A 130,781-nucleotide genomic window follows, 5' to 3' on the forward strand; every position below is an offset into this window, starting at 1 on the left:
GCCTGTGCCCCCAGAGCCAGCGTGCATCTGGAGAAGGGTGTCACCCCAGCCAGCCATGCCCATGCAGAGTGCCCCCATCAATGCAGCCTGTTCCTACCTGCCCTCTGCCAGGGCAGAACTGGGACCAAAGTACCCAGCCCGGAGGAGCAGCTCGGTGTGGATAGAAATCCCCATCAGCCCATCTCCCCCAGCCTTCCTCCTGATACAGTAACTTCCAGCAATTTGGCTTTTTTTTGTTTTGTTTTGGTTTTTTTTGTTTTGTTTTGTTTTGTTTTTTACTTATTTAATCATCTTGACTAAAATAATTAAAGGGGAAAAGCATTCCCCAAATAAAAATATCAACATCTGAGCTTCCCCACTTTAATCTATGCTCCTCTGACAGCTGAAACCCTCCTATTAGCACTGTGACAGTGATTTTGCTCCCTGAGCAGCTGATTACAGAGTAATTACAACCTTCCCTGGGCTGATGATTTTTTCTGTTTGTTTCCATTTCAACTTCCACAAATGGCGGGAAATCCCTTTTTTGTTCCTGCCTTACTCTGCTGTGGTCTGTGTGTTCCCAGTCCCGGATATTTCCCCCCCACCCAGGTGAAGGGAGGGCTGGGTAACACTTCAGTGTAATTCCTGCCCCCGTCACGTGTAATTTGGTGCTGAATGAGTAAATGAATGAGTAAATGCTCCTGCAATTTCAGAGAGCAGCTGTCTCCCGTCTGGATGGCGGCAGGGTGATACCGTTACCTGTTTGTCTCCTGGAGGGAGAAGCAGGGCTGGCAAGCCCCTGCCCATCGCTGTTTATGTGCAGGGAGTTAATACCCCAGCATTACAGTGCCCCTTGGTGAAACTATAATTAGGCAACGGTTTTATTTTACTGCCTGCGAACACTCCCTTGACAGCACAGCCACTGGGTGCTTTCCAAACTGCTACAGTTTCAGGTCCCAACCTGAAACTCTCATTTAGAGGAGGACTTTTACTGCAGCTAATCCCTCAAATACCTCTCCGAGGCCCTAAATGGCACGGGGGTGCTGGGGTGTGGGGCTGGATGGGGCAGGCTTGGCAAAGGGCAGGGTGAGCCTCTGCTCTGCGCTGTGTGATGGCAGGACAGGGCACGGAGGGACACGGTGTTGCTGCTGGGCTGAGCAGGCAGGGCAGGGGCTGCAGTGCCCAGCAGCAGAGGTCTGAGCTGGCTGCTGGCCCTGGGAGCCAGAAGGCTGCTGCTGAGTGCTGGTATGGGCACGGCAGCTCCACGAGAGGAGCGGCTGAACAGCAATGCTCTTTTTGTCAGGAGAGCTATTTTAAACCAGCTGCTTTGTGGGTAGCCCTTTTGGCTCCCAGGTCTGTCTGAGGCAGAGGTGCAGAACATGTTGGAAGGCAGAACATCAGAGCAGCACTACAGGAGGACAAAGACAGTCTGTCTGCTGAAGCACAGGCTTGCACAGGACTGAGAGGCACACACACTTACTCTTCTGGGACTAAGGGAACAAACATATACCCAAAGCTTCCATAGTTACCTGAGAGCTACTGTTATTAAGGCATTGATTTGGAGTTTTCTTCTTCCAGCGCCAAATACCCATCTTGCTCCACAATCTCCATGCAAACTATGGAAACATGCATGGCCCAGGAGGATGTCAGCTCACAAGGACCTAATAAAACAAAAACTTCTTCAAACCACTGCTTTTAGGACTACTCAGATGACAGGCAAAGGAGCAGAGTACAAGCAACTAGGGCAAAGATTTATTGGCAAGAAGAGTCACGAAATCTTTTGTCTACAGAGATAGGCAAGAGGAAAGCCAAGAACAAGGCAGGGACAGACCCTGGAGCTGCAGGCAGCCCAGTGGTCACAAGGGCTGCCCAGCCCTGTTGAAGCACCTCTGCCTCCTTAGTAGGACTCATATCACCAGCTGGGCATCTACCAGTCACTGGCCAGGGCCTGGAAGTCTCTCATGGCAGGGAACAAGGGATGGGAAGTTTGAGAGGAAGGGCAGAACTGAGCCCTTGAGTGCTGGATGGCTGCTGTGCCATAGCACTGCCTGAGGAGCCCAGGTCCCCTCTCCCAGGGGATGGCCACGTGTGGGACATCTGCTTTCTCCTGGAACACTGGGCACTGGTGAGCCCTGGCACAAGTGGCAGGGGGGCTGGAACTAGATGATCCTTTAAGTCCCTTCCCAAACCATTCTACAATTCTGCTGCAGCCCAGCTTCAGACACATCGAGCAATTAGAGAGTGTCCAAAGGAGGGCAACAAGGATGGTGAAGGGCCTTGAGGAGTGCCTGAGGTCACTTGGTCTGTTCAGTTTGGAGGAGACTGAGCAGAGACCTCATTGCAGTTACAATTTCTTTGTGAGGGGAAGAGAAGGACAGGCACTGATCTCTTCTCTGCTGACCAGTGACAGGACATGAGGCAATGGCCTGAAGTTGTGTCAGGGGAGGTTTAAGTGGGATATCTGGAAAGGGTTCTTCACCCAGAGGATGGTTGGGCCCTGGGACAGGGTCCCCAGGGCAGTGGTCACAGCACCAACCTGACAGAGTTCAAGAAGCTTTTGGACAATGCTCTCAGGCACAAAGTGTGACTCCTGGGGCTGTCCTGTGCAGGGGCAGGAACTGGACTCGATCATGGTGGGTCCCTTATAACTCAGCTTATTCTGTGATTCTGTGGCCTCATGGCAAGCCAATTCCCAGCTTTCAAAAGCCTGTCAGACTGTATTTCCTTCACACATTCACTCAGCAGTGACTTACATTTCTGACATATGGACAACATGCCTGCCTGTCCCAATGAAGTACGTCTCTGCCTTCCCATCTTCAGCAGAAACTGCAGGCACTTCCAGTGCACGGCAGAGCTGCAGCAACTTCTGCCTAAACTAACATTTCATTTCCTTGCTACAGCTCACTTCTATTGTCATCACTTTCATGCCTCGAATTAACTTGCATCTGTTTCGTGTTTGAAGTTTGTAACACTTGCCCACTTTGGCTACAGTAGTTTATAACCCAACACTAAACATATGTTTATGTTTACTGCACACTAGCTCTGAATCCTTTGACTTAGCATTGTATCAGTTCATTATACCACTAATGGAGAACCTCTGAGACAGGGCTGAAGCTTAAGTGGCAATAAACTGGGGAATCCTTTGGAGGTGGTAGAAGAGAGGTGGCCAGTGAGGACACGCCTGGCCAGACATCCAGAAATGTTGAGCTCTTGCCACCCACCCTGTAACCACTGGGATTTTTAGCACCTCCAAACATGAAACCACAACAGCTTTCAGCAAAACTGTCATCTGGATCTTAAAGAAAAGACTAAAATCGTTTTCCATCACTGTTCCAGAGGCCTTCAGCACATCCCACCTACCTGTAACTAAGCCCCCATTGTCTTTGCAATAAGGCTAATGAGATCTTTGAAAGGATTTCAGAAGGCCAGGAGGGAGAGGGGGCTACATAATGTACTATTACACATATAACATATAGCATATTGCTAAGTGGTACTTAACACCTGCCCTGGCTGTTAGGTAACAAGCTGGTGTTCTGGCACCAGCTGAGGTGAATTTTAAGCTCCAGTTGGCCATTCAGACCAGTTTTATATCCATTAGTATCAGTGAAGCTTCTTCTGTTTTCCACCAGACATGGTAATGATGCCAACATCTGGGTGAAGTAAGCACACCACCTCTCCATAGCCAGAGCCATTAAGGTGGTGCCTAGACAAATGTGTTTCTTTTTCATACAGATAACAGGATGCTCCTTAGAGCTAATAAGTATTTACTTTCCCTTGCATTGCTATTATCTCCCTCATTGAGAACTATAATTAACATCATTGATCATTTGTGTGGTTTGCCTTCTAATCTTTCTCTTTTTTTTTTTTGTGCTATGGTGGACTGAAAGTGCAATGTGCACTATGTCAACACAGGAAAAGTTACGTTTGATCTCTGCCTTTACACTGGTCTGGTCTGCCTGGGAGCTGCACTGTTCCTGTGACACACCACAATATTTTACATGCTACCTCCAATTTAAAAGGGACAACCATATATTTTCCATGCAACAAAAGTACCCTTGCTCATAACACTATCACCAAACACTTGAAATAGTTGCTTCCACTTTGCTCATCGCTTCTTGTGGGGATAGACAGCCAGACTCTGAGGTTCTTGGAGCAAGTTTCTATCACCAAACCATAGGGCACATGACATGCAAATACTGCTGGGCACCCAGAGGTGAAAGGACCTTTCCCTCTCTCTCTCTGCACAGGCACCATTCTCAAGAGCTTGCTTCAGACAGGACAATTTCTGCAAGAATGTGATCCCCATCTGACAATTGAAAATATCAAGAGTCTTCCTGCTGTTGCTTGCATACAGTGAGGATTAAATAAAGCCCCAGCCATGATGACAAGGGCATGCCTTCCCACAGAGCCTGAGATGGAGAAATAGATGCTGTCTTGCTGGTCATTGTCACAAAGCTGGTTTGCAGCAACAGATATCTGCCTAAGCATCTCCAGGGCTGCTGTTCTTCCTGTTCAGGAGAAAGCATCAGTTAACAGTCATCTATGGTCATTTGTTTTATTCAGGCAGCAAGAGCTACACAAATAATAGATTAACAATAATTAAATTTGTGCAGTAGATTGGCCTGGAAAGTAAAATCTTCTGCACAGCTTTTATTTTTTTCCTGACTTCCAAATACTCCCATAAGTGTGAGCACACCCTGAGAGGCACACTGTGAAGACCATCTCCTTTCCAAAGAGTCTCTGAGGAGAAAAGCCATTCCAGGCATGAGAGCCATTGCAGGACCCCAGTATCCTGGAATTGTGGCTGGAAGGGGTGTCAGCTTCCTCAACATCCCCCTGCAGACAGGGCCATCATGAGATCCAGCCAAGGCAGTCACAGCATCTCCTAATCAAGGACAATCCATCCCAAACCACTAAGCTCTGCTTCCCCTCTGTGCCTGGCTGTATGTGCCTCACACCTGGGCTGCTTTCCAGCAAGAAGCAAACTGGATGAGAGTCACCTCAGTTTCTGTTACATCTACCTGCATTTCTTCCTAACCTATCAGAAATCTGGAATAGGAAAAAGTTCTTATTTTTTTTGGTTTGCTTTTCTCTCATCTTGTTGGCTAGGAAATGCTCAGACTCTTCCCTAATTTGGCATAAATTCAATGCACCTATTCTCAAACCTTCAGAGCAGAGAAGAATCCATTAAGCTCATTTCCATTTGTTCTAGCAACAAATCAGTATATGGAGACATGAAGAAAATAATTTTGAACTACTTTTTCCATTATCTAGTTCTCACTTCCTGCCATTTCCCGTTTGCCTAGCCTGGCTTCTTTATTCTCCTTGTGTCTAGCCCATAGCAATTATCTCAATATCTAGGAAAAAGCATTAGGTTTTAAGATCTCAGGCTCCCTTGTGACAAAGGCTTTGCAACCCGGAGACACTAAGGGGAGAGGATTAAACTTCCATCTGTTTGCCTTGAGGGGGCAAAGCAGAGAAATCAGAGAGAGGTTTCAAGAGATGCTTGACATTGCACACTCACTAGGCAGGAAAGTCTCAGGTGAAATGTGTTTGCTTGGGAGTCATCCCAGTCACCAACTGGAATAGGTTCTTAAAAATTCACTTTATGCACAGCAGACTAGAAAGATTCCTTCGGGTCCCTTCCTCCAGAGTGTCTGATTGCCTCCTTCGACCTGTGCCATCTGCAGCTGCAATTTTTCGGACAGCAGGGAGGAGGAAGTAGCTTGATCCTGCACTCTGCTGAAGCTGGAACAGAAACACCAGCGTGGCTACACCCAGAGGGAGCAGAGAAATCCCAGAGAGGAGCAATCCTGTCCCTTTGTAGGGGTGATCATCCCTGGCACAGACAGGGCAGTGGGTGGTAGGACCAACACCTGCAGCGCCCCAGTCCTGGGGTCACTGTCCAGGGAGAGGGGTGCAGGAGCCCTTGCAGTCTGGCTCCTCCACCCTGAGCTGGCTCTGGCCTTTCTGGGGACAAAGCTGAATGTGGCTGTGACTCAGCAGCCTCCTCTCCCTCACCAGTGGCTGGTGACTAATTGTATTTAGTCCCTTTCTTCTTTCTTGTTTTGGGGAGAACAAACATAAACAGACTCAGCAGTAATTGTTGCTATGTCTCTACTGTTTCCTCCTCTGGCCGAGTAGGGGATTTCCCACACACTCATAATTTCAGAGCAGCATTTTAAGTACTTTTCCTTATTTTTAAGAAATAGTGTGAACATTTCTTGACTGGTAGGAAAAGAAGGAAGGAAACTTCAAGGAATAATTTCTGATTTTGTGCAGACTCTAGGGGAAAAGTTTCTCTAACCTGTCTGCAGAAGAGGGCTGGTCAGCTCCGGGCAGAAAGTTTTGCCACAACACAAAGCAGATTGCTTACCAGCATCCTGGAGAAGTCCACATCAGCCCTGGAAAGATGAGTTGTAAGGATGACTTCTCTAAGGACATGGCCCAGAAACGCGGTGCCCCTGGAAAGAGGTCTCCTGTTTGATGATCTCTCCTGAGATGATCTCCATGGATCGCCTCAAAGGCTGATCTGGAGAACTGTGGCTGCAGCCACACATCCTGGCCTGGGAAGTACATACCTACAGACCTGGGGCTTCTCACACATGCTCGTGCATATACAGGCATCACTGCACATAGTCATCCTATATTTGGGATCCCATTCCCACACCCATATTTGGTGGGAATCTGCAACTCAAATCTGGAATGGACCTGAAAAGTTCTTAGGAGCTTCTTCTTCCTAGCTGGAGAACATATAGATTGGCCAGAGAAAGCAGAGGGAAGAACAAAGAATGAGTGGGTGGTCAGCTGGACAGGGCACTCCACTCAGGTTCTATTGGATATATTGCTAATTATACAAAAATATTTAACAATTATAATATAATTTATTTACTACCAATATAAAAATTAATTACATAATCCTCATCCTCAGCCAGAAGACTAAGACAATTTTATTGATAAATTTTATAAACACATATTTTTATGTACTGTAGAATTTGTTTAACCCAGTGTTCACCAAATCAGACACTTTTCTAAGAGACAGGAGACCTTTGGTCCAGCTTTCACTTATGCAATGCCCCGAGGACTGTTTAGTGACAGCAAGGACAGTGACAGTGACTCTGCAAGGCAATGTGACCCAGGCTGGCCCAAGGCACACACTGCCAACCTTTGCATCCTGCAGTTAGGTGTTAAATTCAGGGTGTGGGGTTGTCTCTGTGCTCTCTCTGCAAGCTGGCCTGTTGAAGGAGCAGATCTCTTGCTCCAGACACCTGCCTGTGCTGTGCACCCAGCGGCTCCCACCGCTGCTGGCTCTGGTGGAAAATCTGCCCTGCTCTGGGAGTTGTGAGCTTTGGGGGTGATGCCTGGGGCAGTGCCCATAAAACACATCACCATGAGGCCCAAACTCACCTGGTCCACATGCTGTGTAATAGAGCATCAGCAAAGAGCTGTATGCAATTGAGTTCAGCCCCTCATGCTGGCTGCAGCCATCCCATCAGATCTTTGCCCAGTGCAGTCATCCACAGGCTGCAGCAAAAGCCTCCATATGCCATGGGAGCACTGAAGGCTAAAAGCCAGCTCATCCATCTTGCAATACAGTGCTGGGATAAGTTCATGTGTTGCTCTTTCTGCTAATTTTGTATAGTATACATGGATATTTTCAGGGGTGAAAATAGGTTTTTGCATGCTTTGATCTTGCCATTGTGCCAAATTCTTTCACCTTGGTCAGGACAAAAACTACCAGTGACTTTTGCTGTCTGTACTCTACTGTCCTGTTCTGAAACCCCATAATTCACTGCTGTTCAACTGTACCAGACTTTTAGAAAGCTGTTTGCAAAACACTAGCAAAAATCAAGGAAAAATGGATTTAGTATCTATGAATCCAGGTGGGCAACTGAGGAAAATGTCTGGCTGTGGAAGAAACCGGTGAGATAAGATACTCAAGTGAAGACTGGCAATTCCCCCTGTATATTGTATTTCTGATTCATTTTCACTCAATAATATATGTAGCAGACACCTGTAATCTTGCTGTTGGATGTTTTTATGCACTGTGACAAAAAACCACTGACAGCATCCCCAGCTGTGACCAAGCAGATACCAGTCCATCTGTCCTGCAGCAGCACTTTCCTCAGGAAGAGAGAACTCATGAATCCCGGTACTGGCAACTACGTACTTACAAATTTCTCCCAAGTAATGAAATACTCTGGAAAGTATTTGTGAGCAAACAGTTCCCAGGATATTTCATTACCGATTACAAATTTGCAGATTGCTGATGAATGATCAAATATTAACGTGTAGCTAGGGTGCAGTCCCAGCAGGGATCCACCACTTTGATAAGGATTAGCCGTGTCCAGCAGGCACCCTCGCTGATGTACTCAGGACTTCTGCGGACTCATCCATTGCCACTGTGAAACAGGGAATGTCACTGAATGCTGGCCGTGTATTGAAGATGACTGAGGCACTATAACCTGCTTGCTCAGACACTCACAGGGAAAGTGGAGCGCTCCCCACGTGTGCAGGGCTCAGTACAAAGGGCTGCTGGAGCCCTCGGGGCAGTGCTGCGCTGGCTCCTGCACGTGTGCAGCCCCGATGTGGAGCAGACTGTTTTTCTGATACCACGTACTTAACACTCCACCCAAGCCTCCCTGTGTAAATAAAAAATAAACTCAAATCATGTCAGTAAAGAGTGGATTACACTGGTCACTGGGAGTGCTTGTGTATGTTCAGCCATAATCTATGATAAGGTGCTTGCCATAAAATTCCTCCTGGAGCCTGCAGCTCTCCTGGGAGCTGCGAGATGCCAGCAGAACCATCAGGGTTCTGCGTCACACAGTGGGGGCAGCAAGGGGGCACTGAAGAATGGCTCAGAGACCCAGAAGGCTGCACAAGTCCCTGGGGCCGTGGGGGTCCCTCTCCCTTGCAGGAGAAAGGCAGGAGCGCAAATTGCCACCAACAGATAGAAGGAGACAAAGTTCAGTTCAAAGAGGTAAAGGGTAACAACCTTTCTACAGACAAAATTATCCTGCAGTCAGTAAAGCACAGCAGCAATCAGGACAGATAACAGAGCGAGTAATGAAGGCAGAGATTACAAAACTCCACAACCAGTCCATCCCATAGCAAAAAGCTGCTGTAAAGCAATTTTAACCCAGCCTATAAACACAATTAGAAACATTATGCTTTGGTACAAGATGTTTTTTGAAACAAAAACATATGGCAAGTTTCATTTGCATTATGATAAATGAATGTCTGAGCAGGTCCCAAATTCGGTGCATTTTTTACAAACAACAACAAAATATTTATTTCTGTCATCTGTTGATGCAGAAAAAGAAAGTGTTTCCAGCTTCTGATATAAAAGCTTCACCAAAAAATCACTTACAAGAGTGTGTTTTGTACTTTTTATTTCTGAAGAGGAAGACCCCCATGTTTGGACCTGACCCATCCTGAGAGGAGACTGCTAGTCCTTGGAGCCTGTCAGAGCCTGGCTCTGCCCACCCACCTGGGAGTCCATTGGGAGGGAACCACTGTGCTGTCCGCTCTCCCACTACCAAACAGTCAGGTGGAATTGGGTTGGAAGAAACATAATTGTGGCTGTCCCCTAGAGTTCCCCAGGGGAAAAAAAAATCAAATAAGGGAAAGGTTATTGTGGACTGATAACAGCTAGGGAGGCTGGGAACGGAACCTGTTGCCAGGGAGAGTTTGCTCCAGCGCAGGCAGGGCGCCCTGCACCTCTGGCCCTGTGAACAGAGCCGAGAAAGGCATCCAGGGGAGGGAGAGCCAGAGCCAGGACGTGAGATGAAGAGCTGCAGAGAGATTGCAGCCAGCCAGAGCAGGACCCAGATGGTTGGGGGGGTGATTGTATAAGGAGGTTTTGTGAAAAAACCATTGCATGCATTCATGTAATTAAAACCCTGACCATCACACACTGTGTGGGACAGAGGGGGATGGTGGCTGAGAGCACAGCTTTGGACCCTGGTAGACTTAGAGAGTTGGTCTGCTGCAGGCTTAGCACTCGTGATTTCTTGTGTGCAAAAGCAGAAAAGGTTTTAGGTGATGGAAACCTCCCTACAGCACCTGCAGAAAGGGCAGCTGCAGCCTAGGACAAGGCTCTAGAGCCAGGTGAGCCCTGACAAACACCCATCCACACTAATTTGGTCCCGGAATTGTGTCCAGCGTGGGCTTTTGTTCCCATCACTAGCCACAGCCAGGCCAGCGGGGTCACGGCTCAAGGGAAAACACCGACTAGACGGCCACCAGGGGAGTGGTGACTGTGACTGAACGCTGGCATCAGCACTCAATTCCCCTCCCTGCTTTAGCCAAGCAAATGCCATGGCCAGGAGGGACTCCCCCTGAGCCTGCTGCAGCTCCTCAACAATGAGCCCACTGCAAGAGCAGGTAGCCAGCCTAGAGCTCAACAAAACCCTGCTGGCAGCAGGGACAAAACAGCCCCTGGGACCGGAATGAATTATGCACAACCTTAAGTATTTGCAGGATAGAGGCCTTAGCTCACTGGGTTAAAATACCAGAACAATATAAAACACCTCTAACTCTGGAACCCACTGCACTTCATAAAAATGCCTGGGACCCTGCTGGAGCTAAGCCATTGTCGATAGCCGTAAAAAATTGGTTAATAAATCTTCTTCCACCGATGAAATAGCTACTTCACAGCCAGAACTCAACAAATTGAGCATTTCAAAGCAACCTGCTTGACACAAGCCCTGATTTGCACACCAATACAAGCATCCCCAGCCCGGGCAGGACCCTGAGTCTGTTCTGTTCCTCCCTCCCTATTGTCACAGCCAAGTGCCAGGAGGAGATTTAGTGCATCAATATTTTCCTCCCGAGGGATAAGAAGGGGATTTACATCTGTAACCCGCAGGCCTTTGGAGTGAAAAAGTCCCAAAAGCAGAGACCAGCCTGGCACTCAGCAGCCACACTGGCTACACCACTGCCACTGCCAGGGTGACAGTCCCCTGCCCCCAGAGCCTCTCCCAGACAGATGCTAGTTCATCAGAGTGTCTACCTTTTTTTTTTTGCTTGGAAAATAGGTAAAAATTAATGTTAAGAGAAAGGCAAGTGTTCATCACCTTGCTGCTCCACAGACACTGTCCTGAAATTTTAATCTAATAGGTAAAAAAGCAATTACAGGAGAGGCTCCATTCTTAACATGTGTCACCACTCAGTATTTTTTAAACACAGCCTATAGCCAAGGGGAGTGAAACAATACATTTCACTCAAACAATACATTTCACTCAAACAATACATTTCCCCAACTGCACAGCCGTTGATCTATTTAAGTAGCGTGATAACTAGAAAGAGGAAAATGCTCTAACATTTCAGTTTTAATAAAAAACTTCTTTAAAAATTGAGTCACCCTCAGTATGGGTTTTTATGAAGTCAGGGCTGACTTGTCCTCTTCCTTTCTGCCTACAGGGAAAAGAGCAGGGCTTGGCTGGGAAGTAGGACCTGCTTCCAAGGCAGAAATATTTATTCAGCGAAAACTTGCATTTAAATATTGATGTTTCAACAGAACTTGCTATTTGCTTAACCAAATGTTATAGATTTGCCTAGACAATCACAATGGGGAAATTTTAGGCCCTTTCAGCAACACTGAATGATTTAGAAGCAGAGATGAGCAAATCCTAAATTTTTCAAATCCATGTGATTCGTGGCTCAGATTTCATGATAAGTTGTTAGGATTTGGGTTTGCAAGACAGGTGTTTGGCATTTCTAACTCCCAGCTCCCTTTAGGAGACATCAAACCAAGCATTAAACTCCTGCGGTCTTGAAAGTTCAAGTCAAGGTGGTTTTTGTTTTGCTTTTCCCCCTGAAGGTCAGCTCAGGATTGAATCCTTTTGTCAAGGTTGGCTGGAGAGCAGAAGGCTCTGTTAATCTGCAGGCACTGCGGCTCCCTCCTGGCTTCCTTCCCTTGCAGTTTGTTTTACTTCAGGATTCACCCCCTGGGATTGTAAAGGCTGCAGATGAGGGTTAGAGGTGAAACAAAGAAAATGAGGTTGGGTGTTTATTTAGAGGGAGACAGAATTCATAATGTTGGAGACACTGGGCCCCTCCCAAGAGATAATCGTAATTTACCAGTGCCTCTCCACCACTTGTTTTTTCCCAGAAATAAAACAGTGACAGATCCAAAATACTACTTCCCCAAGTAGCTCCTAGAACCAAAACAAGGAAGAGGCTTTTCTTCTGCAAAGTGACCAGACACTGGAACAATACAAATATGCTTCTAGTGATCTCAGTGTGGGAAAGTACCTGAAAAAAGAAATAAAGGCAACTTTGCCTCCTTCAGAGACTTTATTTTTTCATTCACTCAACTTGTGCCTGATGTTTTTTTTCTTGGTAGACTGCCTTCTTATCGCTCCCCCTTTTTCATGAGAAGGACAAATTTTACTTTCATTTATTCACTGTGGAACCCCACTGACTGGTAGCTAAGGCACATCCCATCTCACACAGGCAGCCTGGTGATATATTTTCTCTCCTTCATACCTTGTTTTAATAATCACAAGAGCAGCAAGAGAAGGTGCAGATGCATCCATTACACCTAAGAAAAAAAATCTTGCTCTTTTTCCAGGCTTTTTCTGGTGTTTGGCCTCTAGGGCATCATCCATTTGCAATGAGATCCCGGGATTTACAACAGAGCAAGTGGTTGTACAACAAAAACTGGATTCCGGGGCCCTGATAAGAGAAGACAAGCGTCCTGCGAGCAGAGCCTGACCAGTCACCCCACGGCTAATCTGGCTGAATCCGCTGACGTCGGGGGTTTTATGCATAACACACACCGGGGTGAAAAATGAGAGTCGCGCTCAGCGCCGGCAGCGCAGCCCCGGCGCTCTGCTACCAGAAGTGGCTGCTTACTTTCAAGCTCTCCGCACAGCCTGTAATCACTCAATATTGAAACCAGATTTACAAGCTCTTTAGAGGAGAAGTTTGTGATTTCCAAAGCAGACGCATTTGGTATTTCAGGGAAAGGTCAAGCCCCCTGTGGAGTAAGGGGTTTTTAATAGAATCAGTTCAGCAGGAGTTAAGGGGAGACATACCAACCCAGCGGCTCGCAAAGCCAGGAGCGGCAGAGACACAAGAAAAGCTACAGCCATTATTGTTTTGAGGAAAGAATCAGAAAAAGAGCGAGGCACGGGGTATGCCAAACTAAATCTTGGACATTTGATTTCATTTATTCCAATCTGAGAGACTTTCTCAGTTGGAAATAGAGGGCTGTCCTCTCGCTCCCTGGCTTGCACGGGTTTCAAAGAAAGGAGTGCTTGTTATTGTCTGCAGGGGAAACCTGAGAGTACTTAGCACAATGGCAAATCCAGGCTCTTAACTCAGATGCATTTAAATGGATAGCCTTCGATTACTGTCTCACCTCTTCAGCCTCCAGCCCCTGGCCAGGCTCTTCAGCTATTAATACTTGTTGCCTGCCTCACTAGGCTGGGTGAAGTGGTGGTCTAGGACTGCTTGGCTCCATGCTGGTACAGCGCCCAGCAGCCGGGAAGGCCAGGGAACATCACTAAGGACCCTCCTTGTCACAGGAGTTTCTAAACAGTGCTGGGGCCTGCAGGCTATATTCGCAGGCACTGCAGAAATACCGACGATGAAGCTGGCTGCTGCTGGCTCCAACGCCCTTTGGACTTTGCAGGCAGTGGTTTCAGTGAAAAGATTTGGGGCTCATTCCATAACTCACATAGCTGCTGCCAGACAGACAGCAGAGCTCATAACACAATTTCCTGAGTATAAAGGCTTAAAAATAAATTGGAAATCCAGATTTCATACCGTCCTGGTTCTGGCAGGGATAGAGTTAATTTTCTTCTTAGAAGAAAGCTTAGAAAACCCATAGCACAGAAACTCCTAGGCCATATCAGCTACCGCGAGTAAACTCCAAGTACCACAGCAGGTCACAGGAGCCCAGGAGAAGGCAGCTGCTAAGCCCAGCCCCAGCGCTCTGTGGCCCTGCTGCCATGACTGCAGGGGATGGCAAACAAGCTCTTCTTTAAAACATCTCCGCAGCGAGGGGCCAATTAGAGCATCCTGGTCTTACTAGCCTTTTAATGGCAAGCATAAATAGGCCCTTATGTATTCAAATCAGCAACAAATGAGTAGTGAAGGTCACAGGATGCCTAAATGACTATACAACATGCTCCCTCTGATTGCTGGACAAGGCACTTAAAAGGTTTAGCCATTAGATTTTCTAACTTGTCTAGTCACAGTAACTACTGGTGCAGCTACAGACGGTATTTCAGGTTTGTCTCTTTCAGCATCAAGTTCCCAGTCAGCCATTCCCCCAAAAAAATACACTTGGCAGAGCAGACAACTGCCCTAGATTTTCAGATCAGTGCAAAGGAAGGGCAGAGCTCTTATAGGAAAGCAGCACTTTGAAAGGTCAGCCAGAAGACCACAGGCTAGATTCCAAGAGAAGTTGTGGCCACGTAATTTCTTAAACTTCAGCAGCACAAAGAGGTAGAAATCAGATATAATTCTCTGCCTTAAAAGCAACTCTCCAGGCATGCTGAAGTAGTAAGAAGGGTCAGCGGCTTGAGGTACACAGATGAAACTAATCCTTCTAAACTGCACTTTAATATTGCAAACATGGGCACAGTGGGACCCTGGCAGTCCCAAAGCTCTCACTGCACTTGGCCAACGTGTTTACCTGTAGAGGTAAATTTGCAATTTCAGTATCTCTGTTTGCACAGCCAAGTGACCACCTTATCTCCAACAAGAACCCTACCACGTCGTTTAAGTGTACTTTCAGGAACATGAGCCTGTGACTTAAGAGGGGCAGTTTTCCTGCCTTACATCCCTCTGCATTTCAGCCTGCGCATCCCAAAGCAATATACCACAGCACGCAGGATCAGAACATTGATGCAAGGCTGTTGTAACCCCATGTGTGTGACATCCCTCCACTTCTCACTGCTGGCAACAATAGCACCTCAACTTCACAGCCAGAACAGGAGGCCAAAGCATTTCTAAGGCCTCTTAAAACATAGATGAATATTAGACTCGTGCCAGGTTTTGTCTTCTGAAGCAGCATTTTGGCTGCTTCCTTCACCATGATGTGGCTTCAGCCTTTTAAGCAAGTATACTTTAATTATTGCAAAGTCTAACATAGCAAGAAAAATAAATACAATAAATTCCTTGAATAATCCAGAGGTTGTTTGTTTTTAGCAACTAAGCATTGAATAAATGAAATGATAAAGTGCTGCCAACTAGCAGAAGGAGTAAGAAGCAACTAAGTGCACAAATATTGGCCAGGAAGAAAAGCCACCTATGCAAGAACAACATAAAGGAGGAGCCAAAGATTAAAGTAGTGTTGTTTCTTTAGTCCCACACAAAACTAGGAGCATATGGTACTTAGTTACATGATAGAAGAGCAAGGCAGATGCTTTCCACTGTGCCCAGAGGGATTATAAACAGAATAAAAAAAAAAAAAAAAAAACCAACAAACCACCAAACCTAATAGGTAGTGCGGTTTTGGGGTTTCCCTCACCTCCCCCAAAAAAGGTTGGGTGTAAAAGCTACAAAAGATCATAGAAACAAGAATTGTGAGACAAGGGAGGAAAAACAGATGTAAAGAATTAGGAGTAACTTTCTCACACATTTTGCACAGAGGAAGTCTTTCTTCATTAACAGAGGAAGAAAGTTATCACACACAAAGCTCTGGAAGAATTCACTGAGGTTATGAACAAAATGTAACAGCCAAGAACCAAGGATGTGGGTTCACTGCTACTTGAAGTATAGAACAAAGGTGCCACCTTCATTCTCAAATAACCACCTTAAGTCCTTTGCAGAGTAGGAAAACAATCTGCTTTCAGAATCTAATTGCTATGCATGGTATTATTGTGTACACCTTGATTTGTCTTCTACTGTCATCCACAAGAAAACCCATTTTCCAAAACAGAAATCAGAAGCAAGTTTCAGAGAAAATATATATATTTTAAAAAATCTTTACAATAAGTCAGGAAACATAGGAGCTTGCATACAGTTTATTATAATAACTCAGTTCTCAGCTCCCTACAGTTCAGATAACCCTGGTGACAGTGTTTACAACTTCTAACTTTTGCTTTCACAACTCTGAAGCAAACAATACATTTGAGTGTATTTTACTCTGTGCAAATAAGACAACTTTTGGAATCCTTCAGAAGAAATATCCAAGATTCTGTTTGCAGAGGTCCTTTATTTCTCAAAGATGATTTATGAGAGTTTTTGTTTTTAGATAAAGTGCTCCTGTCCAGCAGAACCCAAAGGCCTTCAAGAGTTCAGAGAGTAAGTTTAGCTCAGATTAAAAAATAATTGGTCATACAAATTCCAGCTTCCCATGTCCGCTGTACATTCCCCAGTGGACTAGTGAAAGAATTTTATCATTGCTGAGGTCTGAATGTCTCATTTTATCACAGGTCATGCAGCAGTTCTCGTGACCAGTCACAGGCACCATGCATTCCAAGTCCAATTTTGCCACCTGCCCTTTTTTCGAATGATGTCCATGAAAACTGTAGTGCAAACGAGAGAGCATTTGCTGTCGCTGATCTTGCAGTCTCTTGTTTTCACTCCTGAGCATCCTCAAGGCCAGCATGATAAGGAGCACCAAGATTAGCCCACCAGCTATTGGAACAGCAATTACAGCTGCCCTGAACCATAACTCTTTCGAGGAGGTCAATTCTTGCACCTTGGTGATGAGATTCCTGCTGCTGTCGTGTTGATATCTGCTCCCTTGTCCTGCAAAGGGGAAAGATGTGAAGCTTATTTCAGGATTTATAGAAACACTGATTTACATATAAGCACCTCCCTTAAATCACACACTGACAAGTTTAAGAAGCAACTGCTACACACTGCAGTATCTACAGAAAATATCCCTGTAAAGAAAAAAATTAATTTTTAAGTCTGCTTGTAATATGGAATTTCTTACCCCAATAGGCAGTTTAACTAGGAACACCACTGCCACTGATTCTTAGACATCATGTCAAGACGGCAAGAGAGACTTCAAATATTAATGCAGACAAAAAGACCTAACTGGCTGAGATGTTATCCTGCATCCAGCCACCTGCTTCTCCCTCTGGTGTCTCCACTTACATTAACAATTAAATCAATAACAGCAGATGCACAAGGTTTTGACTGCAGCTGGCCTGATGGGAAGAGGGTTTTCACTGAAACTTTATTACCCTACCTGAAGCATCGCCCCTGGACGGAGATAAAACGTCATGTAGTCCTCTGTAATTGCACATATCTTCATGACAGCATTCCAACGTGGACATGGTGGTGGTGCCAGAGTGGTTTTGTGCTTGTTTGGCTTGGCAGATCTCAGCTGTGCTTGCAATAGAGTCCAAGCAGCCATGAGTAAGTGGGGAATGTGTATTCTGAGGATCAAGCAGTCTGGAGAAGCAGGCACTAAGCTCAGATTTGCACATATAGCCAGTTGCAACACAGTGCGCAGCATCACAGTAGCATCTGATTTCACCTAAAAAACAAATTGTGCAAGAAATGTAAGAATTTGGTCCTCTAAGGACACCTCAACATATATCCTTATTAGCCACATGCATCACACAAACTCGATGCCAGTTTTGAGATACTTCTTTAGGCTGTAGAGCCACGAGAGCTGGGGTTGTTCCCTTTCCCATCACTGCACAGCGCTGAAACCTTAATCCTTGTAAACGCCTTGGGGCACTTGCTTTAATGACTAGTGCTATAGTCCTTTGAATTAAAGCAAGAGCATTTCACTAAAACAGGGACTGGGGGAGGGCTGGGTGGGGGGAAGATCACAGTGGCTTTTTTTTTCCAAGGTAAATAACTAACAAGACCATTTTATAGCTACTTCCACTCGCTGTCAGCAGTTGCATTTAACCACATTTAAAGTGAAATACCAGTTCTAAAAGCTACATACACTTTCAGTCCTAGAAGAAAGTCACATCTATGTTTTTAACCATTACTCCAGGACCAGCATTCTATTTTTATAAAAGTAACGTTTCTTTTAATTGCTCATAAGCACACAACAAAAAAAAAAAAAAAAAAACAGGCTTAGATATTTATGTGACTCGGAACTGCTGAATTGTTTATTACCTCTCAATACTGCCCCAAAATTTAAAAGGTTTATCTAACACCTTATAAAGCTATTAGGTAGAACCATTACCATCTAAGCCTCTCTGTCAGGAAGATTTTACTGTGCGAAACTGAGCAACTACTTCTAATTTCTAAAGAGAAAATCTTTAACTAGTTCTTCATGCAAAAAGACTTTTTCATATTATAGAACAAAAAAGTTCCAGTTTATAATTATTCTGCTCACCAGAGACAATGACTCTCAACTCAAATGTGAAGTTTTTTAATGGAGTGAAACTGCAAGGCTAAAGGCTCCCCGTTGCCTCTCCCCAGTTTCACATGCAATCCAATATGCAGTAGAAAAGAGGAAACACTTAAGACTGAAAATCCTCTACCGGCTCTATGAAAAATATCAGGAAACCTCAAAAATTTCTGAAGGAAGCGATAAAAAAGTTCCCTTCATAAAATTCTTCATTTTGTGCTCTCCAAACTGCTCTGGTATGAATTAAACATGTCCTGTGCTGTAGCAAAAACTTACTCTTTCCAGGCAAGTTGCAACTCAAACATAATTCAATGTGCCATCGAGCCAAGGTTTAAGAGGAAGCCAGATTTTGGAGATATCCTTGGAAGAGCGGACTTAAAAATACTTCTGGTGTGCCTACTGTACTTGCCACCGCAGTAGCAGCAAGGCTTTCAAAGCTGACTGAATAGTCAGATGTCCTCCTCCTACAGTCTGCACTTCAAAAAAACCAATCTACAGGCTTTTCTGCTGCCACCCCTTCTTATGATGTTACCTACCACCTATACCTAAAAAAATAAATCCCAACTGTTCTGCAAGACATTAAAAAAATCATCCCAAACAAGTTACCTTCCCCTTGTCAGGCTACCTTAATACTTTCCCCAAATGCTACTGCAGGCTCCAGGCCTTGAAGTTCCCGCTGCTCTTTAATAACTCTGCTTAATAGAAGCCAAATGATGGAGTGTCTCACTGTCTCCAGTCCAATTCCCTTGGGGTTTCAGACCAAGTAACCTAATTTTTCATGAATTCACACTCATTGTCATCCAGCGTGTTACAGAAAAAAAGACTCAACCATTTTCTAAGCATTCTATATGAGGTCTCCCCCCTACCTCTCTGAAAAAAATGGTTTTCATAATTTTTGCACTGTTAAATTTAAGATGCAAACATGGCACAGTACCAGAGCTGACAGTTCTTTCATGAGTCTCAGCACGGTACGGGAATAAAGAGAAACAATACACATACTTTCATTTCAACTGCTTATACAATCACGTTCAAAAATCCATATTTTACTGCCTTAAGACAATCTTACAAACAAAATCTGACAGCCTAGTCATCAGGTTAATTCAACTGCTTTTTAATTAAAGCCACGTTTCCAGTGAAACAAAATGGACTTTGTATTACTGTATTTCTGTCAATTCATAAAGTTTCTTCCTGTGCTATGCAAAAGGCCAGAAAGGGTATTTAGTATTTTGAAACAGTGAACAATGCCCTTCTGTTCCCTCCTCTTTCTTGTTACTGTATGTAGCTATTAAAGAAAAATGTCTGCTTTTAGTCAAGATGGCTACAGGAGAGACTGCAGGCTTCTCTTAAAGCTTTTGAAGTCAACAGCAGCCAGAAGTCTGTGATCCCCTAATTATATCATTATCAGGCACATAGTTTCAGTATCTGCGACTTCACATCACTCAGTCACTCCCTGTTCTGCCCGCTTTGATGGGGCCAGCAGGCTCCCCCCTGCACGCTGCAAGGCTGTTATTTAGGGTTAATTACAGCCTTCCTTCCAAAATAAATAAATACCGTCGCACATCACCACCACGCTAACTTATCCTTTACCCTCCTCCCTGGAGCACGACGATTACCGGCAGCCAGCGGGTCGCCTCTGCCCCCGAGGGCGCTCCCCGGGCGGCCAGACCACAGAGCACAGCCCCCAGAGCCCCCACAAACCACAGCCCCCTGCGGGCGGGGACAGCGCCGGACGCGGCTGCCCCTCCGGGACACGGCGGGGCCGTGACTGCCCGGCACCGGCGGCCAGGTGGGAAGGAAGGGAGGGACAGAGGGGCGGGAGGCACAGGCCGGGCTGCTCCGCCGCCAACGCCGCTCGGCGCGGTGTTCCGAGACAGCGCCGGGCCCGGCCGCTTTCGGGCGGCAGCCCGCGGGCACCCCGCTCCCTCCGGCACCGCCCCGCGGACCGCGAGTCCCGCAGGCGCCCCGGGTGTCCCGCCGCAGCCCTCACCTCTGGTGAGCAGGACGGCCATGGCGCACAGCTCCAGTTGCAGCCAGATGAAGATGTAGCTGGAATGGCGATCCATTTACACGGCGCCGCTCGCCACAGCCCGCAGCGCAGGCACGGCCGAGCCGCCGTCGCTCACCCCTGCCCGCCGGAGCGCCGAAGAGCCGCTCGCCCCCGGGCTGAGCCGTGGTGCGGCCACCGCTGCTGCGGCTGCGGGCCAGGGGGACGGCCGCGGCTCTCCGCCCTTCCCTTGCAGCTCCGCCGCGGCTGCGGGAGCAGCACCAGGAGCGGCGGCGCGCTGGCGGTGCCCGGCGGGCGCTGTCTCACTGACACGATGGAGTCGGCGCCCGTCCCGTAAATAGGGCCGGCGCCGGGCGCCACTGGGCCACGCCCCGCCGCCCCCTGCCCCGCCCCGCCTCCCCATTGGCTGTTCCTGCCGGGATTAGGCGGTGACCCGTTCTGCCCCGCCCCATCGCGCCCTAGCCCCACCCACTGCGCCCCCGGGCGGTGGCGGCGGCGGCGTCGGGCGGGATGGGAGGTAGCGGCTCGGGCTCTGCGTTCGGCTATGGGCTCTGAGCGCCGGGAGCCCCGGAGACCTGCCGGGAGAGCGGCCGCCGGCGGCACCGAGCGCCCTCGCTCCCCGCCTTAGGTTCGGGGCTTTCCGGGGGCGGGGGAACGGGCTCCGCCGGGTCCCCGAGATAATTCCTTACGGAGGCAGCAGCGCGGGGTTGCACTAAAAAACGTCGTGATGTGACTGCGAGTTCGGCGTAGCCGCGATGGATGGATGGATGGATGGATGGATGGATGGATGGATGGATGGACGGACGGACGGACGGACGGACGGACGGACGGACGGACGGACGGACGGACGGACGGACGGACGGGCTGTCCTCAGCCCGGTGACAGGCAGCGCCGGAGCGGAACGAGGCGGTGTCCGAGCCCGCCCGCCCGCGGCCGCTGTCCCGGCGCTGCCGCTAGCCCTGCCTGTCCCGCAGGGCTGCACGAGGGTGCAGAGATGTTTCCCCGGCCGGAACAGAGGCAGTTCCACTGCAGCCGGGGCTTTTTCCCAAGGTTATGGAAACCCTGCGCCTGGGCTTGGCGCAACGCGGAGCCGGCAGCCGTCGGCTGGAAGCGCGGTGCGGCTGGGCTGCCATTCCCTGGCTCCCCGCCGCTGTCCCGGCCTGGGGTCCACCCTGCGGCTCGGGGCTCCTGCACCTCACACTCAGCCCCGCAGGGTCTCACCCGCTGCTGTCACATCCACGCAGCAAGGGCAGGCCCGTGGTACAGAGCTATTAGTGAATATATCCTGCAGTAACTATTCTCCTTCCAGTATTTCGTTTCCAAGAACAGCTGTTGGGGATGGAAGCACGAGCTGGAGTTCTACCACTGAGCTCCGATACAGCTCCTGTGAGTCCTATTTAGCCTGAACAGTTTTCCTTCACGTGTTGGTCCTGAAAAAAATATGCCCCATAATTAAAATTTCTTTGCTAACTTAGTTTTCTTCTTTCTTTGTTCATTTTATAAGCCTTGACTTCTACAGCACAGACTGTTTCCCATTTATGGGCAATATGCTTTACATATTTGGGTCCACTAGTATTAAAGTTGTTTGATAATGTGTAGATAATAATAAAAAATTATTTGAGAATTTTCATTTGAAATTTTTTGTGAGTCTTTAAAGACATTTTCAATAGGGGACATAATACCTCATGTTGGAGACATTCCTCCCTGAAAGAGAAAGGAGGAAATATGAAATCTGAGATTGAGATAACTCCAGTTTACTTTGGCAGAGAGGAACAGACTGAATCTCTGGCTAATTACTGCTGATGCCATCACACGTTATAATGGTTTTACTGTGAGTCTTGTGATTTGCATATGTATGAGATAGATACACGTGTGCTGCACAGTCTTTACACTTATGTTAGACATATTTGCACTCCACCACAAGGTAATTTGCTAATTCTTGTTTCTGTTTAGAAATTACAAAAACAGCAAGAACAGCCAAGTCATATCTCCCAGTCTGGCACCAGCTATCAGACACTCATTTGCAAACATACGAAATATCATTCATTATAAGCTAGAATCATTACAGCAACATGTGCAGTTCTGCTTCTCCTGTTCCTATCAACAGTGACAAGCGCATTTAACAGATCTCATTTGTTACATGCAGTACCGACAGACTGGAAATGGCTTTTATTCATGGAGCCACATTACTGCACTAAGTAACATGAGAGACTCCCTGAGTATTATAAACATCCTGGCCAAGGGAGCACAGACAGACTAACCAGAGGGCAATGTGCTTGAGATCAGTTTTGAGCAGCAAATTTCATTGACAGCTGTCAAGTTTGAATTGTGAGGTACAATTTACTGTAAAAAATTTTCTAATTCTGTATGCTACAAGCGTGCATGAAGTACCAAAATTGAGGGAGGGACAGCAGGGATCACTACCCAGACTTAGTTCCCCACAAAGCAACTAAAGACCCTTTTGTAAACCTGTGGATCGAGTCTCAGGAGGGTTTGACCGATTTACTGTGTCTCTTCACTCTCTGGTACACTGCTCAGAGAGACGTGCAAGGTTTGTGTGGGGTCCTCTGACAGACTATAACATAAACAAGATAATTCAGCTTCTGCAGTGCTAATTTGCTTTTGTTTTAGAGACAAGAGCTAACAGGGCCAGATTGGCCTGTAAAAAAGGGACAGGAGACAGACCCAGCACAAAGCAATAATAACAACATGTTCTGCAACCAGAAGGAATGTGGGATAATGACTACAAGGAACCATCAAGGAAAGCGTCAGGAGCCTGAGGCCGCATTACGTGTCTCCAGCAGCCATGGGAGAGCAGCCTGAAGCCTCCACTTGAACGGACTACAGAGCCTGTAGTAAGAGCCTGCAGAGCACAGGGCTGCTTCCTCCCACCAGATACCGTGAAGGCCTTTGAAGCCAACATGAACAGAAGGACCTGGTTGCAAAATCAGCCTCTGGGCACCTCATGGAAAGGGACTGCTTTGGGCAGCATCTCACAGGAGCACGTTCTCTGCATCAGCTCAAAGCTCTGTCACAGATGCAGAATTTTGTCTTTAAGAAGAAATTGATAACTAAAACAAGAGATCCATCCAACGAGTCTTTGCAGGCCACTAAAATGCTGGTTTGATTCTTTCACAAGCCAATAGTTGCAGTGCCAAGTTTCTGGCAGGAGGACTTTAGAACTGACAAGTCCTTCTAAAAGAGCAATGCAGATGAGCACCCAGTGTCTCAACTATTCCACACCAGGATTTTTCCTATCAGGTACGAAACAGCTCAGGACAGTACCCACTCTCCTCTACAATCTCCTTCCAGAACAAGCTCACTATTTCCTTCCAGCAGCGTGTGAGCACTGCAGCCATGCAGGAGTCTTCTTCCAAATGTCAGGGTGCAGTCCCTCCGGTGAAATGCCAAATCATATCCATCACCTTCTCCAGAATTTCCATGTGCCTGGGAGTCCCAGCACAGGCATGAGAGGATGGCTGCCATGAAGGGGTTTAGGCCTTTCCTGCCTAAAGGAATCAAGGAGGAAAATAAAACAAGCCAAGACAGAGGTCAGCCTGGCAGCATTTTCTAAGTACAGAACTCTGAACAAGAGAAAAGCTCTTCCCTGGCTATGGGAACCCACCCTTAGAAAATTCAACTTCCTCCCATTGTTTTGCTTCTTTCATATATTCTCCTTCTCTTTTTCACACAAATTGGCAATGATGCCTGTCCCTGCTGCTACTGCCTACTGTTTTTGTGCCACCACAGCAGCCTGTCTGCAAAACAAAGTTACAGCTTCAGCCTGCAGGTGCCCCTGATTTACGTAACTCACCCCAGAGAAACAGTTTGGAATCAAAGATAATTCTTTCATCTGACAGCTTTGAACGTTAGCATGAATTCCTCACCCCTCTATAAATTTTCATGGCATGCTGGCAACTAACCTCCATTTCCCAAATGATTAGATGTAACCCTTCTGTCCATTTCCAGCAAAAAAACTCTGTGTTTTCACAGTATTATTGTTTGTTTGTTAAGTACTTGTTTGAACCTTTCAACAAGGAATGCATCCCCTTGCAAAAAAAAAAAAAAATAGGCAAAAATAAAAATTTGTTAAAGCTGCAATTTGGAAATCTTTTCTACAATCACATCTCTAGTCAAGGCATGGCTGCAGCTCTGTCCTGGGGAGACCCACATTCCTCAGGGAGATGAGGATTTGCATACTGCTGGATCTGCATGCACACAACAGCATTTGTCAGTACTGCCACATCAGTGGCTCACTGCACTAGCAAGGAAAGGTTAGTACTGCTGCTTTGGAGTAATTTCAAATTGGTGTCAAAAGCAACATTTGCACACCATATCCATTCCTTTTTGCACCTTGCAATTATGATTCAGCTGGGGATTTCTCATTTGGAAATGATGTGAAGTTAAAAGCATTAGGACTGTTTAAAGCATCTTTGGAGCAACATTAATCAGAGTAGTTTGGGGATTTTTGTTAACTGCTTAACACTAGCCAACAAACAACCATTGTTTTTTGAGTTGCTTTGCTAGCATTTGGGATATGATACACAAAAGCTAATTCTACTGAATTACATTTATTTATGCTGATTATTGCCTTTAAAAAAATAATTAAGGCTTAAGCTAGCTTAGCTTGGCATAAAGGCCAGGGGGCAGGGAACATAATGTGACTGTGCAATTCTTTTGGCTTTCCACTTCAGGGTCTGGCCATGGATTTCCTGAAGCAAGTAGCCATTTCAGGATCTAAGGCTATGCAGATCCCGAAGGCTGGCTCCTCCAGCCACTCCCCTGTGACAAACAGGCTGCTGAGCAGGTTCCCTCAAGGTTAATGACTCCCAAGGAGCTTTATCCCCATAACTGGGACAGTTCAAGGAGGTGGATAGAGGCCTGCACATTAGTCCCTGCTCATTTTCAGCAGCAATTAGTGTGTCCCAGTGAAACCCAGTTACCTCCAAACTGGAGGAGGGAAGCTGCTCTCGAGAGATGATCAGTGATACACGTTCACCTAAAATAAATAAGAAACCAGACTAGTGTCTGTGTCGCAGGATCCACCTCTCCATGCACGTGATATATTATCCAGATGGCACCAATCTGCATCCCCCTCAGACACAGGACATGATAAAGAGACACCACTTAAGAGGCCCAGAAAGTGAAGCATTTCCTGCCATGCTCATCACTTTACTTTTTTTTTTTTTTTTTCATTTAAAACTAATCCTCCCTCCTGCAAGCGAGCTGCACTCCTACTCCTCCCAATCAATAGGGCGATTTGCATTTATCCTCCTGGAGGCATGGCTCCTAGAATCGGGGCCAGAGCGATCCAATCGATAGGAGAAAGCTGGAGCAAGACTGGAAAAGAAGCAGCAGAGAGATTTCCCCCAGGGAGAAATGCAAAACACTGGAGAGAGGCAACAATTATTGTAATTGAAGGTAATGAGGCCGAGGCGCCAGCTCCAGCCCTGCTTAACATCATTCAATACAAAGTGAGACACACATGAAGGAGACGGCCCGAGCCCGGCCGGCCCCGGGCGGCCCAGCCCGGCTCCCGCAGCCCCGCGCCCCGCACCAGCCCGGCCGGCTCCCCGGCTGCTCCGGGACAGGCCTGTCTCCTGTGCTGCTGCATTTGGGAGAGTCACTCCGGACATGACTGCGGCCAGGGTCCCAGGGCCTCCTTTCCCTGGCCCTAGGAGACTCCCGAGTCTGTAAAGTTCTCGGTGTGTTTATTGTCACTGTGCGGAGAAAGCCACGTCCTGAGCCACAAATCCTTCGGCCAGGGCCAGACGGCGTCCTGTCCCGAGGCAGGACAGGCTCAGTCCCAGCCCCTTAACCTTCGATCTCTCAACTATTTTACAACAGTTTCTGACCTATTTTTAACAAGCCCTTCCCTGCAGATTCTCCCTCAGCCACGGCAGCCTCCTCCCGGCAGCTCCCCGGTGTGGGTGCGACTCCCCGGGAGCAGAGAGGGGCTGCTGGAGAGGAGCTCCCCGTGCCCTGCGGCTCTGCCGGGGCGCGGTGCAGGTGGCTCGGTGTCCCTGTCCCTGTGCCCGGCCGGCACGGCCGCTGATCTCGGAGCAGAGCTCACACCGGCTTTGGGCGAGAGGTCTGCTCTGGACGCGCTCAGCTGCGCCTTCGCCTTGGATTCCTTGGGCACAGAGCCTCGGCACAGAGCCGGGGGGTCAGGGAGCCACACACACCGGGGCGGGCTTATTGAACCCTCCTCGAGATGAGGGCAGCCGGGGCCGGCACGGGGTGAGAGCCGTAGAGGCGGCCGGAGCCCGGCGGGGCGGGCGGCGCTCCCCGGGCCGGCGGCGGCTCAGCGAGGGCAGCTCTCCCCGGCTCAGCGCGGGCACCTCTTGCCCTCTGCCGGCAGACCCGGCCCTAGCAGGGACAGCCGGAGCCTCTCCTCAGCGAGGAACCGCTCCCCTGCCGGGACAGGGCCAAAAAGCGCCGAGGGGAGGTACGCGAGGATGCGGCTGCCTGCAGGCGTGGAGATGAGCAATCCCATCGCCAGAGGAGTAGGAGCAGTGCGGGTACACCGTGACTCACATTAGCATCTACCCCCAGCCACATCCTGCACACAGGAGTTAACATCCAGTATTCAGCCATCACCTTCTGAAGCATCCATGTAAAGGTGTTACATGTCAGGATTTATAAACGGTACCTAAAAAGTCAAGCACCACCTATCAGATCTGAGTTATCAGGTGTCTAGAGATAAGGAATGGCAAATATTAGGAATTTGCTTTAGATCCCAAGCATGAGAAACTATTAGTTATGTCCCGTCACGGCATAATGTGTGTGTGGGGGGGAGAGCTGACACTGGACGTGGCCAAAAACCCTAGAAATCAAGCATCAATGTAGCAGGACAGAACATACACTTCAAGCAACATTTCTAACAGAAAGCTAGAGTTTGATATAGGACATGTAGAGAAACAGTCATGTTTGCCAGTGAAACCAGAGCCTCTTTTGAATAAGAGCTTATTGCCTAAGCAAGAGTCTCAGGCTTATATTTGCACATACAAGACAGACTGTCCATGAGTCTAAACACAAACATCAGTTCCTTGGAGGACTTCTCCTAACCCTTGGAAGACTTACACCCAGCAGCCAAACCCTGCATGCTCAGCGGAGCTATATGAGACTGTTCTACACTCTTGCAAATCTATTGTCAGCAGCCCCTTCACAACAGCAGCTCTAAAAGCTTTTGATGCAGATAAAGAAACTCTCCAGAGATACATTACTTTGTATTAGTCAATATTTATTGCTCCAGCTCTGTTTTCTCAGTCGCATATTTCAGAGCCAAATGCCGAAGCCAAGGCAGTCAATTCGATTCAGGGAAGCCTATACACATTGTAACAGACTGGAGTCTCAGCTATTTAAATAGGCAGCACTCTGCCAGATTACACCAAGCTGCAGGTCTGACAGACATTTGTAAATACAGTAGAAAAAACTGAAGGCAGAGCTAGATCTCAGAGCAAGGACCAGCAGTTTCAAGAAGATGGATATCTATCTTAATTGTATTTAATAAGATTTTAATAGTTCAGCCCCACAAAGCTACTGCTTGAAAAAGAAGGCAATAGGACATCTAAGCATAGATGTGCAATTAAAACAAAACCTTAATTCTCACTTTATCATGAAAAGGAGAAGGAAAAAAAGTATTTGTGAGAGGGGACATGAAGACTGAAGTCAGTAAAGGCTGTGGACCCACTTAAATTCTAGTAGCATGTGATGGTGTGCTCCAAAGGGAGAGTGTGGACAATTCCCTGCCCTGGCTCTAGGGCAGGATCTGTAAGTACATCAGAGACAGCTTGTAATTCTGATAACTCTGAGTCAGAACAATTGTAAAAAGTACAAGTAAAGGGCAAGGGGAGCTGCAGTGAGCTTTGGCAAATACGTAAGAAGGCATTCAATATCTGGGATGCCAGGCAGGGCAGCATCTGAAGACCCAAGTGGGTTTAACCAGGGAGGGTGAAAATAGTGATACCCTCAGCTTTCTGCTAGCCCTCCTTGAGGGACTCCCACCCTGTGACAGGGTCTGCAGATGGGATCACCCATCCCTATCACCTGCAGCCTGGCACAGAAGCACCCAAGGAACAGGTTTGAGAACCCTCTGACTGAGAGGATAATCTCAGGCAGAGGAGGAGGATTCGCAGCTTGCTGCCAGGAACACCTCAAGAAGCCACAAGGGTTCATCTGCAGGAGCACTGTGAGATCAAAGGCACATCAGGCAGAGGAAAGGACGGGTGGAGAGAGAGCAGTGTTGGCAGAAAGTGATACCAAGTGCAACAGAAATTCAGATTCCTCACAGTCCACACCTCAGAGGCAGTGAGGAGGCAAGAGGGCTGAGTTCAGAGAGCTGAGAGTCCTGTAAGGAGGGAGAAGTGTGGCCTCTATGTTTTCATAACCACAAGTGCAAGACATTAAAGTTACACAGGACTAAAACAAAATTAGGAAGCCTCAGAGAGAGAAAGCAGCCCTGATTATTCTCAAAGCACCTTTTGTAATGAAGAGTGTTTTATAGCAGAGTAGGATGTTAAACCAAGGTCTTCTCCACAGGTTGCAAGGCAGTAGTGAAACATGAGAGTTGAACACAGTGGAGGTGGGGCCAGGAGAGTGCTGCCCAGAACCCCAGAGCCAGAGCTGCTGGGCAGCCACCCCCAAGCCTTGCCCCAGCATCTCTGCACTGCAGAAATGAACTGGTTCTGCCTCCACCAGGCTGCCATCCTCTTCCTCTGCCATGCCTTCAACATGCTGCTCTTCTACTTTGATGTGTTCAATACCGTTACATGTTTATGGACAAATACTTATCCTTCACTTTGACAGAAAGAAGTTAAAAAAAGGAGGTAATGAGTGTTGCCACCTGAGACCCAAAGGGAGCTTCAGAGATGGAGTTCCAGTGTACCAAAAGTAATGAAGAGACTGAATTATGGCCTTCAGCAAATACACCACTCTGCCATAGACTGCGAACAGGCTGGCCAACTGCTCTGTCTTCTTTGTTGCCTCTGATGCTCATGGCAGCACTGTACTGCCTTTGGCTGCTGCAGCCCTGTCTGGCACACCCCCCTCTCCCAGCAGCCCATCTGTAACCACCTTCTTTTCTAATCAATTCAATAATAACCTGGTTTTCACTTTCACCTTCACTATCGAGTCCTAATGAAACAAAATTCTATCAATCTCTCCAAAGACACATTCAGACTGATATTAAGTGTGTCTCTTTAGGTCCCCATGGAGAGCCTGGCAGGAAGGTTGATAAAGCACACAATGCCCTTTTCCCTCCTAAGGGCAGATTTCAAACTCATCTTGTTTTAACCATGGGAGTAACATAAGGGCTGATATTAGGAGCCCAATTAAGGGAAACTGCTGCTGAGCACTTAGCAACTGAATGGCTATTAGCATGATAGAAATCAGACACACGATCTGCATTAATTAGTATCCCTGTTGTTAACACTAGATACGTGCATTTCTAAATAAATGCATGTAATATTCATCTGAATTGCATTCCTATGAATAAAGCTGGACTCAAGCTCTGTGCCAAAGGAAGGAGGGACCCTGTGGGTTGCTGTTTTCAGAGCAGGGCTGGCAGAGGAGGACGCTGGCAGCAACTCTGCCCCCGTGCTTTGCCCAGCCAGGACCACTTCATTTAAACAAATCTCTTTGCCTTTCCCAAAACCCTCAGGTTAAAACAGCATTGGCTAAGTCATGACACAAATGCCAACTGAAACACGTCTATTTCCAGTAGCAGGAGGTAACACTTGATTCAGCTCTGAGGAGACTGTGCAGAGTTTCTCTGCCTGTCCAAATGGCAAGGAGCTGAGAATAACTACCCACCAGCTTTGTTGGGTTGCTGGGCACCCAGGTACATCTCTGCTCTTCACGTGTGGTCAGAACCAAAGCTGCTCAAGATCACCCCTACTGACATGCTCTTCAAGCCTCTCCCCAAAAACCTGAACTTCCCTCTATCCCTGTTGCTCACACTTTTTTTTTGCCATGTTTACACATGAAGCTAGAAAGTAGCAACAGCAAGAAGAACAGCTGTTGTAAAAAGTGGAGAGAAAACTGGCCAAAATGGAGAGGAGTCCAAAAAGCTAGCAGGGAAGAAGGATGAGGAATGAGCCACCCAAGTGAAAAGCAGTGAGTGGATCTGAGCACAAACCCACAGTGAGAAAAGCTGGTCCTGGCACTCTGCTGAGGGAACAAGGGGTGATGTGCCAGGAAAAAGAGACGTGGTAATGAAGGCTAAGGACAGAGTGACTGACAGGCACTGGCACTGCCAAACACTGACGTGTGAAAAATTGTCCTCACCGTCCCCTCTACTGGTTTGCAACGTGACAAACCTAGGAGCCCAGCTGGCTCTGAGGAGGTGCTTGGAAGAACTGGGGACAAGGAGTAGGTACAGGGAGAGCACAAAGATGATGTGCACCTGAAATCTGAGGAGCGGGACAGAAGCATTCAGGGACACTCTGTAGGACAGTGCTGTCAGGATCCCTCTCTCAGCTGAGAGGGCCCCTCTACATCCAAGCTGGCAAATCTACAACAGGGCTTATACTTTCATCCCTAAAATTAGTACCATGCTCCAGAAACAGATCATTATTTCTAGCATGCCAAGATCAGAGTTTTTCAATGTGCCCAGAAAACAAGCCTCCCCACGGCCTGCTCCATCCCTGCAGGAACACTTGGGTGAGGAATATCTCACTGTGGCTGACTGAGTTTTTCCTTTCTGATTTCAGTGACATAATTAGGAAAGCACAAATGATGAGGCTTTTTGAGAAGGCATGCTCCTTCCCTCTTGCTGGCACATTTGTAGCAGTCCTTCTCACTACATTTGTGTCATAGATTTACTTTATTTTTGTTGAAAGAAGGGGTTGTCAGAAATCTGAAAATGAAAACTGAGCCAGGGTCCTACCTTAATCCTTAAAACTACACAGCTGCCTCAGACTCCCTTGCACAGATTGCTTAAAAATGTGGTGGTATTCAATGACTTACCATCATCAACCAGCAGGGAATGGCAGATAGTGTGTCAGGAGATACCTTCAGCTTATAAAGCATGTTTCTTCTAGAACGTCCCTAAAGCCCAGTACTAAAATCAGTCAGCAAAAGTTATTAATTATCATTAAATTTGATTAAAAGACCTGCATTTTCTCAACTATGCTTCAGGTGATGATCCTAAATAAAAATGCACATGCCTATTCTAAAGCAAGAGAAATAAATGTTAATTGATTCTCTATAAACTGGAAACACATAACTGTGTCACCAGCCCCCATGGCTCTTATCACAATATCAAACTTCACTGGACCATTACCAAAAACAATCCCACAGCTGATTCAGAAAGCACAATTACTCGTTCACAAGCTTTTTATTTCCTCCAGACTCAGTGATTAAGAGCGGGATCCTTCAGGGGAATTTAATGGTGCTGAGTTCCCATTTGCCACAGAAACACTCACATATCACCATGGGGTGATGGGTACAAACCAGGCCTGAGCATGGTGGACACAGGGAGAAGAGCAAGTTGTCAGTAAGAGCCGTGCAGTGCCTGCAGCCAGAATGAGCTGGTGAATTTGCACACCCAGCAGTAAACACCCACTCAAGCATCCCCACTGGAAAACATCACATTTACTTTGACAGATGGTTTTCCTTCAGCAGAGGCAGTGTCCTGTGGACAGTGCTCCACTGCAGGGGTCTGGCTGACCTCCATACAAAAGTCCTTCTCTTCACCTGGCTTTCCCTTCAACAGTGCCCCTACAGAAAATATTTAGGAAATACTTGGCATATCCCTGCAGAAATCACCAGAGACTATCCTGCTTGACCCTTTAAGAACAGATGAAAGGAATAGAAATGAACCACATTTCTCAATCGTTCTGCAGAAATAATTCAAATATTCAAAGTGCTGCCCTACCCCACGCTAGGCTCTTGCTCCAGTACATAAAATAATGTGTGAGACTTGTTCAGCATCCAAAGCTGAAGTCATCAAGTTCTACAGATGCTGAAAGTTCATATACAGTCATCCAGAAATGACAAGGAAAGAGTTGCAGGCAGCTATAAAGTATCATGGCATCCATAATCACTTCAGGACCAAAGAAAAATAAAAGTAACAGTTGATTAAAAAACCACCCAACATAGTGCAGTCAGAGCTGCTTATTCCTTGTCCTACCTGCCAAGGACACAGAAAAACTTATGCTTCTTGCAACAACCATCTATATATTTGAGGATTTGAATATTGCATGTTCCCCTCTTTCATAGGCTGCCCCAGGCTAAACTACCCCTGGTAGCTTGTTTAGCCCCCTCTGTCACATCATGTTTTGGAGATCACTGTCCTTGCTCTCATCCAGATTCTTACCAAAGTCCACCCTACACCTCAGACCCTCCTTGCCTTATTCTGCAGATAAGAACATAGCAAGTATCTCTGAATTTGCTGCTTTCCTGCGACAGCAACACACTGAGACATATCCTGAACTGATCTCCAGAAGGAAGAAGTTAATCTCCCTGTTGCAGATTTTAAGGCTACTCCAAAGGATATTCGTGAGGAGTTGTCTAGCTAAGGCAGTCCAAATTTCAATGTAGGAGGTAACTGCTGGCTGGGAAGGGAGTTTGGGAAAGCTGGCATCAGGCAAGGTGTGTCTGACAGATGCACAGCCAGTACCACATTCAGCCTGAGAGACACAGATGAGCTCTCAGACTCCTTCCAAAGCTCTGCTCCCCAGCTGTGTTACTGCAGTGGGCTCTCCTCTGTGCACAGTTGTTCTTTTCACCAAGGAGTTTCATCCCATGTTTTTTCAGAAAAAATACTTTTCACTTACTGTGTACCTGTACCTTGTGAAAGAAGGGATCACATTGTAGGCAGTATCACCTCTTACTGCTTTTTCCTTCCTTGGTCCATGCTGGAACACCTTCTTTTGGCATTCTTGGGACTCATATTTTAATTATTATTTAAAGGAATTGCCAGTTCTGCTAAACTCCTTTTTCCTTCAGGCTTTCCCCTGAAATTACTCCAGATTTTGTCTATAGTTTGCTCTTCTCTCACTTTGTATACCTGAACAGAAAATACATTACCTGTTATCTTCATAGTCAACCTGTTTTGTTTTAGTGGTTAGACTCAAACCTAGAATTTTCCTTTTTAAATTATTTTATATATATATATATATACAAAGAAAGTTAAAAAAATATTTTCCATCTCATTCATACAGGTAGGAATAGGCACATATGTTTATGAAACACATTATGGCAACAAGTGCTGGAATTTCTCGCCAGTCTGCATCCCACTCGCCCTTTCCCAGCAGATGTGCAGATGATTACAGCCCTCCGTGACCGCCTGCCACGCTCTGTGCTTTGGGTGACACTGACAGGCAGCCTGGGCCACCTGATTTTCCTACTCCAGAAGCCTGCAGGAACATGTGCAGCCACAGTGCTCCTTCTTTCCCTGCCATCCTCCCTGACAGAGCCAGTGTCTCCTGTGAAACCTTCACCTCCTCCTGGCTGCAGCAGGCACAGATCACGCAGCCATTGAGGGAGGGGGTGGTGTTTCCTTCTGCACTGATGGGGGTCAGTCCCCACTTCATGTTTGGGCAAGGATCTGGTCAATCTTTCCTGCTAAGGAACAGGTTCCAACTTCCCTTTGCAGCATTCCCTCTGTCATTAGCAATGCTGCTGCAAACCCTCAGCTTCCCAGCTATTGCATTTTCAGCATCCACTCTATCTGGGCCTGTGGAATGATGATCCTTTCTCTACCTAACCTTTCCCCACCCAGCTCTTGCAGTCTGCTTCCCCAGAAGTTTCCCCAGAACTACTCTCCACACTGGAGCATGTTGGTCTCCTCACCCTCACCAGGAGAAAAATGTGGAGCTCAGTCCTTGGCAACCCAGCCCAGGATCCATAGTGTGTGACCATGGGGCCTGGCCCTCAGAGAGCCAGGGCAAGGCAGGTCTGGGCTCCACAGCACTGTGCTCCACATTCCTGCCTCTCAGGCTGTGTCCCAGCCCACCTGTTAGCCATGTGAAATTCTCTTTGTTCCCCTGTTCACTCACAGATGTTGGGGCTGGGGGTTCACAGGCTCTCTCCCAGCCCAGCTGCCTCCTGCTCTGTGGAGCAAAAAGAGGGCAGAGATGTTGCTTCTCATTAAACTGATGTAGCTGGGGAAGCTGCAGCAGATGGCTCTGGCTGGAGGGATTATGGGGCTGTGCTGGGATTCCCTATAAATTCATCTCAGACAGAACCAGTTTTCTCTTAATCTGAAAAGGCTAAATGAGAAAGTCTCTTAAAGCAGCTGAGGAGTAGGAACAGCATTAAAGCCACAACAAATCCCCTTCATTGGTTTCTGAAGAAGGGTATTGCTTCTGTCTGCCAGAGCATCTTGTCTCACAACCGCAGAAATGGGGCTGGCTGCACCAATTCTAGACATCAGCTCTTTTCATTACAAGATTCCCTTGTCAGAAGGAAAGCCAAGATTCACCTAGGTGAGCTGGTGTCTACTCTAAGTAGGCACTTGCACTGTGTAAGAGAAGCCCAACATTTGAGAGACCTGTTTTTTCCTCAGTGTGCACAGGTACCATTGGCTTTGCTAGCAGTTACCATGTGTGTCAGGCACTAAAACCCCTAATATTCAAAAGGAGTCAGGTAAAAGTTTTCAGCTGTGTTATTTTAGTTATTTTTCTCACAATTTATATTAAATATCTCTGAAAATATTATGATGTTGGCTCTTTCTGTGTTGAACATTATGAAAGAGATGGTAACTATGGCCCCCTACTTTTTTACAGTCTATTCTCCATACAGGTTAAGTTTTAACCTACTACAGGTCACCAAGTTTCTCCAGTCTCAGAAGGACTGGGTTAAGATCAAGGTTATACCTCCCTAGCCCAAATGTGGGCAGGTGGCTACTAAAACAGGGCCATTTCCAAACTGTTTATGAGCTGATGCCTTAAATTCTTTTCCAAAGAATCAGAAACAAATAACTCAAGTTTTTGTCTCCTCTCAACGTTGAAAGAAGTGTACCTATGTATTTAAGTCAAGAAATTTCTGCAAGTCTACATATTTTTGACATCTCAAGAAACACTTGGGGATTTGGATTTTTTTGGGGTTTTTTAAAACTTGTAACACTTTGAAGTGGGCATCTGCACTGTGGCACCTCAACTACAGGACCTGGGAAAGGCTGAGCTCCCAGAAGCAGGGTCTGCTGGGGAGTGGGGGTGTGATAGGAAAGGGAAGCAAGATTGTAAAGCTGTCACTGAGGGCTAACTTAGACAAAGCAGGCATGGGGGAATAAGCATACCTAGGTTAGAAAATCTATTTCAAAATTCATTGCTTAGATGCATGCAAATGTTACAGGGAATTTTAGACAAGCTAATTCACCTAATATACCAAATGTTGCTGATAAGAATTTAAACTGATTAATAATCAAGCCAAGATACCCAGTTTCCTCTTTCTTTTCTCAGTACTTTTAGTGGTTGTCATTGCATCTTGTTTTAAAACACACTGGCTGTGCAGTGTGAGGGTTATTTCCTAGTTTCTGAAACGCTCCAAATCCTTTTTGGGACTGAGAAGCAACTATTTCCTATCTTCATCTAAAATTATGAGGGCCATTCCTGTAATTTCTCCCAAATCTAGGCAAGTTTTCACTCATCCTGAGCAGTGCTGGCACAACCCAAACCCACAGAAGGGTCACACTGTGACCCTTTCAGCTGAAGGACTGCATTTTACCCATGAATGAGCAAGTAAGGGACAGGATCTCCACCCAGGTCACTCCCAGGGAAATATATTCTTAATTTGAGATATGGGATTGTGGCACAGAGGAGGTATTTTGGCTGAGAATCCAGCCTGTGTCCAAGCATATTTGGGAAGTCAAATATACAGGAGCCAAGTCTCAGTTCTCACATTAAAATCAGTCAGTTAGGTTGCAACATTCTGTTTATGCTGCCAAGCTGGGATGGTCAACAGAATTTGTTTTGTCTCCAGTATACCCCAGGATGAACATAACAGGCTAGAAAATCCCACATCTTCTGGGAGCTGCCAAGGGCCTCTGCCTTTGTGAAGACAGAAAGATGACAAATCAGGGCAGAGAGCAGAGCAAAGAGAATGGGCAGCCACAGCATTCTCAGTCTCTTATCCAAATGGTCTGCCTCCCAGATTGCAAAAGTCAGAAATAAAAGTTATGCAGCCCTGTAAGAAGCAAGGGACACTTAGGCAGAAATGCAGAGGAGAGCTGGTGTCATGCAGCAATAAGTTGTGCTAAAAGAGAGGATGCATCCAGGGAAACAAAGCTGACTGGCAAGGTCCAAGGGGATTTTCTTGCTTTGTACCAGTATGGATATTAATCAAAAGCATTTTCAAAAGCACACATTAACCTTTCTTCAAGAAACAAGGAATCCCCACATCCCTGCTCTCCTCCATGAACAGAAGCACCTTGTGAAAATGTCTCTGGGAGTCACAGCTTGCACTCCCCCCTCTCCCCAGCTTTGCACTGGGAATGCACCTCCAGCAAGTACCAGCAGTAGCCAGGGCCTCCCCAGCAGAGGCTGAGCACTGCCACACTCTGCCTCCAAGTTCTAGGTTCTAAGCACCTAAGAATTCAAGTTCTCAATGCACAGAATGTTTTTGGCACAGGACCTTTGTCAAGCCACAGCCTTAGTAAACGGAACTTTGATCAAAAACTATTCCCCTGTCTCTAGATACCCTCAGCCCCCTGGTATATTCACTCATGGTCAGAAACTATTAGCTTCACATCACAGTTTTTGGCATGGTACCTCTGTAAAGAAACAGGTTGCAGCTGTAGCCAAGTATTTGGCTTAGCTCAGCACAGCAGGAGATGCTGGAAGCAGGGGGTTAAACATGTTGGAGTAACCACAGCCCTTTAACTTCCCCTTGCAGCCAAACTCAGAACCTGCCAAGTGCTGCGTTCCAATAAAATGCAACTCACACAATCTGTAAGTGCAATAAAATAGCTGTTAACAATTCTGTAACTCTCCCTCTTTTAGCTTATAAAAGCCTGAAGGTCAGCTGGAAGTCAAGCTGCATTTCTTTGGAAAGGGGACAGGCCAATCCCTGGTGACCGGTTCCTGTCCTTTTGCCTCCTCCTCCAGGATTTCTGAAGGGCAAGCACTGTGCCTGGAGGGGTCTTCTGCCTGATCCCCACCACAGGGGAGCAAACAGAGCACAAGGGTGTTTGGCCAAAGGGGAGCAGCTACCAAAGGACCTTGCCCATTCCAGGGCAGCTCGGCTCTGCCTTTCATCAGCAGTGACCCTGAGTGAACACCTCGGTTGATGATTCCCCTTCTCTGAACTTGACACTGCAGATGCTCAGGACTGTGGAGTGAAAAGAGAAGCAATTTCAAACCCTGTCCCTCTAGGAATGAGCAAGCCTTCAAATCACCTAATGACCTCCAGGTTGGCTGAGGTTTGGGGGAAGGCATGCCTAAACACAGCGCTCCTGCAATCATATATGTTGAAATTTAGGGTCACCCATCAAGGGGCTGAAGCAGCTCTGCCTCATATGAGAGGGGAAGTAGGATGGGTGCAGAGAGGAAGAACAAGGGTAACAGAGGCAGAAAAACTCATCACCAGTCCCTCATCACAAGACACTTCATTTCCAGTTTGGCAAATCAAGTGAATTTACTTGACATCTCCAGGGTCAAAAGCCTCCTCACATAATCGCTGAGATTTGGAGGGACAGAATGTGCCAGCACTAAGGATAAAAACAACCAGTATGAAAGCAATGTTTTCCCCAGTAATTTCCCAGTTGTGTTCCCAAGTGTATAAAATTCTTGAAAGAAAGAACATCCAGACAGGCCAGACAGAGGCCTGAGTCACACCACTGGAGCAACCCTGGTGAAAGCTGCAGTCGTTGCAAAATGGCATAATCCACTTCAGTTAATTACCAGTTGAGAGAGCAAAGCCTTCATGGCTGGATCCTTTTATTGCTTTAGCAAATGTTATGTTATTATATTTTACATTTAAACTCAGATTATTTCAGTTAAGAAAGGAGGGACTCAAAGGGGAAAAACAAAGAAGTGCACTAACCTGCAAAACCAGTTCAAACACAGGCTTTGAAATCAAGCATTTTTTCCAGGATGACATAGGAATACTCAAAACCCTGCTCTTCCTAACAGGCTTTTGCTCACCTTTATAGTAGCTGAGGCCAGGACAGGGGCAGATTTGGATGAGCACTGTGAGGGAGGAGGAAAGGTGAGGCTGAGCACCATCAGCAGGCTGAGTATTGCCCTCCCCCCCAGGTGCTGCAAGCCCATGTGAACAGAGGGGATCCTAAGGTTTAGACAGATCTTCAACACTCACACAGACCAAGTGCCAACCTTTTAATTTTTTTTTTTTTTAAGAAGTGCCCTTTAGAAATTCCATTTGCAGTAACACCGTTGGCAGAAGGATACAACGGCAGCTTAGGTAACAGCAAGATGCACTAAAATAATGAAGAAACACATTCAGTTTTTCACCCAGCCTTGTGCCTTCAGTCCATCTATAATCAGGGAAAAATCTGGGTCCCTTGGGGGTTTGATTACAGCAAACCAGCTGTAGTGCTGGAAGAAGACAGAGCCTTCCCAAAGGGAGCTGGTGGGATTTCTGCCTGGTGACTCCTACAAAAGTTGAAATTGGCTTTGAATTGAGCTCTGTTCTGCACCCACTCCTGGGAAACACCATGGAGATACGGTTAAGGTGTGAGTGGTCAAGAGCTGGGGAAACAGCACATGAGTATGGAAAACAGCCCTGGGATGTGACATCCCGTCACCTTCATCCGCTAGCGCGTGCCTCCCCTCCGCGCTGCTGCTGCCGCCACTTTGGGAAAAACCGCCGGATGAGGCAAATTCTGTCCCGAGCCTGGCGGGATCCCCAGCCCGACATCACCAGGCTGGGGCAGCGGGGGGCAGAGGGAGGTGGGGGCAGCGGGGGCGATGGAGGTGATGGATGAGGTGGAGGCAGAGAGAAGCGATGCATGGAGTGGATACAATGGATGCGGTGGATGCGGAGGGAAGCGATGGATACAATGGATGCGGTGGATGCGGAGGGAAGCGATGGATACAATGGATGCGGTGGATGCGGAGGGAAGCGATGGATACAATGGATGCGGTGGATGCGGAGGATGCGGCGGAGCCGCAGCTGCCCCGGGCGGGCGCGGACAGAGCCCGCGCGCACAGCGCCACCTAGCGGCGGCCGGCGGCTCCCGCCGAACGAGGATGTCCCGCCGGGATCGGGATCGGGAGCGCTCCTGGGACACCGACTCACATCAGCAACAAAAGGAGCTCCGCGACCTCCTCTGGGTGCAGGGCGAAACACAAAGGATGAGCAAAAGGCCCAGGTACTCAACGCCGTACTGGCGTAGGTTCCCACAGAGCAGTTGTTCTCTGGGTACTCAGCCCCTAAGGTGGAAGATGAGGATGGGGAGCAGAATGAAACCCTCATAATCCAAGAGGAAATGGATAGCGACCTGTTACACTATTTGGCCAAGAAGGCCAATGGCATTTTGGCTTGTAGCAGCAATAGTGCAGCCAATAGCGCAGGCCAGGGCAGTGATTGTCCCCTGCACTCAGCACTGGTGAGGCTGCACCTCGAGTACTGGGCTCAGTTTTGGGCTCCTCAGCACAAGAATGACAGGGCTGGAACACGTCCAGAGAAGGACAATGAAGCTGGGGAAGGGTCCAGAGCACAAGGCTGATGAGAAACGGCTGAAGGAGGTGGGGTTGTTTAGCCTGGAGTAAAGTAGGCTCAGGGGAGACCTTACCACTCTCTACAACTGCCCCGACAGGAGGCTGCAGCAAGGTGGAGGTCAGTCTCTTCTCACACATAGGGAGTGACAGGATAAGAGGAAATCATCTCAAGATGCACGAGGAGGAGTTTAGACTGGATATTAGGAAAAAATTCTTCATTAAAAGGGTGGACAAGCACTGGAACAGACTGCCCAGTGAAATCACCATCCTGAAGGTGTTCAAAAGACGTGTAGGTGGGGCATTTCATTCAGGAACATGGTTTAGTGATGAATATGGCAGTGCTGAGTTAACAGTTGGATATGGTGATCTTGGAGGTCTTTTCCCTTATGATTCTGTATTTCTGCATGGGCTGTCCACTGAAAACTCTGTGGGAGAGATAAGGGAATTGCCCTTTACAGCAGAAGGAGACTGACAAAAGGAGGTGAAGAGCAGCAGGGAGACAAAACTGGGTAAAGGAAGATGAGGCCATGATAGTCAAAACTTCAGCACCAAGATCATACAAATGCAATGGAGGATAAAATCCTACCTAGAAAAAGAGAAATTGCATGACTGAACTATCACAGCAAGACACTTTGGTGCACACATGAAGAGGGGACACAATCCCTGATAAAGATTAAGATCACTGACAGGATGTAGCAAGCAATTTAAGAGATATAAAAGTGTGCTGAGAAGAAAAACAAGCCTCAAGTAATTAAAAGGAAGAGGAACATTTCAAATAAGGTGGCCCGGATGGCTCAAAATAGAAAAAGTAATCAGGTTGATTTCTCAGTTCAGTGAGGTCTCTAAAGCCACTATAGTCTACTTCTGCATTGATGAAAATGCATTAATAATCTCTGAGTATTACATTAATATTGAAAAGCAGACTCAGTTAAAATATTTCCCCTAGTTCGTGAAAGTCCTGTCACTCATCCCAGGAAATTCCACAAAATGCAAAAGCACACAGAAAAGACAGCATTTAATGATATTGAATACAACCTCACTTCAAAATTTCCCATCTGTGCAGAACTCAAACAAACAAAATGAACAGGCAAATCAATTTAACTTTTACCTTTTTCCTCCCCTCAGCAAAGTACTAGACTCCCACAGCTTTTTTTGAATTCAGGTTTTAGAATACACTGTTTCTGACAACACTTCTCATTTATGTACAATTTGCTTGGAAAAAAAAAGATTAAAATATTAAAAAGGCACATCAAAAGCATCACATCTGTGCTGAATTCCCAGGTAGAAATTCTGTCTCTTGAATAACTCTGTGTAAATTGATTAATTACTCCAGCTCTAAAGAGAAAATATTATAAATTCTACTATGAAGAGGTACAAAAGATAAGGTTATTTCAATGTTTATACTTGTCAGCCTGGGATGCCATTGCTGAAAAAATGTGATTTACAAAATTTCCTTGTGAAAACTCTTCCAGTAATACAAATCCCACTGGAGTTGAACAAGGCAGTAAAAACAACAGAACATCATTAGGTATATGAGAATTTTTTTTCTAAACAACAATGTAAAAGTTAACAGCAGGTTTCTTTTAGGTGGTCCCCATCTAAAATTATATATCCCCACAAAAGCCTGAGGCATATCAATGTTTTCACACTATATCTTACAAAATCTCATGCCCATGGGTCAGCACACAGAATGTAAGCAGAAGTTGATCTTGTGATATGAGTAGCTTGCCTAAAAATAGTAGCAGCTTTTTGGGTCAATGCATGATAATGAAAATTCGTTTTCAGACTACTAAATGCTGAATAATCAATCCACAGCATGCCTGAAGTCTCTTACTAAGTACTATCCAGGGATGATGTGTGCCACTCCCAATTGCAAAAAGCAGATTCTTGTGAAACTCAGACCACCATTACATTTTACCAATGCCATGAAGGGCAGTCATGTGAAACTGTAAAAGCATGGGACAAATTCTCAAAGAACACCTATCAAAATGTCTTCTGATCAATAAACTCTTCTAAATTGAACCTTTAATCTCAAGTAGCTTGAAATAATTGCTGACATTTCAGATGAAAATCAGTCACAAAATGACACCTAACATATAAACTCCACTTAATCTTATACTGATCAGGGACCATCAGTACTGACTTGATACTAGAGAATGTAAACAAATTCAACTATATTAACAATTAAGAGAGAAACCCATGAATGTTACCTAGGACAGAAATACAAAGATTAAGGGGCTCATACCAAAGATTATTCTAGGTGGGGTATATCAGAGCCCCAAAATTGGTGACATGGCTTTTTAAGCAATTTTCAGAGGAACAGGGGTCTGGCCTAGCATTACCAAAATTAGATCTGAGCTGGCCATAACAGCAGTGCTCAATGCAAGTTCAGGTGAGTGCTGATGCTGATGTGGTTTTCTGAACCCTCCTTTTGGTGGTTCTCTTGCAAGGCATCCAACCCTCCAGAGTTGGATGCCTTGCATGTGCCAGAGAGATTCATGCACTTTGGAGCTTCCTCAGCTACTACTGCACTAAAAACTTCAACTGGGTAAAGAAGTGGCAGCTGAAGCTGAGGCTTTTTATTAGGCCATGCACTAGATCTGTGTCTGCTGAGCCAGGAGCAGCACTGGATCAGCTCAGATACCACCTTCTGCACACCCCAATCTGGCACCAAACCGTTTCAGCTGCCACAGAAGTGAGGCAGATTGTCTGGAGAGGGAGAGAAAACACATGGAGAGACAGAGCCAGTGTCTCCCTGTACCAGCACAAGGGTAGAGCTCTGCTGAGCACCCGAGCTGGCCCACAAGCTGTGGCAGATGCCCAGCCTGGCTGCCTGCTCAGGACCTGCAGCCAGGGCACGTGTTTGCTCACAAGGCTCCCACAGGGGAGTCTGTAAGATCCTCATGCAACAACTAAGGAGTTCAGGAAATGCTCCAAACTCATCAGATGGCAGATGAGGACAGCCAAGCAGATTTTCTCTCTCTTGAGAGAGAGGTTTGGTATCTGATGAGACAATCCAGGGCAAGAATAGCAGCTCAGTGTTAGTTTAACAAGGAGTAGTAGCTGAAGAGGAATAGCATTTCCTTGGAGACACTGCTTCCTTTACATACCACACCTATCAAAGATGCAGAGTTTATTTTGGGGTGTTTAAAATATATGAAGAACATGCTTGATATTTAGACTTTGATTTATGTTTACCTGAAAGCTCATGTTAATAGAGCAGTTTGATTGTTAGAATTTTGTTCAGATGCACAGCAGGTACAAATTGAGATGAAATTTTCAGATAAAAGCATACATGCATCCAAACCCCAGAAAAACATGCTTAAATTGGAGAAGTCTCCAAGTTCCAAGTCCCTGCTCTCTGCCTATGTAGCTCAGAGTTTTAAGAGCATTTGCCATTTGAGCTTACAGCTGACCCAAGTGTTACTCTGACCTGCCCTTCAATGTCAGAAGGTGTCAGCCCTGCCCTTGCTTGGCTCCTTGGTGTGAAGCCTGTCAGCCTCCCAAGTCAGTGACATATTTACCAGGCATATTTCTGCTGGGGCTTTACTCCCTAGAACAGTTCAGGGCTGGCAAAAAGACTTCAGCAGGAGCACATCACCAGGAGCAGGGAAGCAGTAAGCAAGGGTCTGTTCTTTCTGCAGGGAGCTGGGTGTCAGATAAGCTGAGTGAAGCCTCACCCTCTCTGAGCAATTCCTTCAGTGAAACAACCTGCAAGACAAACCAGAGTCCTGAAAGATCTTGTCCTATCAATGTGATACATATATTCCACTCTACACACACCCACACCCCATCTCTAATTGTTCAGGTGAGGAGGTGCCCGGGGATGTAAGAATAAAATACACAACAAATTAATCCTCTTCTTTAAATCAAATGAAATTCAGATACCACCCTAGGTCAAAGTGAAGTAAGAGTTTTTACTCTAAAACCAGAGCAGTATGGAGAGGTTCAGTTATCCATGCTTCTACTGGCAATGTTATTGCCATCAGAAAGGCAGTTTTATTTAGCATGTGAAGACGGGGACCTGCTGTCAGTGGTTTAATAGCTTTTCCACTTAAAAAAAAGGTAGAAGACTTACTGTGAAATTGAATCTCAAACACGAACAAGAAGTTTAATAAACCTTCCAAAATCTGGAAGAAAGGAAAAGCCTTTATTCTGAGGATGCAGAGCAGGAGCTAAAGAAACCTGGGTGGAACTGATGGACATCAGAGCTCCTTGGCACCATCACATAGTCCAGACTTGCTGACAACACATTCACCTTCTGTAGCACCATCTGCCATGGGCTTTGGTCACTTTACCAAATAACTCTTCCTAGGGTAAGTTTTCTGCTAATAATGAGGATGCATTCTGCAGAACAGGAACCCCAATCAAATTCTGACAGCATCCCAATTACACTGAAGAAAGATCCAACCACAGATTTTTGCCCAGAAAAGTATGCAAGACCTTGTCAGCAAATCTGCCTGGCCAGGCAATAGAACTGTCCAGGCTGTTCAGAACCCTGAGGCAACACACTAACTGACCTCCATGGGCCAACTTTAGATTTGGGAGAATGAGGAGAATCAATTTGTGACTTGCACTTAAATTCTAGTTGCCGATACAGAGGACTATGACAGTGTTTTCCAAGAGTGATTTTCTTGTAATATACAGTGAAAAAGATGAGCCTAAATCAACATTCTGAGCACCACTCCATTAAAACACTTTTACACAGCCCAGATTCTGAGATTTCAAACTGGAGCACAGGGATTAGTCTTTGAGCATGGCACTGCATGCAGGAGTAGGTAGCATCCCTTTGCAAATGCTCTCTGGCACATGTGACTAACAGAGGGTGACAAAATACTGTCACACATACTGAGTAACTGCTGGAAAGATCAGATTGCTCAAGCTGTGATTGCAAAACTGCTGCGCTAACTCTGCTAAATGGAGCTATGTAGTACAGCTGCACACAGCCCATCAGCTCCAGGTAGGACTGTTCAGGATTCAACAAGACTTCCTAGGATGTTCCTAGCTCCCATGGGAGACAAAACCTGACAGTTCATTCTCTAGAAAGTCCTAGTTCAGGTGGGTTAGTGCCTTTATTAGGGAGGAGAAAAGTGCTTTGTGACTTTCAGATTCCCAGCTACCTGGAGCTCTGAGTGGTAGAGAGTCTACATCAGTCCTTTCCCTCAGACAGGCTCCCCAAACAAAAAAGCCATAGTTGGAAAATACAGAAATCTGTATCAAGGAGCATCTAGGAAACAGTTCCAGATGGGTTAGTGCAGCAGCAGCAACACAGGCAGGTTAGGAGGATAAAGCTGATGCCTACAGCTGTGAAAGATTGAATATTTTTGAGTATCTGTTGTAGACCAGAGACAGAAGATACACTTAGCAGATATCTAAAAAGAGTGATGTGTCACTGGAATCCAGAACTAACAATGCTGAAAATATTTTTTTGCAGAAGTCAATGTCTATATGGATCTCAGTTGCCAATAAAGGCTTTTGCTTGACTGACTACAGAAAAACAACTGCCAAAAAAAAACAAAAAGGATTTTTTCCTTTTGCTAGGCAACAAAACAGATTCTTCCCACATCAAAAGCTCCATTTCTTAAGAAATAATATAAAACAAATAAGAAAACCAAAACAAAAGAAACCTCCACATATCATTAATCAGCAATGATGGGCAGAAGAGTGCTGACATCAACGTGATGGCACTTTAGCTCAGAACATTCCTCTGCTGCAAACTTCCAAAACTCAAGGCATTATTTTTAAAACACCCATATTTGCCTCATTATAATTTTGTATCCATAAATGAGATTGATTTGATGAAGACATATTATTCCAGGATCAGCAGTAAGGATGACATATTCACAGAAACATCCAGCCAATTCCAAGAATGGACTGGATATTTAACTATATATAGAATAGCTGTGTGTTGATACAGAGGTGATTGCCCCTAACACACAGTGGACTCACAAGTCCCTGAGGCACCATGGCACTGAGGCTCAGGGTACATCACTCCTTCCTTCCGTGCAGAATATACAGTACTGGCCATGGCAGCCAAACTCACAGCAACAAAGGACTCTGCTAAATCCTCAAGCTGTCATCACAGGCAAGGTGACACTGGAATGAAAGGGAAACAGTAAGACATGGCCTTCTTTGACCCACTGACTTCGGAGGCATGGCACAACTACCCAGTATTTTCTCATGTGTCTTTGGGGACAGTCCTGCAATGAGGCTGCTCCAAAAAAGAATGGGTATTTTACAAATTCTTTCTGGCCTCAATTATGCACTCTTTCTGAACATATTTTCAATTGCAACATTAAAGACAGCACCAGTATCCACCAAAAGATAAGATGCTCCTGCCAAAAGAGATACAATTAATGAAACAAGTCAGAAAAGAAAACTGCATTGCTACAGAAGATCAGTGCAGGAAGGGAAACTTGATGCAAAATTGACCACAGCACCTTCAGATCAGGGTCAGTGAAAAGAACACATTCACCTGCAGAAGTTTTAGAGTGCTTTAACAATAAAGTAAAAATAGGAATTCCTTGGATCAGTCATGTCATTTTATAATCATATTAAGTCGCTCCTGCTGTAGTTCTTGAGCATGCCATGACATCTGCTAAAGCACTAGTATGACTGTACCAGCTCAGACAATCTCCTCAGTCATTCTGAAGTCCTCAGTCATTCTGAAGGCTGCTTTTCTATTCTACTAAATAGGGGCTTAGCAAACACATAGCAAGAAAATCAAGAGCAACATATGCAACAATTCTTTCCCCAGTTTCTCATCACTTTTCCTTGACCACCTTTATGAAGTAATAAATACAGAAAACACATCCCACAGCTCCAATCAACACCTTCTGAACACCTGACTAGAAAAAATACAAGGTTTGATCCAGGGGAATTTCATTTGATTGGACTTACATGTGCAGAGCAATTCAATAAAGCCCATTTAATTAACCAATGTGAGGGATAGCATCAGCTTCTGGATGGATAATTAATGAAAAGCTGCTAATCTAGTAATAGGTTTCAGCAAACCTGCTCATTTTTGTCCAGCTGCAGATACAAGATTTGAAAAGGAGGAGAAAAATCCGTGGTTTTTCCCCAAGGAGTTCACAGAATGGTGGCTTTGGCACACTACAGAAGCCAAAGAGGGTCTCCAGATCACACAGTAAGGCAAGGATTGTATTTGCATCTTACTGAAGCCATTTTAAAGGACCTTAACCTAACCTCTTTGATTAATGCTGACTAAAAGCAGTGCTTGCAATCCTCTTCCCTAACTTGTCTAATACTAGCCAAAGTCTGGCAGGCTGTCCCTCCTCAGCTAACAACAGCTCCAGGGGTTGGAAGGGTGTGGGGGAGAGGGAGGAAAGCTATTGCATGGGGAGCAAATATAGAACCCAACAAGGCGTGGAATGCCATCAGATGGTGACAAATCAGCCACCTTTATTGCAGAGTTCTTAGGGAGGGCATCACCTGAAGAAAGAGCATGTCTCTGTGTGATGGGTATTTATGCAGGTGATTTGAGGGGGTTAAAGTGGCACATTAACCCTTGTGACTCCCAAATTATCTGTGACCATTCAAACTTTATGGAAGTTTTCAAGTGATAAACAGACTAGCAATTTTTAGGCTGGAAAAAACACTCTTCTGCAAAACTGCAAGATCAACAGGCAGTAGAACGTAAGAAAATTAATTCAAAACAGAGATTTAAAAAAATTTATCCGAAGTAATTTTCTAAAACTAAAATTAACTTCTGAGGCTCCTTGATACAGGATGTTATAGAGGGCAATATAACAAGCAAAAATAAACAAAATAAGCTTCTGGAAAATAGACCCAGCATATCTATTAAAATGGAAACCACCTTTGTCTCAGCACGTAACAAAACAGCAAAATACCTAAACTAAGGGCAGCCACTGATGAGAGATTCCTTGCACACCCCCATGCACTTCACATGCTATCTCCCTACACTTGGGCAACTTCCAAAAATAGGATGCAAGGCAAATATGAAAGTCTCAACAAGAATTTTGTCACTCAGCCTTGGGTCTCTAAAAATGCAGAAACAATATTTGTTCCAATTAATTCATTCAACATAACTCCCATCTTCTGAGAAAAATCAAACATTTGTATGATATGAAACACAACAGAAAATACTGGGTTAAAAAGTGAGGAAAAATTACAAGTTCATCTGTCCCAACTTCCCATTGTTGTTGTTAGTTAGGTATTTCAACTTGCTCCATTTGCAATGTTTTGTTAAATCAGAGCATTCAGCTTTTACTGATGAAAACCTGATTTTAAAAATCAATCCAAGCTCACTCAACACAAAAATCAAGTACCATTTCTGGTGCTGAAATTATTTTTTAGGAACAAAATACAAAATATCATATCATATGTTCACATGTCAACATCTGTATCATAAAGTTCTTTCATTTTTTAATCCATCTCCTACTATCTCTCCTACTTAGCAGACTGCTGTGACATATACACCTCTACAAATATTAAACTAGCACTGCCATCACGATTTCTGTCATTGTTAAGCAAAGAAAAAGTCACGTTTATTTTGTAGTAGCAATAGTTTCTTTTTTATTTTTAATATACTTTAGGAAACAATATACAAAGCTGAGCTTTTCCACCATTTTCAAACGGTGAGTTGCTCCAATTACACAAATTCAGCGTTTTGTGATGGTTAAGAACAGCAGTCAGCACCAGACTTAAACAGTTAGCTACAACACAAACATCCTTCGAAATGAAATGTCATAATATCAAGACAGGTAAACCAGGAGTTAACATATGACAACTGTTGGGGAGGTGTCTTAAATCATCCTTGTTGAATTTTATATTTCCTTAAATATTTTATACATATTTTCCTGTTTACAAGTTTTAAACAAAACCTCCCTTGAGGAATTATTTAAGTACAAAAATGTTCAACAAGAACAGTTCTAATAAAGAATCCCCAAAAAGACCAAATTTTTATGTGTTGACCAAAGGAAATGAAAACCAGTGTTTCTTTGCTTTAACATGTTTATTACAACAGATACAATTCACATCTGACTAGCTTTTTTTTCCTCTTTCCCCTCCCACAACCATGTTAACATGTTCATTGGGCTATTTCCTTATATTTGAGCAAGTAATGTACTTTCAGCACACATGCCCAGCAGTACTCTAAGTCCATTCTTACAGGGTGCAAATGGAAATACGTTTCAATAATTTATACAAACAAGTGGGTTATGCTCAATCACTGCAATTTTAAGCTACTGTACACAGGAATGAAAAGATTATAGAAAAAGTGCCATAGCAACAGTGCCTTAAGAAAAGAGAAAATCAGAAGCATTAAAAAGCTGATAAAATCAGATTTAGGATTTCACGGGGAAATGGAACACAGAAGATGAAAAACATTTCTCTGTAAAACAGAAATGGAGAAGCACTGCTCTTGACTTGGTGCAAGTGTGGAAACAGTTGTTTCGTGGTATTTTGTACATTGCCCAAACTGTTGCAGCCTTAGACACAAATCGCCTGGCGCTTGCATTGAATTTTAGGAAATGAAAAATTTCTGAATGATAAATTAACTAAAAAAAAACAAAAGGAAAAAAAAAAAGAAAAAAAAAAAAAAGAAAGCTAATTTTGCAGACAGGTTTACATGTAAGAGGCTAGGTATTTAGCCACCTCAGCATTGATTAGTTTTGGATGTCTAAGCTCTGATACACATGGCTTCCCATGGCTTCACTCTACAAAATATATTTACAACGTGAAGAATACATCTACAAGAAATCTACATTTCAAGGGTTTTACAAATCATTCTTGTATCTTTCCCCTGAATTTGACTCCCTCCTGTCCCCTTCCCCATGTCAACTTTTTTTTCTGCCCAGCTCAACGGTCCAAAGTCTACTCAAATGCAGCTCAAAAGTGTTAAGACTGGGCATCAGTTTAATAGTTCCTGTACTCAAAACCATGTGCAATTGTTTACAATTTTTCACACCATGAAGGAATTCTGATTCTTTAGCTTTTCAAGTTCTTTAATTTGTTGCCTCAAAAATAGTATCCTGCAAGAGAAAAGAAATTAATTAGCATAAACATTTCCACTATACAGATGTATTAAATAAGCACCTACACAAGCACTTCTACAATTTCAGTGAAAGATACCAACTTCCTTAGCCCATTAAAAAATTCAGATATCAAGTAAATTCCCAATCTGTTCAACAACCTACAGCCATATGCAGATGCACAAAGGTTTGGTGCGTTTGACACTAGTTCAAAAAACTAAGTTGCTAATTTCTGTGATGACTGATACACAGTTGTGTTTAGGCCTGCTCTTCACTTGAATGTAGCTCCCAGAAAAAGCAGGAGACTGACAAGTAAGCTAAGTAACTGAATAATCTAGAGAACAGCATTATGCCTGTGTTATGCAGTTATCCAGATTGTAAAACAACCTAAAGTGCTCTTTAAAAAAAGAAAAGTGAGTATCCTTCTCACTTGCTTTTGTTAAAGTATTTGGCTCTGTGGCTAATGGTAGTTTCTACTTATTGTAAGCTCCAATTTCAAAAACATTTGAGGCATCATTAAAGGGCATCTAAGATAAAAAGTTGTAACTACACCATGCTTCAAAATAAATTATATTTAAATTATTTTAAATTATACTCACAACTTCTTATATCTTTTTTTCTCTTCTTCTGAACTGACATAAGCAATTACCATGACTAACAAACAACTGGTTCTCGGGACTGTCTCCCAGAATTTTTAATGAACATTTTGAAACCACTTTTCATGATGCTGAAGTGTAGTGCAAACATGTCAGCAAAATAAGAAAAGGCTCAGGGAAAATTTAGGTTTTATATAAATATTCTATGAAGGTTGAAGCAACATTAATAAATGCAGAAAAAGGATTAATTCAGCACTTTTGTGGAACACTTTACAAATATGTGCCCAGTTCACTAAAAATGAATTTTCTACTGAAAAGTAGGTGGAAAATAATATATTAATATAGACACACCAAAAAGATAACATTTAGCTTCAAGGCACAGGTATATAAAATATATCAGTCAATGAAAAGTGCCTTTTCACATGCTGTCAGTTAAGATTCAGACAATGTATGTGCTTTATCTAGAGATGAAGGTCCTTCCTGGAAGAAATTTAAGTAGCACTCTTCTGTGCAGAAGTACAGAAATAGTATCATCATTTAAATGTATTGATTTTGATAATCCTTTGCGAAAGCCTCCCCCATCAACGTGGTTACTTATGCCTTGTATTCCACATCTTTGGGATTGTAGCAAAAATAAAAGATACATGTTACTATAGGCTCAAAGTCACAATAATAATTATCCATTGACAGTTTAAGTATACAAAGTGTACAAGAAAGAAGGTGCTATTTAAGGAGCTGAACCATGACATCTGACACTTTATTTTAGATCAAATGTGCAGAGACAAATGACACTTTAAGAAATAAAAACTGTAAGAAACCAAGCCATTAATTAAATATACTACAGGAATCATAATTAATGTAGTGAAGTTGTGAAATAAAGCTTCAGAAAGAATGGGTGTTTTCAATTCTTTATCAGGAAAGGTTTACAAATATATTATAGCCTGCTTCTAAAGGATTGTTTCACTATCTCCCAAAATATAAAAGCTTCTAAAGCTTCTAAAATGCAGCTATTTTAGCAGCATGTGACACAATTAAAGTGGCTTCAAATAGGAAGTCAGAAGCACTGTATTCAAACTGTAGTGTGACTTAATAGTTGGGATAACATCATTGAAAGACGAAACTGAGTATGAAAGCAGATACAAAATCATGACCACTGGTGAATATTTTGAGCATGTTATTTTATGATTACAGTTTTCAGTCTTGCACAAAAGTATTCAAAAGCCTGGCTGTGTATCACTGAAGTGATACACAAGACACCTGCTATCACTGACTTAAAAAGCAAAATCTACTTTGCTATAAGCAAACATTAATTTCTCCTTCACTTGTGATGTAAATTACACCCAGTTCAAACTTGCTCTGGCTTTAGATCTATTGAATCTCTCATATAAACTGTAGCATTTCAGATAAGGATAAATTGTGCAGACGTGTACCTATGTGATCTATGTGTTATGTATGGGCTGACACTCTAGAAGCATGCTGAAATACTGTGAGTTCATCAGTTCTTTGTAATGCACTAAGGTTTCTGCAAAGAGACTTCTTTTCTATCCAAGTAAAAGTAGATACAGAAATTGCATATCTGGTTCTGTTTAGTGGAGAGAAACAGGCAGACTGTACACAGGGAAGACAGGCAAACACGGCAAGTACTGGTGTACTTACAGTCATCAGTAAACAGAACTCATGCAAAATAATGCAAGAATGGAAGTTCTAATAACACCCTAAAAACTGAGATAAGCACAGAGCACACACTTACCTTTGCTCACGCAAAGTTGCTTGAATTTCACATACTCGAACTAAAGACCTTAAATTCTTTAATTCAGTACAAATTTCTGACATATGCACACTTCCCATGTTATGGGCTTCCTCACGTAATCTTGATGCCTGCAGTGGTTAAACAAAGGTTAGGATTTTGAATCATTCATTGGAAACAACTGGCAGTAGCCAGAGAACTGCTGGATCAGTGTCTCTTGAAACAGCAAAGCACTCTAATTTCAAAAGGCAGTATTAAATCAGAAGCACATTAAGTTCTCTACAAAAGCCCATTCTGAATCACAAATAAACAACACTGCTGCCCAGAAACTGTCTAACGTACGCCTATGCTAAGGCAGGGCTAGTTTAGACTTTGTTGATCCTAAATGTTTACCCAACCATCTTGAAAGACATGACAGGGCTTAGAGTTTCTAAAATAATTTTTCAAGTAGTTCAAAGTCTCCAACCATTAAGTCTTCCAATGGCAAACTTACATCTCCCATCTAATTAAGCCTTAGTGACAAAAATAACTGAATGCCATCTTCCCTCCAGCTACCTTCTACCTGACAAAAAAAAAAAACAACTCTGCAATCCTCTTCAGGTGTTCTCTAACAGACCAAGTCCACTACTTTAATATTCCCACTTAGTCAGGTGGAGATAAGCAGAAGTGTAAATTTAAAAAGCACGACCTATGCAATTCCCAATTTGTGCATTTCTTGAAGTGTCATCACTGTACTGGATATGACTCCAGAGAACTCCTCATCAGCACCAAGGAGACCAGTATAATTATCTGAGGCCCTGTGTATTACACTGCAAGAGGGAAGAGGACTTCTTTTAAGTGGCACATGGAAAAATTGTTTTGAAACACAGCCTTCCCTGCAGCATTACTGTTTAGCAATGTTATCCTCTGCTACACTGGGTCTGGCTGGGATGGAATTAACTCTCTTCACAGAGAAGAGAATGGTGCCACGTGGTGCCATGTTTAAAGCTATGACCAAGCCAGTGCTCACAACACAGTAACGTTTAGCAATTTCTAAGCAGATCCTACACAGCATCAAGTGTTTCACCCTTTCTTTCTCTGACCTGCTCTCCACCCAGCAAAAACACTGTGGGTGAACAACAGGCAGGGAGGGAACAAAACTGGGACAGCTGACACGAACTGACCTCAGGGATATTCCACACCATACATGTGCCATGCTCAGCAGTAAAACTGGGGGATAGTGTTCCAGGGTTGCCATGGCTCAGGGACTGGCAGTGCACTGGCTGGCTGGTAGTGACTGCTTCTGCATCACTTTCCACCACCCTCTTTTACACTTTGACCTGCTTTTACCTCAACTCCCAAATTTTCTCACTTTTGCCTAATTGTTTCCCCTATCCAACTGGGGCAGAATGAGCAAGTGGCTGTGTGGTGCTTAGCTGCCTACTAAGGATTCATCCACATCTGCTCAAGTACTTGTACACTTAGTTTTCCTTCCCAAAAATAATGTTACATAGCACAGGTCTTCATAAACTTTTGGCATTTCTCCAGTTCAAAGCAGCATTTTATATTCTAATTCCCTACATTAAAAGTTTTTATTTCTGGAGTTTATTAACATCCAGGAGTACCCTGGTGTCCAGTAGGATATAACTGCCCATGTCTTCTCTGCACAACTCCAGTCACTGAACTGTTTTTCAGTTTCCCATGTTAAGTGCTTTTTATGAGTTCTGTGAGGTAACTGCTGTAATTCAAGAATGTTTTAGCTATTAACTACTGCACAGCACATTTCTTCAAGTCTGACTGCTTTAGCACATACCTGTCCTCACTTTTCTAATTTATTTACTTATTTATTTTTCAATTTACTCAGGCATGTGCTCTTCTGCCTTAAATTCAAATTATACTACATATCCGGCAGCTATCTGAAGAAACCAAGGCTCTGGATTTTTAGTCTCTCCACTATGATCTATCTTATCTTCTTCACAATGCACTGCACCTATACTTTCATTCATTTTTATATCAAATATCTCACTTAAGTGCCTCAAGTGCTACTACTCAAAACTGGTCTATAAACAACACCACGTGAAATCACCTGAAACAGCGGACAGGACAATACAGCACGTAGCACGAAGGGAGAAGTACCCAACTGAGTACATGGCTGCCTAGCATCAGCTGAGTTTTTTTGGTCTCTTCATTACCAACAAGGGAAAAAGACCCCAAAACCTATGCACTGCATAAAGCTGCTTTCTATATTAAGATACTTGTGAATTCAGTACACTGTGAACATAATACTTTCAAATCTACAGACCAAGGCCATAGGTAGTGCCTGTGCTACACCATTTCCTTCAAGACACTCCACAGCAATGCCTCAGTGTTTGACTCAGTACAGGTTGTTAATGTCTTAAAACTGACTTTAACAAATCAGTGAAAAGAAGCAGGAATCCTAACAGGGTCTCAGTTTAGACTGTGCTTGTGAGAGTCATCTTGCAAGTTACTACCCAAAAGTCTCCAGTGTAGAATTGTGCCAGCATGCATCAAACTCTTTAAAAGACCAAAATAAACTGGGCTAGGTAAGATTATTACCCCAAACAGACTGCATCAGATATGGCTGCCTGTGGAAATAACTTAACTAGATTCAATAACCAATATGGTTCCTTTGAGTAATACATTCCAAGCAGCTGACATGCATCCAGTTTCCTTGTATTACTACAACAGAACAGATTTCATGCAATTAGCTATAATATATGGATGGCAGTTTGACTGGATTTCCCATTATGTAAAAATAGCCCAAATTCAGTCTGAGTACACCACATCAATTCACAAACAAGGTAGAGTTTCTTTTACACTGTATAGAACTAACACATCCGTAACTAAAATTGTGGAGTATTCTCAAATATTTAACTCTGTACCTAATTTATAATGTTTTTCACACAACCAAAATATCATTATGAAAAAAATATGTTGAACTCTATGTTCCCTTTAAATTTCAAGAGAACTTAAGCAGTAAGAAAATAGTTATGAGCACAGCTATCCATCTGAGGGAATTTCAAAAGCACTGACACTTCAAGTGAGACCGAAAATACCCAACCACCGAAAGGCAAACACACATAAAACCTGCACGTCTGCCCTAATTTCTCTTTCCTCTCTTCTGGCTGAGGACAAGTGTCACTCGTGCACCAGGGTCAGGGCAGGAACAGATGAGAGGCAGGATTGTAGCAAAGGCGAAGAAGGACTTTATTCAAAAGAACCGCACGGTTTTTATAGAGTGGTACGACAGATTCTATTCTATTGGCTAACTAACAAAAGCATCTTTCTCATGCACTGTCCTTGAGAGGAACTGAAAAACAAGGTAGAAAAACAGCACCTGCAAATTGTTTATAGTCAACAAGTTATCACATCTTTCCAGCTCCCTAAAATTCTCACAAGCCGCTATGAGAAAAGCTTGCCGTTTCTCTCTCCCTGTCCCATGGCATCCACAGCCAAGAATAAAGGTTTTAATACTTTTAATTCCTAGAAAAAGCAACATGAGTAAGAAACTTAAATTTTAAGCTACATATTATGCACTCTCCCAGGTAACAAAGCAAAGGAGCACTCACCTGCTTTTCTGCGTGATCTGCAGGCCAGCCTTGAACATGCTTTATAAGGTTCTCATTGAAGTGTGCTGCTAGCGTAGGTGTTAATGAACATGTGGGTCGTACAGATGTATTCTGTGGTGCAGGTGTTGAGTTTGATGCACTACTGCTAGAGGTATGATTTGGACCTGGTGATGGACTTCTTTGACTACTAGAAGAAAGAATTAAAAAAAGGAAGTGAGCATTTAAAAACATACGTGAACCTACAGAGAAATGAACACTGAAAATTCATTGCCTCTAGGCACAAAAATACATAAACTGTTCAAACCACAAGTAAATACTTCTGGCAGACCAAACCTGCACCACCTTTCTACAAACCTCTAAATTTAATTGGACTGCTACAACGTAACAGGATGATTCTGTTGTTTGGTAGGGTTTTGTGTTTGTCTGGTTTTTAACTCTGAGAGCTATTCAAGAGATGTAAGCTGTGCCTAAATGGTGTTGGATAGAAAATATACATATATTTATGTTCTTCCTTCGAACAGCTGCAAACCAAAGATTTTCAGCAATGATGTATTAGATGGGAGGCAAACACGTTTATTCAAACAAGGTTTGCCAGAATAATCATTAAGAACGATGTCTGATGTCCTGATCTGAAAATACAGCCATATGGGATTTGAGGAGTTTACTACTCATGTCAAATCACAATCTAGATGGTTTTGTGACATTGCACATCTTTACTGAATGCACTCAGGAGAACAAAAGTATCACAGGAGCAGTGTGTTTGTAGCCACCAAACCGGACTGCTTTACTGGAACATACTCAGCATAACAGTGATGGTACCTCAACAGTTAAATGTTCTTTGGCACTACATGTACTGAGAAATAGTAGCACTAATTGTGTTAGTGCTTCTCCCACTGGAAGCTTTTCAACACAGGGCAAAATTTCAGTCTATTTCTTAAAACTTTGTATCACTTGTAGGCAAGTAGAAAGTATTATGAAGGAGAACCAAATTTTACAGGATTTCTGATTCATCACCTAAAGTGTCAGTCCCTTTGAAGACTGAAACATCCTTACATAATGCAACTACCTCTCTAGTCCAATGCCCAGACACTTACCCTAATCAACTCACACTTGCAAAGAATTATAGCATTAAGAATTACAACCAACAAATTGGATGTCTGACTGGACCTGCTGGAACAAAGCCAGAGAGTCACCAAGCCGACAAGAGGGATGAAGCACTTTTCCTATAAAAAAGGCAATTCCTCCCCTCTTTTCAGATCTTATGAGATTCACAGTATCTGGAGCACTGTGTGGTGGGAAGCCAAAACCAGACAATAATTAAACTGCTATAGCAAAGGAATGTGGCAGAGGACCACACAGGTGACTAAGTGCTGAAGCACTTGCTGTATCAGAAGAAGCTTCAAGTTTATTCAGTCCAGAAAACAGAAGACTGAGGGGAAGGGGACTGAAGGATCTTTTTGCAGATTTTTACTACTTTTGGGGAGAACAGACTCTTTTCAGAGATGCACAGTGAAAGCACAAGAGGCAGAGACAAGCTGTAACAAGGGAAATTCTAATTAGAAATGAGAAAAAAAGAATCACCATAAGGGCAGTCAAACTTTAGAAGAAGATATTCTGAGCTATTAAAAAAAAAAATAATCACCTAACTAATGCCCTTAGCAATTCAAACTTGTCAGTCTGACTCTAAGTTGGGACCAAAGTAGACTGCAGCTAGAATTTCATTCCAAAGTAAATAATTCTATGTTTCAATGTATTCATCTAGCATCAGCATAGTGATGGTGCAGAAATAGGCTACTTTTATTAATTAAGCAGAATTCAGGCATAACCGTATTTACTCCTTAGTTCTACTAGACTTAAATTTCCCTCTGTGATTTGTCTCCTCTTGTCAGCCTGTCTTCTACTCCTACTTCATTAGTAAAAATCACTGAACACATCAGAAATGTTTCAAGAAAATAAATTAACAAAATCGGAGGGCTCCTCAAAAATGAAGCTGTATCTTAATTATGACAAAAACATACTGTCACAAAATATCCTAGGCACTGCTGTGTTAGCAGCAGGGGGAGCTATGAATGCAGCAATGACTGTTCCAAACTACCACAGTATTTTTAAATGCTTCACTAAAGGGAAATACTTGCCATAGCTGAGTTAAAGACTGACTATCCCATAAGTAACAGAATGCCTCCAGTGAGGCAAAAATATCTGTATCAAGGGTATTAAAACACAATGGTTCTGAAATATACTACTACAAAAGTCAGAATTTTACAACCTACAAAAAATGCAATGAAATACCTCCCTTCACAGCACTTTCCCAAGGTAAAGGAAAATTTTTCTCAGCCCTTTATGAAAACAGAGAGAAACTACCAACCTGATTAAACTATTAATTATGGAAGTACTATTTAGTTTCATATTTAAAGCAGTCATAATTGATTCTGTGTCTTTGGAATAATCTCTATCAGACAGACTCACTGTATACCTGTTTGTGTTAATTTCCCAACTTAAATGGCTGAAATGTTCACTTCTTGCAAGTTAACAATAGCCACTCAGGTTTTATCACACTGTTACCACCCCAACAAGTGAAAAATAATTTTACCTCCATTTACTTAAGACTTTTAATGAGACAAGGAAATGCAGCTGTGATGAACTTCTGCTCAATAATCAGTATTTAAGCTGGAGAAAAATGCAACCGTAATTCACAGAGCTAAAAAGATTCTGGACCATCTGTCCACAGTTCAGTTTGGTAAATTGTTGTTCACTCCTATAAAAGTAAAAATTGCTCCCAAGAGCAATTCGCAATCCAACCAACTACTTTCACCTACAAAGGAATCATCTGTTCCATATCAATTCAGACATACTGCCTGGACACAGCAAATCTTTTGCAGGTTAGTAAATCAATATCTGAACTGGTCCACTTTCATTCAACTCCACTGTACTCAACAGAAAAAAATACCAGTCACACAGGTTCTTCCAAGTCACCTATTCCTTACTCTTCCACTTGCTGCAAATGAGACACTTCCAAAGCCAACTGAAATCGCATGAACTCACAATGCACAATACAGCAAGTCACAAACATACATTAATTTGAGAGACACAGGACACTGAACAACACCAACATGGTCTCAGGATCTTTCACCCAGGCCTGCACACTGCCTCCTGCCCTTCAGCCACAGAGTGTGCTACCTGCACAATGCCCCTGCTTCAGCAGTGCTGGTAAACTCAACCTCCTCCACCAAGACGCTGATGCCAAATGGAGCAATGGTTTGCAGAGGGACAGCAGATCCCTAAACTCACTGTAGGTAAGGGTCATGCTGGAGTACAAAGTCATGTAACCCAAAGCAAGTGTGAGGTATGGACCAGCAGGCCAAATGCCCACCACTCTCAACTCACACAGACTTTAAGCCATGGTAAAGGTTTCCAAGAATTGGACCATCTTTCTTAAGATTTCCTGTGCAGAGAGGGTGATGAGCAAAGAACAAAAGGGTCTGTGATGGAGAGTTGTCCCCGAAAACCTCACCACTCCTTATAAAAAAGCTTAGCTTGCTGCAAAGTGTAACTTTATCTTTGGTACTGTAATTCAAAAAGATTTAAATAGCACCATTCATATTACTAGGGACTGGAGCTGGACACTTTGCCTTTATTCTCCTAAAAGAGATAAATGAGTTATAGGCTTGTAATCCAACAAAGCTTAGAATCAAGTGTCTGTAAAATAGCCTACATTAAAAACTCAAAACTTCGGACTTGCTTGTGTCTGTACCCTCAAACTGGTCAATACTCCAGGGTCTCCAGTAAAGCCAGCTTCTGGGACAGGACTGCCAAGCACAAAACAGATAACCCACTCCCCCCAAAAAAAACCTCAAAACACACATCTCTTCTCCCCACAAAAACAGCCAATTAAAAAAAAAAATCAAAAAAATAAAAAAACCAACCAACCAAAAAACAAACAAACAAAAACAAACAAAACCCCAACACACAAACAAAAGTCCCCTTTGTTGTTAGTCCCAGAAGGGCAGATAAAAGGATCTCACTATTTTCTGATCTGGAAAGCACCACCACTAGCATATGTAGCTTAGGTATGCTGACAATGCAACAGTATTTGGTTTTGGTTTTTTGTTTGTTTTTTTAATATCATACCACACAACACACCTTATTCAATCACTCTAAAAATCCAGCTACAATGAATTGCAGATTTACAGAACCTCTAAAAAAGTCAACTTCTTCCTACCACAGCTCTACAACATGACTCCATCACACATCTGACATGACTCATGACACATCTTTGGTTACAGACCCTGGAATCAATATGACAAAATGCAGAGCATCTGACACTATGAAGACTCCATCTTCCCAAAAGAAAAATTTCAAAGGTACAGATTCTAAACCCACCTTGTAAATCAATGGTTAAATGCTGGTATCATGCAACATACATCTTAATAAGTTGCAATGTTGACAAAAAAGTCTGGTCAAGGAAAGGTATTTGTGAAACTTACTTAATTTTAATGTTTTTCATTAAAGCAGCAAATTCATGTGACAAACCAAAAAATCATGCTAATGTCAGAATCAAATTACACTAGAGCAAGACACTACAAACATCTAACACAAGCATCACAGATTTTGTAACTGCACAGAGACAAAAACTTAAAACTCTGAAATCACAATCCAAGGAATCACTTATAAAATTAACACCAGAGCGAGAGAACACAACTATGAGTTCCATTTTGCTTCTGTGAGAATGGTCTAATGACTACCCCAAAAATGGAGAATCTACCACATTAAATATGCAACAAAGGTACTATGATGCATCATCTCAGTAGCAGCAGTTAAATATAACAGCAGTTCAATAAACTGGCCAAAGAGAGTCCACTAACTGCAACATATACAACACACATTGAATGCAGATAAAAACGAATGACAGAAGAGAAGCATTTCACCATACCTTGAACGCTGAAGACTTCGTGGAGAGGCAGGTTCATGTCCTGCCTGCTTGTCAGCTATTACTGGCTGCTGAGGTGCTGCCTGGGAAGCTGGTCCTTGTTTAACACCTGGAGTAGCAACCTGGAAAGTTCAAAACTTCATTAGAATTCCTCCACAGTAAAGAGCAAGTGTAAGAAACAGAGAAAACCAAGGAAATTACAGTTTCAACACCTGTAGGGGTTTTTTTAATACAAGGCCTTTTGCTGACACAATTTTAATTATTTTAATTTTAATTTCACAAGGTGTTATTTAAAAAAAAAAATCTAGTTCCACAGCTGTGACAGAAAGTTTTTTTTTACTAAGAAGGGGTTATTATAGACATAACAGAAGCAACTTTAGACCCATGTGACTTGTCAAAATATTGCAAGCTTATATTATCTTTGACTGTATCTTCCATCTCAGCACTGAGCTCATTTTCAACCTCAGAAGAGGTGCTCATCATCCAAATAAAATCTGCATGTAGAAACTTAAGAGTTCCCTACTTGAAAATATATTACACAGAGTCAAGAACATAATTACATCACATCGTATTAAAAACATATCACATATCAGAGTCCCCTTTTAAAATTATTATCAAAATGAAAATGCGTTCCTTCCAATTTTTAGATTAATAGGCATATAGTAAAGAAGTCTGAGTAGCACATGAGAAGTCCATGGTAGTAAAAGGGAAAAGCAAGATAACTGTAAGATCAATCTGCTGTTGAAATAAACAGAACTGTATAGTTCAGGAGGGTGAAACAGTAGCAGATCATAGACTGATTTATGAGAACAGACTACACAAGTACCTTTATGAAATGTATGACATGAAGAACTTTGCTATTAATGCCTGCATTTTGCTCAGTGTGTGAGCAGACATTAAATCATTAAGGCTGTTCAAAAAGAACAATTTCAAAGAGAAGCCCATCAGCAATAAAGGAATCATGCAGCAGATCCAAACTGGTAAAGAAACCAGCTCCTTGGCCGATAAAAATAACCAAAAAAAAAAATTGTAAAATAAATGAACCACAAAACCTTTCAATTACTCCATGTTTTCCAAGTGTTTTAAAGACTGTAAATATATATACCAGAAACAGAAAAATATGAAGGGCTAAATAAATTAAAAAAAACAAACCAACCAACCAACCAACCAAAAGCAACATTCTCTCTGAGCTTGACAAGTCTGTGTGAAGTGTTTTACACAACTACTTTGCAGAAAATCAGAACAGTTTCTGACCACACAATACAGGCACAGCTAAAAGGCAAAAGGTGACCCCCAGGCTCCTGGAGTCAGTGACCCCTGAGCTGCCACTTGCACACCCCCACTGGCAGCAACAGCAGCTTCAGTCTGAAAGCAGCGCTGACACATTCAAGTAGTCCTACGCAACGGCACTGTGCCAATGGCACTACTGTAGTCCCACAGCCAGCTCAAATCCCTGTGCATCTGGCACTGGGATCTTCCTGCACAGGGCCACTTCAGCTTTGGCTGCTCTAAGCCCATGTGCTCTAAAAACAAGTGTGTCCTGGCACAGCACCACATCTTGATTAGGCATAATTTACCTCAAACTGGACAACTGGACAAGCTAGCCTGACTCACATATCCCATGGGCTGCTAAAACAGACATGCTCACGCTGCAGCTATAGCCACCTAAGTTCTCATCTCGTGGAACTGAGTTACACAAATACAAAAACTATCAGGACAGTTCTTTTTGTACTGAACTGGCAAAGTATCTGCTGCAGAAAAAAAAAATTGTTACTTCTGGGACTAACAATCAATCTCTGGGTTGTAGAGACCAGAAAAGATCTACTCCCAGTTACTGACAGTACACAACTTAAGAAGACTCTTTTTCATATCTCAGGATTTGGAAGTACTAAGTATCTCAACCCTGGTAGTATTTGATAATTTCATTACTTGCCACCTAGCTGCGAACACAGATTGAGGATGCAATCCAGGGTCAGAAACCAAGGTAACAACCAGTACTGGTACACACACGAAGCTTTACAATTCATTGTACCACTGTCAATCAAAAGAAACTGGGAAAATCACTTGGTTTTCTTTGTACCCATGAAAAAAATCTGATGAAAGAAAATAAGGCATTTTGAATATAATGAGGAATGCAATGTGTTCTCCTGAAGAGAAAAGTATTCCTCAAAGGCATTCAAGACATTAGAGGTTCACTTGTGAGCAGAAAATTGAGAAACAGACAGCTCAGCTAAGTAGGAGTGGTGATAGAGAAGACAGATTTTGGGAAGGTGGGGGTGTCTCACCCCAAAGTCTACAGTTATGCTTCTCAGAAAGAACCTCAGGAGCTTGTATGTTAGCTTCAATTTACACTTCCTAGTCACTGATCCAATGAAGGAATTCTGAATGAACAGATGTAAGGGAGCATTAAGGGAAAGGGACATTATGCTATTGATCTGTAAACACCTGGAACATTTCTAAACAAAATCTGAGACTATTTCAAGTTAATTTCCCCAAGAAGTTCTCTCCCATTCTAAACATCTTTTATTGGGTAAGTCTAAATAATTATATCATATTGTTGCCATTAAAGTATGCTTTTGTTTCTATTTAAATATGCTAGAATACCAATGCCTTGGTAAAATCTCCAGACAGCATCTGAGGCCAGCATTAAGAATTTCCTCAAGAAAAGTAAACTAGATTTCATGCTGGAGCTGCACTGCCAAAATACAGTCAAGTAGTTGCTTCCAGTTGTTTGTTTCTATTGGGAAAGATAATATACATATTTTATTATCCTACATACAACTGTTAGCACATGGATATATAGGAACGATATTCAATATTATGTATAATGGCTTCTTACTACAATATGGCTTAAGTCAAAAGGAGCTTACCTTCTGCTGGGATGATACTGGTGGCGTAGTCATCAAAGGTTTCAGTGGAACAGTGTTAGTCTGTGGCGTGCTTATCCTTGGAGACACATATGATCTTGGTGATGAGGCATCAGATGTTAAAGACATTGGAGACTGATTAGATGGCTGAGCTGTAAAGGAGAAAAAAATGCTTTTAATAAAACCATGTTCTATCATAAATGCAAATTAGATTTGCTTTTGGTACTCTGGAGTATGCTATATTAGATGATATACAAACATGCTCACTGTGAACAACTAGAACAATTTAATGTTCAACAACAATCCTATCTAAGGAATTGCATTTCCCCCAAACTCCCCACTTCAAAAATTTCAGGGGAGGGGAAAGAGAAGAAGCTATAAGGAAATGCTTTTTACGGATGTAGAGACTAAATCATATGCGACTCCTATTTCAGAGTGCTCAACTTGATTTAACCAAAAGAAAGCATGAACACTTTATATAGAAACCTATAAATCCATTCTAGGCATATACCAACAGCTCCCCATTGGGGGAATAAAAATAAAAATTACCATTAGCACCGCTTACCCACTCAGTAAGATGACTGCATTTATTGTTTTGGTTTAAATTTCTAAACTTAAGTTTTAAAGTTTTTTTATTAATTACAAGCCAGAACATATTGGAAATACCTGAAAGAGTATCTTGCCTGGAAGACGAAAAAAAAAAGTCCCCACTAGATAGAGGAAACTTTCTTTTAAGAATTTAAAGACTTCCCGAAGAGTCACAGTTGCACAGTACTACAAGATGGGTGTTGAAGTAAGGAGGAGCTGTGTTTTATACTTTTAAGTAACAACCAATCCAGAAGTTTCACATTATTCATGTAGAATTACTTAACATACAAAGAAAATCCCAAAAGGTGAGACAGAGAAGCATGTTTACTTAGTAGTGCGTCAGGTTCCTGCCCCTCAATAACAATTTTTTATCCTATCTTTGGAAAAAGAAGTAATTCCACATTCTCCACACCTTGTGGACAAATGTATGACAAGAGACAGATTCCACAACTGTAACAGCCTTTTTAAAATGTTGTGTAACAAATTTACGTAAGTGAAAAAAAAAACAAACTCTGAATACCTTGCGTAGACAGTTGTGCAGCTTGAGAAATTAAGGACGTGATATTGAAAGCAGATGGTCCAGCAGTAAGAATTTTATGGAGTATAGACTGCAGAGAGGCTTGTGTCACAGCTGCTGTTAGAACTGAAAACAAACATTCTGTTTTACTGACAATTCTAGAACACCACTTTAAAACTGTTGAAACTGGCTAATTACATTTAAAGTACATTTTCTATCAGATTTATTTCCTGTATCTACCATGACCAAAGATACTGTTGAACTGTTCTTCAGTTACTTGATTTCAAGTTGACTTGGGATGTCTAGCAAGTTCTTTCTTTAGTAGTTTTAACTTTAAGACATACACTTAACAAAAATTCTTTTAAAAAATATTGTCAAGTCTTCCGGTTGACCATATGGATTAGTAATTATTCTTGTAAACAGCAAGAGAAAATTTGTTCAATATGCAACTGAAGTAAGCAGAACGTGCGTGAAGATTTTTTTATACTACATTAATTTTTTAAAAAAGAAAAAAGCAGAATCACTTCAACTAACTAAAAGAGATGGGGGGTAGACTTTTTGTTCAAGACGAAGACAAATCTCTTTCAGGTTAAAAATCTGTTTCTCCTTACTAATAAAAAAACCCTTATCTGTTCTGGGTTTAGCTGTCCCATGTCATCTCCCTACCAGTAAAAAAACTCAATTGCTTTAAACCATTTTAAAACTGCACAATACGAGAAGAGCATCTTGCAGTATGAGATAACAAAACCCTGAACTTTGAGCATCTGAACTAACCTTTCCAAAAAGATCTACAAAAGGCTCTGTGGGATCCTTCCTGAATATACGTTCCAGCCACGCAAACTCCTGAAAAAACTGACTCTCCAGCACAAGCACAGAGTAACTCTGAATCGTGTTACAGTAAGGGCAGCCCTGCTATGCAAGGTGAAGTCATTCTGCCCACGTGGACACAGCCAGGCCCTCATGCCATCAGAACAATTCTGAACACTCTTGTTCCAAGACATAAATAGCTGCTGCTCATATGGCAAGACAAAATTACTCAAAATTTCAATGGGCAGCTTTTTAATAAAATACAATTGGAGCTGAGTGGACCTTTCATTTTTCAACACAACCATAACACTTCTTTTTTTAGTCCAACCTAGGGCACTACAGTTTTAAAGACTGTCCCTGCACAGGAAAAAGAAACCAGTGACCTACTCACTTATTAGTACTGAAAGAAGACAGGATACTTGCTGATTAAAAGGAAGCAATTGACCACTTTTTCTGATGAATAATTGCAAGGTATAGAATACATTGTAAGCACTTTCCCTTACTTGATTTGCACTTTCAGAAAGTTAAAACCAATTAACTCTCAGCACTCCATGCAAATGTTTTACTTCATATTTAAATCAGTGATCCTTGCACAAGAAGCAAACAAAAAATCCTATACCACTTTATCAGTAACCTGTCACATGCAGACACATTAGATAAAACTGCATTCGAAATGCATCAACTCTACCTGCTCTTGCAGCAAAAGTCACTATAGGTAAGCGATAAACCAACTACTAACAACCTAAGCCAATGTAACAAAAATCTAAGGGATACACTGATTAAATTCACTACAAAATTTCACTGGCTAACAAAGTTACTGATACACTACCTGTATTCAGAGAGGCTTTCTTTGTTATGCTAAAGAAAAAAGTTGTTAGGAAACAAGATTTAAGAACCCCTAGAAGTTTCACTATTTGCAACACACATTAATAGAACAGCAGTGCAAACTAAAGAAAACAAAGAACAGTGCATGAAACAAAAGAACAAAGAGCTCTAACAAAATTTTGTGCAACAGACAAATGCTGATATAGTGATTAAGCCACCAGTTTCAATTACACTGCTCATGTACATCAACATTTATTAATCTGAAAACCTTAAGTGTGGAGAAGGTTTAACAGAAAAAAAAAAAAAAACCACAAAAATCTCCACTTTACCTAGGGATTAATTTATTCACTTTTCAGTTAAAATAAGGCTTTCATTTACTACAGCCTGGTACGCAATAATATACTAATGTATATAAATGAGAGATTACATGAACTTTAAAGAATCCTTACCTTCATTGATTTTGGATATATCTACGCTAGAATTATTAAGCTGCAAGGTGGCTTGCAGAGCAGGCAGCAGCTGTCGAAGGAGATTTGGGTCCTGAAGTAATGGAGGAATTGGTGATTGTGGGATAGGTGAAACAGGAACTGTAGGAGCAGATGAAGCAGGCGCAGAAGTTGGATTCAGTCCAGAAGCAGAAGATGTAGAAGGAGTTGTGCAAGAATGGGATACAGACTTGTCCACAGATGCAGACTCTGAACAGGAGACAGACAGTATTTTTCATTTTCCCCAATACAACCTGACAACTCACTAGTACAATACTCAAATTCAGAATATCAAATGCCTAACTACCGTTTTAAGAAAAAAACTCACAACATTAACAGAACAAAAACTCAAGACAGCTGATTTCTAATGCAATTTACCCTACTGAACCTAATATTTATTATGAGCACACAAACGCAACTTTTCCACTTCAAGATACTGGATGAAAAGCAGCCAGTATTTAAAATGGGACTTTTTTTCCTTAACTTTTATGGCAAATGTGGGCCAAACATGACTTACTGATTGCCTGCACTCATATTCTACATTTTTACTTATGATCTCAATCTTTCTTTGGAAAATATACTATGAAAAAAAAAAACCTTACAGCTAATGGATTTTGCATATAGGCTACGGCGTCAAATTTGATGGGAGATATAAGCCATGCTTCATTTATGAAGAGACCAGTGCAAGAAGCCACAAATATAAGTCTATTGTACAAAATCCAGCTACACTGCTGAAGATTTAGAAATTATAATGAACTGTACTAGAAACGTAAAACAGTGCTGTTAACATCCCCACAGCAGAGTGGAAAAATATATAAAAATTTGTCTGCCCATAATTAACTTTTAACTTGTCAGCTTCTTCTGAAGCATTAAGACATATATCCTTTATTTTATTAATTCGATTTTAGGAAATATTACCACATTCTCCAGAGAAACACACAGTACTTAAATACAATTATACTATATAGCAATTTGTTCTGATTGCTTAATTTTATTTTAAGTATGACTTCCACTTAACGGAAAGTTGCTCCTCCATTCCAATATGGTGAGAAATCTCTGCAATGGAAGTATTTCAACTTACTATAGGAGTACCATCAGTCACTGCAAATATCCTTCCTTTAAGAAACCTGGACCACCGTATTTCAATCTGAGCTCCCCCTTCTCTCATCCTCATTAAACCCTCAGAGACTCCTGCCCACAAATTCAGTCAAGACTAACGCATCTATAGCACCAAAGAAGTTGGATGCAGAGCATAAAGCTATGGATGCAAGGTCTCATGCAGGATGTTTGCCCACAGTAATGAAGATCCAGATTTTAAACCCATCTCAAACCGGGCAGAGAAGGTCAACCTAGATATTCTACATTTCAGGCAAAAATCTAAAAGTTTTTCCCAAAAGTAGGGAAAATGGGCTGGGAAGTTCTTTACTTTAAGGGTGTGCTTGTTTTTTTAGTTGGAAAAATGGTCAAAATAAGATGATGCTGACTTTATTACTTAAGAAGTGATATGGTCTGGTTTATTAGAGAAGAGCAAAATGTCACAGAATTTCTAACAGCTTTTGTACTCCATTAACCTTAACTGCAACTTCCAAGACTAATTTGGAGAAGAACCCTAAAAAAACAAATAAAAATTACGGAAGTAACAATGTGTAAATCTTTCCACTAAGATTTCTAATCTCATTGGGAAGAGGATTTCTGTTTCCATGCTGTTACAGTATAAATAGCTTATAAAGGTCACAAATACTCCAGAAACCTTTTTCCAGATAAGTAGCTGAGAAATCTGAATCAGAAAAAAAAATCTGCTGAAGAATTTGAAAGCTTGCAAGGATGCAACAGCCAGGACACAGAGACACATTTTGAAGTTTCAGGCGAAGTTCTGGAAAAGATGTGCCTCTATCTAGTTATGATCTTCTCAGGGTAGGTAGCAATGTATCTGTGAAGGGACCTGGTCATTTGGCCAGGAGCTTTGGTAAGAACAACTTAAAAAGGGACAAAGGGGTTTAAAAGATTGAAGATGGGAAAAAAAAGAAAAACCTGTTACAAAGTTTCTGTAGGGTTTTCAGTAACATGTGAACTAGGACAGCTGATTAGGTATTAATTACCACGAGTTACTAAGTCATTAGTAAAAGTTTTTGTTATAAAGTATTGCATCCTATGTTATAGCAAAGTAAACACTGAGACAACTTCAGGTCAAGACATATCCAACAAACAAGAATCTTCTCATGCTAAACAAAAACATGTGAAGTTGAAATCAAACTTAGATCTGTCACAGTCCAAAGATCAAGATACAATGGCAGAGAAAAGCAAGGGAAATAAGCACAATGGAGCACGTTAGTACTTACATGTACAAGCCTGCTACCTACAGTTTTGAGAACCTTACCAGAAAAACAACCATTAAAAACCCCAAAACACCCACATTTCAAAATGAAAAAATACTGCAACTGCCAGCACTAATTTTAAAACATACTCAATGCATTTAGGCTTATCTTCACAGTTAAATATAAAGTTATTTTAAGTAAAGAAGCAACTTACTACTGTATTATTTATTCATGTAAGCAAATACCTGATCCTCAAACCACACCACCATACCAAACAGCCAGAAGTGCTTTTCACCCATGCTGCAGTTCTGAACAGAAAATACACTGAATCAAACTCAAGCTAACAATGCAGTTAAAATAAACCTTTTACCCACCCAGTCCTGGTTATTCACTTATTTCTTGAATAACAGAACTCAAAACATGTCACTCAAAACAACCGAATTCCATGTGGTCTGCAAAACTACTTTAGTTTGAGTTTTATGCTCTAAAAATGCACACTGAATTGCATTGACAAAATACAGTCAAGTTATTTCTTTCAGACAATATGGAGACACTACTTCACATACTTAAAAGACCTGCAGTAGTACAGCTATAAGTTAAAATGTATCTGTGAAAGGTATTTTTGTACAATCACCCTATCAAACCTAGAGAAAGGATACAAAGCAAGGATAACACCTATTGCTAACATTCCAATATTCTGAGATGTTTAGCAACTCAGAAACAAACCACTACATGTTATAAAAGAATACATCTCTATGATTATGACTACCTACAAGTACATCACATTAGAAGTTACTTAACATCACAGAGGATGCAGAGTAAAATGACTGTTCAGAACATCACTGCATTACACAAATTAATTTATTATTAATGAAATTTAAACTATAAACCTGTTTCTGCCAAAAAAAAAAAAAAACAAACACCCAAACAAAACAACCCAAAACAAACCTGTAAAAATATCAGTAGAAATTCAAGTATTTCTTGTCTGTATTAAGTAGCTGTGCTGGTTCTAGCCAGGATAAGGTTAATTTTTGGAGGAGCTGGAGTAGCCAGAGGGGTTGGGCTGCTCTATACCACCTCACTTCAGTATCAGGGGCAGGGGTAAGGGAGTTGTTTTAAAGTCAGTGTAGTGTGAATTGTCTCTCCTGTACACGCTTTTATTAATATTGTTGCTGTTAGTGTTCACTTCTTATTTCATTGCAGATTCCAGTAAATTTTTCTTATCTCAACCTGCAATCTTTTCCTTTTGTGCCTCCAATTCTCCTCTCTAGCCTGTCACAGGGGAGAGGGAGGAAGCAGTGAATGAACAGTGCATGGGGGACACCAATAATAAACCTCAATAGCTTTATTTGGCACCCAAAGGGTTGAGATAATCAGATCTTACCAGAGTGGTTTGAAACAAATTTGATTTAAGCATTTGTTGTACTGGGCAGGGAGTCAACAGTCATGGTGTTGTTTGGTCTGTTCTCGCATGGCTGTGCACCTAACCCTGTATATATTCCTGTACACACCCTGTGTGCCCACCACAGTATCTTTTCATAGCAGGGAGAGGGATCAGGATTGATGTGTTGCTGTATTGTCGGAGACCAGTTTATGGCATGCGGGGGGCAATGAGGGGCATTTGGGATGTGTGCTCAGTAATGCTCTTTTATCCTTCCTTTGGGGCCTACCTCTGGGAGTCCATTAAATTGTACCTAGGCTGTGGGGAAACAGAGGCAGGTAATTTTCCCCAGCTTTTTATGCCCTTTGTCACTTTCAGGCCTATTAAACCAGCTTTTGAGAATTTTGGATTTCCTTTGGTTGTTAAAAAAGCATGGTCTTGCTGCTATGTCTCTCAGGTAGAGTCTGTACCACATTTAGGGTCAGTGTGGCCCACATCATGTTTAGAATCCAGAGAGAGTTCTAAGGAGGTCTGCTCTGAGGGTGGATTGTCACGAGTGGCATGGAATATCAGAAACTAGGCCAGTTTTGGGGGAAATTCTCTGCTTCAATGGTTTGGAAGTTCACCCCTGAACAACTACAGGATCCTGGTAAAGCAGCAGTATATTTTCAAGGAGGATGGTACGACATCTCCAGAGGGGAGGAAATCACAGAAGTGTGTTGGGCACTGGCCATTCTTTACCAGACATAGTTCAATACTAGACAGCCCCTCAGGGAGAGCAGAAGGAAAACAAACAGGCACTGAGACCACTCAAACAGCAGCTGAAGCATAGGATGAATCTGTGCCACTAGCAGTTGCCCTATACATAAGAAGAAATCCAAGATCAAATCAGCTCAGTTAGTGAGGGATTAAGAGGAAGTAGAACCCTCACAAGAGCAGGAAGAGGAAGGACCAAAGATAATTACCCAATCCCTGTCCCTGAGTGAGTTAGGAGATATGCAGGAAGATTTCAGATGCCAGTCAAATGAACTCCTGGTGATCTAGCTGCTCCAACGCTGGGGTATCATGGCCCACGATATGAAATTAGATGGTAGCGAAGCCAAGCAACTGGGATCCCTGTTGTGGGACATGAGATTAAATAGGAAATTGGGAAGAAGGCAGACTCTCAGCCTTTGGAGGTGACTCCTGTCATGCAGGAGGGAAGGTACTGTCTCAAGGATAATCTAGTAGTGCACCCCAGCAGGTAGAATGCCATGGAAAAAAGGTATCTAGTACATGAATCAGATGCAATGGAGGTAATGTACAGAGATTCAAATAACAAGGAGTCTCCTGTAGATTCAGATCAGGTCCAGTGCACACATTCCATGTGGCAGAAGCTTGTACAGAGCATGCCACCATCAAACACCAACTCAATGGCATTCATGTCCAGAGAAGGAGAAACAAACAGTACTTCATGTGACTACCCAACACCAGCAATATGAAGATCATCGTGACCCACACCTCGGCTTGACCCACCTCTTGGACAGACTTGAAAAAGTCAGTGAGGAAATGTCCCATGCCCTGCCAGTACAAACCAAAGTCTCTGCTACTGGGAGCAAGCATACCCTGCTCGAGAGAGAAGACACAGACAAGGCAACCTGTGTTTTTTCTGTGAGCAAAACAGAGGACATGAGGAAGTGGGATGGAAAATCCACCTCTGCCTAGCAGTATGGGCATGAGAGCTGAGTGTTTGGAAGAACAACCACAATGGGAAATTCTTCATGGACAAATGCCACTCCAGTTTTCAGTGGGCAAGTCCTCAGACAAAAGAGGTGATGTTACTTCTGATCCTCTAGAAGGGACCTCCAGTTCATATTTACAAGGAGTGAGCAATGAGAACTATGACCAGGACTAAAAGGGCCCTGCCCCCAGCCAGATGGGGGAAAGGAACAATCACATCTATTGGCCCAAGGGATCCTATAAATGGATCCAATGGCCTGGCACATCAGATCCACAAGAGTATAAGGCTTTAGCTGATACCAGCATACAATGTACCCTGATGCCATCAAGATACGTTGAGGCAGAATCCATCTGGATTTCTGGGGTGACAGGGGCATCCCAACAGCTGATGGTACTAGAAGCTAAATGAATCTGACTGGGAATGAATAAATGGCAAAACTGCCCCATTGCGACTGACCCAGAAGCACCATGCATCCATGGCAGAGATTACTTCAGGAGAGGGTATTTCAAGGACCCAACAGGGTGTTGTTGGGCATTTGGGACAGATGCTCTAGAGACAGACGAAATCAGACAGCTGAATACCTTGCCTGGTCTGTCAGAGGACCCTTCTGTTCTGGGATTGCTGAGAGACGAACAACAGGCACTCACCACAATGGTCACTGCTGACAATACCACACCAACTGGGACTCTGTAACCCCCATCCACAAAATAACTTGTGAGCTGGAGAGCCAGGGAATGTCAGCAAGGCTCACTCATACTTGAATAGCCCATATGGTGAGTGTTAAAGTTCAATGGAGACCAGAGACCGACAGTGTACTGAAGTCACACCAACACTGAGTGCTCCTGTGCCAGACATGCTTGAACTTCAGTATGAACTGGAGTCCAAGGCACGGAGGTTGTGCCATCATTGGCATTGCCAATTCATATTTCTCCATTCCTCTGGCAGGAGAGTGCAAGCCACAGTTTGCTTTCACCTGAGGAGCATGAGGTACACTTGGAACCAACTGTCCCAAGGGTACAAACAGAGCTCCACCATTTGCCATGGACTGATCCAGAATGTACTGGTAAAGGGTGAGGCTCCAGACCACTAGCAGTACATTGATGACATCACTGTATGGGGGAAAACAGCAGAGGAAGTTTACAAGAAAAAGGAGAAGATAATTTAAATCCTCTAGAAGGCAAATTTTGCCATAAAGCAAAGTAGGGTCAAGGGACCTGTCCAGGAAATTCAGTTTTTAGGAGTAAAATGACAAGATGGACATCATTAGAATCCAATGGATGCAGTCAACAAAACAGTAGTTATGTCACCACCAATGAGCAAATAGGAAGCACAAGCTTTCCTAGGTGCTGTGGGTTTTTGGAGAATGCATACTCCAGATCACAGACAGGTAGTCAGGCCCCTCTATCATGTGACACAGAAGAACAATTTTAAGTTGGGTCCTGAACAGGAATAGAGGATCATGCAGTCGCTGCCCTTGGGGCAGTCAAAACAGAAGATGTGAAAAATGCTCCACACTGCAGTCAGGGAGAATGGTCCTTCCTGGAGTGTCTGGTAAAAAGCACCTGGGGAGACGTAAGGACAAACCCTGGAGTTCTGAAATAGGGTTACAAAAGATTTGAGGCCTGCTATGTCCCAAGTGAAAAGAAGATATTGGAAACTTATGAAGGGGTTCAAGCTACTTCAAGAAGTGACTGGCACTGAAGTACAGCTACTCCTGGCATCCTGATTGCCACTGCTGGGCGGGATGTGCAAGGGAGAAATCCCTTCCACACCCGATGCCACTGATGCTATGTGGAGCAATTGGTCACACAGCAAACTCAAACAGGAAACCCCAATCACCCTTGGATCTTGGAAGTCATCACTAACTGGCCCAAAGATAAAAATTTTGAACTATTGTCATTGGAGGAGGAGAAGGTGACGTGCTGAGGAAACCACACCATATAATCAGCTACTACCAAATCAAAAGTGATAGTCTCTTCACTAAGGGCTCCTGCTGTATTGTAGGGACGCACTGAAAATGGAAAGCTGCCGGACTCCTATGAGAGCCACAGAAGCTATTGAAGGACAAGGTGGATCAAGTCAGGTTGTACAGCTGAAAGCCATCCAAGCCATCCTGGTAGCTTCAGATATCACTGAATGAGACAAAATGGCCAACACTCTACCTCTACAACGAGTCATGGACAGTCGCAAATGCCCTCTAGGGGTGGCTAGACTGATGGAAAAAGACCAACTGGCACTGGAGAGGGAAAACCATCTGGGCTGCTGTACAGTGGCAAGACATAATTGCTTGGGAAGGGAAGTTGACTGTAAAAGTCTGTCATGCAGATGCCCTCTGTACCTGAGAGTTGGGCTACCGATGAACACTGCAACAGAGTGGTGGACCAAGCTGCCAAATGTCTCAGATGTATCTGGACTGGCAACCTAAGGGTGAATTATTTATTTCTGGCTCAGTGGGCTCTTGGCACCTCACATCATCAGAAAAGAGATGCAACATAATGACAGGCTCACAACTGAGGGCTGGATTTAACCATGGACAGTATCTCACAGGTTACCCACAACTGCGAATCACGCACCGCAATCAAGCAGACCAAGCAGGTAAAGCCCCTGTTGTAACCATGGTGAAAAGTACAGGGAAGCCTGGCAGGTTGATTATATCACACTTCCACAAATCCACCACGGCAAGCTCTACATGCTTACAATGACAGAACAACCTATCATTGGATGGCTGGAGACATACCCTGTGTCTCATGCCACTACCTGGAACACCACCTCAGGCCTTGAAAACCAAGTCCTGTAATGGCATGGTACCCTGAAAGAACTGAATCAGCCAATGGGACTCATTTCAAAAGCAGCCACATAGACACCTGGGCCACAGTATTGAGCGGGTATATAATACTGCCTTATCACACACCAGCCTCTGGGAAAACTGATCTGTACAACAGACTGTTAAAAACCACTTTGAAAGCATAAGTGGTAGGGCCTTCAAACACTGGGAGATACATCTAGCCAAGGCCACATAGTTACTTAACACAGAAGCTCCACTAAGCGAGAAAGCCCTGTCCAAACAAACTTCCAAGTACCACAGAAAGGGATTAAGTCCCTGTGGTGCACATGAAGAATGTGTTAGGGAAGACAGTTCAGATTAGTCCTCCCTCAAGCAAAGGTAAAACCCATCCACAGGGTAGGCAAACCTATCCATGTTTTTGCTCAAGAACCTGGGTGCACCTGGTGGGTAATGCAGAGGGATAGGGAAACACTATGCGTACCTCAAGGGGATTAGATTCTATTGTGAGAACAGTCTGTAATGTTGACTTTTAAAACACTGGCTGCTGAACAACAATGTCACTGTATGCTATAACTTCCGTGAACAGTGAGTATGGACTGCTTCAGATATACCAATCAGGAGATTCTGATACATCTTGCAATTAGCTGGGAGTACACCAGCTGGAAGATGTAGGTGGTATAGAATAAGGGGTGGATAACGTTATGGATCTGGCCAGCACAGGGTTAATTTCTGCAGCAGCAAGGAAGGGCAGTTATTTTGTACCACCTCACTTCACTGCCAGGGCTGGGGAAGGGAGTTTTTCTCCAATAGGAGAAGGTGGCAGCAGCTCCCATATCCTGGCTCCCCCATGGTGAGCTTTTGTTCACAGGTGAATTCTTCACCTCTCTTGTACACCCTTCTAATAATATTGTTGCTTTTACTATTCATTTCTTGCTGTTTCCAGTAAACTGTTCTCATCTCAACCCGTGGTCTTTACCTCTTCTCCACAAAGGGAAACTCCTCTGTGATGGAAACTCACATGTTAAAAACAGAGACTACAAATTAGTTGTATATAATCGCAACTTTCTTCAGCTTAATTTAAACCCATCTATCTTACTTCATGGCTCAGACAGGATACAAAATCCTAGAATTGCTGGCATCAAAACAAAAGCCTCCAAATATTTTCACATCCAATTCTGAATAATGTAACTACAAAGTTTTAAACCTCATTTAATTTATGATGCTACACAGAGCCTACAAGTTTTGCCTTTTGAAGTTAATTTAACCAGGCAGAGCTCCTCAGGATGAAGCATCTGTCTGACAAAAACCCTCAGATATCACTCACTGGGGTGTATGGATTTCCCCTGCTTTTTCGCAAAGAGAAGCAGAAACTCCTCACTCCCTTCTTTTCCTCCCTAATTCCATTTTTCTGAGACTGTTTCATTGTTTATTTTGCCACAGAATTAAGTTTACTTTCCAACATTTAAACACTATTTTTTAGTCTATTAGTTTTTAAAAATGCCTATTAATAACACAATCCTGTGGTTCTTAAGTGCACTTGAAGCCCTCAAACACCATGAAACACAGTCAAAATGAACACAGCATGCTGAGAAAAGTTAAACATCTCCACAAATTTAAATCCTGTAGTTTTACAATTCTGATACACTAATCCCTACACCTGTGTCAACATCAATTCATGGTCCTTGACAAGTAATCTACACTATTATTGCAGAATAAGGATTGGGATTACAAGGCAGTCATTCATAAACCTAACCTCATTAAACATCAGACTAATTTTGAAATGACAACCAGAATTCTCCCAACACAAAATGCAAATTAATCCATATTTTATAACAATTTTTTTTAAACAATTTAAGACTTCTGCAGGCTTTACAGCACAGACTATGGCTGAAGAAGTGGAATAGGGCAAGGCTGCAGGCTCTTCGTTGTCAACATCAATTTCAAAACAAATGCTGTGCAAATGAACACTTCAGCTTTTATCATGGAAGTCCCAAGGAAAGTTTTCCAAATAATAAAAAAATGAAATAAAAACTAAAACTAGAACATTGCATGCTGTGATCTCTTTAAGTTGCAAGAACTTACTTAAATAAAATTTGTTTTATCTCTTCCTCTGAATAACTAAAAGAAAAAAAAAAGAAAACTAGATAATTTTTAAATTACTTTTTGTGATTTTAAAAATATGACTTTGCACCAATTTTTCCGTTATAAGCTATGCACAATAATAAAAAGTCTCAATATCTGGAGCTTTAAAAAAAACTTTAAAAATCCATTCCCTTTGTGGCATTAATGTAAAAATACAGTTTGCTTTCTGACAATTATGCAAGTAAGTTTATTAGATGCAGCCTACATAAAGGCCTGTATTATAGAACTAAGCAACTTTCTGGACCATCAACTTCCTTCACGTGGGAAAAAAAAAAAAACAAACAAAAATAAAGCCATCCAAAACAAACAAACAAAAAAAACCCACAGAGGAAAACAAAGTAAGTGGATGGCAAAAAGAAACACCATTGGATTTGGAGATTAATTTAATGGGAAGAACTATTAATTTGTTTAACATTAAAATGGAGCAGGAAAAAACCCTTTTATCATAAAAATTATTTTTGAAAACCACAATGATTAGGGAAGAGCTTTCTATTCATAACCCTCTCTGCTAGGAGTGAGACCCACAATCACATCTTTTGGACAAAAAGGAAAGAAATCCAAGTTATCAGTCAGAATTTCATATGACAACAATCTGTATGACACAAGATGCAGTTTAAGTTTTGTGAAGAGGTTTGCTGAAGTTTTTGCTGAAGTAAAAACAGCAGGTCAAGTCAGAATGGGAACATTCTGGTGTAATGCTTCCAAGCAGTGGGAATTTTTTAATAACATGGCCAAAAGATCCTTTCAGAAAAAAACCCAAAAGCAGATCATTTTCAGCCGTTGTGCCAAAATGATCCTCAGTTCTTTTTATTTTTCTAAGTACCCTTAGCTTCTCAGTTTGAGTCAGGACAGAAACATGATACAGAATCTTGCCATCACCAATCTCTGCCCATTATGACAAGAATTTTTGCGCCTAAGCAAACAGCTGATCTGCCAGGACTGACATGCTGAAAGGCAACCCTGAGCCTACAAGCTTGAATACAAGGGGGTGGAAATCAAAGCCTTCTGACTGTTCAGCTACTCTGCCTCAATGCAGAGGTTTGACACTGACACAGTCCCACACCTCTGCTGTGCTGCTGCCACCCTGCTGTGTCTGCAGGAGTCCTGTGAGCCCCTGTAACTTGCTGACTCTCCTTCCTGACCAGTGTGTGTTGAGCTCATCAGGCACATGAGTGCGACAGAGGAGTGGATGGGGAAAAAAGAACAACACTGGGAAATGCCTTTTTTGTCAAGAAAGGACTTTACTTCACAGCCCTCTGACAGCTAACATACTTGTACTCCCTGCATGACTAGCTTTCAATTAATGCTATATATTATCTTGTTCTTACTCAGATTTATAGTCACAAAGACTTACTTTCAATGACATGGAAATTACCAACTACTGTTGACTAGATGATTCCTTAATTATTAAAATGACCCTCTGAGTGTTCCTATAGCTACTGATGTAATTTTAATCCCATTTAAAACAAAACAAATGCATCCAAAGTCCTCTGGAGTCAGCACTAAAATGTTACCTCACTCCCTCACTCTCTTGTGAGCTTGAGCTGTTATCTTTGCACTGCTAGCAACTATTAGGCACTAGTGCTCTCACAGTGTGCTCTCTGTGGGGGAAAAAACTACATTACAAAATTGTCAGAAAATTGTATCCTGTCGCCCTATAAAAAACTCATCTCTGCTTCACTGATTAAAAAACTACTACTGAGAACAGCTAACAGAATTGCTTTATTTTCTGTTCATGATAAGAATCATAACACATTTTCTGTGCTGAAGCACCTGGAGTGTACAGTCCACCAACTAAGCTCTCTGAGCACTGACAGTCACATTGATCTGCCTTACACAGTTCAGTTCTGATCTACTAAAGGACCGTAAGCCACAACAAAAATACATAAATATTTAAAAGCAACGCATTCTGTAAAAACATTTGGCCACATGAAACTATGGTAACAATAGCAACTAGATTCTCAAAAACACTCAAATTATCTAAAATTAAAAAATTTTAAAATCCTTATTTCTCACATTGGATTACTCCAGTCTTAAAACTTTTTTTTTCTGGTATTTTACCTCTGTTGTCAAAATAAATGAACAGCAATGTTCAGAAAACAACTATAAAGTATTGGAAGAAACTAACAATCCTACATGTAACTTTTTCTAACTGACATATGAATTGAGTAATATACTTGAAACTGCAAAACTCAGCCAAAGAAGACGCAACAATACCAGAAGCAATGTTAATAACTGACCACTAAAGCTAGCAAGTGTTACAAGAAAACCACAAGGGTGAGAAAAGGAAAAGAAGCACCGGAGTTCACAACCCACCCAGCATTGCACTGGCCAGCTTGCTGTGTTCTCATAAAAGTTTTAGAGTACTGCTGCACTAGAAACAGAAGTGCTGCCTTGATGGGACTTGGAGGAAAGGTGTGAGAAGCAGTATCCTACAGACAGACACACTGTTAAGATATGGACAATACAACATTTCATTCTGAATTAGAAATAGGAAAATGTGATGTGCCCTACAGATAAAGCAGCCAAAAAGTAGGAAAAGCAACCCCACACTTTACCTGCATAAAGCACTCACAGTGAGCACAAACAGAAGCAGCAGATTCTGACTGGAACATTCAAACCAAAGGGTAGAGGTCAAATAGTTCCCCAGGAACTCTCCACTACTGCCAGCCATTGAGGGCAGAGGACTACTGCTAACAGCTGAGCTATAGTTCAGCCAGGGATTTTATTCAATCTCCTTGTGGGACTACAACATACCCCTGCAGCAAAAGAGATTGAGCTGAAAAAAGCATTGTAGTTGGGTTTTGTGTTTTTCCATTGTTCTTCTGTTCAAAACTATTACTACTTAAAAAATACACACTGAAATCAGAACTATTAAAACAGTGGTACATATATACTGGCATAAGGCAGCCAGCAACATATTCAAAAGAAGCAAGAATTAATTTAAGGAAGGACTACTGCACATATTATTCAGTCATTTGGACCAACCTATTTTTTTAGGCAAAAAAATAGTTTTACCTCTTTTTAGAAAGAGAGAGGGACGACATTGTCAGTGAACAGCAAAAGAAGATCAAAGGCTATTTGCTTTACTACTGTAAACATAACTCTCAAACTACTCTCAAACTATTTTTCAGCTCTGCAAAGACTTTTAGAAGATTGTTTGAACCAAGTGTCTCAGGACAATTACTGTATTTTCAATTTCTAAAACAGCTACAAAATATATTTTATAAACTGCATACTTCTAGTACTGCAGGTTCACACTCAGACCTGAGAGAATGAGTAACAGTAAATCATCCAAAGCACTGCTTCTTCCCTTTTTAAAAATTAGATATGTAAAATACAATGGAAAATTCACTGGTTTATTTCCTTAAAAAGACAGTCCAACATTCACCAGAAAAAAGAAAGTCAACTGAATGTACTGTTTGAGGAGTTTTTATCATGACAGCACCCACACTGAATGCTTCTGTTTCTGTACAAGAGGTAAAGCAACATGTAAAAACTTACATTTTCAACAGTAAGAATTTCAAGCCAAACATCTACCTATTCTAATTCAATTATTTACTAACTTTCTGTAATTGACCCTTTTCTGAAGCTGAGTAAGTACAGTATTTGCTCACAATCAAGTGCCATGAAACAGATCAACAAGGCATTATTATTACAGAGAATCTATTCATTTAACCCTTATAAAATTAAAAAAACACCTACCTAAGAACACAGAAATCCAGTGAATTATTTAATATGGAACCACCCCTGGATTCTAACCTAAGATTTACAAGACTGCCCTGTGTGATTGTCTTCAATATTATACCCAGCTGTATGCTCTCAAACTAATGTTGTATGTAAGAAATATTCGAACTCTCTGCCAACATCTGTAGTTGTCAGAATGGGAAGTTCCTTCAATTTCTCTAAGAGTCATCTCTTCAATTAATGAAGATGTGCAGTAAAGCAGCGAAAGAATACCCAGTATGAAAACTGATCACACCCCAAATTGGCATCAAGAACATGCCAAAATTGAGTAATAATAAGAGGGGGTTTAAGTGTATTTTAAATATAGAAATGGAAATAGAGTGGATATACTAAAGGGAAGAACACCTGACATTTATGTTCTGCACTGTAATGTGTACAAGTGCATCAAACTGCAGTCAGAAAATCAAGGCTTAACTGAAGCAGGTAACTACTGCACTCAGTACAAGAACCATGCTTGAACTAGTACACCTTACTTTGTCCTTTACTGTGTTGAACAGGAAAATACTTGCTGAAAATAACCTGTTCCTCTGTAGTTTACAGTCAGCATTAATGACCCAGGTTATATAAAAATTGCACAAAGTGTCAAGAAAAAAATGTAGAAAAATTTCTTCACATGCACAATTACCTTACAGTATTTATCAGTGTATGCCATTGCTCGAATATTTTGTGTGGCCAGCTGTTCTTAAGTCTGTGTAGAAGTTAATAAACTCTTTAATAAACAAAAACGGAAGAGTCAAAAACAGAGAGCACAAGACTAGTGTCAGACCAGAGTCTGCTTGATCTTCTTTTTAAAACTATTTAACTAGGCCAACTTGCGAGTGTGGACAGGGCAACAAGCCATCTTTCAAAAAAAGAATTCCATTACATATTAAGTACACAATATTTCAAATTAAAACAACATGATTACCAAAAATTATTTTCTCCCTCCCAGAGCCCTCAAAATAGAATTTTCCTACACAGTACCACTCTGAAAAATCAATTACACCAAAGTAACACACTTTCATTAAAGACACACATTCTCACAATCTTCTTGAGCTCTTCATCCCTAATGATGAGGTAAATCTAACTAAAAGACAGAGGTCTGAGAGGTCATGAACAGTGCAGTGGAGTCCTGATCTTCGCTTGACTGTAACTGGATCTACCAGGTATTATCAGACAACAGAAACACATACTATCAGATTTAGAATTGAAGATCCAATATTTCTCAAGATACAGATCAAAACAGATTGGTTCTTACAAAAATGTAGAAAACTCTTGCTTTCTGTAAGAACTGCGCTTGTATTGATTGAAAGGTTTGACACTGGCATTCCAAACAATAACAGCAGCTCATAAAACATAATGGTCCAAAATGACTTTCAAGTTGTGTAACTACATGACAACTCAAATAAGTGGCAAAGATCCAAAACAACAAGAGAGAAAAAAAGAATTAAAATATGTTCTACAAAATACATCTTTCAAATTATCATTTGAAATGTTAATTTGCAAAATAAGGCTGTAAATAGTAAATACCACAGTGTCAATTTGAAGTTGTATAAGACACAGCAAATTGGGTTTGGGGGAAAGTAAACACATCAAAACAGTAACCAGGCTCTAAAAGCACACACAATCAAAAAGGAAAAATATTCTTTAAATTCTAGAACTAACATACTTTGAACAAGCAATGTAATGCAAAGCAACATCTTGAATACTAGAGGGAATTTTCATTAGACATACCTTTTCTCTCTGTTTTCTGTGCAGGGATGGAAGATGCGGATGTAGACAGTTTTGATAAAGTAGATGCTCCATTAGCATCAAAGGATTTCTTTGGCTGGTGATCAGATTGTAGAGAAAACGGACTAGGAGGAACAGTGCTTGGCGTAGCAGTTGGATGAACCACTGTTTTGATGGGATGCTGTACTGGAGTAGAACTACTGTGAGTCTCTGCTCTTGGCAGTCTGTAGTCTCTGTCATTGTGCCTGCTCGTTTGAGATAAAATATTCTGTGGGAGCATACTGCTGGTGTCACTGGAATGCTTGTCTTCCACTTTTTTTCAGGATTCCCCAAGTAACATCGCAATAAAAAAAAAAAAAAAAAAGATTAAATTAGAAACAAATCTAAGATTCCAGTAACTGATTAATACAGCTGCACACCAACAACTAGAGCTGATTGAACTTCTTATGATTAAAAAAAGCTTCAAGTAGATCAGCATCAAAAAAAGCAAAATTAATTCTACTCACTGACAAAATGCATTTTCTCTGACCTTTGCTTGATTTAGAGCTCCAGTTAAGCAATGTATTTTGATGAAAGGCTGCTTTATAACAAGTGTTACAGTCAAGTTAACTTTTGAAGTCTCCTAAAAAGATCTAAATCAAAATCTATTATTTCCATCTTGTATTTAGTGTGAAGAGATAATTTATGCCATTTTTCTTTTGTTCATCAAAATCCCTGAACATCAAGTATCATTTAATAGTTTCACATTCTAGCCTTCAAAGAATTCCTCTCCATGTCACTTGAGTACTACTATAACAAGCTTACTTAGAGTTAATTCAAGGCATTTATATATATTAAATGAATGACTCATCTGCAGCGGTCACATGATCATAGACTAAAATATGCTACTCAGCGAACATAACAAGTAAACAGAGTAATTCTTTTACAGATTCTTACATTTTCACCTGTCACAAAACAAATACTCACTGCATTATGCATGACTGCTATCTTTTTGCAGCATCCAGTATATTTTAGCATATACAGTAAGTTTCAGTGTACACAGAAAAATACCCCTTTATACATCACCTTGTCAAATCCCAAGAGCGTGGGTGAAGAATACTACTTTGGCTTCTGCTTTTAAACTACCCTGAGAACTACGCTACAAATTTATCCAAACTACATCAGGATACAGACAGGATGTCACAGTACAACTATTTTCCAGAAGAAAACTGACAAAGATTAAAGCTAGGTATCAGGACAAAAACCTCCAAGTTACAGAAATTTGTAGTCCAGGGAAGATTTTGCTAAGAGTATTGGTGACATCGGTGAGGTAAAAATATGCTCTCAATAACACAAACAAGCCTTTAAAAAAACTGATATCAAAATCCACTGAATTAGGTTATTATTTCTAGATGTGAAATCTTTATTTTTAAGGTCAGAATATGACATTAGCAGGTCTTAATGATCACAACAGTCCAACTAAACTACAGATTATGGAAGTTGTTTAAGTAACTACCCACGAAGATAATTAAACTCGACAGTAAAAGCCGCAAAAAGAGGGAGAACCATGAAAAGCACTAAGCAAATGTTGCACTAGTAAAGTTATTTAAAGAAACCACATTTGGGAGAGTTAACTGTGCTACCCACTTTGGCTTTTATATACGAAAAGGTGAGAAAAAGAGCTAAGGAAAGGGATTTTTTACAGTTTTTGAAGTTTGGAAAAGAAAACAGTAATGCGAACAAGGCAAGAATATATTGCTGTAAAAAAACCACATACTTCCACTGGCAAACCCACTGGCAGCTGTCGCCTGCATCACCTCTCTTCTGTAATCCCTATCTTTTGGAAAACTGTTAACTGACATTTTGCTTGCTTCTTTTTGTCTCTGCTCTCTGAAGAAAAGAAAACAAAAGTTAGGTAAAAACATACATTATCTAATAATAAAACAGCTTCTATAAGTTACATGAGATGAATTAAACTGTTAAGAGCTTGCTGCTGCAGGTGGGGTGAGCAAACTCCAGCCACTCCTTCCTTACATTCGTGCTTGTTGAAGCCCACAATATACCAATTCAGCTCACTAATCTTGTCCAAAAAAAAAAAACAAACAAAAACCCACCCAAAAAACCCACCCTGAAACAAAACATTTAAAACAACACTCACCCAGAAAATGAAAACAAAAATCCAACGAAAACAAACAAATAAACTCCAGAACAAAACAAAAACCAAACCAACCAACCAACAAAACCCCCTCAACAAATCATCTCCACATAAACAAACCATACTTCCCTCTCAGGCTCTGGATTGTCAAAGGATAAAAGAGGTGCCAGAGGTCATGGTAAGGGTAGGAACACAGCAGACTTGGAGCACAATCTTTTATAGCAGTAATCTATTAGATAAGCTCAAGTGCTCTGAAATGTGTTTAAGAATATTTGTTCTTTATACTATTAAAATAATACAAACATATACCTTTCCAGCCACTCTTTTGGTTTTTCCCACTGTGAAACTTCTGTTCGGCAGTTGTAGTAGTATTTTTTGCCTGAAGAGCTGATGTGTTCAGACCAATCATCCGCAGAATCATAAGCCTTTAAAATACAAACAGTATTGGACAAAAGACTACTTGAGAGTTTTGATAAACAAATTTAATAGCTTTCACCGTTTTTAAAACTACATGGCACCTTCTATGCACCCAGAACACTGCTTTCCATCACCTCTAAATGATAGCTTGAACACATGACCAGTATCCTCCTGCTGCATTCTGCAATAGTTTCCTCTGATTTAATCCCATCAAACCCCTTAACAAAATCTAGTAGTACCTTTAGTGGGATACAGTAAGGTCAATACTGATAACATTAGTTTCCTTCACTTTACAACATCCTCAGAATTATTATCTTTCCAAAATTTTTCCACCGATCACAAATTTACCAATTTTGGTTTTGGGAAATTTTTTAAAAACACCACTCTAACTACTAAAACTTTGATACTGAAGTGACTAAAATTCACAATATGTAATGCACTTCAAATAAGTAAAATCACACTGTCTACTCTAGAGTTATCACAAAGTTCATGGAAAGTATTTGTTTCTATTCATTTAAATAATCTAGTATTTTAAAATGAATGACAGGTAACTCAAAGCCCTAATGATTACCAATTAGAATACTCTTAAAACATATAACATATGAAGGTTGGGTTTACAGAGCATTTATAAAATAAAGACCAACGTTGGAAAACTTAAGCACAATGTATATGCTGCTTGTCAGACAAAATTATGAAAATATGGCATGTATGAACAGGACAATACTCTGATAAAAATCAATCATAAATACTCACTGCATCAGAAGTTTTGCTTGGATTATTGCTGGGATTAGAAGAATGGGAATTTGAACTATGAAGAGCACTGTGGTTGTGTGAATTTTCTTGTGGAGAGTAACTGGTCCCTGAAAAGAGAAAGAACATTCACCATGTATGATTTCAAAGTAATCAACCATCTGCATTCTAAGGAGGTGAAAGGGCAAATAAGAGAGAAAGGAAGAAAGAAAGTTGCCCAAAACCTGGATCACAGCCAGGTGAACCATAGTTTAGATGCAGAAGTATTTCAAGAGACCACATGCACATTTCTTTTTCACATAGTATAAAACTCACTTTGATTTTATAATTAGAGTAATGCACTATGTCCCTTCACTGGTCTAACTCTCAAACTTTATTCCATTACTAGCAAACAAACAGCCTTTATAATTTTGATGCTTTTAAGAGTCCTAACATGCCAATTCAGAAATTAACAGACATTTTCTCCTCAACATTAGATCAGAAAATTTAAATTGGCTTATCAACAGCCTACATGGTTAGATGTATAAAATCAGGTTTTAAGTTAACTGAAGCAATACTGTTTTCTTAAAACTGTTGTTTTCTTTTGAGACTACTTGTTATTAGTTCTAGGCAACTATTTCTGTTTATGCATACTGAGCATAAACAGAAATAGTTGCCTAGAGCAGACTAAATTTTCCTGCACCTCAGTCTCTGCAATAAAGGCACTGACATCTAGAACACCAAAAGCAGCACTTCCCAAACGGCCACCTGCTTCTGGCCTCCCTACCAAGTACTCTTCAAGGCAGTTTGGCTTTCCTGAACATGAAAACACTTGAACAGCTGAAATGAGCAAAGACATAATTCTCATAATCTTTTAGATCTGTATTTGTGCCTAAGCTCAAGTCACCTGAACAGTTCCATCTACAATTAAACAAGAACACCCATTCCACGCTGCAACCTTCTTTTAAATTTCCTGTTCTTAAGGCCTCCCATCTTTCTAAAATTTATAGGCAAGTAAAAACTCTTCCATTTTTCTTGATGGGATTCTTTTAAAGTTCCAAATGTACACATAAATCACACCAAACTAAGTCATTTTATTACAAATTTCAGGGAAAAACCAAGATATTGCAAATATAACACTCTCCCAGCTTTTACTTTCCCTTTCCCAACTGAGAAATTTCTCAATACCCAGGGGTACTACATGAAGTACCACTAGCTTCACAAGTTGTATAGCAATCTAGTATTCATAGTAAATAAGAAGTCAAGTGATTTGAAAATGGCAAAGACTTTATCTTATAGGCAATTACAGTAAAGAACAGTAAAGGACTGATAGGTAGGACTGAATGGAGTCATAAAAAAATAATTGTTTCAAAGTCTTCCAAGAGCTACAGACACAGAACACAACCAAATGACACAGTAGGTACAAAATGAGAGCCATTATAATGCAAAATTCTGTCTTCTGAGCCTTCTAGCTACACATTGCTATTGAAATAGCAATTTTGTCACTTCACTAGCAGTGACAAAATTGCTATTTCAAACTTCTTTCTCCTCACCTTTAACCCTGCAGGTTAGAAAGACAGTCCATCACAAAAGCAAAAAGAGGTATACCACCACCGAACTGTTTAGAACCCTACAAGGTTAAAGGTCAATTTGAACAAATGAGAGTTACTGCAACCTGAACCAGCACTACCACAAAACCTTTCCCTACACTATGTTGGCTAAAACTTTATGTTATTCTCTGTAAAGATATAAGAGGAAAAAAGTAAGGATAACATAGTAAGTCTCATACTCAAATACAGCTTTTCAAAAGCTAGACCCTTATCCTACACCAAAAGTATCTTGCATGCTCAGAGCCAGGCAGAATGACTGGGGGCAAGTTAGGCTTGTCAAAGCAATACTTACAACACATTTGTGATGCACATGCCTAACAACAACAATAAAACCCCATGTATAGATGCATTTGATTCCCCTCCAAGATATAAGTAGTATATCATAATTACAAGACTGTAGTCCTCAACACACCAACAGTGTCAATTTTTTTTAGACACTGATCATGTAGTGAAATAGCTGTTTAATATTTTTGTATTAACCATTGTTTTAGTATTTATTTACTATATCCTTCTACAGAGGTAAAAATCATTAAAATTTCTTAATGTATTTTTGTAGGTTGTTCAACACAGACATATTTTAATTACTTTCTGCTAAGAGGTAAAATCATGTCCTTTTCAAAGAAAAAAATGAAATGAAAATTTACCAGATGGCTTTATTTGAACAGTCCCTTCAAAACATCAGAAAGCACCAATGTATTTAATTTACTGTAATCCCACACCACAGTTGCAGTATCACTACATTTTTGTTCAGCATGCTCAAGACGTACACGGTGATTTTTAAATGCTGTAGTGGCCAGGTGTATTTACACCTAAATCTAACATGATTCCCAAACATGAGAAAGAGCCAACACATCTATTATATCAATAAAATATTGTGAAGCCAATTCTATCCAGCCCATAAAAAAACCCTCAAATTCACTGTGCAAGACTTTTGAACCCCAGATGGTGTATCAGCTCAGCAGCATGCCCCCATTTCACACTGTGCCCAGCCCCAGTACTGAGTCACCAAGCGCTCTGCAGGAGTATCAGAGCTGCTGCAGCAAGTCACACCCACCTCCAGCTGGCCCCGATAGGCCAACACTACGAGGCACCAGTTTCTTCAAAAGGGGCCCCTGGGCCTCTCTGAGCTGCAGTCCTCCCAGACTGTCTACCCACATGCTCCACCCATCAGGAATCCTGTCCTACCTGAGCTGGCCTCAGCTGCATAAAAACTCATCATGGCTGCTCCAGCAATGCTGACTGCCTCGTGTCACCAGGACAAACAAAGTGGGCCTTTACAGGGCCACAAATGCATGCTGATGGGGCAGGGTAATTACAGGTGCGGGTTCACCACCCAGACCTCCATTCTGTTTTACATATAATGTCACTTTATGTTTGGATCTGTACCCAAACTTCAGGAATGAGCATCCAAATCACTGCTGAACTGCAAAGCAGATGATACTCTGGGGAACAAGAATTTTAGGCACTTCAAACAAGTTAAGGGCTTAAACATTGTATGTACACATGACAACCATATTACCAAATTACCTTTTTATACTGAGGCAGCAAGGTTTTAGTATGTGGTTAAATCCATGAACAGCTGTCACCTAGGAATCTGACAGTCCAGCCAAGAAAGCAGTGCCAGCTCAAGTTGTCTGGGAAAGTTGCTGAAGATGTTTAAAAGGCCAGAAAGCAACCCACAAGCAGAGGTCTACCTCTAAAAACAGGGGGGTTCCCCTCACTCGAATGATAATTTGCAAAACCAAAGCCCAAGCCATTTTAAGGTGGCTGTGACTTGCAACCAGCTCTGCATCTGCCAGCTGCATGCCTGGCAAAGCAGATCATGACAACAGGATCCCCAAGACTAGTCTATTGCCCAGAAACACGACTGAGAAGGGGTAGAGACCATACTACAGTCCCTTGAGACAGCTCCTCATGGCAACTTCTCACCTTTTCCTCTTACAGTTAGACTTTCCTTACTAGCTACACTTTCCTCAGGAAATAGGAATAAAGACTTGGTTTTGCACTCCTTAGTAGCATATTTTCAAATTTAGCAACTGCTGATATGTATCTTTGATGCACCATAAGGAAATTCCTATTTTGTTATACATACTCCAATTCAGTTTCAGAAGTCCCCATGGAAATGTTTACTGCACAATTACAGTGAGTTTCCTCAGCTTAACCATTATTTTGAAAGCAGTTGAAGCTGGAAAGAGCTACTCCTAACGGAAGATGGCCAACAAGGGCATCAGCCCTACAGTTATATAAAACTGTAGTGGTGCAACTGTGTGAGCAAGTCTTCCCTAGTGATTAACAAGTCATAGGGCAAGTCAGAGTCAAGGTTAAAATATCACAGCTATCTCCTAGCCTTTCCAACAAAAATCACATCTTCCTTAGCAATGCATGAAAATCACCAGAAAGCACAAAGAACAAGGGTCAGGGAACTAATTCAAAATTGACTTAATGTCTACTACAGATTTGAGATTCTGTTACACTAGGACTCATTTTAATATTTTTGTAAGTTGTTTCTGTATCCCACCTTCTGAATACAAAACACTTTGAACTGCAACAAGGGCTCAAAGCTGTCCCAGACTTGAAAAACAGATTTAACATAGGCTGAAATAAGAATACTCCAATTTCCAATACACTCAACTCTCTCTAACAATTATCACAGTTAATTAGCATCTCCATTAACACCACTTCAATTCTGAAAGTATAAAAAGTTCAAATTTTGAGTTAATTAAAGATCAGACTGCTCTAATAAAGCAGCACCTGGTTTCCCTCCATTCTCCCTTGCCATCTTCAAGACCAAACCAAAACTCCTTCCTTTCCAAAACCTATACACCTACACTGGCAATTACAACATCCACTTGAAAACACCTAAAACAAATTTTCTTGCCATTTGATTAGAATAACCTAATACATGACTGTGTATTACCCACCATCCTCTGGCATCCAAGTATCTTAGCCTAATTTACTCTTTATTGGTTCATAACATCGTACTGTATCAGAATCATAAAATCTTCTACTGAAATGCACAAGTTGGAAAAGAGAGACATTAGAGTTGCAGTATATATACTGTTGTACCACATAACAGTTTACACAGGTCACTGCTGATAGAGCATTTATGTTTTCTTTTTAGGCACAAAAATACCTTGTTAATATGCTAACTTTCATTTTGTCCATACTAAAAAGAGTCAGTGTAGATATAAAAGAAAGGAAGTTTACAAGTGCTCACCAGCTGGAACTTAAAGATGGTCTGCTCCTTCAGTCCCTCTAGAGGGAACTGGGATTCAGGAAGGGCTTTAGAAGAGTCACCATTTCTGTGTCCACATTCTAGGCATGTGGAAAGAACCACTGGGCAGCAGAAAAGCAATGAAGGTCATTACCTTTGTGACAACTCCACCCATACTATCTATGACTCCATGTTTCACCTCTCAGCTAACATACAATCAAATTCATTAAACTACAGATAATATCAGAATCTGAACTTCCTCAAAAGAACAAATACTACCAAGTGACAGATACAAATTAGTTGCTAACAGAGAAAACTTAACAGCTAGGTAAGTTTACGGTGGTGATATTATATGGGGATAACTAATTAAGAAGACTTCTTCTAACAGTAAAAATGATAGAAATGTATCTTGGATACATCTAAATTAAAATGTCTAAAGTGTATTTCAACTGGTTTTGTTACTTCAGTGCAAATCTCTGCGCAGAACACTTTCTAAAGTACTGCATATGGGAGGAAATAAAGCAACACAATATGAACACAATAACCCACATGCTAGCAGTAACAGAACAGCCTATCATGGTCATTTTGATTTACCAAATGTAAAAGTAATAAGACAAAACAATTTTTCTTCACTGCATTTTTATGTGGCCTAGTGTATTGAAATAAACATGGCTGCCTTCCACATGCAACCAAAAGCATAAAAACCTTGCAATTTTCTTCACAGAGCAATGGCCTCAGAGAATACACCAACTGTGCAGTAACATTTTCCAGAAATTCATAACCTACTAAGTTGAATGCGCAATGCTTTGCCAAAGAAAGAAAATCTAGCCTGATCACGGTACTGCCCAACTACATACTCATTATGCCCCCCCCCCCAATAAATGTTTTATACCAGTCCAGAAGTAGCTCTATTGAGCAAAAAAAAACTTACAAAGCCTTATTTAATTCCCTCCCCTTCACTCCTGCCACACTGCCAATCCAGCAGAGCAAAGTCTGTACTGTTTTGCAATATCCGACCCACAGGGTAAGCATTCCAATGTAAAGAAGTTCCCTTTTCCTCCAAGTTACCATTCACACAGAATTTCACAGACATCAGCCAAAATCATTGCTATAAACAGACCAGGAGTCATACATACACAGAGTGGCACAAATGACCAAATGCGGATGAAAAGTGATACTGTAAACATATAGTTTTACTGATAAAAGAATTTTTCTTCTAAAATGATAGTAGAAAGTGACACCTTGAAAAGGAAAAGTGAGGAGCAGTAAACTAATGAAAGTCAAGGAGTTGTTTTACTAATGCAACACTCAGCAAATGCAAAGGCATTACTGATTATTAAAATGAAAAAGATAAAGTTAAATCTTACATATTGCATAATATACAGTAAATTTTATTTTGCTATTTGCTGCTTACTTTTCTATTTTTAATTAGTTATACTTAATTTATTTCAGAAATTCAAGCTTAATTTTAGGGCAAACAGACCAAACTGCTCTAGAAAGAACACCAAGTTATTCCTGCCCACCAAAAGTTAATAAAATGCCTTAAACTAAATTCAAATCTTCAGTTTTCAAATAACAATTCAGGGATTTACTACTCTAGCAGCTAACTGTTTTCCTAGGGTTGTAATTCAGCCTAAATGACTAACACAGCTTGGGTTCTCCTCACTGATAGAGCAGATAAACATTTTGTCCAACCATCCTATCATTTTCTCCTTTCCTTGTTACAGCTACAGCTTAATAATTAAATAATTTTGGGGTTGTTTTCCTTCTCCTCTCAGTCCACCTCCCACTCTTCAACTTACGACACAACTTTGAAAATTATCAGGTTCAGTAACAAGGCCCACTGAATGCAGTGAGTTTCTGTATGATCCAGGACTCAAATGCCACAAATCACAGAGCTGAAAAAAGCCTAAGGGATGAAAATGGATTTTCAGCACACTCCAGACACAATTCTTTCTTCTTCAAAGAAAAATCAGTATATGTCAGTTTCCTTCATATCTCAACTATTGAAATAACAATAAACAAAGACTGGACAAATAATTTTAACATCACCCATAAAGATGTTTATTCTTTACTTTGAAGTGGGGTAAACAACATCATTTGAAAGAATTTGCCCGTTTCTCAAAAATTAAGGCAAATTCCAACCAGCTTCTAAACATTGCTGGTAAGACTCAAATGTTACTAAAATAGATTAAACAAATTATAATGTACAAAGTGAATGTACATGGAATTAAAAACTGGGTTTTTAATTCTACATGGGTAGACAAGTTCTTCAGACTAATGTTTGTGATTTCCTCCCCATAGGGAACTTTAGGTTCAGGTCACCTAATAGAATAAAAAAGGCTAGCAGCATCCTCAGCACTGCTGAAGATCTACCAAGACACTCACTTCATTTGAGATCAATCGACTTGAAAAAAGTAGCTTAAGCAGCTTCACCCATGGAAAATGTGAGTGAGTACCCTGAATTTCAGCAACAGTCATATTCCTAACTCTGGCTCATGACACCAGAAGATTTCAGTATGTTTAATAAAAAACCAAAATCCTTGTTCAATATCACTAATGACAGTTTGAAGTTTGAACTGCAACACTATTTGGACATGAAGTGGGACATTGGAAAAGAGGCAGGTTGAGAATAAAGCCAAACTCTGCCTACATTCTGGACTGTGGCTCCCAAAACATTTACATCTCTAATATGATGTCAGAGACTGCCCAAGAGAGGTTCTTCCAACCTCAACTAACAGCTTCATATTGAGACTTTTTAATTATTATGACATAATCTCACATTATGAGATTATTATTTATCCTTTTAGCTGTTAAACTGACAGCTAGGATCCTTACCACAAACTAATAACCACATTATCTGAACTCCATGTGGATCAGCTCAGCAAATGGACAATAGACTGAACTTCCCCCTTCAAAGAGCTCCTCATCAACACCACAAAACCCAAATGAGCCTCCCATGAACACACTGTAATACAGCACTAAGAGTCAAGCTCAGTGATGGAAGTCTAAGAGCACCACAACACACTCTCCTGCCTCCAGCAACATTTCCACAAAACTCATCAACTAAGATTAAGCAGAAGACTGATACTCTATTTCTGATTCACTTTAATTGTCAGCAGATAATTCCACATTTAGAAGTTTTTTCCTCTCAAAAGCAAAGAAAAACCAGACAAGACATTTTAAAAAAAATACATTAGTCATCTAGGACAACAGGCACATACTCAAATGCTTCATGAAAATTAGGCTCAAGGGATACTGAAGTGAATAACAATTCCTTTAACATTGCAGGAGGGGGAGGGGGCAAGAATCATAAAATTTACTTTTCATTCAAGGAGCTTCCCAAAGAACATAAAACATTGGAAGAACCACTGATATTTATCAACACACACCTCAGATGGAAGTTACTCAAATGCAGACACTTCATAAAAACTGTGCATTTCAGTATTTTTAGATTATAAACAGCAGAGTAGGACTGTGAAAGACTGACTGTGAAAGACTGACCATAACCCAGCCATCACGAACTGTAAAAATTGGTTAAAATCAGGGGTCATGCAAAATAATTTGAGCTGATAAAAGGAAAAAAAAAAGCAGTTGCTCAAACACCGCTCTGAGACAATTTCCCCTTTTTCTATGTATCCCCAGCACCAAATTAGCACACCCACTCAGAAGCTCCAAACAATTAACTAAGATATGACAACTTAATCTCCCTAACAAAATCCCCTGAGCAAAAATAAGGTTAACTAAGAACAAGGCCAGGTTGTTTAGCAACTGTCAAATTTCTTTTGATGTTTTGAGGATAGCTTCTTGAGGATAAAAAAGTTTAAACAGAAGACCCTGTGAATGCAATATTACTTACAAATGAACTTGCATTGAATGTTTCCACTACTAGGCTTAGAATAAGGAAGGTGAAGCTAGAAGTTTTTATGCACATAGGTAGTGCCACACAATAACAAATACTTGTGAAATTCATTCCATCTTAGGTTTCCTTCATCTCAACTGAGCATACACTATTGACAGTCAGCAATTCAGCAAGTACATGTTGTTGTAGAAGTACTAAAAAAAGGGAGTCTCTGTTACAAAACATTACTGCAATCCTGCAAAAAGGTTAGTCACACATAGCACACTTATACATCCTTAATCAGAAAGCTGTGGCAGAAACAATGTCTAACCACATTAAAATAAAGCAAGAAAAAAAAAAGACACCATATATCGACCTTCTTAAATGTCTTAAAAATAGTAACTGTAAGTCAGATTATCTCAAATTCTTAAGATACATCAAACACAATAGAAGAACCAACGTCCACTTCAATACCAGATCATTCCTTGAGTGCTAATAATATTTGCTGTTTGAAGAGAACGTATTTTAAGACTATAGCAATGTCCATGCGTCAATAAAACAGAGAAAGCCTTATTTCACCTAAAATTTAGATATTGACTGATCTGCTTATAACGAATTCTGGAACATTTCTGTTTTCAGAAAGATTACTCGTTTTTTCCTGGACATGCTATTTCTTCACCACAAATGAGAAACCTAACTTGAAAATATTTAGTATTAAAAGCAGCAACTGGTCACTACACTTTTATATAATTTGAGAAATTATTAGGTTTAGAGAAAATACATTTGCTGTTCTGGACATACTATGCCAAGTGTATTTATTAGAGTACAGATATGCAACAAGCATCATTTTAATTTCACGCTTATTTAATTTTCAACTGGGAAATAATTTTTAAAAGATCCTAGTAATACTAAAAAAAATAAAATAAAAAAAGCAAATCAAATTACTTTATTACTTTCTGTCACGTCAAAATTCTTCACTAATAAAGGAATGCTGGCCCACAGCTCTGGGAGGAAGCAAAGATGGCAACCAAGGATTGACCTAAGAATTAATATATATATAGCGGTGTGGTTTTAAAAAAAAAGAGATTCACAGCTTTATTTCAGGCTGGCCCAGCTCAGCTTAACAAAGCTTAGCTCAGCTTAACAAAGGTATTGTGCAACAGGGCTTTCAAGCATCTAAAGCACAATAGCTGACAAGACAATTCATCCCTCTTCCCATTAACTAATTCCTAAATACATACATCAAATTCAACTGGTCTTTCTTGGAACAACCTTACTATAAAAAAATAAGCCTCTTCACAAAAGCTGCAGTTTCGTTTACAAACTCCAAATCTAATTTACAATTGTTTGATTGCCTAAGTGTCTAATTTTATTTCTCTAGTTAAGTAAACACTCTCACAAGGACTACACAAAAACTGCAATCATTATTATTGACAATATCTAGCTAGTACGAGGTGAACTTTATACTACTTGAATTTTAAGAGGATCATATTATTTCCTGCATTAATGTAAGCAGAAATAGCATTCTTTCAAATGAACAGTTTTTAAAATGAAGTCTGTATTAATCTGTCAGCAGCAGGTGTCTGAATGAGGAATCTACTCAAACAACTAAACTAGATGAGATCTAAACTCTTCCCTATGTTATTCAAGGGGCACAGCTGGCATGAACTCACCACCATCCAGAATGTGAAATAAACACAGCAGAAAAAAAATAGGTAGAGCACATTACCTAACTTGTATTGTGGCATTTATGCACAAAAGCGAATTACTTATTATATACCTTAATAAAAAAATATTCTTTGTGAGTTTCTCCACATTTGAGAATGAATAGGTATGTTTGAAATGTAAAAATGAGATGAGCAGGACCGAACGTAATTTCCTTTCCCTGTTTTTCCTACTGATAGACATTGAAAATTGATAACTCTGCTGCTCAAAAAAAAAAACCCTCAGTAACAAACCCAGAAAAACACTGAGAAAGACTGTTGCTTTGGAAAACATAAAAAAGCACAATATTTAAGAAATCTGGAAAACCATCACAGAGGAACTAATCTGCGTAGCTGGGATGGAACTATAAATCTGCTTTGAAAAAGTATTTTCAGAAAGCCTGACATTACTAAATATATATAGCAGGTCACAGAAATTATATTGACAGGTATCAGAAAAGTAATGATAAAAGTTTAGACCAAAAAGACCTTTTGAAGATTTCTGCTGCCCCTCAAAGACAAGGAATTTAGCTCATTTAGCACACTGTTTGTATTTCTGGCTGCCTTTTCCTTGTCATGATGCACTTGAAAGCTGTTTTACATCTCTTTTTTTGAGTGATGACAAAAGGAGGGTATTATCATTTTTTATCATACCTCTGCTGTAGAAACAAAACGAGTTATGTTTTAACATTGCAATGGAAACTTTGACAGACTGTTCCTTTGCAACTCTCCTTTGTAACAACAGTCACATTAAGGAACAGATGACTATTCCAAAGTATTACAGGGCCTGATCATAAATCTCTAGGCCTTATTTTTCATTAATTTCAAACATAATATAACATTGCTGCATGCATGGAAAGGTAAGTCAAGGCCATAAAAGCTTAACAGACATCTCTTAAGGGACTTGGTAAAAAGAGTCAGCCATCTGCTCAAAAATTTATCTCCCTTTCCATGGACCCGAAGGATAGACTTTCCAACTGGACATACCAAGGGGGACCCTCATCACTGTCTAGAAGTATCTGAACAGAGGGTGTCAGAGGATGGATCCCAGCTCTTCTCAGCAGTGTCAAACAGGTCAAGAAGCAATGGGTACAAACTGTGGTGAAGGAAGTTCCACCTGAATATGAAGAAGAACTTCTTTGCTGTGTGAGTGACCAAGCACTAGAGAAGGTTGCCCAGGGCAGTTGTGGAGTGTCCCTCACTGGAGAGATTCAAGAACCACCAGGACACAATCTTGTGTTCTAGGACGACCCTGCTTGAGCAGGGAGTTTGGACCCCTGTGGCCCCTTCCAATCTGACCCACTCTGACATTATTCTTGAACAGCATTCCATCAGTCACTTCGAGTTAGCAGGCAAGTACAATTTGTGCCTTAGAACACGCATCTCACTTCACAAGCTTGAAAGTAGGAAGAAAAAGGGAAACAATCCTTACTGAAGAGCTACATAGGGAATGATCTCTCTGTACAGCACGAGGTTTTTCCCTGAAAATGCCCATGAAATTGCATAAAGGCCTGACTTTGTAAACAAATGCAGTTACCACTGCAAGTTGTGTGCCATTAAATTACTATTATTCACACAGAAGTTATTACAGCATCACCTCCCCTCTCAGCCAAAACAGAGGCAGAGCACTCTCTTCCAAGTTCTGCACAGCTTCAGGGATACTTGGCTTATTGGACACTTGACATTGAATAGGTAGAAATGGCCAGGAAAACAAATATAAACTGTCAACAAAGAGTGTTTCTCTTAGAAAGCAGCCAAGTCCCAAAACATGGTTAAGGAATAATTCTAATCAGGGGCCATTGGGGAATGCAGAGCAAAATGCTACATAATTTACAAACTGGTATCTTGACTACGGCCTAGTAGCAGGCATTTCATCAGAAATGGAAAGTTTTCATTACCTCTCTTTATCTTCAGAAAAGCACCGCAAAAGTACAAGTTTAGTAAACTGTATATTCCATTTTGGTAAAGTCAGAGGCAAGAAGCATATGTTAAAGCATGATGCTAAGTAAAAATCATTCCCTTCTGATTAGCTCAAAACCAACCAAATTCACCAAATCTTGTATATTGTCAGTTATCCTCTCTTTTCCAAAACATAAATCTGCTTATGTACAAAAGCTTACCAGGTCTAGCTGGCAGAGTGACTTGAAGATAATACATTTACAATCCAATGAATTCTTAAAACTAAGAGATATATTTGCTTAAACAGAACAACTATAAATGGAAACCTTCAGAGGAGCTATTTACACATCTGAATTCTACACGCTCACATATAAAAGAATGTAAAAACAGTAAGTGAAAAATTCCCAAAGTCCCAATAGCAAAAGAGGCTGGGAAGCAGCTGCATCAACAGGTAACAAACAAATAGGTCTGCTTATTAACATTTGATGTAGCCTCCATTTCAGATCAAGTCTCACACTAATACACCTTTACTCTAGCAACCTACACCAGATACTTGAACTTCATTAAGAGAAACAGAGGATTCCATCCACCCACATGAATAACGACTTAGCATTTAATACCTCCATATTAATATCACAATTCTTACCTAACATCAATAATATAAAATTAGGGGGTTTTATCTTCCATTCTGTGCTAGTTAAAAGCAAGCTTTGCAGGTACTTTTCAAAAGCAATTTTCAATATTAACATTCTTTTGCTGGGATTCTACGAGCACATATTTTTCAGTTTCTTTTCTACTAGAGATCCTCGCGACAGAGTAACACATCAGTTGTTTTATACAACCAATCCCACAAAAACTCACCTCAGAAATATTGTCAAATCCACTGAGTAAATGGAAATCTACTTTCTATCTAAAAGTTCTAAATTTGAAAGCAACCTTAAAATTAAAATCCTGTCTGAAGGCAGTAGAACTAATAAAACTGAAAAGAAAGCTTTTATAAATATCAGAAAACAGAAACTTACTCTTCCAATTTTTTTTTTTTAATCCAAAGAAAAACTTTTAAAAGATGAATGATCCTGGAAGCAACTTTATTTTTCTTAAAAAACAAACCACCCAACTCATACCTCCTTTAAAGCCATCCAAACAACCAACATTCAAGGAACAGTGAAGTGAATCACTAAATCTACACTTGGCTGTTAGGGGTTATTCAAAGCATGTTTCATGGAGAGCTCACTCTCCTTTGTGATCAGACTTTTCTCATCCCAGCTTTGACAATACAGTTACAGTGAGGAAATGGTTTTCATAGTAATGAATAATTACTTTAACATTAACAGCCGTTAACAGTAACTACATAGATGGAATCTACTCCAGCTTCCCCCTTCACTATGTTCCATTACTCTCAGACTTGCCTCTTTCCACCTACCTGCAATTTCCTCTCTACAAAGCCCATTGCTAGAGCATCTTCCATTCTCTTGCAGCTGCCCTACACCCCATTCATTGTTGGTTTCACTGGCCAATGACCATATTTAATTTAATCAGCAGCTCCCCTTTGCTGCCAGGGCTGCCAGCATAGGAACAGTTCTCAGTTCAGGGCTGTTTTCTATCCCTTTGCTATGAGGACTCTGAACTCCTTCAGGAACCAGTGGAAAGAAAGCAAGTAAACAAAGAATGACAGAAGCTCCCACCACTACTTTGAAAAAAATAGGAACTCATTATTTAAAATATTTCGTTCAGCCTCTAATAGCAGTAAGATTTTTAATCTTAGAACTATATTAGTCAGTAACAGTACTCACTGACAAATGATCTTAATTGCCAATTAAAAAAAAAAACCTCACGTGCAAAAGAAACAGTCACAATGCTTCAATTATACTTTGGAATTGAAATACTACAAGTTATAATCAAATTTCATTAAAAGAGCCTGCACTGCACAACAGCACACAATTCAGCAGAAGATTTCATGCTATCTACATTTACACTCTCCAGTTGTTATTTTCAGCAATTCAGTAAGACCATGGCATGAAGCAAAATTTCAAAGTCTCTTAAATATAAATGTAGTGAAACATGCAGTATTTTCTTCACTCAAACAATTGAGTACAGGTGGCTTAAGTGGATAAACCTTGTTTGCATAAAGTTCTACTTGTATCTTACTGTGGGTCATTCTGCCCCATACAGTTAAGTAGAAAACCCTCTGCCCTTTTTATAACAAGGGTTGCATCTAGCATTTTTACTTTTAAATTATATATATTTATGGCTATATATCTCCCTTTCATTATTCCCCTCTTTATTTTCTTTCCTGGACACCAGTATCTCATCATTCATGCATTTTAAAAGACCTACAACAGCCTTCCATCCTCAAGCACGAGAGTCCTCAAATCTTTGTATTTCCCTTTTTCTTTAATGGAAACATTTTTCCACATCTACAAGGCCCTTCATAGTTCTATTCCCCATAAACAATGCTGGCTTTAAGTCCCTATTTGTTACTGTTAAGAAACTTCACACTTGAGCTGGTCTCATAAGACCCCCTAATCTCTTCAAACCCCACACTTGCCTATAGCAGCTGACCTATAAATAAGAGATGCACTGAGGGGGGGAAGCTGTTCATTATGTTTTAAACACTTGCATACAGAGACAATGCGCCCATGCACAAGGACCTGAAAGCAAGAACAAAGTTAAGGCAGTTTTTTCATATGCTGCATGTACAAGTGCTCTTAAGAAACCAGGAATGTGACAAAAACTTGCAGTTACTCCACAGTGTTTAGTCCAAGGTAAACTTGGAAGTCTCTCTTGAGAGAATGACTGTCTCTGTACACAATCTCCACAGAAACCATGGAGTAAGCAACTTTGAAAAATGCTTTGTTTGCACTGTATCAGTATGGAGGGCTTACCCATAACACGTTTTAAAACCTTAATTGATGTTCTCCCCATGGATTACAATTCAACAAAAGATTCTGCCATGAATATTACAAAAATAAGCTGCTACAAGAAATACCTTTATACACATACTAAGAATATTAATAGGAGGTAGTTCTACCATTTTTGACTAATTAATTTTCAATCAATTCCTGCTTATATTTTAAATGCGTACACTTAAAATCTTGAAATGACATTTAAATGACATTCTGCATTTACCACAAAAACATGAACCAGTCATGAATAAATCAGTGTGCTACACCACTGAATCTTCCTGTTTCTCTTCAGAGCAAAAATTACTGAGAGATGTACAGGAGCTCTTTCCAAACACTGAGTTGAGAAGGAGAGATCAGGTTAAATCGGCTTTATGTTCAATGGTAATAATTCAAAGTTAGGTCCTATTTTGTTTTCTAAGGTATGAGAGAAGATATTGTTCATTTGGGACTTTAATTCAGTTTAGGAAAATAAATACTAGAGATGTTTCAATGAGATTTGCTTTGTTAAGTTCAGCTAGATCACAGGAAGGCAGTAACATCTGTAGTAGTTTCAAACTGAGCAGCACCAATTTTAAAATAATACACAGCAATTACAAAAAAAATAACAACCACTCAGCTTCTTTCCTCCTCTATGAAGAATGCAAAAAGAAAACAAGACAGGCAATTATAGTAGTATCATAGCAAATTAATAGTTCTCGGTCCTATAAAGGCTTAGATGAAAAATGTTAGCACTTTTGTAATGTTTTTCTTTTTTCCACTGTATGTCTCTAATTGCAAAACTAAGGGAATACTACAGCAAAGCAACCCTTCCGAGTAATTCAACAGAAAAAATGGTAAATTATTTTATTATGTCTTTTGCCTATTAGCAACATGCAAATACTCATTACAGCATTTCACCTATATTTTAACACCTACCTTCAATTCATACTGACAGAAATATTCAGTATAGCAAAGAAAAATTAATACTCTTCTGCCCACATCTGCTCAGCTTTGCTTTACTACATACAGTACACAGGATTTAACATAATTTTGGTTGTTTTGACTACATTTTACAGAGGTGAAACTGCAGCCAAACTAACCTAATGACAAACACACACAAACAAATCACTTATTTACATTAAACAGTACCCATGTTAAACTTTAAAAATTAGTAATTTCCCTAAGACTGTTGAAGACTACTTCCTTCTTCCAGTCTGTTAACACATGATGTGAAAACACCTGCTTTCAGATCAGAACAAATGAAACTTTCCACTGTCTTAACAACTAGGAGAAGGTACAGTGGGATGGTGTTCCTTTCATTCACAAAACTAGAAATAATTCATTTTCCTTCATCCTGACTGCATGCATACATGCTTCAGACCATTCCTAAGCTATTAAATCCAGCTGGACCTTGTAAGGACTTAAGAATATCTCTCCTATCTTACAACACTTTCAACACACAAATAAGCAGAAGCACTCCCCATATAGAGCCTCATCCTCCAGATGTTTTCATATATGCATGATTCCACTAAATGCAGCTCTGTTCAAGCAGAAAAAATTACCAACTGTAGCAAAACTAAGCAGAATTCAAGAGAATGTGGGACTAATTTTTGGACAGGTGAACAGGAAATAAAAGAGGACATCTCTGTATCCCAAAAAGTAGTACAGAATAAAGTAGCAGCATATGGGCATTCCACATGCATTTAATTCTGAGATTACTACACTTTCAATTATTATCAGATACAATGAAAATCAGTGTATTTAAAAAAAGGCATGGTCTTATAATGCATCTACACACTTCTATGATATTAACAGTGGTCTACAGAGCCTCACCATTAAGTCAAAGAAGGAAAAACAAACAGGATTTATAAGACTAACTGGGTACCCATGAACACATTTGCAGGGTTAAACTACAATGTCCTAAAAAAGTATTTGAAAGATACTTCCTTTATTTTACTATAACTATTACATCAAGTAAAACTAGTGCAGCAATAAATATGTATGTACATCAGAATTTGTTAGCTTTATACAGAACAAAGAAGCACTGATTTAAAGCTCCAAATTCTCTACTTGAATACTTCACCTTGTACCTTAACACAAAGGCCAATCAACAAAAAAAAGAATTTTTCCAATTCAGACAGCAACTGAAATTTTCTAAATTCTGGCTGTTTGTTACCTAACACTGTTTATTACCTGGAAAAATCCTACTTTTTTCCTAGGAAGCAGGAATACAAAATAAGATCAGTTAAAAAATACTGGGGATATTACTACTGTTTATAAACCTGTAAAAACACAGCAGGCTGACTTTACTGTGAACACAGTTCTTCAAGCTCCTGTCAAGAAAGGCTCTAGTATGTGCTACCTTTGATCATCTGTTAAGAGTTCTACATAGCAGCTACATACAAAGAAGCTTTTTTCATTTCTGATGGGGTTTAGTCTATGGAGCATGTATCTACACAGTACAGCACCAAAATACACAAAGTTATTAAAAAGGATGCAAAACAGCAAATATTTATTGCTAATAAAAAATTCAGAAAACTATTTCATGTTATCAAATATTGCAGTATGTCTAAATAAACGAGACATACCAGTTAAAATAATAAAAAAAAAGGTTTATTTAATCTTTGGGACTGTAAGGAAAACTACCATACCTGTAAAAACCAGAAAGTTAATAGGTGTTACAATGCCTCAATGATTGCTTCCAATTAAACTCCCATTTTGGGTTCACTCCAGTCACCCTAGCTGAGTACAAGGCACATTTAGTGTAAGACATCACGTGAGTGATACTGGCTAATTTTAATGAGAAATTAGCGACTGCTTAAGTAAAAGTTTGTTAAAGATAACTTACCACCATCCCTCTCTCTAACTCTGTGAGTATGCACACTTTTTGCTTTACTGTGCCCTGTGTTGTCACCGTATTTGTTTTCAGGGCTGTCAGAGCGCCGCAGCATTTTGTTTGGTGGTGAGGGATCTGTGGTGTCTCGCATCTTGTCATGACGGTGATCACCACCACTGGGATGACTCTTGGATGAGTACTTAAGAGCCTGAAACAAATCATAAGAAAACAGGCATCGACATTAGATACAAAATTATGGGATGCTTTCTTCTCTTCCAAAAGTACTTTTAAATGTTAATTAATTTTCACTTCCTATTAAAAATCAGCATTAGTCTTCCTAGTTTTAATTACCTACATTAAATCAACAAGTTCTGTAATTAGAACTTAAACCAATTTCTCCCACTATTACATCCAATGCAACATTTGCTGTTAAGAAGAACCTAGTTTCTCTATCTTTTCACTGATGCACTACACACTTTCAGTAGTAAATGGGCCACAGTTTCTCCACACTTTTGGAAGAACTAGTCTCCACTTGTTATTAGGAAAACAAACTTACAGTTACACTGAATCAGTGTAAACTTTGAATATGTTCTCTATACTCTAGTCAAGACCACTTGGTTTCACCATTACCTTGAATTTCTGTGATGTTTTCTTCAGTACTAACATCCCTGTAACACGTGTAATTAAAAAAATAATTCTAGGGGGCCAAAACATGTAATGTAATAACTCATTCTAAAGTCTCTACCAAAAATTACATGCTCTGCCTCATTCTAACCTGTTGGTTCTGTGAACTTCTGAGTAGCAAGTGTTTACATTTACGCAAACTGTCACTGACAGCTGGCTTGGACTGCCGTACTGCACTCCAGTGATTGAAATACACAGAAATGAGGCAAAACAGTTCAATTCAGGGCCTACAGAGAGCAATATCACAACATACGGCTTTCCAAAGACTCAAACCTCAACAACTGGGTTTCTTCAATACATGCAGCAAAGAAGTGAACGTCCACCGTACAAGAATTGAGGCTATTGTCAGTAAGTCAAGGACTTGATGGTTTCTGAACATGTCCAGCAGCTGGCAACTGCAGAAATTAAGCCTCACTTGCAACCCCAAGTTGCTCAGGGTCTAAACCCGAGCCCTGCTCAGATTACAGCCCCCAGCAGCAGTTTTGGGGAGAAGAAAGGGCTTTGGGGAGGGGTTGGGGGAGGGGGCGGGGGGGGGAAGAGTAAGACTCCTTTTGTTTTTAGAAGAAAAACATTCACCTCTCCTGGATCTCCACTCCACCGTAGGAGACCCCGGCTCCCTCTCCCGCCCCTCGCACCCTCCCCGACTCCCAGGCCCGAGGCCCGCACGGGTCGCACTAGGCCTCTCCTGCTCGCCCCGGCTCCGTAGGCCTCGGCCGAGCACCGCGGACCCGTTCCCTGAGCCAGGGCCGCCGCCGCCACCTCTCCACCCGGCGGCCCCGGGCCCAGAGCGCCGCCAGGGGCCGGACCGGGGGAGCCGCGGCACCGCGGCCTGCAGCGGCCGCCGGAGCCTCTGCTGAAGTAGTACCCCCCCCGCCTCCCCTGCTCCTCCTCCCAGCCCGGCGGTACCTGGTAGGGCTGCGAGTCCCCCCTGCGGTCGTGACAGCTGAGGAGAAAGCGAGAGAAAGACAGAGAGGCGTTAGCGAGCGCCCGTTACCGGCCCCACGGCCGGGCCGAACATGGCGGAGGGGGTGGGGGGGGGCGGCCCCGGGGGGCGGGGGGGGTGAATTTACCCATCACTGAGTCTCTGCTGTTTCCTCGCATACATTACCATCAATGCCCGGCCTGTGTGTGTGAGGGTGAGGGGACCAGGAGGGCACGGCCGCGGCCGGGCCACAGGCGCCGAGGGGGGAGGCGGGGGCGGCAGCGCTCCGGGGGCAGGGGCGGGGGAAGGGGGCGGCTCGGGCAGCTCGGCTGGAGCGGCGCTCACGGGCCCATCGCCTCGAGAGGGGAGACGCTGGCAGCTCGGCCCCGCGCGCGCTGAGACACACCGGGAGCACCGACTCGGCCACCGCCTCCCCCCGCCGCGCCCGCCGCCGCCGCTCCAACTACATCCGGGGAACTCGGGCGACGCCGCGCTCGGTCAACGTCGGCTCTTTCCGGCTCTTTCCGACGCGCTCCGTCCCCTCTGTCCCCTTTGCTCTCGGGCGACTCTGCCTTCGGTAAACATCGGCTGCGTCCGCCGTGCCTGACGCCCCTCAGTCCCTCCCTTCGGCAAACATCGGCTACCTCCGCCAAGCACGACGCCCTTCAGTCCCTCCCTTCGGCAAACATCGGCTCCTTCCGTAACGCTCGGCCCTCCTGCCCCTCCCGCCTCGGCCCACTCTTGCGAGCGCTACCTGTCTTCGGAAAACATCGCGTTTTTCCGGAGAGACGTTTCCGCGCGGCCGTCAGGGCGGTGCCGCGTTCGGAAGCGCTCGGGTATTTCCGTGACCCCTCACGGGCCAGCGCGGTCGTTGGCGGGTGCACGGGGCCGGTTAGCGGAGGGCAGCGCGGCCTCGCTAGCGGTGCCGCTCCCTCGGTGGGGAGGAATCGCGATCCTGCCAGGCAGGTGGGGGCAACAGGGGGAATTATTGCGGGGGGGGTGGGGGGGGGGATTAGCTAGGAATAGGACGGTCTCCTCTTACCTACCCCCTCCTCCCCTTCCGCTTGGGCACTCGATGTGCAGATAGGAGCCATTTTGTGCGCGGCGCGTGTTCCCCGGGGCCGCGCTCTGCGGCGAGGTGGGTGTTAAAATGTCCCTGGGACGGCGGCCGCGCGGGTCGGGCCTCGGCCTCGCTGTGTCCTCGGGGCCTGTGAGTCCCGGCACACGCCGTGGTCCCGGCACACGCCGTGGTCCCGGCACACGCGATCCGCGTCACCCCCGTGTTGGGAAGCTCCGGGCGCTCGCTGTGTCGGGAAGATTCTCTGGTGGTGTCAATGCCTGCGGAGCCCTTAAGCAGGCACTGACGGGACGAGGAGCGATGGCCACAAACTAAAACACAAGAAGTTTTCACCTCACAATGAGGAAGGACTTCCTCGTGTGGAGGGTGGAAGAGCACTGGATTAGGCTGCCCGGGAAAGGCGTGGAGTCTCCCTCTGTGGAGACATTCAGGACCCACTTGGATGCTGTCTTGCCAGGGAGTGGGACTGGATGGTCTCCAGAAGGCCCTTCCAACCCTAACCATTCTGTGAATAAGTGATTTTTGCTTTTTGCTGACCAGGCCCTCGAAGTTTGGGGTACAAAGCATCCTATATTCAGGATTGTATAAAGGTATTATAAAAAATAACATAAATACTTTGATACTGTTGCCACGACAGTGTCATAGGGACCAGCAGCTTTCAGTAAAGGTTTGAGAGCATTTGCCAAATTTTCTTCTGTCCCCCTCCTGGAAAAGGAAGAGATGTGGTACATCTGAGAATGGGCATGTTAACCTTAAATAGAGAACCTTGTCCGGTGGCTCCATATATGCTAGTGAAGCATTATTCAAGGCAACATCTTACAAATTTTTTTTTTCTGTTTCTTTGTTTGTTTGTTTTCCTTTCATTTGAGTGCAGAAGGCCGTTGCTGAAAGGGGACTTCAGGGAGTGAGTGGAGTATGACTCAGCAGGGAGCTGTTCTTCAGGGTTACAATAATGAACTAGTGAAATGCATTGAAGATTTATGTATGCAAAAAGAAGAACTGAACAAACAAATCCAGCAAGCAGAAGAGGAAAAGAATAAACTCCAGCATGAAATCCAAGTCCTCAGTGAACAGCTGGAGTGTGTATGTGAAAACCTGGCCCAAAAAGTGGCTTCACGGAATGAACTTGATAAAATACTTGCTGAAACAGAAGCTGCTTACATGAAGATTTTGGATAGCTCTAGAACTTTACTTAATGTCCTGAAGAAGGAAGTGGGAAGTTTAAAGCATTCACCAGATCTGAAAACCAATGTAACGTGAAACAGTCAAATGTTTGGACTCTGCAGTGCTAAAATTCCACTAGGTGAGAAATGTGGTCAGCCACAGAGCCTTACAGCCTCAGTATAAGCAGAGAGGGATTTTCTTCCAGTCTTTCTGTATGTTTTATTATTTTCAAATGCACTAGAAAATAGATTAAATAAAGTTGCCGTTTTGCTTTTAAAAAATCTACTTAATTGAACACTACAAAAAATAGCAGAGAGGTAATTGAGGTAGATGGGAGACTGTCAGTTTTGACATCATTGTGCTTCAAGGCTTAGAAAAAAGGCATGTTTTATGATGGCTTCAGGTAGCTCCCAGTAAATGATTCTTTAAAAACTAGTGGATGCAAGTCAATCAGATGCTACTTCACTTAACAAATGCTTAGGCTTTACTATTGGGACCAAATAGAAATGAGCTATTTAGCTTCCTCTAGGAGCTTGGAGTTCTGATGCATGCACAAAGACAGCCCCGGTTACAGTAATTGCCCACTTAAATAATAGAAGTAAGAAATCAGGAACAATGCAGGGCATGGAGGCCTAAAATTTTGCACTGTATGTGGTTCATACATCTTCTGAGGCTATTCTTCAAGACCTTGTTTAGAAAGGAGGTGTGCTGCAGTGAAAGTCAGGTTCGGTGCAAGTGCAGACAGCGACACCATGAAGGCTTGGACCAGTAATTCCCTTGGAGGTAAAAAAATGTGTCAATAGAAACTAGAAGTCCTGAAAAACCACTGGGGTCCAGTTAAAAATACAGAGGTAAATAGAAGATTAAAGAAGATAATCCTGGCTAAAAGCCAGTAATACAATGTCTGGAATCCTTTTTAGTGCCTTTTAGCTCCATACTGATCCATGAAATAACTGTAGTAAGATTGTGGAGAATAAGGAACATCCTGAAATGATGTGAAAGAAATACAAATGGAAGGTTAAAGAAGAAAATGAGAAGTGGTTTACAGCTGTCAGCCATTCTTACAGAGGACATGAAAATAGAACTTAGTTTAGAGATCAGGGATGACATAACAGCATGGCATAAATTTCAATTTAATGCTGGTTTTTGTTTCTGCTGAACCTCTCTGTTCTGCAGAAATCTCTCTCAGCAGTATGTGCACATACACGTGCATTTTGTCCCCCTCATTTGTGTGTTACAACAGTAACTTTTTAAACTGTGTCTTGTGAAATCTTCATTCAATACCAATTAATTAAATTGGAAGAAGTGCAGTTGAAATCTCCTGACTTGATAGTGGTGTGTCTGTCAGGTGCACATACAGAGGGAATGGAGATGTGAATAATTTTGGTAATAGCTCTTCATCAATAATAGGGAGCAAATTTATGTTCTAGTTGCCAAGCTACATCAGGGATGAGTGTGACTGAGCTAATCACAGTTTACTTGTATGGCACTCCAGAGGCTTCCCTCTGGGGGATTCCCAGTGGGCAATGCAGAGGTGATAAAAGTACATTATCTCAGGGGCTTTGCTGTTGTACTGCAGCACTCAGGTTTGTTTGCCTTAGAGTAATCATAAATAATGCTTCTTGTTCTAATGAAGCTGATAAAACAAAAGAAGCTTTAAGAGAAGCCTTGTAAGACTTTAAAGAAATCTACTTCACAGCCATTATTACGTCTAGTTGTAGCTATTACAATGTCAAAACTAAGTAACTGGAGATGCTTGATTTTATTTTTTGCTAAAAAAACTAAGGGAAAAATGTAATTGTTGACTAGTACTTGTGCACATACAGGGGCCTCCCAACATTCAAATAAAAAGTTGAAATGTTGCTAAGATTCCATTCAGTGATCCCAATCTAAAGTTTCCATTTAAATTCACATTTAAAAGTGGAGAGAAATAATAGATCTCTAGGGCCTGCCTATTTTTAGAATAACTCTCTAGTGTGGTAGTCATCATGTACCTTTAGAGTTGCTACTCAGAAATAGTGTTTAGGATTATTATCTGTATTTATCCAAATGAACCCTTTTATTGAACTGGTAATCTTTTTCACTGCTTTTTCAGACACTATAAATCTTGGCCTGAATAGCTTTTATTAAACGACTTCACTTTGTTCAGAAGACATGCAGACTAAGTTGTTCCAAAGTATTGCTGGAAGAGAAGTGATAATTTGCAAATGGCAGCAGCTCTGCGGGTATAGCCTGAAACAGAAAGTTTACCTGGAATAAGGCAGGTCATAAGTTTAAAGTATCATGCTTATTCCTGACCTAATTTTTATATTGAATTTTTATGGCTCTCTGAGTTTGACCTGGTGCTTTACTGTAGTGCTAACAGTCTAGGAGCCTTACTGAGAAAAATTGGGTTCCTAATCTAAACTGCTGTGTTGGGTGTTCTGTATCTTTTTTAGTATGTGAGGAGACATTTTTTGAAACTCCTACCTGTGCCTGATTCAGAGGTTCAGTGAAATGCATCTGGATCAGTTGTCAAAAGTCCTGAACTTATGTAAAGGCAACTTTACCTGGCTTCCATATAACAGAACATAACTGGAAGAGATCTGATGATTCCCTACTTTGATAGCAATGCTTCTTGAAAATGTGCCCAGCACCTAACACACTAATGATCAACAGTTTTTTCAAAGCATTTGACTGTTAACTCCTTTCGAGTAAACTGAAGATATTTTGGCAGTTACCAAAGAAACTGCTTGTGGGTGGTATGTTGAAGTAGAAGTAATTTTCTGTGTGGAAGTGATTATGCCAGCAGCCGTTCACACCCCGTTACAGTCTCTTCTCAAAGGTCCTTACCCTGCAGTTCAGTTGCCTCCCACATGCAGCTTCTGTTAATAACCTTACAGAAATGGAGGTGAGTGGACTGGGGGTTCACCCTGATTTTAAGGGTAGGGAACAAAGAGAAGGTATGGATGTGAAGTCCTGGTTTGGGAAAACTGGAGCATGCGGGGGTAAGATGGAGAGGTGGAGTTCCTCCTAATTTCTGTCTGCTCTGAGCTACTGCCTACAGTTCTTGCTACCCAATAAATCAAATTCTAGAAATCATCTGAGCTTCATCTGAACTCTGGCCATTCTCCCCCTTCCTTTAAGCTCATCGATGGTCAGCAAAAGAGGCAATCTGTGTTTTGTTTTCACCTTTCTTTTATTTATTTCTGTTCCAGCAGGAGGCAGTGGAATCTGAGCCTCCTGTTTGCTGGGTAAGTGTGCTGCCAGGCTCACACAGGATGTTGTTTCCTGTCCTGGTTGCTCTCCTAAGAACAATCCTCAGGGAATTGCTCGAGTTTTATAAAGAGCCTCCAGTTCTGTGTGTACTTGATGTTGTCTGTATGTCAGATTGACCTTGGAGAGTTTAGGCTGAGGATTGGCAGGTTTTTTGCTTTTGGTGAATGCAAGAGATTGGTTTCCTTGCACTAGGAATTCTTCAGTACAGGAAGACTAGGCATCTTCAAATACCCAAAGAATTGTACATTTAAACAATGAAGCAAGCTGTATTCTAAACTCAGGTGACTGGATCCTGGATTTCTGTTCCAGAATTGAGAATCATTTCCATCTAGGTCTTGGGTACAAGTGTGTTCCACTCCAAATCAGTAAGTGGATTAAGCTGAACTGGTAATTCTGTAACAAGAATATTCAGAAGATGGTTAGCCAAAGCATTAAATGTCTACAGTTAATTCATCATACAGATGAGACTTGTGCAGAAGACCAATATCTATTACTCCTTAGATGATTTTGCTGGTTAGGAAAGATTTGAGTGATGAGGTGTAGCCTGTGGCAGTTGCCTTAACTTTGAGCAGGTCCTAGATTATTGGGGTTTTATGCAAGTAGACAAAACATTTATTTTTTTCAAGTTATTTTCTTTTTTAATTTCTTCTTTTTCAGGAATGAGCAAGGAGTTATTAATAAATACTTTAGTGTTGATTTATTTGTGTGTGTGTTGGTGGTTTTCTTAACGGATGAATAGGCTGATTTTCCTAAAATCAGAGTGCTCTTCTAGCTTGAATGTATGTGTGTGATTTTAAATATGGATGTAAATATTATCTTTTTTGGGTGAAGGACAGACTAGCCTTTGATAAATTTGTGCACCAATTGCTTTGTCAGTGTCTGTTGTTTTACTGGGGTGGAGTCAGGCACCATGGCCATTTCTTGGGTGTCTGTTCTATGTCTTTTTTGAACTTGGGATGAGTTTTTCCTTCTTTGCCCCTTAACTACTTACAGATATGTCAGGGATTTTATTAGATGCCCCAGAGTAGTCCTTGATGGTTGTCTACCTCATTTTGTTTCAGTTGAAGTTTGGTTCACTGTCTAGCTGTAAAACCCAGCTACTTGCATGTTAGGCGTTGATGAAACATGGAGAGGTTCAAGCTTGCAGAGCAGGGAGCTATGTGGTCATTCATAGCTCTAGCCTGTGGGGTTTGTGTGAAAAGTACTGCAGTGTTGTAGTGTGCATTGACAAAAATAAGGTGTTAGTAGAATTGGGGCTAGAAGAACACTTTGATTCTGTAGAGGTTTTGAAAAGTAGTACAAGAGCTTGTGGGGTGGAACACTGCAGGGTTTTTTGCCTATTGGTGCAAGACTATGGATATGCTACAGGAACGACTACAGAAAATTTGGAAATTTTAGTACAAACTTGGGTATCTTATTTAGCAGCACAATGGAAAATAACAGTATAAAATACATGCATTTTGATCATAGCACACCCATTGTTTGTGACCCAGAGCAAAGCTGGTAATACTTGTAAGTATGCGTAATTTGAATGTCACAAATGGGGAAAATGTTACTTTTAGAAAAGAATTCATCCATATGAGAGGAAAAAAAACACGTTGACAAAGATCATGTTCAGGAAAAAGCATTTGTGTAAAGTCCTGGCAGTCATGCTTTGGAGGTGGGGTTGATTGTGATTCCACTGATTGTGATGGGAGCTTGTTTATCTCACAACTCACTTCAGGGCCTGTGAAATTTCATGGGGTGGCTTCTCCTCTTGGCCTTAGCAGAACTCCTGTACAGAGTGTGTGTACTTGGTCCTGAAGGATTTAGAACAGTGTCAAGAGTTCTTTGCTATCTTGTGTGAAGTAGGCATGTAGCTTCCTGGCCAGTCTAAATCAAGACCACAGGAGTGTTAGAGACTAAAACAAAGAGGCTGAAAAATTTTTAACACCTACTTTGAAAAATGATTAAAATTATGAAACCTGATAGAGTGGTCACAGAGCATTTTAAAGTTAAATCTTCACAGGTGTTATTTTTTGAGCTTCATATGCGTGGGTTCTCTTGCTTCAGTCAGAGCTCCCATAATTGGCTTGAGGTTATCCATTGATATGGGATACATGGGAACACTTATAGAAAGTTATTTACATAGTTATCATAGTCCATGGCAGATTTGTAATTTATGTTTTTTTAAAAACCATATAGTTTTAGTTGAACATAGTAAAAAGTCTCATATTTCTTTCCTAAAGGCTTTCAAATCTCTCTGTATTCAGAATTAGATCAAAGTACTATTTGTTGTTGTTATATGACTATTAAAAAGTTTATGCAACTTGGATACTGGTTCTAATCAGGCATGTCTGTCAGTTCCTGACACAAAATCCTCTTCGTATTCTGCAAGCTTACACTTTCTTAAAACCTCCCTTTTTTCTTATTCAGTAAGAGCACTTTAAGTTGAATTTCAGCATGAGAGAGTTTGTTACTTGAATGGTTTTTTAATGTAGTTAGTATTCAGGGATGAATCATACACTGTCAGGTGTTTAAACCAAAAAACTGGCAGTAATTCTTAAATGGTTTTGCAGTTGTTCAGTAACAGAAATCCTGCTAGACGTTTGTGCTGCTCACTGCCTTGTAGTAAGTGAGATTAATTGCTGTAACTCATGAATCCAAGGTACTTTTTGTTAAATATTGAGTCTTCCTCAAGTGTTGTTGCTAGCATGAGTGGAATGAATGCTCCATTCCAGGGAACATGGGGCAGAAGACGAGCTGCCTTTTTAGTAGAGACCACCATCTGGAAAGAGAGGAGCATCCTTGTTAGCCTTGTTGTAAGGTCCACTGAAGCAAGCTGAAAAAAAGAAAACCCAGTCCATGCTGTCAGTCACAGGGAATGTGATACCCACTTGCAGCCAGGTTATCTTTAAAGGCAGGAGCTCAGGTACAGCTGGAAGCAGTGTAGATGCTGCAGAATTGGGCTCAGAGAGGCTTGTTTTGCCCTACCAAGAAGCAGTTGGCCCTGTGGACACACTTAGGAAATCTGCACTCTGGAGTCACTGGACTTGTTAGAATAATGTGACCTGTTCTTGAAACTCAGGGAATTCTGCATCTTATTGATACATGACTTAGTGACATGACTCTATGAGAAGGATATTTATATAAAATCCTGTACATTTTAGTGTTTTTTCTCTGAAGCCTAAAGCCTTCTTGCTTTAGATTCAGGTTGTTCGAGTTCAAATACCTGTGACCAAAAATACAGATGCCCAAGTTCCACTGAAGCCCAAAAGCCCGGAAGTTGTTTATACTCACTGTGTAGTAGACTGAATTCTTGGTCAAATGCAGTCTTAATCCTTCAGTCAAGTTGCAAACTTTGTGGCTCTTCTTAGTTTAAATGATTTGCATGAAGTGTTGCTTGCTCAGTGTGGAATGTGCTTTCGGTTTTCTGTTTGTTTTTTAATGAAGTGTTCCATTGAGGCCTCCTGTGGCACTCTGCCATACACATTCATGGTGTGCATGTAAGAATGTTTTCTTTGAGAATGTCAAAAGGAAACTACCTGTACAGCAGCCATTTAACTGAAGCAAAATTTGGTTTTATGCCATGCTGGTTTTGTTTCTAAAAGTGTTTAGAAATGATGCATTTATAAATATATAAATTTATATAGGATATATAAACAAGTGCTTCCAATGAACTGTTCACATAGTACCTCACAGAGAATGTTAATATCTTTATTCCCTTGATTGACAGTGACAGTAGTAATCTGCCCCAAATAAGAAATGGATCTGGGAACAGAGGCTTTGCTTTTTCAGCCTTAATTGAATGCTCTGACTTGGACTGGTTCCCAGGGATTCATGTTCTGTTTGGTGTTTTGACATAAATGGACAGGATTATGCATTCTCAACCTGTGTGTTGGAGGCTGGGATAGATATAACTGATTAGAGGCACACTTTTTTGCTCTTGCTTCCTCCACATTGCATGCAGCTTGATGATGATGTTTAAATGTGTTACTCCTTTCTCCATAGATAGACAGACCCTCCATGACAAGGCATCCCAGCTCCTGAGCAGCCACTTGCACTTTCCAGACCTGCTCTTTTCAAGCCCCTCCTTTGGGACCTGTAGGAGGTGGGGCAAAGAAACAGAAAGAACTTTTAAAGATAGTTGCTAATTAATTACCTTTCAAAGCCTAACCTTTTCCAGATACATTGCCTTTATAGACCCTATTGTTTTATCAGGCTGCTTACTACCTTATACTAGTCCATGTAGGACCACCAGGTTTTTTAGGCATGGAGGCTCCTTGGTGCTTAAAGGTAGTGGGAGGTCTGAATTCTAGTCCATCTATAACAGCATACAGAGCACATACAACAGCAGCAGGCTGTGAGGCAACGATATTCCACCACAGCTTGTTTTGGGTTAATGGATTGAAGTAGTATGGCAAGGGAGGAACTCTAGGCATCTGGATAGGTGGGCCTCTTCTATAGTGAAAATAAGCTGGCTGTATGAATTCAGGTTAAGAACCTAGGACAGGTGGCACCTGCCAGCAGTATTTAAGTATTTATATATCATATATATATGTATGTGTGTGTGTGTACTCACACATACATTAAAATGTATATATAAATATACTCAGCATTTTTGTAAGTATAGGAGTTCTTGGTAAAAAGCTGTCTAATACTTCAGTATTATCTGCCATTAGAAAAGACAGTTTAAACAGGTTGGACATTAACAACTTGCATGAGGTTGTGTACCCTGTTCTTCCTGTAGTCTTTGCAGTCTTGCTTCCACATAAGCTGTCATTTGTAGCACCATCCTCATCTTCCTCCTGCAACAGCTTTTGTTGCCTCTATTTCCTAGCTCCTTTTTTCCCATGTGTTTAGTTATCCCAAGCTGCTGACCACAAACATTCTGCACTTCTGACATGTGGTGGGTCAGAGATGCTTTCACTATCTTGATATTGTCCAGACATGTTCTGGCACACTCAGGAAAATTGTTTGCATAATAAACAGATTACATTCAATTTGACAGTGCCCCAAAAGTTATGATTGGATGGGGTGATAATATTATATTGCAGAGAAACAACAGACACCTCATCTTAGTTTCATCCTAAAAAAAGGATGTAGGTCAAAGCAATAGATGGATGGGAATTTTCCTGATATGCTATGGAGATTAAAGAATAGAAGTTTATTTTGTTTGTCATTGAGTATAAATAATATAATCTTCTGCAGATAAAGGTCTGTATGAGACGCTGTAATTTAATTTGTATTAAGGCTGTGCTCAGAGTGATGTGAGTTTGTTTCAGAAGTGTTTGCTCTGTGTTTGAGAAAAGATTATAACTTGAAATTAGAAAAAGGAAAAGGAATAGAGTGCTGGATCTTGCAGATAATGATCTCATTGAGGAACCTGTTATAGGTCAGCTGTGTAATCTTCAAAGCTCTGAGTGCGATCTGTATTGCAAATTAATAAATATCTGCTAAGACAGAATAGAGTATGGAACAATAAGGCTACTTGGAAAAAGTTATGTTAAGGCATTGTATGTATTCAGCAATTTTCTTTGCAATCCTGCTCTGTTTTACAGCCTAATCTATTCTCCACTAAGATGTGCTAGAGATAAACATTTCAGATGCCTTTGTGTGCAGAGAAGAAGGAGAGGCAATTAAAAGTCTGCATGCTGTGAAGTCTCTGGGTACCAACAGTGTCTGCCCAGACCTTTACAATGTTTTAGGGAACAATTGGTTTTCCTGCTGTCTGGGGTGACCGAACAGCAAGAGTTTTTGAAGGAGAACAGTAACTCAGTTATTTTTATGCTAGCTAAAGTCCTGCTGGTTTGCATAAAGGTTTCCATTTTTATTTACTGGTAGCAAAGTCTTGGTGACAAAATGGTTCCTCCAGATCAGATGCTGTTTTATTAGAGTGCATCATTTCATTTCTGACAAATAAAGGGCAAACTTCTGATAATGTAGTGAAAGAACCTGGGGCAGGGCAGTATCTGGTATTGGCCTCCATCAAAGACAAGGAAAAGCACAAAAGAGCCAAACTGCTGGCCATGGTCTGAATCAAAGGGGTTGCCTCCAAGAGTAGCAAGTGAGAGGGATTTTCTTTCTTTTAACTTGCTCCCTCCTACATCATTACTGGACTGAGTAAGAAAAAAATTTTCTTTTGAATAATAATAAATGGGATAATTTGCTTCAAGAAAAGCTAGGAGGCAGCTAGCTGCTAAAGCTGCTCCATGTGAGCTTTATTTATTTTTTTGTCAAAAAAATTTCAAAATGCAAATTCTAAAAGCAAAAAGCCATTGTGAGGAAAAGAGGAACAACAAAATGTTGTGTTTGCTTGTCATTGCAGACCTTTTATAGTTGAGTAACCACTCCAATGTGCAGTTTCTTGGCTGCAAGTACTGCTTGTCCAAAACATGGATTTTTGGTTTCAGACTTGTTCAGTCTAAAATTCCTTTTCTTATTTTAGATAAACATAATAAAGCAGTATACTTTTTTTATTTGTATTGAATATATATTATATATACATACATGTTATATATTACTTATGTAAGTATGTTGTTACTTAGATAGGTATGGAACTGAACCTATAACTTAAAAGTACAAGGTTTTTTTCCCATGGTTTACTATGCCATGTATTACTACGTGTGTTACCACACTGTTGTAGCTGGAGTGAGGCTTGGTTCTCAGACATTAAGATGAACTTTGATTAGCTGATAAGTATTTATAGTTTCAGGTGTTGGCAAAGTCAGAAGCAGCCAAACATTGGGAAGTGTAACTTGACTTTGCAGATTTAAATTAGGATTTGCATATTGCCTTACATGGAACTTGTCTTTGTTTCAAATGACTTCTGCATCTGGTTGTGTGTTGGGAGAGCACAGCCAAATGTTTTAAAGAGGTATCAAAAGCCATAGAACCATTTAAATTGGAAAGAACCTCCCATATGGTCAAGTCCAACCATTAACCCAGAACTTCTAAGCCCACCACTAAACCATTTCCCTAAGTGCCACATCTAAGTGTCTTTTAAATAAATAATAGCTGCTTGAACTACTAGATGCTACCTCTGCTACACTGGGATTGTTATATTGAGAAGCTATGATGTAACTTGTAGTTAAAATAATCTCTTTAGCAGGAGCACAAATCCCCTTAAACTAACTACAGTAGTTGTACAGTGTTACTGGATTTGAAAATGTAAACTTCTGATTCTTGTGCTTTGGCCTGTATAAGAGCTAAGAAGGTAACAAAAAATAATCTTAAAATTCTGGAATGAGTTTTGAGATATTAATTAGAATTTAATAATTGCCTAAGGATTTTATGCCACAAGGCTCACTGAAAGTTGATGGGTCTTGTGCTCTGCTTGCTGCTGTTCTGGTTTTTAAGATTCAGGATTCTGCATGCATTTCTCAGAGGCCTGGCTCCTGAAAGCAGGGCATTTTCTTTGTCTTTCTTCCCCCTACCCTCTGAAGTTACACTTCTGTTTCTTGTAAAGAAAAGGCTGAAAGTGCAAAAGCAAGTAGAAAGGCTCAGAAATGCAAATATAAACAATTCTAAATCTTTTTCATTATTTAACAACGGTCTGACACTTCATGCTTGGCCTGGTGTGTGTCTTTTTCAGTGCCTGAAGCTGGTAATGGTCAAAGTCTTATTGAAAATTTCACACCGTGTTCTGTTTCAGTCAAGTCAGATGCAATGATGGCTCTAGGAAAGGCCCCCATAATCTGTGGCTATAGGACATAACTGCCTTTCTGTGCATGTGTATTTAAATTCCTCTCTTAGTACCTTTATCAACTACACCTAGCTTTCCACAGTCATTATGGGTTACTCAGAACTGTCAGGGAAGCCCCTTTTAATCCAGCCTCAATGTGTATGGAATTCTGGAGCTTCCAGGCCAGCAGAAGCTGGAAGCCCTATGGAATGGCAGGGGAGGGGAGGGCTCCTGACTCCTGGCATAGAGAGCATGCAGCACCAATACAGCAGCAGCCTGTCTTCTGCCAGAAGAAGTATTAAACTGACATGATGCTTCCTAGAATCAGGAATCTTAGAGGAACAAACCATTTCAGGGCTGAAAGAGGCTCCAGGGGATTTCCTAACATCACAATGTATTTATTCCCTGCAAGTGAATGCAGAAAAGGTAGATGGGAAGATGACTGAACAGAAGGGGTTTGTAGTACTTATAGAGCCTGCTTTGGAGTTTGAAAGGCCAAAAATATGATCACAACATCTAGCTGAGGATTGAAGATGTGATTTAAAAATGGAACAGTTTGTCAGACTGAAGCTAAAGATTGAAGTAAGTATGCTTTATAAAGGGTAGGACAAAGACGTACTAACTCTGATCAAGAGAGAATAAGCAGCTGACAACATCTAGAGGAATTTTTCTGAGAGGAGAACATCAGAACAACTGCCAGAATTGTATAATTTTTCAATCTTTTTTGTTAAAACATAAATTAGTATCTAACACGAAGAAAAATTTATCACAATAGAAATAATTAAATCCTTGGCAAAATGAACATGAATTTTGATGCCATTCCACAATTATTTTTGACAAATGTTTTAAATTTGGCCCAAACAATAGCAAGGAGGCTTTGTGGGTGTCATAATATGCAATCTAGACTTGAATGATTTGTTTCAGTCATCATAAAGAGGGGACAATAGAGGAAGCATGACAAAAATAGAGACAACAATGAGTAGGGCTGCACATAATTTTGGCTCTCCTATTTTTATAAAAAATCTTTGTGGTTTGCTTAAAGCCTCAGCTCCCAGATTCATGTAGTAAATAAGCTAAGATTTCATTACACAAAAAGAAGTTTCTGATTTCTGCAATTGCAAAAGAAATGCTTATATACAAAGCAAGAAGAGGAACCAAAATATATCTTTTTAAGAGACAAAAAGTAAAATCCACCTTTACTTTAAAAAAACCCAAAGGTGTGAAGACTTGATGCTGCTATTAGAGCTCAGGTCAGTATTTATAATGTGTTGATTGCTCAGACAGACATTGCAAGGCCTTGTATCCCATTCTTTTTCTTTCCTTAGCAACGTTCTCTCAGAGCCTGGAAAATAACATGCCCTCTGTTTTATGTGCTTTTTCCTTCAGCAGATGCTGCCAAGCCCAGCGTCTGATTTCAGTCCTGATCTGGAATAACTCCAGGGGCATGCACGAAGCCATTTCTTTCTTCCCTCCTAAGGGGGTGGTGGCAGGGAGGAGATTCAAGACTATTGTTCTCCCTCCCTTTGTCCCTCCTGCAGCAGCAGCCAACATTGTTCATTTTTATTTACTTCCCCCTCTCTGTAAACCAGCAGGGCTCGCAGCAGAGGGATGCAGCTCTCATTAGAGTAATTAGGCTGATTTATGAGAGAGTGGCACGGTGAAGCAGAGCTTTCCTAATACAGTGTTCCCCACGGGAGGCTGGGCACCCCCTAGCTGCTGGTAGTGCAGTGCTGGGCCTCCCTGCCAGCTCGGACTGGAGAACCCCCTTCTCTTCCACCTCTCATATCAGTGAACGTGACAAACACATGCAATAAATGCTTTTTTCCTTCATGTGATATTCTTCACAAGTTGTATGTTCCACGTTAATATTAGAAGTCTAATTAAAGTAATAAAGGAGAGGGATCCTTCCTTAGTGTTAACTAAGTGTATGTTTTGGCTTATAAAGGACTCTTGAAGCAAGTTTGCTGTGTCACTGGAATGGCAAGAGCTGTTATGGCTTTGTTCCTCTTCTGCTCTGTGGAAGTTTTCCATTACTTTTATGAAAGGCTTATGTATGATGAGTTAGGAAATTTTCTTCTTCCTGGGGAAATGTTATGAATATCCTTTGTTCATCACACTTCCTTGGTGTTTTCATGGCAAGATACAGCGTGTCCCTGGGAAGTCCCGCTGCACTTTGGAAATCCCATTTGAAATGTACATGGGCCTATTTAAAAACACATTTAAGCTTTTAAAAATGATTTATACAAGCAAGCAAAAAATAAAGTATCATTAGCAATTCTGCCTGTTGTGTTTCTGCCGGGCACCAGGATCAAACTTGCAAAACTTGCCAGCTGCCTGCACTTCCCAGTGCAATATTTGTGGTCACCTTTATGAAAGAAATGTACCCATCAGTTGTCTTCACTAACAGGGTGGTATTTATAGTGACTGAAGGGCAATTAAATAACTTTGTAATCCCCCAAGTCTATAAGAACATATTTTATCCAGAGCTTTTTAATGGTGCTAAAGGCATGTACAATAGCCTGTCACATTGCAAACTGAAAATCCTCAATGAACCAACCCAAGGAACTGCCAGTAGAACCAAGCCAGACAAGTGAAAGCAATAAAAGAATGAAGTGTATGTTATAAATTGATATGAAAAATCTTACTGCAATTGTAATCGCCTCAAAATGCCTCATACCACCCACAAGAAAAAAGCACATAGGCATCATTTTCTGCCACCTTCACATTGTCCCAAATGCTCTCAATACACTTTCAGCTGGAATATTTTCCTCTGCCTTTTGCATACACAGAAAAGCAGTGCAAGCCCTAGTTTCATTCATCCCGTTCCTTCATGCAAAGCCTCAATGTATTTTTGGCTGCTGATTGATGATCTATGAGGAAATATACCCCCCTTTTACAGACTTGCATTCCCAAAACTGAGTAAGAACATTCCTCTTCATTTTGTAAAAAAAGAGGTGGGGAGGGCAACCCCTGGGACCTTTACAGCTGGAAGAAAAACTTGGGTGCTTATTGATACCTCATTAGTCTGTGTTCACCACAAAACAGCATCTAAAAATGTATCCAAACCACAGCTTTATTCTCAGAGGTCACTGTTTTGATGGGTAAATATGCAACCTAGTTTTTCTGTGTCTCCAGACACAGTGATTTCTCTGATGGATGTGGGGCATTCCCATGGGAGGAGCTCATGGTGTTGCTGTGTGCAAGGGCAATCTGGGGGGAAGAGACAGCTATAAAATGGAGAAATGGTTAAAGCACAGTGCAGCGTGCCTCTCTCCTAAACAATCATACTGTACTCGCTTTCCTTCTCAGAATTGCTGCCTTGGGGAGGTAACGAATTACCATTGCCATAAACCGTAATCAAGATCAGATGTGCAAAGGGAAAGGCCTTGCTCAAATATCAAAGGGGTCTTAAACTGCCAAAACAGAGCAAGAGAGAGAAATCCTGAGGGAATCAGAGATGTAATTTATGACTGACCTTCATTTTAACTGGGAAATCTGTGCTCTTGAATGGCAGTGTTCCCATGAATGCATGTTTTATTTTGTTTCAGCTTATTGGGAATCTTTGTTGCAGCAGTATTGATGTAAGCTCCCAAACAAAGAACCAGGGACAAGGACTCACATATGCATTCCAGAAACATTTTTCTGCATTGAACCCGTCTCAGCAGTGACAGTGCCTGGCTTTGTCATCCCCTCTGCCACGGCACTGCCTTCCAGGGCTCGTTTCTTTGTGTTTGCATCATTGCTTACCCAAATGACTCCACATTTTCTGCATTCTCATAACCGAATTGTATGGGAAATAAAGTGAAATAACAACTCTTCAAGGGGATTTTGCTGCCACAGGAGGAGCTGATGCTTGGACGAGCTCTCAGTCATTCGGAGTCCAAGCAGTACAAGAGAAAATAGACATTAAATCTTTGCAGTCAAATATAAAATCACAGCACCACAGTGCCTCAGCTTCCCGTGTGCTGCCTCCCTTTTTGAATTTCACAGGGTAACATTTGGGGCCCCACTATGCTTCAAAAAAGTTAGACTAAAATCTAGTTCCAAACTTGTCTTTGCAACAGACCTAAACTGCACACCAAGCATTGGAGAAATTCAGATACACATTTCCATCTGTATTCTGTATTTCATGGCCCAATTCCAGCCATAGTTCAAAACAAACATGCTTAGCTGTTGTCAGCTGAAGTACTGTACTGGGTTCCCCTGGCTTCCCATCAAATGTGCTCTTTTAAAGCAAATACTCGTTTACATCATCTCAGAATTACACTCTAGATTCTTTTTAAATTCTAGTTAAACATTTTGATGCAAAAGCATATCCTCTAAATTATCCCTTACACTGAACATGAACTACAAGCTACAGAAATGCTTAAAAGTGACAGTGAAAAGAACAGATTGCAAGGAAAGCCTGTAGAGTTGTCCATTCTGAAGAAACGTCGCCAAGGTGTTAGCTATTTGTAAGTTAGACTTCATGTCTGATAACCAGAAAGAGATACCTGTCATAACTGTCATAACTCCTTCACAGTTTCCCCTCTCAGCTTCCTCTGTGAACAGCTGTCAGTATGTGTATTAAACTAACTTAAAAAAATCCAACAGATAGGTTTGATGGCTGATTTAAGCAAAGTGGTCTTTTAAACTGAGCTTTTTCAGGTAAACCCCTCCCTTTGGAGTTAATTGGATGGGAGTTATTTTTCATCACTGCAAAATGTTGTTCTGCCACACAAAATATGTCCATTTTCGGTAAATATGGAGACGTCTGCAACAAATTAACTTCCGAGTTTTGGAAACACAGATGGTATTTGTTGCACTTTCCCAAAGGGCTACATTTGCTCTAGAGAAAGCAGAGCTTTTAGCTATTCTGTTATTTTTAGAAGTTTGTTCATCCCCATAATTTCCAATTCACTAAGAAGAGATAAAATCTGATTTGCCGTTTATCTGCTACCAAGCAGGCAGATTAAACAATTCATTTTGTCACTCGCGCTGTGTTTTTACCGCCTCGGGCATTTCATTCTAAAACTCAGTATGTCTGTAAGGTGTCATGGAGATTCTATGCTCGACAGGGAGGTCTCAGCGTTCGGCACATCCCGGGCAGGCAGAAATCCCCCGGCGCTCTCTGTGCGCTTTGGCCCAGCCCGGGCAGGTCGCCCGGACAGCCAGGAGGGGGCGGTCCTGGATTTGGGAAAATAAGCGTGAAACATTTCATAGCAGCCTTTGCTGGAGCTCGCGTTTATGACTGTCTACGTTTTTGGAATTTTTCACCCCATCATGCCGTAAGAAACTTAAGTTAGGACACTCCCGGGAGGGCAGAATTCCTGCGACCTTTAGACAGAACGGGCAATGGAAGGGCAGAGCGTGCAGCAGGGCGTGCGTCCGTCCCGCCTAAACATGGGCAGCCAAGGGAGAGAGAGGGCTAACTGGGAAGCCAGTTTGTCTTTGCTTCCCTCTAGAGTCGATGGGTACACCTGGCTCCTCCAAATAGCGATTCAGCACATACAGCTGTCAAAAGCATCGCTCAGTTCACCATCCCCTGCTCCCAGGGGGAAAATAATCAGATTTTGCAGGCAATGAAACACAACATGCTTTTTGTAAATCCTTTATTGTGATGCTTAAGTCATTCAAAGTGAACACTGTGAAGTAAATTACTACTTTTTCACTTACAATGGTAAAACACACAGAAGATGGCTTAAAGATGTAACTTGCCAGTGATAAGTTCTGTTAAGAAGTAAGAGAAATATTCTTGTGGCAGAACTGTCATTGATTGACTGGTAAAACATGCAAATAAATCCAGGAAGGAATTCAGACGCCTCTCAAGTGACAAATTCTCACTGCAAGTAGATCAAATTCTTCTCTCCTGAATGACACGTTTGACTGAACAGTGTTTGTAACAAGCAAATGGTGAGTTTGACATAAATATGAGGGCAGAGCAGCAAACTGCTCCTGCTTGGCAGAGCAGCAGGACTTCCCTCTGCACCCTGCAGATTCCCTTGCCATCTGGGATTCCTCTGGCCTTCCTGATTTGACACTTTCCTTGCTGTTTCTGGGATCAAGGAACACACATGTTAAATGTTAATCTTTACAACTCAGTTCCTGCATATGGTTTTAGGATCACTCTTGTCCACAATCCTAAAGGTGTTCAGCAGCTCAGTGAAATTGGTTTCTACTGCACAGAAACTGTAAAGTCCTGATGGGTGCCTACTGCATGTGAAGGAACCTAAAATCCTTTCACAATCTGGTCCTTGCTTTGGCCACTAGCTGCTTCATTCTTCCAGCTGACTGATGACAGTGAAAAAGCAGGATTCAAATCAGACACTGCAGAGAGCCTGACAGCAGTATCTTGTATTGTTCAACAGATGGTCATTTTCCATAGGTCCAGGATTTTTTTTATTTGAGATTTTTCTATCTTGTCTTCTTTTGTTATTTTTCCTACAAACAAATAAAGAGGGCAGCTCTGCTAACTTAGAGTCATCTTTAGTGACATCCTCAAGGATGACATCCCTCAAATCCTTAAGCCAGAGATGCAATGCAGTAATCTGCATGGATTGGAGGGAGAGAACAAGCTATCCCCAGAGCTGCTCCCAAAACCATCACCATCTCCCTCTTCCTCTCCTGGGAAGTTACACAGCAGTGGCTGTGAGACTGGCTGAAAGAACACAACCTGCAGGTTTCAGTCAGCAAGAACAGGGGCAGATCATCAGAAGGTAAACTCAACACTGAGCCAGTTCAGAAATACTGTATTACTGGAGCCTACACTACAGATTTGGCTACAAGCACTTTGGGGGGATCACACCAGAGGACAGGAACACATGGGCAAAGGGCCACTGCACAGAAACAGTCATTCTGGACTCACATGCATATCCCAACTTGCACAGAATACTACAGACTTGCTGCATCTGTCCTCTGGCTACCAAGATGGTGAGTCCATGGTTCCACATGGTTGCTCTCAAGGCCTCTTGAGGGTTTGCACAGCAGCCTTCTTGCAGGTTCAGACTTTCTTCCTACAGGCAGCACAGCTCCAGAGGGAAGGGGAGTTTCCAAGATGCTCTCTTACTAGCCTTGATCCCTTAGTGCTTCTCTGCAATGATTGGTGTTCACACAATACTTAGCACTGCTGTCCTTTGTGAAGATGCAAATTGCAAACCATTGTTCACTTGCCAGAAAGCTTTTCCTTCATATTGCATGTGACCCACAGTAGCACATACAGACACAAACTTTCTCCCCAAGGCAACTGGCAAACGTATTACGTCCTCATCCTGCTGTCGCTGACCCTCCAGTTGTATCTTACACTTGTGAAACAGTGTTTGCAGATGTTTGCAGCTAAGCCACAAACTTCCACCTCTGCTGTATCTCTCCTGAAAACCGGATGGCTCTTCTGATGTGTTGATCAGCAGCGTGTGGTGTATCAGGTACATACACCTGATACACCACATGCTGGTGAACTGAGAGAAAGGGGCTGTGCGTGCTGAAACCCCAGGCAGCTCCCATAGTTCCCAGCTGTAGCACATGGATTCCCTGCCACAGGACCAAAGGCATCCCATGTCCCAACGCCTCATTTCTTTGGTGTCAGATCTCATTGTGTCCCACCACAGAATGAACTGAAGCACTGCTGGTGTAGACCCTTGAGGTGGGTGCTTTCCTGTCTGATACCTTGTGGTTAAGGTAAGTGCGTGATTGCCACCAGAAGCAAGAAGGCAGCACTTGGGCAAAATGACAATGGGAATTCAAAGAGGAAACGGTCAGTATTTGCTCATAACATCTGCAGAGCTTATTTTCTCTTTGTTGCCTATATCAGGAAAATCTATTACAGTAGTTAGGAGAGGGAAATATTTCTTTCTGTTTCTAAGCATGTGAATCACACTCCCCGCTGGCAAAAGCTGCCCAGCACATTGTGTTCAGGGATGTGGAGAGCCTGCAACTGTACACTGCACCAGGAGCAAATTGTGTGGCAGTACAGGGACCTGGAAAAGGGCTTAGCAGGACAGGAACCTGGGCTAGCTAAGCCACAGCTAGATCCTGCTTTGGGTTTACTTTGTTTTCTTTTTATAAAGGGAAATTACATTTCATTTCCTTTTTTACAAGTGAGAAGTTTGGTGTTTTGAGGATATGACCAACTTCTGATGAGTAATGTTTTGATGATGAGTGCCACCATTTGGGAGCAGAAAAATAGGGATAGAGAGAGGGGGATGTGTCTTCCAGTGGCAGGTATGGTGTCATGCCCTACTCCAAGCAGGGAAATGTGGGTCTAAACAGAACAAAACTTGGCTTCAGTGACATATCAGGACTGCTCACGTTTCCTGGCTGGTTACGAAAGCTCTAGTAGCTCGTGTACAGCCACACTGCAATAGCATTTGATAGAGCTCCTGCCTGTTCATGTCAAATGAGCTCAAGATAAATGTCAGCTCATGACAAGGATGAGTCTTTAATTTACTTTTAAACTTTGAAGCTAGTGGAAAAGACCTTTAAGGTATATTGGCAATTATCAAATTTCTGTTAAAAGCATTTTACTTCTAAAGCAGCATCTCTAAAGAAGCACCATTTTAAAGGAGGAGGGTTTTTTTTCCCTTTTCTCCTGGTCACTTCCAAGCATTTGCAGTATTCTTTCAACTTCCACTGTTTCCTCCTTTAACTTTATTTTTACTCTTTTTGTTCCTGTGGTATGAGTCCATGGCAGTAAGTATAGAACATAGCTAGGGGAATCTAAGTTCACAAGGAATGCCAAATCAATTTCATATTTCACACTGAAGTCCTTCTTTAGCACTTCCTTGCCAATGTTTTACAGCTATAAACCTGCCAGTCTCCAGACCACAATAATCTCATCATATACCCTTAGGAATACTTTTGCCTAGTGACCATAAGATAAAACCTTCCTTGCATGAACCTTGATATACATTGCCACAGAACTAGAAAGGATAAGAAACTTCCCAAACTGTCATTTGAAAAATTCCTTTTTCTGCTTGTCTATAAAGATCAAGTACACAAAAGTGTGAGACCCTAGCCTCCAGCATTTAGAGGACCTGAAGAAGTTTTGGATGCCAGAAATCTTATACCAAGGTGGAGCTACTCCCTTTGCAATTACTTTCTGTTCCCATAAGGCACCTTCAGCTTTGTGCTTTCAGGGGAAAGGCTCTCTTAGTCCTCCTTCCTAGAGATTGTTCCAGAGAGAATGAAAGTTTACACCTGTTTCTGACAAGTCTTCAAATCTGGTGGTTGAAAATGTGGAAAGAGCAGCTACCAGCACCACTATCATCAGAGGGTGACAGCAGAGCAGAGCTTCCAGCCCTGAGCACTGGCATGCAGTAGAGGACGACAGAGGGAAGTTGTTACAGTTGAGGCCAGAATGACCCAGTCTTTGCAGTGGCAGAGAGGACTCTCCGGCTCACTGCTTGGGTTGCAGGACAACCTTAGTGGGAGAGGTCCAAGAAAAGGCTGTACATGCTTGAGGCAAACCCTGGGAGAAATTGTAATGCCTCAGCCCAACAGACCAATCACAAAAAGCCTGTTTATGTGCCTGAATTTATGAGCACCTGAGCATCATTTGTATCCAAACTCCTATTGCCACACTTGTCCAGAGATGCATCCACCTTGCCAAACTGAGCAGCTCCATGCTTTCTTCCCACCTAAGATAGCAACAACTGTGGCAACTTTCATTTCAACCCACACAGGTTTGTGTAACAGCCTCGATGCTGCGGCTCTTGCTCTGGAAATAAGCCACCACTTTAACTTCCTTCTCAACTGAAAAAAACTAAGTCAACAGTTCCAATGACTGTAGGTCAGTAGGCTACACAAGTAGGTGGGAAGGGAACAAAGTCCATCTCTTTTTGAAACTAAATCAGTGCAAGTCCGAGAGTGATGTGGCTAGGAGGAGAGGAAATGTAATGGAGCCATTCTGTAGTCCATAAATTAGAAATTTAGCTAAGTGTAATCTCAAAGCAAAAGAGGTGTGGTCATCACTAAAGTGGCAGTGTAATCTCAAGGCATGTATGGTGTGGGAATTATAAGAATAATTAAGACTATATAAAGTCTTCAGTGACCAGAGTTTACCAGCTCCTGACCTGACTTCACTTTTCAGTGACTGCAACCCCTTCCTGTTGCTTGTGCACTTTGCTCACAGCCCACTGTAACCATTTCAAGAACAGTTAATGAAAATTTTCAGGTTACTAAAAGGCTGAGGCCAGATGTAAATTGAGCAAATATATTTTCTAGGTCACATCAATCTTCATTTGCAACTCTCAAATCTTAAAAATAAAATGCCTGAGTACTTATCTTCAAAAAAACATAATTAAGGAGGAAAAATCTAAATGGCTTGTTATGGGGAAAATACTTAAGACCTCCTTTATGGAGCACTGTTGTATCTCTGGAATTTGGATGGTGTATTTCTTGCAAAAAAATACTTACATTCTCAATGAGAAATCCTCTCCCAACCTGTACCTCTGTGGCAGCAACATTCTTGAGCTGCTCCATTTGTTCTCATTCATGTGCTACTGATGATTATGGAAAAGAGAAAAGGAGGCATGACAGACTTTCATCTTTTTTAGTCCCTGCCTGACTACATAAAACTATGAACACTGACAGACCTTATTCTTCCTGGGAGCCTCAGGGTAATTCTGAAAGACTTTACAGTCCTCTCTTTGAACTTCTGCAATCATTTATGCTTTTATTTTCTTTTAAAAACAGCGAGTGGGAAATGAGTTGTCCTGTTCTGATTTCATCCTGCCTGTTGTTCTGTGGGAGGAGGACTCCTTCTGAGGGAGGGGGGTACAAAGTGTGAGCTCCGAAACTGCCACTGCCTCTAACGGAGTGGAAGGGATCCAGGGAACCCTTGGAACATGCAGAATGCTCTCTGTGAGGGTATTTAATGCAACATTTAGTGCTCATACTACTCAGAACAGCAGGTCTGCTTTTCAAACACAGGCTTCTGAAGTACAAGGTTTTCAGGTAATGCAGTAGTAACACTGCCTGCCTGTTACTTGCTCTGAAATTCTCAATTGCAGTTAGCATGTGTCTTGAAAAATTCATTCTAGCTGAGACTGAGGTGTCAGATAAGGGATGTGTTGCTCCAGTGCTGTGAGTCAGAGGCTCTCTTATTCTTTATCTGTTAACAGTGGGAGCACAGACAATGAAAGCTGTATTTATGACAGTTCCCCTACTGAAGTGCCAGGCTTATTGTGCTGCCTGTAAATTCATAGGAAAGAAGAACCTCCCCAGGTTTATTTTTCTTTCCTTTTTTTTTTTTTTTTTTAATACAGACATGTTTGAACCAAGGCATTCCTGCATCTCGTAGCTGCCAGCTCCTGAGCACAAGATTCAATGTTTTTCTTTTACTTGCTATAAAATGCCTAATCAAAGCCTTCCCTGCTCTGGTATAGCTGTTTCATTATTTATTAATCCAAAAATATGAATTACTGAACTTCAGCCTTGGCAGATAAGTGAAATTGGAAAGAACTTTCAGCTCTTTGGTTTCAGAAGGTGAGTAAATCTCTGGTGGAGTTTGCACACATGGTTGGAATAGTTCCCCTTGTTTACCCTGGCACAGCTCCACCAACTGCTGCTGCACTGGCCCGATTCACACTTCCAGCAGCAGGGAGTTAGAAACTCAGGGGCCTAAGACAGCTGTAACTTTTTCAAATTACTTGTCCAGCTTACCTTTTAAAACAGAAAATTTAAAATCATACAGGAAGAGAATGGTTATTTTTCTCCTTGGCTATTAGGGGTGACTTGACTAGAGAGAGAGAGGAAGGAGCTGTAAGTGGCGCACTGAGGATGACCCTGGAAAAAGAAATTAAATAACAGTACAAATATCCTTTGCCTCTTGAACCAAGTCACACGCAGCATTTTTCATCTCTTTTACACAATGCCCTAGCAATAAGGAGCACCTTTTAACCTAGCTTCCCTAGGAAACATAGCATGTAAGTTCACACCGTCTGCCCATCACATCTCCCCAGCCTTCCTCCTGCCCCCTACCACTTGTCCACTTCCTGGCGTGTGACAGAGAAAGTCCAAAAGTGAAAACTGACAGCTGTGTCTGGGAGAGATGAATACCTGGCCTCCCCAGCTGGACAAAGGGAACTGGGAAAAAAGCACCCACTGGAGGAAGGGCTCCATCAAGTG

General features: G+C 41.8%; 4 protein-coding genes across 10 annotated transcripts; 2 read left to right on the forward strand and 2 right to left on the reverse strand.

Moving 5' to 3' along the window:
* Nucleotides 1–15,947: 15,947 nt before the first annotated feature.
* On the reverse strand, nucleotides 15,948–20,568 carry BAMBI (BMP and activin membrane bound inhibitor). Its single transcript, XM_050971275.1, has 3 exons — nucleotides 20,259–20,568; nucleotides 17,144–17,434; nucleotides 15,948–16,695 (listed from the first exon to the last, which is right to left on the reverse strand). Exons 1-3 carry the CDS (start codon nucleotides 20,332–20,334, stop codon nucleotides 16,277–16,279), a joined length of 786 nt encoding a protein of 261 aa, XP_050827232.1. The 5' UTR covers nucleotides 20,335–20,568; the 3' UTR covers nucleotides 15,948–16,276.
* Nucleotides 20,569–20,773: 205 nt separating this feature from the next.
* Nucleotides 20,774–24,274, forward strand: LOC127059236 (uncharacterized). The gene is made up of 2 exons (XM_050970889.1): nucleotides 20,774–21,662; nucleotides 22,908–24,274. Coding segments are annotated over exons 1-2 (633 nt in total). The 5' UTR covers nucleotides 20,774–21,031; the 3' UTR covers nucleotides 22,910–24,274.
* Nucleotides 24,275–49,775: 25,501 nt separating this feature from the next.
* WAC (WW domain containing adaptor with coiled-coil) lies at nucleotides 49,776–105,806 on the reverse strand. Of its 4 annotated transcripts, none has more exons than XM_030232465.2 (14): nucleotides 105,703–105,806; nucleotides 105,501–105,537; nucleotides 103,923–104,118; nucleotides 85,947–86,053; nucleotides 85,086–85,201; nucleotides 84,399–84,511; nucleotides 82,646–82,954; nucleotides 66,807–67,052; nucleotides 64,729–64,851; nucleotides 63,624–63,772; nucleotides 60,757–60,875; nucleotides 55,827–56,013; nucleotides 52,261–52,388; nucleotides 49,776–49,914 (listed from the first exon to the last, which is right to left on the reverse strand). In XM_030232465.2, exons 3-14 carry the CDS (start codon nucleotides 104,059–104,061, stop codon nucleotides 49,845–49,847), a joined length of 1,806 nt encoding a protein of 601 aa, XP_030088325.1. In that variant the 5' UTR covers nucleotides 104,062–104,118; nucleotides 105,501–105,537; nucleotides 105,703–105,806; the 3' UTR covers nucleotides 49,776–49,844. The 4 variants fall into 4 exon arrangements, with proteins under 4 accessions (XP_030088325.1, XP_030088318.1, XP_030088315.1 ...); XM_030232458.2 differs by having other exon boundaries at nucleotides 55,827–56,010; nucleotides 105,665–105,802; XM_030232455.2 differs by having other exon boundaries at nucleotides 105,665–105,802.
* A 7-nt stretch (nucleotides 105,807–105,813) lies between these two features.
* LOC103812756 (microtubule nucleation factor SSNA1-like) lies at nucleotides 105,814–120,945 on the forward strand. 4 transcript variants are annotated; one of them, XM_050971704.1, is made up of 3 exons: nucleotides 105,814–106,482; nucleotides 107,469–107,897; nucleotides 120,066–120,945. In XM_050971704.1, the coding sequence occupies exon 2, from the start codon at nucleotides 107,510–107,512 to the stop codon at nucleotides 107,852–107,854; it is 345 nt and encodes a 114-aa protein (XP_050827661.1). In that variant the 5' UTR covers nucleotides 105,814–106,482; nucleotides 107,469–107,509; the 3' UTR covers nucleotides 107,855–107,897; nucleotides 120,066–120,945. The 4 variants fall into 4 exon arrangements, with proteins under 4 accessions (XP_050827661.1, XP_050827662.1, XP_030088327.1 ...); XM_050971705.1 differs by having other exon boundaries at nucleotides 120,069–120,945; XM_030232467.2 differs by lacking the exon at nucleotides 120,066–120,945 and having other exon boundaries at nucleotides 105,815–106,482; nucleotides 107,469–108,039.
* The last annotated feature ends 9,836 nt before the right edge of the window (nucleotides 120,946–130,781 follow it).

The sequence above is a fragment of the Serinus canaria genome, chromosome 2 (assembly GCF_022539315.1).
Source record: "Serinus canaria isolate serCan28SL12 chromosome 2, serCan2020, whole genome shotgun sequence".
Classification (NCBI taxonomy): Eukaryota; Metazoa; Chordata; class Aves; order Passeriformes; family Fringillidae; genus Serinus; species Serinus canaria.

Excerpts from the sequence above, each read along its gene's own strand:
- LOC127059236 (XM_050970889.1), top strand. The coding sequence starts at position 21,032 with ATGGATGGATGGATGGATGGATGGATGGATGGATGGATGGATGGACGG.
- LOC103812756 (XM_050971704.1), top strand. The coding sequence starts at position 107,510 with ATGACTCAGCAGGGAGCTGTTCTTCAGGGTTACAATAATGAACTAGTG.
- BAMBI (XM_050971275.1), bottom strand. The coding sequence starts at position 20,334 with ATGGATCGCCATTCCAGCTACATCTTCATCTGGCTGCAACTGGAGCTG. Across the intron at positions 17,435-20,258 it reads GGCCGTCCTGCTCACCAGAG|GTGAAATCAGATGCTACTGT; the intron begins GTGAGGGCTGCG and ends TTTGTTTTTTAG. Across the intron at positions 16,696-17,143 it reads GTCCAGGGGCGATGCTTCAG|GACAAGGGAGCAGATATCAA; the intron begins GTAGGGTAATAA and ends TCCCCTTTGCAG.
- WAC (XM_030232455.2), bottom strand. The coding sequence starts at position 105,705 with ATGGTAATGTATGCGAGGAAACAGCAGAGACTCAGTGATGG. Across the intron at positions 105,538-105,664 it reads CAGCAGAGACTCAGTGATGG|CTGTCACGACCGCAGGGGGG; the intron begins GTAAATTCACCC and ends CTTTCTCCTCAG. Across the intron at positions 104,119-105,500 it reads GGGACTCGCAGCCCTACCAG|GCTCTTAAGTACTCATCCAA; the intron begins GTACCGCCGGGC and ends GATTTGTTTCAG.